This window comes from Thamnophis sirtalis, unplaced genomic scaffold (genome assembly GCF_051295495.1).
Source record: "Thamnophis sirtalis isolate CommonGarterSnake01/CBP01778 unplaced genomic scaffold, rThaSir2_p1.2 scaffold_9, whole genome shotgun sequence".
NCBI classification, from domain to species: domain Eukaryota; kingdom Metazoa; phylum Chordata; class Lepidosauria; order Squamata; family Natricidae; genus Thamnophis; species Thamnophis sirtalis.
The window spans coordinates 82,562,022-82,683,917 of record NW_028261389.1 but is presented as its reverse complement, the minus strand read 5'-3'; the positions used below and the strand labels follow the sequence as shown (position 1 = coordinate 82,683,917).

The 121,896-nt window shown below is 46.9% G+C and overlaps 1 protein-coding gene across 1 annotated transcript; it reads right to left on the bottom strand.

Moving 5' to 3' along the window:
- Window positions 1-789: 789 nt before the first annotated feature.
- On the bottom strand, window positions 790-93,879 carry SEMA3E (semaphorin 3E). Its single transcript, XM_087722429.1, has 17 exons — window positions 93,536-93,879; window positions 42,995-43,155; window positions 38,215-38,274; window positions 37,158-37,277; window positions 18,265-18,358; window positions 13,085-13,204; window positions 12,451-12,593; window positions 11,437-11,551; window positions 10,761-10,830; window positions 9,392-9,536; window positions 7,518-7,740; window positions 6,949-7,040; window positions 6,174-6,215; window positions 4,186-4,352; window positions 3,823-3,890; window positions 3,119-3,258; window positions 790-2,143 (listed from the first exon to the last, which is right to left on the bottom strand). Exons 1-17 carry the CDS (start codon window positions 93,747-93,749, stop codon window positions 1,688-1,690), a joined length of 2,430 nt encoding a protein of 809 aa, XP_087578555.1. The 5' UTR covers window positions 93,750-93,879; the 3' UTR covers window positions 790-1,687.
- Window positions 93,880-121,896: the final 28,017 nt, after the last annotated feature.

Below are 121,896 nucleotides of genomic sequence, written 5' to 3'. Positions count from 1 at the left end.
GCTGTAAGAAACGTCAGGATGGAGATGCTGAGAAATAATCCATGGGGCGGGAGTCCTTCTCACCCACAGGCGGAGCTTCGGAGAGCCCGACCGAGGGGTGCTCGTTTAATGGAGGTTTTTTCATATCATCCCTTAACATCATTAGTGCAGCCCTGCCTATTTTTAGCTTTTACGGATATTTAAAATGCATATTAGGAATATATTACTTCATTGAAACAGCCAGTTCAGTTTCAAATATGGACACCCCAATCCAACGATTGAAAGGAATGTGAGAAAAAAGTGTTTCTAAATCACCGAATCGGTTAGGAGACGGCTGTGGGAGCACCAGGTGTAATGGGACTCTCTCATGAAGTTTGGAAAGTCCACTCATTCCAATCTCCCGTTCAGAGGTTGGCGCCTGCAGAGAGGGCCTGGGGGGGGGGGGAGCCTTCTTGCTGCAAGGAGGGTGGGGGTTAACCGGGGGGTGGGTGGGGGGCTTCCTCCCAGTGCAGATGCGGATCTCAGCCTCTTAAAAGAAAGACACACCTTGGCTGTAGTTGAGAAGCAGGTGGAAATAATATCAAGCGTGGCAATGAATCACAGGCACTTGCTAACCTTTGACCAATATTAAGCATTCCAATAGGGCAGGGGTGTCCAGGCTGGCTGGGGAATTCTGGGAGTTGAAGTCCACAAATCTTAAAGTTCCCAAGTTTGGACACCCCTGCAATAGGGCGTTCTGCTTAGTACAAATTTTCTTAGGACTTTATGGTAAGAACAGGCCTAGAAGGGACAGAAGATAGAAGTGGTAGCTTCTGGCAAGATGTTCTCTTTAATATACCCATCATATTCACACACATGGCTGACTTTAAACCTTGTTTTGTCAGCCTGTATCCTGATCCTCTCGAGCTCTTAAATGGTCCCCACAGGGTGGACCTGGGATGGTCTGCTCCCCTTCTTGGCACAAGGCACCGGAAGCCATCAGTGGAATAGTTGGGCTCAGTTCAGGAAAGCTCGACAGCAATGCTTTCTTCGCGCCTGCTAATGTGTCCATGGCAAGGAAGACGCCTCCTCCTGGCTTCCGCAGATGTGCTCCGCTGCACTGCCCAGATAGTTTCGCTTTTCCTTTGTTTTTCCGCTTGTATTTATGATTACCTTCTTCCTGCTCTCCACTCCTCCCATGAACTCACATAGGCAAACCGAGCAAGAATTAGAAACATGCTTTTCGGAAGGTAAAACTGTAAAATTTCTAGAATTTAGAACGAGGCTTTAGGATCCGCCACATGGAAATCAATTATAGCTATGTTTTAAATAAAAAAAACCCAAACGATACAATTCCCTGTTGCGTTGCTTATCAAAGCATCAGCAATCTGAACTCACTTAAATACCCCGAAGTACACTAAAATATACAGTGCAAGCAAGTCCGTGATTAATTGGACTAAATGCTGAATATGAAGATTGTCAGATTGTCTTCCAATTGAAGCTTGATTCATAATGCTACAATTAAAATTCAACAATTAAGTAGGTTTTCTTTTTAAAAAATGCATCTAAATAGACATCAAGTATATAACTTACTAAAAGCACTTCAGCTCATTTCCAGTCTCAACATCCCCTCCCCCCCCACTGGGTCCAAACGCCACAAAGGTCTCCCGGATGGATTTGTTTTGGGGGGGGGGGGCTGAACGATATTACGGGATCTCCCCCCCCCCCATCAGGAGTCAGCCTGGGTGTGCCTGGGAACTCGGTAATGCTCCGATTTGACACGGGCCTTTTTCTCTGGGGGATTGGCATACTTCCACTTGGATGGAGTCATTTTCAGCTTTTTCCTCTTCTTGTCTGTGCACCAGACTTTTTCGCAATATTCCTCCACCCTCTGAAAATTGCTGTATCCTATGAGTTGCAGGAACTCCTTGTACCAGGGCTTCGATCCGTGGGAGATGCTGCTCTGGGCAGGGCAGGGCATCTTCTGAGCCAGCTCCTCTTCGTAGTCCTTGCTGAACATGTAATCTACACGCTCCTCTTCCACCACTTCCAGGGTGATTTTTCTCACCGTGTGAACAATGCTGTGCTCCACCGTCTGGCAAAAATACGTCCCAGCATCCATCCGGTGCAGTCTTAGAAACAAGAGCCCGATGTCCATTTTAAGGATCCTCTCATCAGCCTTCACCTGCGGGCGGGTCAAAGAGGAAACTGTTTCATCCATAAGAAGGTTAAAACAAAAATCAGACTCATGCAGAACTAAGATCGACTAGCAGTAAATGATTACATTTCCTGATATAATTGCAGACTTGTGTAACTGAATTGGGTTTAGAGGAGGAGTCTAATAAATGTATTAGTAAAATTTAGAAAATTTTGAATAAAATTCAGGGATGTTAAATTCAAATAACTTGAAGCACAATATACCCCAAAGTTAAGTTTTTGAAGGCATCGCTAGTTTTACTGATTTATTTGTATGTAGTTTTTTCCCCCCCGATTATCCTTTTGGTCTTGAGGTTGCCCTCAACATGGAAAAAACGGGGAGAATGTAACTTCCTTGTTTAAAGTAGATGCGATCACAGCGGATCTGGGAGTCCGCAGCAGCAGCACCCAATTCTCCAGAGAGGCTGAGGGACCTGGACGATCTTCGGCCCGTTCAGAAGGCTTCCTACTACACATGTTGCTCTTTAGGTTCAGTTAGCTACCTTGAATGATGCTAAACTATTTGGGGAGGAATATTAGTGGAAGCACGGAATCACCAACTCAGTGGGACTGATGGAAAGCATGCAATGCTTCTTTCGCTAACCATATTCCATGAAACAGAAGCAGGGCTTGGGGGTGTGTGTGTGCGTGCGTTGTGTTTGTGTGTGTGTCTTTGAACCTGAACAAACCGACAGAACACTGAACGTAGTGAGGGGGGGCATAGAAGGACTTAGGGGTGTGCAGGGATTCTGTTTCAAAGGGCAAAGTGGGGAGGGGGCTTTTGTGGGAGAGCAGAGGAGCTGTCGGGAACCCCTGGATCTCCCAGCAAAGTCCCTCAGGAAGATGCTTGCCGACAGGAACCCCCCTGCGCCTGGTACCCCTGTACCCCAAACCCCGCGCTGCCCTTGGACCCCAGGCGGTCTGCAGAGGGAGACCCCACGGAGGCCAGAGCAGGGCCAGTTACCTCTTCCTTCCGGGCTTCGTGCGCTCTCTGCACAAGCCACATCACCTTGGCCTGCAGGGTCCTGGGGACGCACTCCAGGAGGGTGCTGTTGTGCTCTATGCCGTACACCAGCCGCTCCTCTGCTTTGCCCGAGGCGTCTCCTGCGGACGGGAGGAGGAGGCACCCATCAGCACCCACCTCCAAAGGGGAACTTTGCTTTCAATACGCAAAGGAGAACAGCAACCCCCCACCCGCATTAGGCAGCCGCTAAGCATTCAAGCAGGAGGACCCATACAGATCCTTCTACACGTGGTGTTTTCTTTATGAACAGTGAGCCCCTTTGCACAACAGGCACTTCGACTAGACGCCTCTCTCTCCTAGCACAGAATTAACAGAAAATCCTATAGGCAGGCATTGCCCCGCCTCCCCCCCCCTCCGCACATAACCTCTGAGTTGGGGCAAGCCAGGTTACAATCTGCGCAGCTCCTCCTGTTAGCAACATTAGGACGAGACAACATTGGTTTTCCCTGCCTGAAACCGGGGCCCAAAGTAGGAAATATATGACTGCAGGTGCTTCTAAGGTCCCCCCGTTCCTCCACCCACCCGCAATGGACTCCCTCCCTCTGCTGATGCAACCCGGGGCTGCCCTCAGCCTCTTGCCAACTTCCACCCCCACCATCTTTCCCACGTTCCTCTTGGGCACAGAAGAGAAGAGAAGCAATTACCTAGCAACTGCTGGCCGAGGCACTGCTGAGCTGCGTTTCCGTGACGGATATCTTGTCTACGGAAGCGTCTGAGCAAAAGGAAAAACAATTTGCAATTTGCTTCCACGTGTTGTGAATTTGGAAAATGGGCTCCTTCAATTACCAGGGTACACCGGTTCCATGACCCCAGACTCTGGCCAGAAAGGGGGTCACTAGAGGATTATCTAGTTCACCTCCATCGGTCAATCCGGCCCCTAAGGGAGGACTCACAGTCATTGGATCGAGGCTGGCCGTCCTCAAAGAAAGCGGGCCAAGGGAGCCCCCTCCAATGAAGACTTCCTGCCAACCAGACGGGCCCTTTCACGGGCCGAGTAAGGTTCCTACCTTTTCGTCTGTGTCCCTGTGGGATAATATCTGGAACAGGAGATCCCATCCCAGGCACAGTAGGGATCTCTTGCCAGGCAGCAGTCGGCACAAGCTGACCCATACATGTCACACTGGTGGAACTTCACCTGTGCAACCGCAGACTCCGACCCAACGTAGATTTGTTGCTGCAAGGAAAGCACAGAATCTCCCGTGAAGGCCTCCTTTGGGCGGACGATCCGTGGCTTCCAAAGGGGGGGGGGCGGGAGAAGGTACACGACAAACATGCAGTGGAAAGAAAGGCCCACATTGTTGTGGCTGGAAGAACACGATCAAGCCTGGGTTGGGAGACGCATGGCCTCCCCTCAAGCCGCCACTCAGCATGGAAGTGAAGGAAGAGGGCGGCCGCTTCCGTCTCTGGCCTTTAGCCTTGCAACCCGACCTCTGAGGGGAACCGCCGGCTGGCTCCCTTCAGCCTCCCTCGTGCAGTGGAGGAGGACGGGAGGGAGCTTTCGGAAAAAAAGGGAGGCCTGAGACCTCTCGGCCTGCCTCTCTCTCTTCATCAAACTCCCTGCTTCTGCCATGAAGCTGCAACGTTGCAACAGGTTATAATGAATTTGAACCTCCTTTGTGGCCTGTGGTGGACGGTGGGCACTTGTTGATTTGACGTGACACGGCAAAAGATACATTATTGTAGAATCCTGGACAAAATTTGCTAAACAAGGCTGAGCTAGCGTTCTTTGCGAGGCAAGAGGGTGTGAAAGGGTTCACCCATCTCTTCACTGCTCAGAGAAATAAAAATCAGAGCATCAACTGAATTTGGTATTAAATCGCTTAAGATGCCTTCAAATATTCTGCTATTCTTAGCAGAACCAGGCTTTATTTATCAATAGCTGCGGCAAGATCTCATTTCACATTTTATGAATCAGGAAAAAGGGATCGGTTACGTAGCAGTTGAAGGAAATTCGACACAGCTTGTATCGAGCGGAATACACACAGTCACACATGCATCTACTGTATGTGTACGCACACACACACACACACACACAGGGAGAGAGGCAAGTATGTCTCTGAACGCTTCTCTGGAAAGTAGAGCACAGCTATACATTAATATTTAACATTCTCGACCACTCCCTGAAAATTCATTTTATATCGCATATTTTGTTGCACTGCAGTAGCAAAAGAGCTTTAAGGCCGCGGCTCTCTTGAAGGGGAAGGCGAGGAGGGGTAAGAAAGCAGGAAATCTGACCTTGCAGAGGGTAACGTAGAAGCAGCCCCCCCATTTCACATAAATGCACTGAATTGAATATTATTTCACTGAACTGAACTGATATATAAACCAGTTCTACCTAAAAACGCTACGAATAAAAGGTGGGTCTTTCTAAGCTTTTGGTGCCCCTGAGTTAGTCTTGACTCCTCGCAGCTGCCTGGAGAAGCTCCGACAGTTTTCTTGGCTGCAGATTTTTCCACAGGTGGCTGGCCCTTGCCCACTTTCTAGGGCTGAGGGAGAGTGACTGGCCCACGGTCACCCAGCTGGTTTGGCGCCTAAGGCGGGACTAGAACGGAGAGTCTTTGTGGGAAGATTATGGGCTGCTTCCTGTTGGATGAATCAAGATGTTTTAAGACATAGGATGCCCTGAAGAGACGCACCATGTATCCTTTGGGATACCTCTGCCTATACTGGGAATCTGCACCTGTGGAATGTCTGCCTGGCTGCTTCGGTTTTTTTTTTTTAAGCCAGGGGCTGACCTGAGAACCTAAATCCTGATAGGAGCCCCTTGGTTTGCAAAGCTCTCCCAGCAGAGGAGAACCTGGACATCTTGCCAGGAAAAGGATTTAGTTCCCTCTGTTTCTTGGGCCACGGATCCTGATGGGACCATTGGGGGGGGGGGGAGGGATAAGAGTTTAGAAGAACTACTTTATGATCTCTGAGTGTCCACATGTTCGATATATTCACAGGCAGCTAAGAAGAATGAAATAATTTTCTTTAAAAAAGGAATAACACTTACTCTTTTGGAAGAAATTTCCATAAAAATAATGGAAGCTGGCACCTGAAAGGGAAAACATTTTTCTTAATTAGGAAAGAGGCCATCCAGGCAGTTAAGATCGCAAGAATTGCACATTCTGTGCTAAGATCGCTTCGCAATCTCCTGCAAAGGTAGATTCCTTCTGCCTCTCGGCCTTCCTTCAGGCCCCCCCCAAAGCCTTCTGGGATGAGCAGGGAGCAGCTTTACCCCTGGCCAATGTGTTGCCCTGTGCCCCTCCCCTGCCACCCCGTCTCCTGCCAGCTTCTTGGCCCACCTTCCAATAACATGAATGAAAAGGCAGAGGAAAAACAGCAGCCAGGACCCAAAGAGCTTCGTAACTGCTGGAAATGGCCCTTTGCCTATGTCTGCCTCTTCCGGCCTCAAAGAAATGAGCCGTTTCGTCAAGGAATTAAGAGAGGCTGCACAGTTTGTACTGAGGATAAGATTTAAACAAGCCTTTCCTGCCTGCCATATTTCCCAAGGCATCCTGGGCATCATTGTAGGAAGCAAAATCCAACACACACACACACACACACACACACGCACGCACGCACACAGAGCCTGGATAGTCTTCAAGGGCAGCCCCATGTAGGGTTAATTAGGGGAGCCTAAATAAGTATGGACAACAAGCAGTCTACACAGGTAGGCCAGTGAGTGATGTGGCGGAGATGGTCCCACGTCAGGAAGAGCACGGGTGTGATGTGTGCCCTGTGTGGAAGCGTCGGTGTTAAAAGCCAGGGGTCGAAGGCTCACTTACTTTGAACACCTGCAGCTCCTCAAGAATCACCTCCTCCATAGATTCTGTCTCTTGGTTGTAAATGGTGATAACTTTCAAGACAATTCCAGTATCTGTGGGTGAACATGACAAGGCGTCTATCAGATAATTAGGAATTGGTAAAAAACAACAACAACCATGTCAATCATTTAAGAGAAAAATGTTTGAAACTAACATGCCAACATTTAAATGTGCAAGTCATTCAAAAATAAGTGTATATAAATTCAAATCATCAGAAACAGGAACCACATCTAGATAATTTCAAATGTTCGAAGTTTAACAGCCACAGAAGGGAACGGAACGGAATAGTATATTCCTCCCTGCTCGCCATATGCATCGAGTCAAGATTCTCTCCTCTTACCAGGCACAGCGCTTGGGAAGGAGGAAAGCAGGAAGAAGAATTCCCTGGCTAGAAATAGCAAGCAAGGAGTCGGACGGGGCCCGAAACAGCACGGATGGGTTGGAGGGCAGGCAGGGGGCGAATGGAGCCAGCCCGGCACCCCCTGACAGAGAGAGAGAGAGAGGCCTAAATCTCCCGCTTCCCCTCTTACCTGTCCCGATAAACAAGACGTCGTACTGGCCGTCTTCTGCTTCCACCCTGTCCACTGCTATCTGCTTGAGTCCGTACTTCCCATTTGTCTTCACAAGGATTGGCCTCTTGTGCACCGGCCGGACCGTCTGATACATCAGCGGGTGGGTTCGAGCGAAGCGGATGGCCTCGTCCGGATAGTCTTTGGTGCTCCCGTGCAGACCCCCGTTCACTTTGCTGGCACACTGCCAAACAAAAAGGAGGGGAGGTGAGTGCCCCGAGGGCTCTCTCTGCCAGGTGTGCACTGCACCTGCCTTTTTTTTTTAAGGCATGAATAGCCTTGGGGGGCTTGCAGAGTGCTCCTGGGGGAGGGCAGAAATGGCCCATTTTTCACGAAAACGGGCCTGTTTTTTGTCAAAAAAAATGCATGCATAGCCTTAGGAGGCTTATAGTGTGCTGCTGGGGGCTGGGGGTGGGGTGGGGGGAAGAAATGGCCTATTTTTTTGCTCATTTCTGCCCTCCCCAGCCCCCAGGAGCTCTCTGAAAGTCTCCATAAGGGTATGCATGGCCATTTTGGTGAAGCGGAGGTGCTTCGGGAGGCAAAAAATGCTGTGTTCAATGTAAAAGACGCACCCAGATTTTCAGCCTCTTTTTTGAGGAAAAAAGATGCATCTTATATTCTGAAAAATACAATATTTTTCTTTTCTTGGGACTTGGCTCTTCTGAACTATTTGCTCCATGATGCTTTGGAAATTCATTTTCTCATCAGACAGCAGCAGAATTTTCATCAGCTGCTTGTCACAAAAGGCAGAAGTTGTGGCTCTCAGCGGATGTTCAAAGGCCTGGTTTTCTGCAGATCGACTCAGTCAGTGACAGTTGAAGGCCAAATCCTGCTGGAAAAGTCTGTCTCCAGCAAGATTGGAGCATGTAGCACTGAGCTGGGGATGCGTGTATATGTGTGTGTGGAGAGGATGAGAGATGATAGATATAAAGATATGATAGATAGATAGATAGATAGATAGATAGATAGATAGATAGATAGATAGATAGAAACATAGCCTATATTTTATAAAATATAACTAGGTCATCATATGCCACATAGGTAGTGCTCTCACATTATTCATTAAGGCAATTTCAAAAGCTCCACTCTGGGCTTCAAATGATTATGCTGATGGGTTTGAGTGATTTCAACAACTGCTCTGGTGAGGATTCTATTCCATAAGGGATCAATGCTTAGAATCAGTTGCAGGACTGCCAATGTTTCTGCTCACTTACGCACCTCGGCCCAACATTGTTCAACTTCACTGGGCCGAGGCCCGCGTCTCACGTGAATGTCTGGGTGTGATTGAAATTCTTAACTAAGAACGGGATATTTAGATAGAAGATTTAGAAAGAAGATTTGTGGAACCTACAATGACAGGGCAAACAGGTCCTTCTTTCCTTCAGTGCAACATTTCTCTGTATTTCTGCAAGGGTGCGATTAAAAAGTAGGAAAAATAATGGTCCTTAATTCAAAGATGATGATGAAAATGCATCCCATTGCTTTCTTGTACGTAAACTAGGAAAATGAGGAGATAAATAAATCTTCCAATTTCATTTAAAATGGTGCTTTGTTGAATAAAATATAATGTAATTTTACACATCTTTTAAAATAAAAAAAATTAACCAAACCTACGATTGTACAACCGGCCACTGTGGCTTCTTTCTCCTGTAATAAACCTTGGTCTGCAAGGTCAGCAAAGGCTGCGCTGATTAGGGCCGCCTTGTTCAAAAGCACCGTGACAATCTCAGCGCAGTCAGCGAAGCACGGAAGAGACACAGAAATGCCACGTGACGCGCTTCCCTCCCTGCCATTTAAAGCAGGACCGAATGCCTGACCCCGAGGGGAAAGCTCACCGATCCAGGCCTCGGGTAGGGCACTTTGCCTTCATACACAGACCAGTGGTATTCGGGCCCTTCCTTGTGAGCGTACGGCCCGTTGAAAGCCGCCCGAATGCTGGCCATATGATAGACACAGACGGCGTACCCGTGGAATATGTTGCTGCAAGAGAAAAAGGGTAGAGGGAGTCCGTGAAAGTTCTTCTTCGTGGAAAGCTTGTCATTACGAAACCCCTTTGTAGATCGGAGGCTTCAGCCCTTGCTCTCCCCCCCCACCCTCCCTCTCTCTCCTTCACCATTCTGGAGTCTCCTTGTGCCCCTGTCATTTCAGGAGCTGCTGCTCCTGTCATACTTGAGCAGAACAGTTGGTGTTACAACAGGGTCACTCTTGTTTTCACCTCCCCACCCACCCCCCCGGGGACCCCTTGCTCAGGACTCAGGGCTCAGGCCTTCTCGGAAGCGAAGGCTGCTGGATGCCCTTCCCTTCCGCAGTGCCCAGGGCTGCTTCTTGCACGCAGCCTCCATTCCTGGAAGAGAGGGAGGCCAGAAGCGGCGACCAAGGACAACAGTGTCCCTAGTCCCAGGATTCCCCTCTCGGTGAGTGGGGCAGCCCCGAGGGCTTCCTCAGGCGGTCGGCAGTTAATTCTCAGGCAACAATGTTGGGTTGTGATGAAAATTGTTTAGGGTCTCAAAGGGACGAGTTCTTGCCTCTTGGTCTTATTCTTGAGAAGAAGGAAGGGAGAGAAGAGAAGCAGGGACAAATCGGCAGATTGCTTTGCAGTGCATCCCATCCAGGGGTGGGATCCTACTGGTTTAACAACCGGTTCGCTGAGCGTGTGTGTGTTTGTGTGTGTGTGTGTGTGTGTGTGTGCGCCTGACATGCGTGTGCGCAGTTCACAGGGAAACAGCTGAGGCCCGGCTGAGGCGCCTATCAGCTGGGCTAAAACACAAATCTTTGGCCCTACCAGTTCGGCCAAACTTCCCCCAGGGCCGGTAGAATCCCAGCCCTGATCCTATCCAATGTAGTCACCTAAATCCAGTGGTCTGCTCCCTTCTTTTGATGTGAAAGGTAAGCACCAGAGCGGGGCTGGCTGATCCGTAGGGACCCGTGATCGCCTACATAGAGAATCCAATCTGGACCTCCCGGAGCCCCTTCAGGGGGGAGATGGGAGTCAGCCTACGGACTAGAAGCAGTTAACGCAACGTCTACCATTTTATCCTCTAGGAATAAAAGCTGGTTTATTATATCAGCTCATTCTTGCATCATGATCACCCAAGTGTCCCGGGGGTTTGCTCACAGGGCGTGCGGGGTGGGGGTGGGGGACGGGGAGGACTTGTGGCCTGTACATCAGGGTCTCCATGACCTTCCCACATCGTATCTGCCTACCTGGTGGTGTTGAAGAGTCCAAATATCACCGGGTTTTTGTTATCCCGAGTCTGGAGCAAAAATATGTCCTCTGAAAAAATGGAAACATGAGGCAGTTTAACTTGCACTACAATTAGATATTTTAACACTATCCAACATAAATAGATAAATAGGCTTGTTTATACCACCCAGCCAAGAAATATAATTTCGCATGCTTAATTCTGTGGAGTTCTTCCTGACCCAAAGGGCCAGTTTGGGCCTCATGCTGTATCGGACTCCTGTTCTGTTGGAACTGCAAGGAGAACGGATTTATTATTGCTGTGGCTAATTAAAAACAGAAGTGAGAGTTTCCTGAATCTTCTGTGATACTGAACTGGAAGAAGAAATGAAAAGAAAATGTGCAAATTGAAACGGGTTTGCACATTATTCTAAACTGGGATTTATTTCAACAAATATTTGTTGAACAAGCCACACTGGCCCCATTCACACAGAACGCCAAGACAAAACCAAGCAGGTGACATTCTCGCCCAACGTGTGAAACGTGCCTCTGTGGCGGCTGCATGGAATCATGGTTTATGGTTTATTGTTAACAGGACCTTCCTGCTATGGAAGATTTAAATGCAGCTATGCAACTATTTCCCCCTCTGAGCCCTTCTGAGGGCTCTGCCTCCAAACTCTTTGCAGCCACGTAACTCACCCAACTCGTCAAAATGCGTGTCGATGCCATTCACCCCGGGTACAGAACACGCCAGTCTGGCTTTGAGGAACGTGGTCCACTTATTCACCAGCATCCTTTGTCCTCCCATGTCGTTCTGAGGAGAAGGGGCAAGAAGGTCCTCTCTCAGAGCCAGGGGGGCTAGACTCTGCTAAGCTCTGCATTCACACAACATGGACTCCCTCCACCCGCCTTCCGGCTCAGCGCAAAGCACCTGACCGCACACTAACCCAAGCTGCACACGTGTAGGAAGGTTGGAAACCAGCCCTGTATGAAAGGAGAGGTCAGGCCCCCCCCCGGACGACCTCTCACCTGATCACAGCCGAGCGGAGGCCCTGCAGGCAAAGGATTTTGACTGACCCGCGGCAGGATTCCAGGTCAAGGCGAAGGAGTTCCCTGCTTGTGCTGCTCTAGAACCTTGAAAGCTAAAGGGGGAGCCTCTAATCTCTCGCGGGACTAAGGGGACGCTGGAGGGGCCCCGTGTGGTGGGACCATCGCAATACAAAATGGAGCTTTGGAATTAAAATAAGGAGCAGCCCCGAACTTTGCATTCAGATCTACCCACAAGGGGGGGGTGGCTTTTTCTTTCCACTCTCTTTCCCTGGGCTCCCTTTTAGGCTGCCCTCTGTGTCTTCTTCGGGGCCTCTCTCTGCCCCTCCGAGCCTAAGTGGGGCAGAGTCACACTGAGGTGGGCGGCCGTAGGGGCGGCTGGGGATCCAGAGACGGGGGCTGGACTCCCAGTTCAAGCTTGGCTTGTGAGAGAGAGAGAGAGTGTGTTTTATTTTATTTTATTCCAGCTCTCCTAAAACTGCCTCCTGCAGGCTCACGCCCATAAACCTTCTGGGATGGAGGCTCATCAGTTCTAGAACTAAGATGCCCAACACATCCGATGGGAGTCCAGTTGGCAAAAGCTGAATTAAATGCACAGAAGAAAAAGGAAGAAAGGGAGAAAAAAGCAGTCAATCCCCAGAAGACGGTAATAAAAGTGTTTCTTACCGCACAGACCCGGCCCACCCTGGCGTAGAGCGCATGGGCCCCTGCTTCTGCCTCCAAGGCTTTCTCGGTGAAGAAGAAATACACCTTGTTATCTTCCCGGTCTTCGTTGTCAGGAATCACGTGGGAACTAACAAATTTGGGTTCTTAAAGAGACAGTGAGATACGGCATTGATAAAACTGACATTAATTCCAATGTCAGCAAAATTGCATTCAAGACATACAACAAGGTCTGAAGAAGATCAGAAGAGCTCGTTTTGGATACGGAACAATAATTCCGGATTCTAAGGCAACGTTTCCAGTCCAAAGCTCTTCTGCTCTTCTGTCTTCTTCTGTTGCAGAACTAGCTAGCATGGCAGGAAAGGATCTTTGGCTAGGTGGACTATGGCAGGGCATAACTTCTCGCCTAACCAAAACTTTGCAAATCGTAACTTTTATTTGCATTGTCACATAGGAGATGATGGACCTCTCTAAAACAACTTGCACCATGGGCCACTTCCATGGCGATGCTTTGTGGGGGAAGGCCTACGGCGGAGGCTAGCCAAGGGCCCTGAAATGGTCTTTCTGATGCTTCATGCTGGCAATTGCCACTGTGGTTCTCCTCAGTGTTGACATTATTACTTAGAGCCATTTGTACCTTTCAGCAGCCGTTCATCGTCAGGCTCGGTCCGGATGTGAGCCAGGCGGCCCATCAGGCGGAAGATGGCAGCGTCTCTCCCCCAGTAATCACTGTACAGCCCAGTGAACAGTTCGCTTCCTGAAGGCCAAAGGGACAAAGGGACGGTGAGTTAAGGAAAGCCTCCAGCAAGGCCAACTCAATTCCTAATTCGCAATTTAATGGGTTTATATGCCGCCCAATCCCAAGGGACTCCGGGCGGCTTACAAATACGAAATGAAATAAAATACACACAGGGGGAGAATACAAACAATACGAACAATTTAAAAAAAGCACAACATACATTTGGTTTAACTGGGGGTTGAACCTGATTTGAAAATCAGCAACCCCAAGCCTGTCGGAACAGCCAGGTTTTGGTGGCTTTTTGGAAGGCCACGAGGGTGGGAAGGGTCCGGATCTCTGCTGGTAGCTCGTTCCACAGAGCCGGAGAAGCTACAGAGAAGGCTCTCCCCCGAGTGGTCGCCAGTCGGCATTGTCCGGTCGACGGCACCCGGAGGAAGCCTAGCCTGTGGGTTCGCATGACCCCAGCTATGCCGCATGACTACAGCTATGCCGTTTTCCTTGACCACAGCGTGGAAGTGACGTCCTCAGAGGAAGTTGGCCACTGACGGTGTGCACTTCTGTGGCTTGCAGGGTACACTCACGTTTAGGAATCCTGTATCACAGACACTCCCCCCCCTCCCTCCCTCCCTCCCTCCCTCTCTGCTACTCTACTTCTATGTTTTCAGGTTCTCTTAACAGAGAACAGGAGTCAAGCCCATCTTGTAATTCTAAACTTTACAGATGTGGAAAAGCCTGTTTGATTTTGATATAAATACTGTATGTATGAGCTTCAAACAAATACATAATATAATATATAATAGTGGGATATTATACAAGTGAGTATTCTATCTCTTCTACAAAAGATAAGGCAGAGATTCAGTAACCTAATATTTAGACTCTATATTTTCCCTTACAGAAGTTAGGGCAATTAGGATCATATATCACTAATTCATTTCTTAAAATATAGATATCAGTGGAATCAAAACAACTTGCATATATTCACCACGAGATGGCAGCCAAGCCACAAAATAGTGGAAAGAACATATTATGGTCTTCTCTCATAATAATATATTTATTTTCTTCCTTTTTTAAACTTGAAAGAAAACAAACATGTTTTCTAATTTATATTTCACCATTAACAGGAGTAATACTATTATTTTGATTACTAGTATATTTTCTCAAGGATTTACAATTTTTACTTGCCAAGAAGGATGGATTTAATTTTGGTTCATATCCATTTGAAAACAATTATGCTATGATTTTAAATACTGACTTGAATAATGTACACTCTCTTCTAGGTAAACTCTGAAATCTGTTTCCAACAAGAGAAGTGTTATTATTTCTTAGATTTTGCTTAATACTGAATAAATATTGATTTCAAACTCATGATGTCCTGAAGCTAAGTAAAATATTAGCATATAAAATCAATTTTAGCAGCTCATACAGATGTGGTACTTTATGCCAGAATCTACAAAATAATTACGTCATCACATTCTCTAATTCTCAGCTTTAGAAGATACAACCTTGACATCTACAGAAATACAGAAGTCGTGTGTGTGTGTGTGTGTGTGTGTGTGTGTGTGTGTGTGTGTGTTTAGCCTTATGACCCAGATTGTTTAGCCAGCAGGACTCCAATCATTGGACTCGCCCAGACTCAGCTTTTCATGGCATTTGAAAACAGGCCCAAGTAAGAGAAAAACCTTGGTTTCCATAGGAGCCGGGAACTTCTCTCTATGACTCATGAAAGCAGCCGCGTCTTTCCGAGGCCTCCACAGATTCAGAAAGTGCTTGTCATTATTTCAGTCTCTGGATTTTATCTCTGTTCTAGATTCTTACCTTCTTACAGTATTGCTGCCCAGACTTGTCTTTGTGGTTGTGTGGGTGTGTATTTGTAAAATAAAAATTTCTGGATATCTATATTATCTACCCTGTGGCATAGCTGTGATTTTCCTCTTCCATAGTTTGGGGCTTCTTGAGTCTGATCTGAGGTTCCTGGCCTTCCCTGGGGGTGGGAGCTCTCCGTGCCCCCCCCCCCGGCCCCTTTCAGGAGCTTCAGCCGCCGTGTCTTCAAAGGGCCTCAAGGCCTTTGTGGTTGACAAGCGGCCACCTTTATTCTGAGTTTTCTGGAGGAATCTGCCTTTTCTTTCTGGGATGGGAAACCAGAAGACAACAAACCAAACATCTCTGGAAACCTTTCAGTAACTGCATCCATTTCCACAAATAGCTGGCTAATAAAAATATAACTAATTTCAAGCGTGGAATTAACTTGGCAAATGTGCTGGAGAATTTGTATAACTGTACACCTATGGTGTTAAATGATCGATTGGGAAATTTAACTGCAGATCAGCCCTTTAGAGAAGATGCAACTGTATTCCAAACTCATTTTTACTGACAATTTCCTTCTTGCAAGGCAGTCTCGGCTTTTTTTCAGTAGTAGGATTTTTAGAGGTCTATCATTAATAATGTTGGATTTACTTGGCTGTAAATCTACTTTCAGTGAGAATGTTTGTGCTCAGCTAGAATGGTCTGATCCAGCATTTTCTAGAAATACCAATCCTCGTACAGGACTAGATCTCCCTTCAACGATGACATCTTGATGTAGCGATCACAGCCTCTGATTCATTCAGCAACGTTTGCCAAAAAGAGATGATCTCTTCTCAAAGTCCGTAGGTCTTTGCTACACCTTCCCAGCCTTTCAACAGGAGGAGGACCCGGATGACTTGAAGACTTGAATGTAGCTGCATCCCAGTCCCCTCAGGGCCCTGGGAGATCCTTGGTTCTTTCTCGGTCGCTGATTGAGCGACATCTGACTGATGGGCGACACCGCCTGGCACTAGACTGACTGTCAATTTATACAGCCTCCCCCCCTGGGAAAATACAGAAGTGCCTCCTCCCTCCCAGCATGAAATGGGCCCTTTGACGTTGTTGCTAGAGTGACATTCCCCCTCCAGCATCTTCCCGCATGGGGGGGTGCTTCCTCTGGGTGCCTGGTTGGTTTAGCTGGGCATTGGGGTTCAAGCCTTCAGCGACCCCCTAGGAATGTATGCTCCCAACCTCTTTGCTCCTCCCTCCCCAGAACATCCCCCACCCCATCAACACCCACCCACCCACCCACCCAGAGTAACTGGGAATAATGGGAGTCAACCGAGAAAAGGAAGGGTCCGGAGGATCCCTCTCACTCCCCAGGCACAGCGGCTGAAGCGTTCTGGAGCAGAAAGGAGGCAGCTGAGAGGCCCAGCATTTGTCAAAAGCCACACGCCTAAAGAAAACAGGCTTCCTTTCAAGGATCTGTGTGGTCTTTGTTACCTCGCCAGTCAGCTCCATTACAAAGTAACGTTAACTTCCAAAATGAGGGAAGTTGTTTTATTGAAAGCATGCGGGAGAATTCATTTATTTTAGACATTTGACTCATAAAATTATTTATGGAATATGCCCAACCATTTAACATTTTTATATAGCATTAGCCATGGTTGAAAGCTTATTCTGTTTTCTGATTGTCATTCGGAATTTATTCATTCAAAAGCAGAGTTGTTCCTTACTGTTTTTCTTTAGTATCAAATAATCTCTCCCAAAACTGAAGCTGATTCACAAGAAAATGTTTAAAGGAGCAACCAAACAAAGTAAAAAGTGGCAGGGAAGGAGCACAATTTAAGTCTTCTCTGCTAATGAGGAAAATTTGTGCTTAAATTCCATCCATTAAAATAATTTCATTTTAGAAAAACTTAAGTTTGATTGGAGTTTGCCCAATATTTTAATTTAATGCACACAAAACCACAAAAGATTATACTGCATTTTTCCTGCTGCAATGCAGACATTTCAGTAAAAGTTACTCTGAATCATGAGGGTTCTGAAAAAATGATAAATACATGCAATGTACTTTAAATTGCCAAAGTGTGCCACGAGGCTTTGGATGGTCATGCTGTTGAGTACTTTGAACTCAATTCCAAAATGATATCTTGGGACACACGGACCTGTCTGGAGCTCTTTGAAACAACTACGATTTGGAAAACATTGTGAAAACCCAGGAAAAGCTTGAAGGAGCTTCACAGAGGCTCCGCATTCAGCTTCTGTGTGCTCCGAGGGTCTGAAATGAATCCAGATGTGTGGATGGATGGCTTGAATGGACAAAATCTGATAGGTGAGATTAAACAAAACTGTTCCCTCTTCTGTGAGTTGACTTTCTGTGCTAAACTAGGATGAAAAAAGAGAAGCCATTTCTAGGAGCATCCGTGAAGACACATTTTCCTCCCTGTTCTTCTCTGTGAGAAAACAACATGATAAGCTCTAAATTGTTTGTTCTGGAATTAGACTAGCACTAAAAGAACAGCCATTTTGAACTTGGTATCACAAAGCCTGTGCACGTCTAGCTCAAGCCCGCTCTCCTGTCTCCTGCAGTTGGGGGTCTCCCCTGGAGATGGGGATTCCATGATGGCTGAAGGCCACCCGGCCCCAACCATGGCTACATCCCGCTTTCACTGGGCCATGTTTTTTCTGAGCTTGGTTTAGATTCTAGCACATGGGCCATCAGTGGAGGCCTGTTCACTGCCCTGCCTGTTCTGATAGCATGGGACAAATCCTATCTTAGCTAACAAGGTTCCAAAGATGGCTTAACAATATTAATACAGTATAATATAGGATGGAGATCATATCAACATTTCCAAGCTACAGTTTGTGTCTGCTGAATGGATCTGTGAATGAGTTCTGCATGAGCTCTCATAAAATGCAGGAATGGAGAAGCATCTTTAGCTCTGTAGCCTCCCTTTCTGTAGGCTTTGGACTGAATTTCCAGAAGAGAATAACTCTTGAAACTGGGGCAGGAGGAGCTGGCACAACTGGGATTTCTCCCACATTCAGAACAGATTACATGCCAGATAACAATAATGGATGGCAAAAACACAGTCAGTGAGGATAACAATGCCTGAAGAGCCCCTGACGTTTCTCCAGTGTGAGGTAACAGGCAAAACGGATGGCAGACCAACCCTGAGACTCTAGGAGTCAATCCGACAGAACCCGACATAAGTAAACAGGAAGAAAACTGATGCAGATGTAGATGGAATAGATAGTTGGCGCGAACTGGGAAGGAGTTCTTAGGATATTACCATATAAAGTGGACATGAAGGAAGAACTTGGCGCGTATGGACATCTGCCCCTTCCTTTCTCTAATCGGTGAGCTTCTAGGTGAAAGAGGTGACCCTTTAAAAAAAGTAGAGACATCATTAGAAGAGATAAAGGCAGATTAAAAAAAACCATCACAGGTAATAGATGTGTCAGTGGTTTCTATTCAGAACAATATAATCAAGCATCTACACCCCCTCCATTGCGTATATTCTGAAATGTGTCATCCAGATATTTTAAGTAGAGAATTAAATCTCTTGCCTTAATTTCCACCTGTGCAGAAAAAGAAAATCAGAAAGCCCAGTTTATTAAGTAATAATTTTATAAAAATTACCACCACTTTTTTTTTAAAAAAAAAAGTCTTTGTTAAGGGAAATCATTTAGTAGTTAAACACATAATGTTAAGTCCACCTTTGCTCATTTCCTATGAAAAGGAACAGGGGAAAAAAGGGAGAAAGAAAAAAGGAAAAGAAAGAAATGTAAAAAGTCTCAATCTTAAAATACAGTATTAAAGTTTGACTTCACAGAATAAGATTGCTCAGGTTTTTCTTCCCTAAAGGGGAAATGAAGACACACCATTAATCTAAGATGGTAAATCTGGGATGGAGTGGAATTTCTCTTGTAATCCATGATTTATCGCAAACGATAGATTTAGTGACTATTAGACATTCCTTTGCAAGTGATCGATAAATCCACTTCCTGTTATGATAATTTCCAAAGTTTGAGTATATAATTCATATATAATAATATTTATATTATATTCTTGTAAATATGAAACTGAACTATCTGCAAACTGCACAGGCTACAACCAAGGATTATGTCCCCAAGAAACGCCTAAACTATCTCATCAGCATCCTTTCATCAGCAAAAGTTAATCACTGATGTTATCTCTGCAATTGCAACTGCACAGCCCAGCTTGGCTAAAAGAAGCAACAGACTTGCCCTGCAGTACAAAATCCATCTCCTTGGGAAAGGAAACGAACTGCCTGAGCCTCTGGAAGCCTCCCCTCATCATAAGGGGAGGCTGTCTCGGGCGGGGAACCCACAACCAGCCAAACTAAAGGGCCCGTTCTAAGTGGGGCCTATTATCATTTCGCCCCACTAAAGAGACATAAAATATTAAACTTTCTAGTAACTTTGAAACATTTTTATCCCTTGAGAATGCAGGAAAACTTTCAAGGAAAGGAGTAAGGCAGAAAGAGGCAGCCATGGGTCAACCTGATATATAAGAAGGACACACGGTGGGACACGTGGAGGGCTTTGGGGGCTCAGCGGATGGAGGCCCAGAGAGACCACGTTTCCACTGATGGGGGAATCAGCTACTCAGAAGGGCTGCAGATTCAACCATTCAAAGGGGAAGGGGAATTTTTTTTGCAATTTCCAAATCCGGAGAAAACAGAAGACAGTCAGGAGCCTCCCTAAACAGCCCACGCTGTGACATCACACAAATTTGGAAACAACAACCCAAGTGGCACAAAGCCATAGTGTATAACAATGCCTTGTTGCATTGCTCTTTGTTTCCAGCCGTATCACTGTTTGCAATGACCCAGTTTATATAAATCGGGATCAAAGTTGGATGAATTTGCTTTGATCTCTCTAATGAATGAAGCCGTGTCTATCTCAAAGGGAATGAAAGGGAGGCCAATTTTTAATAGGTGCCCTTCACTTCTCCATCTCCAGGAAGGAAGCTATCGCAGATTCCCATCTTTAATTTTGAAATATCACTAGCTGAGCTGTAAAGCACAAAGCGCACTCACTCCCTGTGTCAGAAAATAGCATTACTTTTAAAAAACAAAGCAAACCTATAAATCAAGTCAAGGTAATGACAGACAAGTTGTCTGGAGATGTAAAATCCTTGTTTATTTTTAAGCTTGTGCTTAAGAATCTGCTTGGTTATTTTGTTTTGGTACAAAGTGATTATTGCCTGTTAGAAACACTTGGGATTTAGAAACACTCTTCCGGGGAGTGGCCTGTCGCCGGTCGGCAGCTTAACAGAGCTGCCCCCAGAATTCAGGATCGTTATCTACTCAATATCAAGAAGATAACTCTTTTTTCAGACAAGAAAAAAGCAGTGAGGAATCTCAGCTGGTAAGAATCTTCTTTGAAGTTCACAGTTTGTTTCTTTGTGAGCTGTGGACGGAGGGGGAGAATCAACCCAAAGCTGAGTCATTCAACTCCGACCTGAACTTCGCAGCTGTTATTCACAGCACGAGACAGGATCCCCTCCCCCTCAGGACAATCTTTAGAAAAGAGACTATTAAAAGTCAATACGAGCAAAGACCAACTTGTGAACTTTAAAACCTTTTCTCTATCTGAAATACCAGCTTCAATGTTATAAAAACCTCTTTTGCTTAATTGTCTTCAAAATGGCGTTTACAGCTTCTGCATCTGTTATCTCCAGCTTCCTGCTACAGAAGTAAAGAAATAATCTCTTATAATTTAATTAGAGCTACTCCCTTAAAGCTTTCAAGACTCTTTGTTGATTCAGACACATTCCAAACATTCTAAACGGACTTTCTCTTTTGAAATCCTCCGTAAAACCCCTTGGAAGAAAAAAAAAAAAAGAAGGGAAAAAAGGGGGGGGAGGAATTTCTTTTTCTCCACATAGCACAGTGGATTAGTAATTTAGAACAAATAATTAAAACCAAAATATAATGGCATCCAAATCAACCTCTGTCAAATTACCTCCGAAAACGTCTCCCATACCTGGCATAAAGTTGCAGCCCCCACCATCTATGCCCCCTAGTGGAGATGTACTAACAAAAGAATTTTTTCTGGAAATGTTCAAAGAATCCAGAAAACAGAACTTAGAAATGTTTAAAGAATTCAGAGAACAGAATCTAGAAATGATTAAAGATTTCAAAGATGAAATAAGGAATGAGATGGAAGTTCTATATGACAAATTCGATACCAGGGTCACTAAAATGAATGATAATATGATGGGAATTGTAAATGTGATAACAGAATATATTTCTGGAATGGAAGATAATTTAGAAACTCTCAATGAAGCTAAAACTAACCTGATATCCAAAACTGAAGTGGTGGAACAAAAAATTGATAATGCTGAAAAACAAATTATTATGATACAGTATAAGCAGATGGAGCTTGCATTAAGAGTGAGGGGGCTGCGTGAAGAAAAGCAGGAGAACTTAAAGCAAATGTTTTCTGAAGCTTTTGACCGTCTGGTGGGAAAACCGGGATCCAATTTTGATTGGCAGATTGACAGGATTTTTCGTGTTAACTCATGGGCGGCAAAACAAAGGCAACTTCCCCGAGACGTGGTAATATACTTTGTTACAAGAGAATCTAGAAATATGATACTACAAGAGTCCTACAATACTAAGCTTCAAATTGGTGGACAGGACCTGATTGTTCTGAAAGAAATACCGCCTCAGATGCTAAGAGCCAGAAGAGATTATGCTTTTCTGGTGGAAGAGCTCAGAAGGCGCCAGATACAGTACAGATGGGATGCCCCATTTGGTATTATAGTTACAATGGACAAACAAAGATATCGTCTCAGCTCTGTATGGAAAGCTCGTGATTTCTATCATAAGATTCTGAAGATGGGATATCCTGAACCTTCGGGATATGGTGAAAAACCACGAGACGAACAAGATAAACAGCAAACCACACAACCATCAGATAAAATGTATCATCTCCCTCTTCCGGAAGGGCAAGGAGTCAAGGAAAAAAGATCCAACCGCAAGACCACCAGACAAACGGATAAACAAGCTACTATGCAACAATTTCAACAATCATTGGCCACTGACCAAGGAGCTACTGCAACAAGCTCAGAAGCTGTGGGAGGAGCCAAACCAAAGGTGAGACAGGCCTTGCGGGAGGCTCTAAAAAAGCTTCAGGCAACCAAAAATGACAACTAAGATTTTGACATGGAATGTTAACGGATTGAACTCTCCACAGAAAAGAAAGAAAATATTTCATTATCTTAAACAGTTTAAGAATGACATAATTTGCTTGCAAGAAACTCATATCAAATCAACCGATCAAAAATATTTGTTTAACCCCAAACTGGGCCAACATTTTGTGACCTCAGCCATGGAAAAGAAAAATGGCATAGTAGTATATTTAAGAAAAGACATTAAAGCTGAGCTAATTGAAGCAGATCCCTTTGGAAGATATATTGCATTAGATTTAATCTTAGAAGGGAAAAAGACGTTACTTTTGGGAATTTATGCTCCTAATCAACAACAAGATGGATTTTATAGAAATCTCCATGCTAAATTAGTACAGTGGGATTTTGAGTCTTGTATATTAATGGGTGACTGGAATGGCGTGATCGACACCAAAAGAGATAAGAAGACAGCTCGCCCGAACACCAAATTTCGAGCTAAGTTACCCAAACCCTTTTTTGACATGCTGGACGACTTTGAATTGCGAGACGCTTGGCGCGAGAGGCACGCAGAAGAATATGACTTTACCTTTTTTTCCAATAGACATCAATCTCTTTCAAGGATTGATTTTATACTAATTACAAATGATTTACTTTGTAGGGTGAAGAAGACAAAGATTATGGCGAGAGTTCTTTCAGACCATAATCCAGTCTGGATGGAATTGGGAAGGGTAGCCCAGGCAAGAAGGTCCTGGAGGTTGAATGAAAACTTATTTAGATATGAAAAGTATGTTAATGATTGTAAAAAATTGCTATCGGAATATTTTGTCTTCAATATGAACAAGGGTACATCTTTGGAATATGTATGGGATGCAAGCAAAGCGTATATGAGAGGAGTATTAATGAATATAAATAAAATACATAGATACAAACAAGGGCAAAAACGAAAAGAATTGGAAGAGGAAATTAAAGGGAAAGAGTCAGAATTAACATTGAATCCAGGAGATACAAAGATTAGGGAAACAATTGCTATATTAAAATCTCAGTTTGATATGCTGATCTCTGACCAGGTAGCTACTAGTTTATTATATGCTAAACATAATACTTTCTGCAATGCAAATAAACCCGGTAGGTGGTTGGCTTATCAGATTAGAAAAAAAAGGAAAGCTCGAAATGTAACCAAATTGTGTCACAGAGGGAAGGAAGTGTTTCAACAGGAAGAGATTCAAAAGGTATTTCGGGAATTTTTTACAGAGTTGTATAAAGGGGATAAAATTAAGGACGGAGATATAGACAAATACCTAGATAAAGAGAAAATCCCCCTAGTCAGAGAAGAACATAGGCATAAGCTGAACCAACCTATAACCTCTGGGGAAATTTTGCAGGCAATTAAACAATTAAAGTTAGGGAAAGCACCAGGCACAGATGGTTTAACAGCTGTTTATTATAAATATCTACAGTTAGAAATGGTAGAACCCCTCAGAGAACTATTCAATAAAATTCAATCGGGAGGGAAAGTGCCTCCCTCGTGGAAGACTGCGTTCATATCGTTGATACCCAAAGAAGATCAAGACCTCACCCAACCAAAAAATTACAGACCTATTTCATTACTTAATGTAGATTATAAAATTTTTACTAAAATATTAGCAAATAGGCTAATGGGGGTAACTCAGCAACTGATACATACCGATCAAACTGGTTTTATACAGGGCAGACAGATGAAGGATAACGTTAGATTAATTATCAACGCTTTAGAATACCTGGGAAAGAACAATCAAATCCCGGCCGCATTCATATTTTTGGATGCGGAGAAAGCCTTTGATCGAGTTAATTGGCAATTCCTGCTGAAGACATTGCAAAAAATGCAGATAGGAGATGGCTTTTTACGGTCAATTGGTGCAATATATCAGCAGCAAACAGCCCAGATCATTGTCAATGGAAGTCTGACAGACTCCTTTCAAATTGAAAAAGGTACAAGACAGGGCTGTCCTCTGTCCCCATTATTGTTTATTATAACTTTGGAAATACTGTTGAATAAGATACGGGGCCTGGGCGGTCTAAAAGGGATCAAAATTAGACAGCAAGAATATAAAATTCGTGCATTTGCGGATGATCTGGTTATAATATTGGAACAACCGCAGGAATCTAGTAGGGTATTATTGAATACAATCAATCAATATGGTCAAGTCTCGGGATTTAAAATAAATCTAGGAAAAACCAAAATAATAGCTATAAATATGACTATCAAACAGAAGGAAGAACTGGGGGCGACGCTAAGATGTGAGGTAGTTAAAAAAGTTAAATATCTTGGAGTTAATATCTCAATCTCAAATGGGAAATTATACAAGTATAATTATGAATCACTTTGGCATAGTACACAGTTGGAGTTGAAAAGGTGGGAAAAACTGCATTTGTCCTTGCTGGGTAGAATAGCGGCAGTAAAAATGAACATTTTACCAAAATTTTTATTTCTTTTTCAAATGTTACCAATACTTAAAAGAGATGCGAATCTTTTAGAATGGCAGAAGGGTATCAACAAATTTGTATGGGCAGGAAAGAAGCCGAGGGTAAAGATGAAAATAATGCAAGATGCACGTGAAAGAGGAGGATTGAAATTACCTAACTTAAAATTATACTATGATGCAGTGGCATTATCTGCAATTAGTGATTGGATTCATCTAACTAATGACAGAATTTTGAATATCGAGGGATATGATTTGTTATATGGTTGGCATGCTTACCTGTTATTTAACAAAAAAACGGATAAGAAATTTAAAAATCACATCTTAAGAAATGCTTTATTGCGGGTTTGGAAAAAATATCAACATAAACTAAATGATAAAGTGCCCATGTGGGCAATTCCTAGACATGCAATTGAAAATATGAATGTAGAACAAAAACACGATAGAACCACCTATAGACAACTTCTTATCTCAGAAAGAGGGGTGATGGAACTAAAATCTTTAGAGGTACTTAAAGAAGAGAAGGTAGTTCAAACGTGGTTTCAGTATGGTCAACTACAAGCTAGGTGGAAAACAGATCAAAAAACTGGCTTTGTAAAAGTTGAGGATAATTTGTTTAAACAAATAAGAGATCAAAGCTCAATGCATATAAAGAGGATATATAATGTATTAGTACAGATGGATTCTGAAACGGAACTGATTAAGGATTGTATGATAAAATGGGCTCAGAATGTCGAGGAACCAATAATGCTTGAAACATGGGAAAGAATCTGGGTAAGGAATGTGAAATTTACACAAGCACAAAACTTGAGAGAAAATTTTTATAAGATGTTTTATAGATGGCACCTAGATCCTAAAAAGCTTGCCTCTATGTATCCAAATGTTCAACCTAAATGTTGGAGATGTGGTTCTTGTGATGCTACATATTTTCATATATGGTGGACATGTCGTAATGTTAAGGCATTTTGGATAAAAATATGGTGGATCCTGCAAAACATCTTTAAAAGAAGGATAAAATTTACCCCCCAGCTGTTTTTACTGGGTATATGCATTGATTTTACAGTAGCAGAGACTAATTTGATCCTGTATTTAATAACGGCAGCAAGACTCTTGGTGGCGCAGTATTGGAAGAAGAAAGATTTACCCACAATTCAAGAATGGACTTTGAAAGTTATGAACTTAGCCGAAATGGCCAAAATCTCAGCATATCTCAAAGAACATTCAAACGAGAGATACAAAAGAGACTGGAAAAAGTGGATTGATTACATAAAAAGTAAATATGGGACTAAAAAACTCCAGATAGCTTATGCTTAGTATCAGTAATAACTTAAATTGTTTAAAATTTGGGTAACAGTAAGAAGCTGAGTTCAATGTAGAGATATTTCAGACTGTGATTGTTCAAAAATTATACCATGTATGGTCTTTGGGAAGTCGGGGGGAGGGAAGGGAGGTGGGGATTCAGGGGGAGGGGGGAGGGGGGAAATACAATATGTGTTAAATTCCATGATTGTATTTGTATACTGTGGCTTTTCAATGTTAGTGCGAAAATAGTACAAACCGAATATACTGGAAGGTAATAGATACCGAAGGAAAGAGTCGAGTGAAAGAAGAAGGAGGGTGGAGAGGGTGAGAGAGAGGAGGAGGAGAAGGGAGGGAGGGAATGGAGAGGGAGTGATAGGGTTAGAAAGAAGGGGAGGGGAAGTAGGCGTAGAGGGGTGTGTGAGAAGGAAGAATGAAAGTTGGAGGGGGTTGAAAGAGGGTGTATGGCAGGCCAAGGTGGTATACTGGGTTTGTATTGTAGAGGGCATTTTCTATATAAATGAGGGCCGTGTTTATTATTCAATGTTATATGCCCTGATCAAGCACAGTGAATATGTGATTGTATAGAATGAAAACATAATAAAATATACATTAAAAAAAAAAAAAAAAGAAACACTTGGGATTTTTAATTATAACTATAATTGGATAGTTTCTTTTCCTTGTCACAAAGAACAAAGACCAGGAGAGGAATGCATTCTCTTTCTGACTTAGATCTTATTGTTAATAAATAGTTGTAAAGTCAATAGGAAAGGAGAAAGACCGAGGCTGTGTCAAGGGGAGCGTGTGTCTTACCCCAGCTTGTAAGGAAGCCAGAGTTCCCATGTCTGCTGTTGTCATTTTCCAGTGTCTTGGTGTGTTAAATGTTAAAGGATGCAGAGGCCACACAAAGAGGATGGGATGGAAATAAAGAATGGTGGTGTAATAGATCAAAGCAGATTTGCTCAAATGAAGCACCCCTGAGAAATGTTTGACTTAAATATGTTTGATAGCCCTTTTCACAGAGAAGAGGGGGGGGGTCAACCTGTTCTCCAAAGCACCTGAAGGCAGGACTGGAAGTAACAGGTGGAGGCTCCGCACCAAGGAGAGCAGCAACCTAGAACTAAGGAGAAATTCCTTGACCGTGAGTTGACCCGTAGAAGGGCTTCCCTCCAGGGGTTGTGGAGGCTTTTAAGAAGAGACTGGACAGCCAGAATGGTTCAGGGTCTTCTGCTTGGGCGGGGTTTGAACTAGAAGACCTTCAAGGTCCCTTCGAACTCTCTTATTCTACGTTCTACTGTAGTATCCGTCTCCCAGTTAGCATATGGAAGGGTGAACTATGTGGTTATGCCAAAGATTGGATTTTAGAAAAACAATTTGAGGAGAAGACAGATATTCTGGAGCAGAGATTTTATTTTCCCCAAAATATAGTGATATTTTCACTTAATAAAGCCCAAAGCCTGTACTGATTCAGTGATTTTCCTATAGAGAAGAGTTTTCTTTATGTTTCACTCCTATTCAATAAAACTCTCACCCTTTGTCCAATTTAAGCCTGCTGTATGCAAAATACCTGTTGCGTTTGGCTCAGACCTAAAAGACAAGCCAGCAGCAGTTTTGCCATCTTTTGTTATCTACAGGGTGTTTGCACAGCTGCAATTACTAATTGAATAACACGGCTTACGTTTTCAAGGAACCCTTCGAAGTTAAGGTGGACCACAAATTTACATTTCTCTAAAATTGTGAGGTGTTTCTTTGGCAGAATTTTTCCCCAATTGGACAAGAGAGCAAAGCATCTACTTCATAACCATTTGCAGATGTAGACATTCATCAGGGAAGCCGTCTGCAAAATTTCAACAGTTTTTCCTCTTTTTAGAGATTTTCCATACTGGCCTTCCAGAACAGGGTGAGAAACAGCATTGGATGGCTGTGATACAATCCACAGTGGGGTTGCTGTTCTCCACCCCCCACCCCCCCACTGTACGGATGATTCATCTGTGTTGATGTCAATAGAATAGAAAACTGTTATCTCAATATCAGGGATATCAGATCTGAACTGCAAAACGCTGGGTGACTACTGTAAAATGACTACAAGGGGACAGCAAAATGTTGAAAGTTTGTGGAGTTTCTTCGCCATCTCCTGCCCGGCTGAATTTTTGCAGTCCAGATCTGCTTCATGCTGTGTTTTAGCCCTTCTTGGCCATTTAGAAGGAAACGTGGAAGGAAAATTGACCCATTCCTAGCGCCATTAGTCATGTTGAGTCCCCCCCCCAATCTCCCTCCCTCTCCCTCCGTCTTCCCTAGAGAGGCAGAGACAGAGATAGAGATTTATGGTACCTCTAAATTAAGAGGAATAAGTTGTGTATGGAAACTGCCAGGTCCTTCATGGTTTTTAAAGTTATGCTTGTTTCTTTTGTTACTTAGCAACTGAGCAGGCCCCAAAAATGATCAGAACACAATACTAGAAGAATTAGTGCAAATTTAGGCCAATTACAGTAGCAGTTCCGGATCAAGTCATTTGCATAGTCAAGAAATCATAAAAAAAATATTTAAAGTGACAAATCTTCTCAGATGGTTCACTTAATTGAAGCTTTACTCTAACTGGGACTATTTTACTAAGTTTTAGCATCCAAATATTTCCATTGTCTTATGCAGAGAAGTACCGACATAGACTGCCAACACTTATTTTTAAAAAACACCCCTCATTATCACAAATATCATGGAAGTGTAAAATATTCCATTCAGCTACAGATATTTTGGGTTTCATCCTGCAGATCTTCCTTGTTGACCTCAAAGCCCCCTGGACCACATTCCTGCTAGCCTGTTTTACATCTGCAGAGATTCTCCCAAGTCAATTCTCTCCTGAAGGACTTTCCCCCCTATTGGATGACTTTTGAGTTTTCTTTCATTGGAAAGATTCATCCTGGATCAACAGGAGCCCTCCGTTGGTTTCACCTGAAAGGGCTAGAATATTCCGCTTCCCAGGGTCCTTCAGTAGGAGAGCCAGAGTGGGCATTAAAAGCCAACCCTGAAAGGGTGACTTATGGACAGGACAGGGGGTGTGGGGGTGTGTGGTGGTGTTTCAGGCTCATAAACGTCAAGTCAAAGTCCAAGGGATGAGCCCTTGTGCAGTAAAGCTTCCACCAAGCCTATTGAAGATGGTCCCTGGAGATAAGGGGAATGGGGCTAACTGTCCTGCAGCATGAGATACAATATATTTGCAACTGAGCCCAAGGAGGCGTTGGCTGTAATCCTCTGTTTAATACCATGAAGCTTTTAAAGCAACAGGGTTTCATAAACACGTCACCACCTTAACTCGGTTGTATTTCTCAATTACATTTTTTAAAGAGGAGATCTGGATTATCATCATTATACCCCAAACACACAGAGCTTCTAATGAAACATTTCACAATTGTTGAATGAAATTATAATCATGTTAATGGCAACATTGTGCTCTGAAGTAATTGAGGGTATCCCCTCGAGACCACCCAATAATGGAAGTGCCCATATCACACACACCCCCAAGGATGCCAGAGGGCCAGGGAGAAAAGGAAGCATCAGGGAGGCGGCCTGGGGCATCACATCCATTGTAAGCCGCCCGGAGTCCTTCGGGATTGGGCAGCCTATAAATTTAATAAATCCAAATCCAAATCCAAATCCATTTGGATACCCTCAGGATGGCGAGGGACGCCGCTGCCTCTCTTCCCAGCCAGAGAGAGGGTCAGCCCTCTCCCAGGGCTTCTCGCTGTGGGAAAAGTGGGATCCTCCTGCTTTGTGTCTGAGTGGGGATGATGGGGAATAGGATTTCCTCCGGGCCCATAACAACTGCCCACAGGGAGGGATTTGGAAGGAACAGATATATAAATATCTGTATCTATATCTGTATAAATATCCGTAGTATTTATACAGATCTGTATAAGGAAGCATTGGATTCTGAGGCGGCAGAGAAGAGGCCCAGACAGCTGAGGTAAATGCAGAATGGAGTTATTAACCTTAGCAAGGCAAACGGCAACTAGGAATCGTGGAATCGACCCCTTGGCCCTGCCGGACAGCTATTTATATTGAGGAGCCATCAAGCAGGGCGGCCAGTAGGAACAGTAGAGCAGCCCGCGCTCAGCCAGCCGCGCCTTAGCCAATCAGGCGCGGCTTGGCAGTAGCCGGCTGTCAGTCGTGAGTCGAGGACCTGTGGCCGGTCGCAGGTCGAGGACTTAACAGAAAGTTGTTTAAGGATTTAAAAAAAAACTGTAAAGATTTGTATGGATGAAATCACTGTAAGAAAACAACCTTTCAGCTATTTGGGATCAGCCTATTATGGAGCTGATGAACAACCAGCAGGGGATTCGGTGCGGACCTTTTAGAGCATTTTTGTTTTGCCAACCAGAGCCCTCTGGGCCGCCAGTCAGAAGGTCTTGGAACGAACCGTCCGGTTGCAATTCCAGTGAGCAAACTTACTCAGAGAAGCCCTGCAAAGCCCCCCCTGAGATGCCTGGGGGGGGGGCGCAGTCGCCTACGGAGGGGGCCTTCGTGTTTAGATGCTGCCGTCTGGATAAGATGGAGAGTTAGTGGTGGTGTTTTCCCCCCTTCTTTCTCAACGGGCTCTGCCTGCTTTCCTAGTGGCTTCTCAGCAACGTGACCCACCCAGACCACGATCCAACTGAAAGCAAGGATTGTACAAATGTTTATTTTTGCTATTTGAAACTATCTTTTTGGAGGTATCGTCTTGCAGCCCAAACAAACGCAGCCCTGTGCAATTATTTCTCCTGGATCCGTTTCCCAGTGACCTCATCCCTGCAGCAGTCCAAGGGAAGGGAGGGAACATCTGGTTTTGCTGATCAAACGGGAGTCGGCCCTCCCTCCCTCCCTCCCTCTCCCTCGTCATAAAGTGTGACCGATTTGTTCCCTGGAAACATTTGCCCAAAGTCAGGGGGTATTCATGCTTAAGTATGTCGTGTCTGGTCAAGAAGCCAACCAACCAGAAAACTACCAATTAAGACTTTCTGAGCTATTTTGATGCACAATTCCAGTTTCATAATCAAATATGCACGGCTAGTTTCTATTTTAATTGTTTACTTGCTAGAGAATTCATCTCAGTTTAGAATTCATGCACATAATTTATAAATTGATAAATTATTGTCTCAATTTACAGGACAACAGATTTCAAACATTCAATCATCATTAATATGACATCAGTGGCTCCCTTAGACCGTCCCAAAGTATTTTTATAACACCCTTCCTGCTCCCCCAAGAAGGACGTTCTGGGATGCCCTTCTCTGCCGAGGTCTTGGAGGGGAAATCAAATAACGTCTCTCATAAGTGACAGCTGTCTGTTTGAGCACCTAGACAAGCGCAAAGGGCTGTCCTTTATCTAGCAGAGTGCATTCGTTTTTCCCAATATTAGCAATTGTGGGAATCGACTCCACTCATGGATTTTAAGATTTTTAATTAAAGGGTTGGTATATCAGAATCTCTGGAAAAATTTGCAACATTTCCTGCTACGAAAAGATTCTCTGTATGATTGTTAATAGGTTTGGATAAAAGATGCTGGATGATAAGCATGTTGCTCCATTTTTAATGATATTTCCACCTATTAATTTGCCTTGAAGCATCTTGTTCTGATTTTTATCTTAATTTCTAATCTATGACTGTAGAGACATTAATAGCAGCGAAGAAAAAGTCCCATTTCTGTCAAATTTTGGCATTATCTAAGTATTTATAATGATGTTTGGAGCAAAGGAGCGATAACTCCCGGCCTTCTCTAGTTTGCTGCCAGGGAATGAGTGGTGTGCAAATGGAAAAGAAATAAAAGAAGAAAATAGGAAGTAAATAAACTAGTAAGTAAACCAAAATCCTTAAAAGCCAAAACTGCCTCTTGTTGATTCATTGCTTTAGCCTGACTCATTTTCAATGAAAATAGTAGAAGCATAAAGTTGGAAAGGGACACTCAGACGATTAATCCAACCTGCATCTACAACCTTCCTAAATCTTTGGCTCCGCTCTTCAGGTCTCCTTTCTGTTGGGAAATACTTCTACCATTCAACTGCAGTTGGCCTCCCTATAACTCCAGGCCTTGTTCCATATCCTGCACCCTGGGACCAGAGGGAATTAGGTCTCTCTTTTCTCCTGCCTGGCTTCTCATCAGGTAACCGAAGAACGCTATCGTATATTCTCTTTGCCATTTCTCTTTCCAAACTAAACATCTCTCTGTCCTCACCTTCTCCTTGTAGTGCTCAATTTCCAGTCTCACTGCCCTTCTCTGCATCTGTTCTGACTTCTTTTAAAAGCCGGGAGCCGGGAAAACATTTGAGGCCTGTCCTTGGAATTTAGGAGTTACCTGCATTTATTTTCTAGTTGGTTCCATTCAATTTCCTCTCTCAAAATCATTTCAAATTTCATTGCTGCTTCTAACATTAGCTATTTGTATGACAACATGATTTGCGTCATTTGCCAATTGGACCTATTATTTTTCCATTGAGTTGATGAAAAGTTGCAAAAAAAGGAGAAAAAGCACAAAGTCGGAGGTGGCGTCAAAGGCAGTGGGGAGGGGGGGGGGCAGGAGGCCAAGACAGGCAAAAGAGGGGAGGACGGGAGGGAGGGGAGGGAGGGAAACAAAGGGACCGCCTGTCGAACCATCTCCAGACCATGATTGTCCAGCATTTGAGTCTGCAGCCATCAGTATCTGGTGCTCATTCTTATCTGCAGATGTAATTTGACTGGAAAAGGAAATCTTTTTTTTTTACACCAAATTAATTTCTCAGCCCCAAGGGGTCGGCCTCTCCCGCCCATTCTGGCAGAGGGGGCTTGCTGTGGGCCCCGTCAGTCAGGGGATTTGGGCTGGTGGGTTCCAGGAGGGGGAGGGGGAGGGGGAGGCCTTGGCTCCCACCCGAGGTGAGATGAGCTCCCACCCTCCTGCCCTGGCTCTGCCCCATGGCCTGGGGGCCCAGTGGGGGAGCTTCGCCCTGGAGGTGGCTGGTTGATTAAGACGAATTTGATCCCTCCGTTTAACTGATATGGACTCAGATAGACCCTGTATCAGATAAATGGCTTTTCACAAACGCTTTTGTTTATAAATTTTGGAAAGAAGGTAAATAATTTTAAATGTAATACTTTAAATAAAGCCAGAAACTGAGTAAAAATGAACAAGGGTCTAATCAGAAAACTACCTTATATTAAATTTTAATCAAATAACCTTTATTAAATAAAAATGAATATCAGCAAATGAAAGCCCACTGTGTTTACCTTTTGACTTACAACACCCTCCACCTCCGTATTATAAAACGTGTGGCGTTTGTGGGAGCTTCTCTGGAGAGAAAAGAGGGGTCGGAGCCTACAGAGGAAGCCATTCCACCCTCCCTCAGGTCAATCCCAGCAGCCGGAGGGCCGCACGGAGAGCCTCCGTTTCTCCAAGCGCTCGGAAGCATCTCTTGGAAGGGGGGGTGGGGGTGGGGGGTGGAGGACCCACCCAGGTGCATCCAGAGCTGGGATTCCTTAGAAATGAAACACTGCAGATTTGGCACTGATGAAATTAAAACAGGAGACGTTTTGTAAACAGGGAAAGAAAAAGCAAAGCGTTGAGAGAGGGTTACGGTCCCTGTTTAGGAGCGTCCTCTGAATGGGACGACGCCTGGGAGTCTTGCCTTGCGCTTTCTCCTCCGGTAGCTTTTTCCTCCTAGCAGGGAAGAGGCAACGATCCCAATCTGACGCTCATTTACCTGGAGGCCGTTTTCTGGGCCCCTTTTGCTCCCTTTCGTGAAAAGGGAGCAAGCCAAGTATTTCTCCTCTGCTCCTCCTCCTCCTCCTCCTTCAGGAAACTCTCCTCAGGCGGCAGGTGCCCCTGGCTGGCTCCACCCTTCGTTCCCATGCTCAGCTGATGGATCTGTGCCATCGCTTTGCACCCTTCTAGGAGGGAAACCCCATTTCTCAATTCCTACAGCTGACGACTCACCCAACAGGTGACAGATGTCTTATTAATACGGCCATGTTCATCTATCTGCGTCTCCTTTCTTCGTCAGATGGAACGAGTGAGGAACAACACGGCTTAGGGGGACAATTAATATGGAGCTTTCCACCTTGTCAGTTTTATTTCCCTTTCTATATACACACATATGCACATGTGGCGCTGACATCCCATAGTACACAGATGGGTCCTCCAACAGCTGTTATCAGTTGACTGCACGGTTCCCCTGAGGAAGCCGGGGAAATCTGCCATCATCCTGTGGAAAGGACTGAGAAGATGCCCGGTGTCTAAAGGCCCCTCGGCCGAAGGACTAGGGTGGCCTTTAACCACACCGTCCCCACCCAGAAACTGTCCGCTCTGCTCCTGGCCTGGGGAAGATTCTGGCCCTCACCGGCCCTGCTTCTTCCTTAGCTGGAGCGTTAAGGCAGGCGAGGAGCAGCAACCCCCACACACACAGACGGTCCCTGAAGGTGTTTGGTCAGAAGGTCATCTGGCTCTCTCTCCAGCCCATCATCCCCTACGAGAGTCTCAGGCAGCCCCTCGGGATACCAGGGAGGAAGAGGACTTGCAGGTTAGTCCCTTTCATGGAGGGGGTCTCCGGGTCCCCCCCCCACCCCCAAATGACCTGACTGGCTTTGGGCCTGGCCTTGACTGAGCACAGGGGCAAGAGAGCACTGCAGGAAACGGCCGCCAGAGGGGAAGCCCTGCCCGCTTTCGCCCTGAAGGCCAAGGCCCTCCGGCTGGGCAAAGCGAGCAGAGTCCCTGGATCAGCCGAAGGATAGCAGGGCAAGACGCCAGCCTCTTCTCTACCCGTCTCCTCCTAAGGAGCCTCACCTGAGGCCAAAGCCCAAGCACAACAAGAAGGGAAGAGCTGAAGAAATACGGTACGTCCAGGCACAGTGGAGACATCTGGCGCTCCCAGTGTATCAGCTCACACAGACAGGCAGGAAGGCAGGAAGGCGGGACCAATGCTGGACCTCCAACCTTCGTCCCACCGTCAGCCCATCCTTCTGTTCGGCTGGGATCAGCCACCGCCTCAGTTCTTCCCACTCAAATTTGTTCTCACACGCTCATTAATTTGATTATATAGCCAGGGTTATTATCTGGGTGTCTTCATGTTTTTCTTCCCTACAAAATAAGGATCCTGGACAGCTTCACCCCTGCTCCCCACGGTTCCCAGCTGCTCCCCACGGTTCCCAGTCCAGGATTCCTTCGAATTAGGAGCCACCGCACTGCTGGGCCACAATGTCTGAGGTGCGGCATGGTGTGACGTTACAAAGAGTGTGGGTGACATCGAGCGCCATTAAGCAGGCGTGTCTCGTTACCAGGGAGTTTTACTCGGAGAATAACTGCGCCGAATACACCTGGAAGTTCCAGTTGGCAAACCAGGAATTTTATAGAAGCAAAACGTATTCCGAAGAATAGCAAAATGTATCTGGACATGAGATAATTGCACTATACTTCTCTGTGTGTTGACTTATTCATCTGATCTGAGAAGCAGAGGGCAGCACCTGGCAGGCCTTCCGGGGCCTTTGAAATGGCGAAGGTCAGGCCTGGTCAAAGCTTCAGTGGCATCTCAAGGAAAGAGACGAGATGGAAAGTGGAAGAATCACGGGGGACAATTTCTGCATCACTGTTCTAAGAAAACTGCCCAGCTGCCCACAGGGGTTGAGTCGAAGACGGCTTTCTCTTAGCTTTTAATACCCAGACACGCACGTTTGACCCCCCCCCAAGGATTTGGACCTGTAACGTTTATCTTGGATTGCCTGAGGGATTAGTCCCGTAATGCTAACCCATGGAACCGTTTCTTTAATTTTGCCCCGCACGAGCGAGTGCAGGGTTTTACCTACACAAGCCTTTATCACTGCTGACCACCTACAACTAGGAGCCAAGGGCAGCCTTAGAGTGGCAAGGCATTCTCACAGTTTACTTAAGAGTAAGCATGCGTCCATAACCTGGGAATAAGATGTATTCAGATTAAGGGTGCAGGCATAAACATAAATGGCATTTTTACAATTATGTCTCCAATTCAGACCGGGCTTTCAAACCACGGAATAACTGCTGACAAAAATACATGATCCACACGAAGCATTTCTACATTAATTTAAATATCACCCCTGGATTGCGCTCCAAGCAACTAGGAGTTTTTCCAAAACCTTAAGAAATAAAAGATCCTTTTCAAAATATTTCACAGAGACATTATTCATGAATTAGGCTCTTTTTTGCATTGGCAGTTGTGGCTAAGGAAAATTAGTTGCGGGTTAATCCTAGTCTCTCGCGCGCAATTTAACATGGATGCCAACTAATTCTGGTTATGCTTTCCCCAAATCTGTTTCTTCTAGCTTATTATCAGGAAAAGTGTGATAACACAATCAAATCATGTAGAATTCACTGTGGTTGGTAACTAAGGAATCCCTGGTTAGAAGGGCAGTTTGGAAAGCAGGGGAGGGACAGTCCTCACACGGGATAAATGTTAGGGATTTAGCAAGCATTTTAACTCAGCTAGCTTCGAGGCATCATAAATAGCTTTTGTAGAAGACACACCTAAAGAAAAATGTGGAAACTGAAGGGGAATCGCAGTCCAATCCATGTATTACTTTGTAGATATGAGTTAGAGAAGGCTACATTAAAATGAGAACCATATCAGTCTCGCTCTGAGCCATACGCCATATGTGATCTCGTAATAAATAGAGACCTATACAATTATTGCACAGGTTATTTTTGTAAGCAGTAATAATGATCAGATGACTGTCGAGACCTACAGTAAGTCAAACGGCGTTCACATTTTTGTTTTTTCTTAATTAAGCACCAGGACACTCTTGAATGATGCATCTGGCTGGTTCCATTTCCCCCTCGCAAGGAAAAAAAAATGCAACCATAAATAAAATTTTCTTCCGTTGGATGGCAAAACAGGAGGCACCACAGTGAAAACTGGCTCAGAATAGAAACCATTCAGCAATACGGCAGTGGCAGGAAACGGCCTTTCCAAACGTAAAGGACGCCAAGACAAATCTAATATCCTCCGACTGAAGCAGAGCAGGGGTCTCCATCGGTTTTCTTCAACTTTTCTGACATTTCAGGCCCCACCCCACCTCTCCCCACCCAAACCTTTCCCTGTGGGGCTTTCTTCCCAGACATAAACACCCAGCCTGCAGGAATCGGTCTGTCTTTCTGAGACACTTGGCTGAGTGGGGATCCCTTCCACGTTTTCCATCCCGCAGGGAAACAGATCCCCCACACACGGTCCCACGGTGTCTGTGTGTGTGTGTGTGAGAGAGAGAGAGACAGACAGACCTGTTTCCCGGGGGCATCCCTTACCTCCGACTGATGGCCGGCTCTGACGAAGGCGCAGACGGGGTCGAAGGCTCCCGTTCCACAGGCCAGCAGGTGTGTTCGGTTGTATCGGTGTAAAGCACAGATGTGATTTGCACATTCCTCCTACAGAGGGAAGTAAAGACACCCAGGTAAAACGGGTGTATTTTAAAGCAATTCTATTCCAGTGATACCGTGAAGTTTTCAGTTTGGGCCAAGCTTATAGAAAGGCACGATGCCAGTCGGAGTCAAAACCTGCGTTAAAAGCCCTCGGGGGCAAACAGCAGAACTGCAGGAGTCAGTGCCAACACTGCTCCACTGCCGGGACAATATTGGCCTGGTTTGAGGGTCTTCAAGACCCCTTTGCAACTCTCCCAAGACAGGCGGAGGGCAGCTGCTGTCCCTCAGTTGGCTGGCTGAGGGACGCGATTCATGGATCTGGTCTGGGGCTTCCGGAGTAATCTGGAGCTGGCTAGTCAAGAAGAGGAACCGATTCCAGGCTGTTCTGCCTGTTTTTAATCCCTCTGCTGTCAATCCGGCTTCTCTCTTCTTCAGGAGATTACAAGGGGGGGAGAGAAGGGATACAAAGCAATGTGTTGCTGTAGCAATCCAGGTGCTGAAGGGGAATCCCTGACGGAAATCCACCCTCAGCCGTGGGAGGTCATTGTCTGTTCGTGACCCCTCAGCCAATGGAGAAAGGGGAGCTGGATCCCTTCCCTGAGTCTCACGGGGGGTGGGTGGGTGGAGTAGGGAATAGGTACCAAAGGAAGGAGAGCCAGCATCTCTATCGGACGCTTGGTGCAAGATCACCGATGCAGAGATGGGAGCAAAGGACCCAAATGGACATTCACAATTACCCCATTTGTTAAGTTTTCTAGGGACGAATCTCTGCCGTTTCCCTATGTTGTTTTTAGCAGTTAAATAACCCAAACCTTCAGCTGAAAGGAGATCTGGCTCTTCCGCCCCACCTCGGACAGAAGCTCTTTCCCAGCCTCAGAGGCTGGGCAGGTGGCTGAAAGGTTGGACTCTAATTAGCAGGCAAAAATCCAAAGAGAACACAAACCGTAGATCTCCCTTTGATGGTGCATTCTTCCACCTGCTGGGAGCTGCTGGGCCAGTGAATCTGCAAGAAAACGGGGCTCCGTTTAGAAGCTGGTTTCTCATCAAATGCAGCTTATGCAATGCTTGCTTTTCAGAAGGCTTCTCCTACTTCGAAGGGTTGTTATTGCTATTGGCGTTACTGGCAAGGGCTGGAGTTGAAGTCTGCAGATCTTAAACTCGCTAAGGTTAAAAATAAGCACCCTGCTCTAGACAACTGCAGTGGAATGTTGGACGGATTAATAAGGCAAAATTATGCACCAAACCATCCTTCTTCCCTGCATGGAGCACTTTGCGTCATGAAGGAGCAAACCTCTCTTCTTTGTTATAAATGCCGCTAAACGTAAATCCATTCATAATACCCACCGGAATGCTTGATTATGCTGCCCTGGGAAGAACAGGAGTCCCTCCTCCCTTTCATTTCATCATTCAAGATGCCCCCTTGCCCAGTGGCAGAGTTCGGCCTTCGGTTTCTGCACCATCTCCACGTTGCCACAACTAAGCAGCAAAATTCTGCTTTGTTACATGAGCCCAGTTGGTGGGTTTCTTTTGATGATCAAGAACTAACATTGGAAACTAGCATTTGACTCAAGTATGGGATGACAAAAATATCTATGTAGTAGAAGCAATATTTAATCACTCCTATTATCCATCCATCCAATCTAGTCTCTCTCCCATTCTCCCCCCCCCCCCGCTCCCATCTACGCAATTTATATGGTCTCCCAGCTCACTCATGGTTTGGCTTAGAGGAATAAATATTACATGGATGTATGTTCTTTAGGTGGATGGCTGAGAGGAATAAGTATTATTAATGTACATTTGGGCATTTATCTAATTCTGCACCTGGATACTCAACCAATGAGCATACAGCAAGCAGGGGAGGGAATACGGCAGCTTCCCCTTCATACAGTGAAGTGCACTCTAAGTGCAACGGGAGCCAATGAACTCTTGTAGGATCTGCTAATAAACTGAGCAAAGAAGAATCTGAACGAACAGACAAAAAATAAATACAAAATATTAACAGAGGAAAAATAGTGCCAAATTATATGTCCCATCAGAGTGTTCTAAAAATCTGAAAATCTTAATCCAGGTTCACAGGGCTAAATTAATCAGTTTCAGTTGTGACAAAATCAGTTTTCTCAGCTCTTCTTGGAAATGTGTGTGTGTGTGTGTGTGTTGATTTTATGGAGAACATCTGGAAGTATCTTCTCCAGATTCCCGCCTCCAGAGGTTTGGCATGGGATGGGCAAAAAATATCATTTTGTATTGTTATGGTAGGCATCTGATGTAAATGTATTTGGATGTGTATTGCTTTCGTGATATGCAAACGTTTTGAAAAATATATATATAGATATAAATAACCCTATCTACGTGCATGATTTTATTTTACTGATGGGAATCAGACCAATCTATTCATAGTCCTGCCTGACACATATTCTAGATTCACCAATCTTCACTTTCTCTTTGCCAAAGAGTATGGAGTTAAATATCTTGCAAACTCACCAGCAAAATATTGAGCCAACAAATGTATTTTATCGAGGATAAATTCATCTTCTACTTGAAGAAAGTTACTTGGCTAACTTTCTTTTGCACAAATATACAGACGGCCCAAAAATAAATTTACAGTTCTCCCATAAAGCAGTGCTTTTTCTTGATTGCTGGTGCTTAATTGCTAAATATTTTCCACATAGAGAATGCAAGATGAGTTCGTACTACATATAAAGCCAGAAACTAATTGATTATAAATGTCCCCCCCCCCCAATGATTTCCCCTGCAAGACATACTAACTCTTGAAAATGACTCAGAATGACTACATCCATGCCTTGGTATTGAGTACTTGCCAGGATAGAAACCTTTTGGCTAGCTGTCAATCATAACAGTTTACAGAATCAGTCTGAAGTACTTTCTAAATTTCATGAGTAATTGTGTGGCATCCACCATAGTTTATATTTTGAAGTGAACAAAGGAAGATAAATAATGTATGATTTGATATACGTATGTTGAAACAAGGGGAGCTGGCTGGTCTGCTGGCTGGGCCAGAGGTGGAAGGGGACGGAGCGAGTTTCCTTTCAGGCCACAACCTGAACCTCATGCAACAGAAGGTCAAGCAAACCCCCCCCCCCCCCCCCGGGGACAGTCCTGGGCTTGAGATCGAGAGAGCTGGGCTGTCAGAATCAAGACAAGGCATCATCCCTGCCTAGTCTTCTTTTGATCGGAATAGAATATGGTCTCTGATTCCGAGGGCTGCGTTAGAACAAGGATATTAGGAAACGGGGCTGGTCCAGGGAGAGGAACTGGGGTGATAATGAAGGCAAAATACGTGAGGGCATCTTTCTTGGTACACTTAGCTGGAGGTTGTGGTTGTCAGGAGTCACACCACAGGACGGGGGGCGGGGGGGGGGGTTGTGTCCTGAGGATCCAAGGGGCTCTCAGATACTGGCAAGGGGAGGTCAGAGGGCTTCCTGGAGGATGAAAAGTCCCCCCTTGCAGAAGACGATGCAGAGCCCGAGGAGAAAATCCCACCGCAGCCTCTGCATGAAGAGAAATGTATGAGCAAGGAGGCTCCTCCGTGGGAACCGGCATGCTGGAGTCAGGGTTACAAACCAAGGGCTTGGGAGGCAACCTCGGGTGGGCAACCCACTCTCCACCCTTGGGCCCGCCTTCCTCCTTATCCTCTGGCAGACTGTTGGCCTGGTGTGAGTCTCCGCTCTGATTCCCGGATCTTGGATTTGTCTGCATGGAACCTCGGACAGTTTGTTTTTCCTGGACTCCCAACACTCCTGCTGGGCGACCCTGAGATTAAGGCCGGTGGTGAAGACTTCAGAAGGGAACTTTTAATTCTTGGCCCAGGAAGACAGAGGTCTCTTTAGCTAACGGAAGGAAAGACTGCGTGGACACAGGGTAGCGGTCAGGTAGATGATGGGACAGAACTGAATTGCTCCATTGCTCCAAGGAGAAGGATCAGGAACGCTGGCCTAGTGGTTAAAGCTGTTCAGCAGCGGAACCGGGGACCTTGGGGGGGGAGGCAGGTTCTCTACCGGAGAGGCTGCGGATTTTGTGCCAAATGATGTCCAACTCCTTTCCAACTCTCCCATCTTATGAGGACAGCCAGTTTGGTCTAGTGGTGAAGGCTACAAAGTGGGAGATGGTGAGTTCAAATCCCACTTTAGGAATGAAAAAAACAGCTGGGGACTTTGGGCCAACCACTAGGAGCTGGTGAGTTCTAGTCCCGCCTTCACCGTGAAAGCCAGCTGGGCCACTTTGGGCCAGTCACTCTCTCTCAGCCCAGCCCACCTCACAGAGCTGTCGTTGTGTGGAAAATAGGAGGAAGATGTGTTGGATATGTTCACTGTCCTGAATATTATTTATTACTTATAAAATAATAAAGGTGGGATACAAATAACTAAAAATGATCCAGTAGGGAAATCTGAGGCCACATAGAACAGAGCTGGGTGATAGTGAAGCAGGCAATTCACAAGCGGTGTTTGTGTGGATTCCCAAGCCGCACAAAAGAGGCAGGATTGGAGCAGAAAAGGGGGAAAGGCCTGCAGGTTCTAAAGAAAACACATTGAACAAACAAATTGAACCTTATCAGGACCCATTAATGAGGCAAGTTCTCGTGCGCCCGTTTCCCCTCTGTGCTTCCTCCCTCCCTCCCTTCCTCCTGCTCTCATTCCATTAATGAAATAGGTTTGGTATGATTATTTCTGATGCATTTAATTCCCCCTCCGTCTGCTCTGTCCCATCCCATTCCCATCAGTTAACCGTTATTAATTCAATTAACTAGACTAAGCATGATTAATCCCACAATATTTAATGCATCCCCTGCTTATTTAGTTCACTCCAATTCCACTCGGTGGAAACCGCTTGCAACGGCTGCTGTCCTCGGGCTCTCTCTCTTCGGGGCTGCAACGGAGATCAAAGGGGTCGGCGGCAGTTTGGGAAGCCCGGTGACCTTCCCTGTTTCCAGGTGCCACTGAGTGGCTGAGCCCCTCGGGCCAGGTGGGATTTCGGAGGATTTTGTACTATTCCCCATTTCTTCAATATTACACTGAGGTCCTGCTGAGTGGCACCACCAAAGTGAACTCCGTGTGCAAATTGATTTTGTATCTCATTTATTTATTCGAGTGTTTACAGCTGCAGCTGCCCATTGATCTCGAAGCCACGTCTCCTGCAAACCTGTTAAAGATCTTTCTTTAAAGCCTTTCATACTTTTTAATAGGAAATGGAAAAAACTGGGAATTTTAAACAATTCACAATGCAAATTAGTAAACTAGCTTCAGTTTAGTAATAATTAGTTGGCTAATCCATGGGGTAAAGCGCTGCCTCCGAAGCAGCTGAACTTAGGCCACCTCTGCCCCCTATCTGTACCTGGTTTGGGGCAGAAGGGCCTTTGACTCTTGGCACGTGGGGATCCGCTCTGCAGAAGGGAGTGGCCCTCTTGTCTCTCACAACAATGGGCCCATGGAGGAGGCCAAGCAAGATGATGCCAAAGACAAAAGATAAAACAGCCACCCCTCTTTCAACTACAGTGGAATTCAGGGGAAAAGCTACCTGCCAGGGGGTAAGGGGCCTCCATGAAATGAGTATTTTGGAATGGCCCCACTCAGCCAACGCTCTCGAGGGCGTGGCTCCTTACAGGCCGCCTCTGAGCACTCGGAAACCCACCCCCTCCCCCCCTTTCCTCCCGCTTCAAAGCCTCCTCCGGTCCTCGGTTTGCGTAGGATAGGTAAATTGTACTGTACCTCTCTGTAATTTTCACTGACTCGGTCTAAGCTGAGGGAATAGATCAGGTTTTTTCCTCCAATAAAGAGCCGATCTTGATACTCGTCCACTAGCATCACATGAAGGCCAAGCGATCCAGACGGACTATGAAAGACCGACGTCCGGTTCATATCCCACAGCTCTGAAACAGAACCAGACGGGGCGTTACGAACACTGGGGGGGCTCTTGGAAGGCTCTGCAGCCCCCTGCAACCTCAGACACCCCAAGAGCCATTTGGACCCATTTCCCACGGAAAAGAACACAGGGGGGGGGCCACAAAACCCGAGTGGGCGTGGCCAACTCGACACCACTCACTCCCACCCAGTCACATGACACTCTAGCCACGCCTACCCGGCTGGTCATTAAGGCAGAGAACCGTTGTTAAAAAACACCCAGAACCACAAAACCCTTTTGACATCTCTCTCTCTTTTCCCCTCTCCCCCCTCTGTCTGTCTCTTTCTCCCCCCTCTCTCTCTGTATCTCTCTGTGTATTTCTCTTCCCCCTCTGTATCTGTCTCTCCCCCTCTCCCCCTCTCTGTATCTCTTTGTGTCCATGTCTCTCTCTCCCCCTCTCCCTCTGTGTGTGTGTGTCTCTCTCTCCCCCCCCTTCTATCTCCCCCCCTCTCTGTATCTCTCTGTCTTCCTCTGTCTCTCTCTGGCCAGCTGTGGTTGCAAGAGGAGGAGGAGGAGGAGGATGGTCACCCAAAGGCTCCCACTCCTTCCTTAGCCAGCCTGGATTTCCAAAAAGTTGCCAAGAAAGAAAGAAAAGGAGTCGTGAGGAGCCCCAAGGAGAGCTTGCTGGGTTGGTCCAGCCTCGGCTTTCCAAGAGAGAGAGAGAGAAGAGAAAGAGGGAGAGAGGGGGGGGGAGGGAGGGAGAGAGAGAGAGAGAGGGAGGGAGGGAGATACAGAGATTCACACAAAGAGATAGAGATACAGAGGGGGGGGAGACTAGCTGATGGGTGAGCGTCATTGGGGAGGGCGTTCCGGCTTTCTCAGACCCTGACTCCCGGGGGATGGAGGGCGAGGTTTGGCAGGGCCAGCCCCCTTTCCCCATTGCCCTGAGCTTCTTTACTCCTCTAGCGGAGCAGTGCCGCCACCGGCTTCCATTGAAAAGGGTTCTCCAAGCGGCGCAAGTCCCCCGTGCAAGTTTTAAAGCTGCGGCTGGGCGCTGCGGGCCCCTCCCCCTCTCACACTGCCAAGGAATATAATTTATTAGGATTTTTAAAATGCCTAATGGAGGAGTGAACAAAAAAAAGGAATTAACAATCTTTTAAAAATGAATATTATTACCAAAGAAATAAACAGGTAGAAAAAGGAGGGGGGGGGCAAGGAAACAAGATTTGGGAAATACTCTAATCTCTAAAGCGTCATTGCAACGAAATCTCATTTTATCCATGTCAATAAAACAATTACTTACAACTGATTTAACATTCGCCAGATTGTCCTGGCTCTGCCATGATCAATTACAACCTTTTGATTTTAAAACTACCATTGAAAGCCTCTTGATTTTAAAACCAGAATTGTACTTAGTTTGGGGTACCTCAACGTATGAACCTGGCATCATCCTGTGCCACCTTCTTCTTGTATCACTGCTTCCCTCTTATAACACCAGGGAAGAAATCAGGGGGTCAAGAAGTAGAAGTCCCAGGAGGGAACAAGGTGGATGGAATTGGTCATCTCCGAGTTCGGGGACACAGAAACCCTCTTCTCTCTTATTCCAGAGCAAGGGGGGGGGGGAATAATGGATGTAGTTGGGAAGGGAATTTCTGGTTAAATGTCAGAACATTTTGGCAAGGGGACTAATTGCCCAGGAAACTGCTGGGCTGGATGGCATCAGGCAGAGACAGAGGAGGCTTTCATAGCTATTCCGGCAAGGAGGAACAGTTTAGAGTTGACGCTCAAATTGGTTTCACGATTCCAGGAATCTCTGCATTGCAAAACATTCGGCATTTTCTGCATCACTAGATCCAGAAAACCTACTCCTGATAAGAAGATACGTCTGAAATACTTTTTGGATCCTGAAGGGCATTTCCGCCTTCTGGAATATTGGCACCTGGAGCGTACAGGCATTTTTTAACGGAATACCAACTTTGCCATCCCCAGTTTTTACTCGGCATACAACATACTATACGCGTTCATTGTGTATCTAATTTATGTGCAGAAAAAGTCTTTTATTTCAGAACCATTAATCTTTTGTCGCTCTGTTTCATGACTGCACAACGCGCCCCTAACCCTCTGAAAATAGCCGAGAGCTCACTGACACCTCCACATCCATCCATCGTCAAATCTATTTCGTCTGGACATTTAGCTGTATGAAATAAATATCGACATGTGGGGAAAAGGAAACCTGGTACTGTAATATTATTTTTTTCTTCTTCTGCTTCCATTTAGCCATGTGAAATCCTCAGAGCCTGCCTGGACAAAGTCCCTGAGTTTTCTTGGCAAGATTTTGTCACTGCCTCTTCTTCCTTGGGGTTGAGCGAAACAAGTGACCGGCCCAAGGTGACCCAGCTGATTTCACCCCTAAAGCAGGACTAGAATTCAACGCCTCTTGGTTTCTAACCTGATGCCTTAACCAGACTGGCTTTCTGTAATATATACATAAAAGGACAACATTCCCACTATTTGCCAATAATATAATGAACATATAATGAACATCAAATACAATTGTAGTAAAAGCTCACATTATGCATTTTACTAAATTTTAGGAAAAACGTGGTTCATAAAATGCAGTTCAGTCTTATGCAGGCAGACAAATCCTTGGGGAAAACGATTTATTCAGTCAGGATTTAGTCAGAAAATGCTTATTGCTAGCTGAGACCGAGGGGCGTCCTTTCCACAGCATTTTGACAAGCAAGCAAAGCTCCTCCTTCTTCTTTCAGAAGGGAGGTTCTGGGTGGGACTGAGGGAGCCCAAAGGATACACTCTGCAGGGAGCCCAAGACGTGGGAGGGCGAATGCAGAGCAACTTTGAAAAACTGAATCCAGAGTGGATAAAAAAGAAACAACACATAAATCAGGAGTGAAAATGTCATTTCTTTGCAAGCATCTGACTTTGTCTGGACTGGCAAGCCAAGCAGGTGTGGGCTTGGTTATTATTTGGACTGGGGAGTGTCTCCGTGTGTGTGTGTGCGTGTGTGTGTGTGCGTGTGTACCAGAAATCAAGCCTGACTCAAGGGCATCTTTATCTTTTTACCTTGTCAAACCAAGGTCAGCCTTTCGTGCAGAAAAAATAATTTTTGACTTATGTAATCTGTAGAAAAAAACCAGACACGGACTGAGATTTCAATTGATGTAACCACCACAAAAATATCACTTATTCCAAAATACAGGAATGTATTGACTTGTGATAGATAAGGTCATGTTTCTTATCTCAAACAGCCAACAAAAATTTAACAGTTGGCATAAATTACAGTTTCTTTCTTTCTTTTGGATATGCAAACATTCTGCAGATTATTAGCAGGAATTGTAGTTGCATCCAAAGAATAATCTCCTGTTGCCAAAGTCCATTAAAATTTAATTGTCATTTTCCCCAGGGTGCATAAAGGAGCTGCACATCGTAGGACCCATTTGTTCTTTGTACATTGTTTTTGCAATCTTTCTTTAATTGTCAATTGTCATATTTTCCCAGGATTTCATTGCAGCTGCACATTCCTGGGAAAAATTGCAGCTGCTTTACAGAGATGTAGATCATCCTTGTTAAACGAGTACCCAGTTTTACCCAGAAACACATTTGCCACTTTAAATCCGATGCATGGCACAATCCTGGTAACTATAAGCAGAGATGTGAGAATGAGTGCTACCACCACGAGATTAAGCTAAGCAAAGATTGCATTTTTTAAAGGAAGAAAAACAGTTGCCCTTTTGACTGCCCGATGCTCAAAATGCTTTGAATAATCCAGCTGCTAGATGGTAACTATCTTTTCCTTATGAAAAAGGACTTAAGCTGCTATCGTGGGTAGCACCCTGGTGCAGAAATAACAGGGGACCAATATGACTTACAGAGAGACCTTCACAGGTGGCCTATGGCATATTCTGAAAACATCCCTTACCGAGAATCTTTTGAAAAGACGTTCTTGTTTTTAAAGGCCGATGCCCCACTGGGGCTGGTAGGAATAATGGCCATGAGACCAATGTCTCTATTGCTCCATTTTAAGAATGAGAAGCCCATTATTAAAAGGGTTAGACGGGTCTATTTTCCGCCTGCCTTTTTATAAAGAAGAGCAGGATGAAGGTGATGTGACTGGGTCAAAATTCCCAAGTCATGGCCAGGTAGAGACACGTATTTGTAGAGAATCACGCAGTGCCAGGTATCTTAACAGATGCCAAGGAAACCTCAGATTTAGCCTCCTTCTCTTAACCACGAGGAATCTGAGATTTGTACCCCTTATTTTAATCCCTTAAAATGCGACTCCTACAATCTTGAGTATCCTGGTTGGTATTAAGAACGAACATCTGCCCTGATGTGGGCGAAGGGCCATCAGAGTTTACCCGTCTGTTACAGGACAGTACCAGGTCCACAGCCCCCTCCCCCCCTCCCCCAATTTTTTCTTTAATGCTCTACTGTGCCTTAAAATGAAAGAGTTTGTGGCTTTATTGTCTGATTTAAGACATGCTCTCATGCGGTTTGCATCTTCTCAGGAGTGCTAATGAAATCAGAATGTGTCTTATTGAGAACTGAGATATTTATTCATTGAAATGGTTCGGAGCAAGTGCCTAAACTTAATGGACGGGTTAGGCATGTCTGGGAGGCTTGGAGAACGGCTGCTGGAATCTCAGGCACCAAAGGAGCAACCAAATGCCACTTAAAGCTGGCTAGACTGGCATCCTTGCCTCTCTGCCCCGTGTGGCCAAAAGCATGTGAAACACAGAAGACAACGCCACTGGTCTGGATGCAGACTTTGATCACTTGCTGGAAATTATTGTTTCCTTAAGGTAAGTTGGTTCAATTTCATAGAGGTTCAAAGGAGGGTCTGTATTCTATAGGCAGCAAGATTACCCCACACGGCAGATACGGAAAGGAAGCGACTTGTTCTTATTTAATAACAGATCAGAAGCAAGAGAGACATGGGAGGCAGCCTCCTCCACTGACCAAACATACGAAATATGTAACCACTTAGTATTTAACTGTAACGACTTTTAGTGGCTTTATTCCTGCAACATTTGAGGCCTGCCAGGAAGGAGAGAGATCCGAGACTTCGATTGCTGCCATTTTCCCTTCCTCTGAAAGCTTCTGTTTACTTGCAGGCAGGCAGGCAGGCAGGAGGAAGAGGAGGATGGAGGAGAGCAGTTTCCCTGTGGAGCCAACTTCACGAGGAAGGGAAGCTTCCGTTCCAGGCTCCCTTTATTGAAACGTTTGCTTCGCCCCTGTTGGGAAGTAAAAGAAAGAGAGCTGCATTTGGGGCTTTCCCAAAAACCACCAGGTTGGGCTTCCTGGGTGTCAGCGGCCTTTGCGGAGATGGAGATGTCTTCGGTCTCAACTCTAATAATAGAATCGCTAAGGATGACTCAGTTGTGGAACCACCTAAACGTTCTCAAAATATAAGATCACCTTGTAATTTAACTTAAGTAAGGATTGCTGGAAAAAGGCATGAAAATTACAACTCTGAAGAATGTCTCCAACGGTGAGGTTATCTGACTACAGCTATATACGGTTATGTCCTCTTGCAGCTAGGAAAGTGGAATCTAAGGATATATCTGCAGTGAGACTGCAGAACAACCATCTAAGCAAGGAGAATAGTCTCTCTCTCCAGCTGTGGTCCTGGTGACCATCGTTTATGAAGTTTTCTGGGCAACCGTACAGATGTGCCTGGCTATTTCCCCCCTTTCTTGTGTTTGGCTTGTAGGTTTAGCCAATTGGGCAATTCCGCAGTTGCTTCCCACCTAACTACTGACAAGGTTGGAGCCTGTTTATTACTTTTTCAGAGGTCAACCAAGGTGAGGCATGTTCTGTCACTTTCCAAAGCTGAAATTAAACCAGAAGCTGGAAATTCTGCTTTGCCGCTCTGTGCTCTGTATATGACTTTCCAGGTCAGTGCACCGATGCGTTCTGTGTGTCTTCTTCATTTTTGATACAACTAGCATCTTCCGCAGATTGTGGCTTTGTAAAATGCTGCACTCCATATTGGGCAGCTAAACACGTGGAATTTTAAGATCCTCTTCGAGGGAATCTCATAGAAAAGCTGTTGAAATAGAGACGAGGGATCCCCCAAAAAACCTTTTTACCAGACAAAACTGGTAAGGTTGGTTTCCTCTGCCCTCTTCAGCTTTGCACGGCGTTGTCTGTCACCTGAACCTGCCTTTCAACCAAAATACGAGGCTGTAATGCCCAGCCCACAGGCACCACCTGGGGGCCCCAGACGTCGGCCAGTTCTGGTTTAGCTGAGCGCATCCACCAACACCAACAGGATGTCCAAAGGCACCATGGAAACCTCTTCGTCCCAGAATACATGGACAGGCACAACTATAGTTTCAGCTGTGAAACAATGAGCATCCCACACTAAGCTAGATCTAAAAACACCAGGTAATCCTGGAAGCCGGGCATTCAGGTAAATCAGCCCCTCAAGAGAGATGGAGATACTTACTTTTTTATCCTTTCGCTTTTACTTTTAACAATCTCGGCCTTTAGTCCCTTCAAATAAGGTCCAAACGTTGATTTCATTTTTTTCTTTGTGCTTTCTCACAAAATTCTTCAAATGGTTAACAAGTCTCTTATGTAAATCCAATAGAGGAAAATTATTCAAGTCACTCTCTTGGTCTATTATTTGTAAATTCCTTTTAATTATTGACACATCATTTTGCATTTACTGGGTAACAATATTTGCACGTCATTCTCCTAGCTTGTCATTCTTAAATCCACTTTCAAAATATTCTCTCTCACATCAGGCAATGCTTGTTGCTTTTCCATCATCTTTTAAACAAGGTCTATCTGCATAGACAAACACTCTTAAATTAACCTCTGGGCCCAGTGCTCAAAAATATCCATCAATATGTCTAAAATGCTTTGCTTCCTTCTGTATTAGTAAATAGAATTTGACTATTTTTCTCCTTTCATTGTAAAGTTCCCCTACTATCCGATTACTAAAGCCTTTTTTTAAACAAATTCAAAGCAAATGCAGTTTCCCACAAGAAAAATGAGAGAAAATACTTTTCTTTATGTCAAATACATACATACATACATACATACATACATACATACATACATACATACATACATACATACATATAATATCTTGCTACTCTGAAATACCCAGAATGGATGCCTTTGGATTTGTCTCCATCAATTCTAGCAGGCAAAGCAATCGGGTGATAGATTTGAAGTTGCAGTAACTACCAAGTATGTTTTGTGTAGTTTTGTGTACAGCATTGGTTTTTATGCCGTGGTTGAAACTATTAAATATACAGAAACTGGTAACACTCCAATTTATGGAAAATTCAAAGATTACTTTCAAAACAGAAATTCTTGAGCAGAGGATTGGACTACAAGTCTCCAAGATCCCTTCCAACTCTGTTATTCTGATATATATTTTTGGGGAAAAAAACATTTTAAACCTTTCTCCTTAGTCCAAATTCTTTATCATATTCTGACTCTATGTCAGATGTTTCATTGCATATATTCACATTCTCTACTATAAGCAGAAACCATATTGTTTATGTTTCTTGAAATACCAGATTTAGAGGTAAATTTCAGTTAAGCCCTGCAGCTTAGTGACAAGTAACTTCTATTAAATATTTACTTTATTTGCTGGGGTGAATTTAAATGAATTAATTTATGGTTTTACAAAGCACTTTGTATGTGTGGAGGCTACAGAGGCTACTTCTTGGGAATGTTCTGTGGATGTACAAAATGTAAAAATTATCTATCAATCATATATGCAATAAATAATCCGGGAGACCAAAACAACTATAAGATCAAAGTAGATGATTTGAAGTATTACGATTTTAAGTAATTTTATGGTGATGACAATGTGCCATCAAAATCATTTTCAACTCTTAGCAACCACATAAATAGTTTTCCTCCAAGACCGCCTTACATTAGTCTGATGAATTGTTAAGCAATGCTTAGTGTTAGGAAACGTCCAATTCCAATGTTCTTCATTGTGATTTTAAGTTTCTTCTCTGAAAAAAATATGCCTTTCCTTCTACATCACAGCCTTTCAAATATTGTATCTGCCCACAGCCCTCCCCTCTCCAGGCTAAGCGCACGCAGGGCCTCTGCCCCCCCCTCTGGGAAGAAGTTGAGCTCTTCTCTTCTGAGCACTGCAGGGCAGAGAAGAAGAAAAATGGCTTCTTCTGATCTGGACCCTTCCACGGAGGCAGGTAGGACCCCATTGCTCTAGTCTAGTGCATTGCCCGGTTGCCTCTTGGTCAGCTTGCGATAGGTCAAGACACCGGGATTGTTGTGGCTGTTGTGTGTCCTGTTGCTCTGTAAGATTTTCCCTGTTCCATATTAATGCCCTTGATTTTTTTTTTAAACCAAAATTCACATGTTCACAATGAAATTTGACTTCTGCCCATTGTTCAGCCTGTCGACCTATGTCTGTATCTTGGTGGTGGCCTCCGTCTCCACATCTTTGCGCCTTCCATCAGTTCTCCTCCATCAGTTTCAAAAATCCCAGGCAAGGCAGAGAGAGATTCATCTGGTGTTGGATGTGTTCATGATGACAAAATACTCCTTAACAATCTCTCACACCCCGGGATCTCAGCCACCTTCACCCTCAGAACCAGGACTTCATTCGGACTCTGTTGTACTGATTTATCATCAAAGACCAAGAAGAAAAGAAATAATACTACAATATAAGAAAGAATCCAATGGAAGCAACCCTGAAGAAAATGATCTAGTTGAAACTATCCATATGGCCCCAACTCCTCTAATGCCAGGAGTAACTGAGCAGAACTTGGCAATGGGCCTGAACATCTTCAGTGAAAAGTTTAAAAGTAGAAAATTAGCTAATTCAGTTTCTGGCCCATCAGCACAATTGGTAAACAGAGGATATCCAACTTTACGCACCAATTATCATAAGGGGGAAGAGGAATCTTTAAATACTTCCTTCCTTCCTTCCTTCCTTCCTTCCTTCCTTCCTTCCTTCCTTCCTTCCTTCCTTCCTTCCTCTCTCTTTGTGTTTTGCTGTCCTTCACTTTTTAATTTTTTATACTTTTTATTTCTTCTATTTTTCTGTTAAGTGTCTGCAATTATTTCAATCTTGTGTAATATTCTTCTTCAGTAAATTATATAGTTAAATAAAGATAATGCAGAGGTTAATAAATTTGGACTCTCCCATTATTCTTCCATAGCTCGCTGTGAAGTGATATCCCAAATTAATTTTCATTTGTAGCCAAAGTGGTAGAGTTGTATAAATCAGCTCTCCCTGCTCACAAAGTTCAAATGATGTTCATTCTATACAACATTGACCAATCTAGGAAATTCATGTAAGCTAAATTGGGTAAATTTAGTTTGGGAGGGAAGGAGGAAGAGGGTGGAGGGAGGTAACGGTTGAGGTTGCACTAAGGAGTGATTGGCCAGCAAGGGAGTGCCACTCACAAGGTCAGATATTTCTCCGTCAACAACAAGCTGAGAGTGCGAAACACACAAGGAGAACTTGAAATCTCAGCAGTGGAATTTGGCGGCAGCACAGACGGTTGGGCCTTGGATTGGAAAGAGCCATGGCAGAAAGGCAAGAGATGACGGCTACGTAAATACAGAAAAGACACAGCATGTCTCATTGCTGCAGGGGAACCCTGTTGAGAGCCCTTGGATAAGAGTAAAAACCAAAGCAGCCCTGATGGCAGATTATTTGGGAGGGCAAAAGTGATGGACCAGGATCTTTGAATTGATGCTGAGCACAGGAAGTTGTAAAAACTCACAGACTAACAAAAGGTAGCTCTTCACAAACCAACTAAAGAAGAAATAAAAGGAGCGATAACAAAAATTGCAATTGAGCAACTATCCTGGACACATCGGACACACAAACTGACCTTCCAGGAAACTGTTTAACTCATTAACTCAAATAATGAATGAGATTCAACAACATCCGGTAATTCCTTCTTCCTAGAAGGAAGCCTTAATTTCTTTGATTTATAAAAAGACAAATGACTTGGCTTGTCTAGAGCCAAATAGACCTATTATGTTACTTAATATAAATTATGATGTCTGCATGGCGATATTGGAAAAAAAAGGACTAAATGACCTTCTAACTGAATTGGCCTAATCAAAATGGATTTTAGATATTGGAACTTCTTTCCCCTTTTATACCAGAGATAATCAAAGAAAGGGGTCATATATATATATATGACCCCTTTCTTTGATTATCTCTGGTATAAAAGGGGATATATATGGTATCTCCCCCCCCTGCAATAGGGAGAAATTAAGAATAAGACAGAGGATTCACATAACGTGAACTGACCTCAGAGTAAGAATGTTGTTTATCTCCATGTTTATACCTACCATTCAAAGGAGACAATCCAAACTCTGAAAAGGAAACAAAAAGACCAAAAAACCTCCTCTCCAGCAATCAACACCCAGATAAGCAAAGATTAAACCAAGATTAACACTAGACCAATAATCAAGAAGCAAACAATACTCCAATCAAGGAACTACCAATTCAGATCAACAAGCTCACAGCAGCCCAATCAAGGAACCACCAAGAACGCTTCCACCGACACCGATGGGGAAAGCCACTGGTAGGCAGAAAGCAAACCCCACTCCCTACCAGCATGGATGATGTTGCCTAGTTGGGTAATGAAACGTCTGCAACAAAACCACCAAGGTCAGCAAAGACCAAGGACCTCATAGTTTAACTTTGAGCTGCAAATATTCTCTTCTACCCACGTGTTTACTTACGTTGCTTATTAAGACTTTTTATATTTGATGTAAGGAGATCACTAAACTATCTCAAGACATCAAGTGCATCAAGGACAGCAGAAATCCTATAAACAGGTTTTTTAAAATAAACGTATGAAGTTCAGAATCTTTCATGAAAATATCCCTAAGGCTGGAACTGAAGAAGTATATTATTACCTTGCCTGTTGCGTTCTATACAGAGGGGACCAAATCTCATTGGAGATGGAGACTAGGAATATCAGGATGGAGAGAGAGAGAGGGAGGGAGGGAGGGAGGGAGGGAGGGAGGGAGGGAAAGGAGGAGGAATGGGATGGAGCAAAGGAAAGAGAAGTGTTTTATATAGTTTGGCTCTTCTTGAAAGAGCCATTTTGTTATGAGCAAAAAGACATAGGCAACTCCTATAAACTACCATTACAGGCAACTACTGCCCAGTTTCAAATACTCAGATAAATGCTACAATCTCTGAATTTTGGCCCATAATCAATATGAGTAATGCTGATTAGGCACCTAATTAAATATTCATATGCATTGAAAAATAATCCCTTTTTTCAAAGACCTGATGGTGGAATCCTGTATTTGGTTGGCTTAAAAGAAAATAATAGGTTAGAAATTAAGCACGGGGTAAACTTTCCTCTACTTTTCTTTCACGTTGCCACATTTAAAACGTCTTGGGTATATTTTTGTTTGCATGACTGCTAATAATTATCCCCCCCACCCCCGCTGTCTGCTTCAGGCTTTGGTTTCCATTACAGGCCCTGCGTCTTCCACAGTGTTCGTGCTTCAACTCGGAGTAGGAAAAGCCTCCCTTGCAGCCCTGGGAGGAGGATCCTCGCTCCAGCACGAGGAGGAGGATCATCGCGGCCCTCGGGAGGAGACGTAAACACCAGCCGCTCCCTGCCTCGAGTGGGAAAAATGCAGGCACCGTTCAATCCCCTGGCTCAAAACAGCCGGGAACTAAGAAAACATTTGTCAGCGTTAACTGGACGGGATAGGAAGATAGGAAGAAAAACAAACGGGGCAGCCCAACGCTCCTTTTGGCGGCCTTCATGAGGCTCCCCTCCTGGCCTGAGTAAACACCTGGACATGATCCTCCCTGCTGTCCAGGACTATCCCTCCTTTGCACTAAAACACGATTTATCAGGAGGAGGCCGACTGTTCCTCGCCGTGGCTGTCCTCAAAAGGGCAGCGTCCCTCAGCTCAGATTTAAAGATCTGTCTGTCTGTCTGCCTGCCTGTCTGCCTGCCTACCCACCTACCTACCTACCGGATTGCACGCATTGGGACCCTGGCATCCACACTGCTCATAAAACTCTTTTCCAGCACCAGAGAAAAGACCCAGAGTCTCTTTCGTTCAAAGAGTTTCCACAATGAAGCGACCTTATTCAGGAGCTGCCCCCTGCTTCTGCTGGGATCCGCTGTCTGGGTCACAGCCACCCTGAAGCCCTCGGGGATCTTCCGGCTGCTGCGCTCTGCTCCCACCTCCCAGCCACCCAAAACACAAACGCGCTTTGCTCTCCCGTCCCCCAGGAGCACAAAAGGGCCCACTGGACTTTGGAAAACTTCACCGATGTGGTGAAGGAGATGCGGCTGGGACTCAGGGAAATGAAGGGATTGTAAGCAGGGCTCCCTTTCTCAGCCGAACCCCCCCACCCCCATCCCCTGCCTCCGTCCAGCCGCTGCTGCCTGCTTCCCCCAGCCTTCCTCGGTGTGAGACTGGGACGGGGCGGAAGAGCTCAGCCTAAACTTTGCAGTCCTTGCTCCGAGTCTGGCCATTGAAACTGCCTTGAGCAACAACGTACAAGAGAGGACACATTTTACGGTTATTTAAAAAGAAGATTTTTCTGGCTGTCCAATTTGCAAGAGTGATTCTGGTCGACTTGCAATTCAAAATCAACAATTAAAGTTACAGTACAGTACAATAATCTATGGTTCTGGATGATAAAATGCAGTGGTTCCTGTTTCTTGCATAAATATTGCCCTGCTGCTGCTGCTGCTACTACGTTTCACCCTTCCCATTTTGTATTAAAATCGGGGATATGTTGCCCGGGAATTCTTTTGGGGATAACCTTCTCCCAGGTAGCTTTGACCGCTTCTTCTGCCCTTTCGCTCGTCCGTCTCCTCCAGTGTCAAGGGGCTAAAAAGATGCAGCTCTGAGCATCACGTTTTGAAATCCCTTCTTCAAGAAAACCTTAATTACATCCTTCTGTTCAGGGGTGTCTCTTATGTCTGTGTTTCCTTGGATGTCAAACTGTACTTAAAAATAATAAAGCCTGGATAATATGAATTGAAATGAATCCCAGATGGCTTCCTGCAAGTAGTTATTTTAAAGGCCGCAAACACTTCATTTAACACTCTCCGAAATAGGGATTCCACCGGCCCGGCTCAAACTCCCCAATAGCCACAAAGGAAAATTAACAACAGCCTCACAACTGCAGAGGTTTTCAACACCCATCAGATTCAGTGATTTGCAGCCAGAAGCATCGGGGTCTTTTTTTCTTCTTCCAAGGGTAGCTGGCCTTCCAGAAGTGGCCCCAGGCCTGCATCGAATTATGGAAGCCGCTAAGCGAAGAGAAAAGCAGCGTGTAAGTGGATAAAGAGCACAAGGAAGAGGCGGCTGCTTAGGCCAAAGCCCCCCCCCCCGCTCCCCAATCTTGTGGGGAAGAGGCGGGGGAGGGGCTGAAGCCCAGTGCGGTGGATCTGCAGAAGCTCTTTAAAGTCCCTTCACTGCAGTGGGGGGCCAGGAGGGCAGGTGCCTGGCCAGCCCAAGTCCAAGCAGCAGCCCCAGCCCAGCTGCCTTGTTTTGGAAGGAGCACCTTGGATGGAGAAGGTGCATGGAGACGTTCAGCAGCCCAAATGCAGAGCCTCCTCTTGCCCTGGTGGACGGCCGAAGGAAGTCAAAGCACCCAGATGGTGACCCAACCAGAGCTGCAAGCACAGAAGCACCCGGGTGGGTGGGCGGAGCCTCCCGAGGCCACCACTACGGCCGATGCGGGAGCAACCCACCTCTGGACCCCACTGAGATTTTGCCTCTTTCAGACAAGAAGTTTTAGTTCCCCTGAACATTTCAGTCGACGCAGAGAACGTTAAATGCATTTCCTCTTTAGAAACTGTCTCACTACTCTTGGAGTTTTAAGAATCTTTTTACCATTTATTTCATGCATTTAAATTATAATGTACCTATGTGTGTGTATTAGAATGGATGGCTAAGGATGACTTTCTGGCCAGGTCTGCTTCCTGCAATAAAGATCTGAGCTCATCAGTCCCTTTGCTCTTTCGAGTGTTATCATCCCAAAGAAATGGCAGGCCTTCGTTTCACCCAGCAGCCCCTGGGCCTCCTTGGTCCCAGGTAAATATATGGTGCTTTCCATGGTGTTAAGAGAAGGCTCTCGCATTGTATGGGAAACAAGAGGGGGAAAGCCAATATGGTTGATTAAAGGATTTTAAATAAACAAAAGTTAATTTGAAAGGAAACAGAATCCGGCCAGAGGACATGCATAAAGTATCTCTCTGATTGTCTGACCTGAAAGGCATCCTAAGAAGAAAGAAGACATTTCTTTGAGAATTATTCCTGACCTTGTGCTTCGGTTATTTGCAATCTGGCATTTGCCCAGAGCATCCTTACCTACCCTGAAGGAGATTAAATCCCAGGCTGGGGATTTAGGACCCAACTGGGGAAAGGCATAAATAAACTTTGCTTGTACATTTTGGGGTGCAGGGGCCGATGTCTGTGATCAATAGTTTCAGCAGAGCACCAGCACCCCTGAATTCCACCTCAGCACCTCAAATCGCTCCCCCGGGATCCCCCATCACAGCCACCCAACCCAGCAAGGAGAGAGTCCCTGCCGACTCCTCTCCTGCTCTCACTTTCCTTCCCAAAGCTGACAGCAACGGAAAGGCAAGTAGAGGAGGAGGAAAACCCATTTTCTATCAGTTCAGGTTCTAGGTTAGGCCTGAAGTAGCTTTTTATTCTCTGAAATTTGTCGGTTTTCATTATTTTACCAAGATCCAGAGAGGGTGGAGTGGGGGGGGGGGGATGGGAAGGCTTTTGATCCTGGGAGCTGCAGGCAGCAACAGGAAAAGAGCAAATTAGCCGTGCGACTTAGAAGGGCATTTCACCGCCTTCCATTAGTCCTGATCTGAAGCGTCAGTCCCAGACTTTCCTCAAGTGGGCTTCAGGCCTGAGGGCAGCGAGAGACCCCGGGAGCCAGGCTCAGGGGCTCAGCCGTCTCTTTTCAGAAGGGCAACGTTTAAGCAAAGGACCCCCCACCCCAACAATCCTCTTTGCAATAAAGCAGGCAGATTTTCCACCCTAATCATGCAGACAGATCGATTCAGTTTTTGCAGAAGAATCACGCCGGTTAGCAATATATATCTTTTTTGCTGACTTTGAAAGCAGACAAAGGCAAAATACTTTTAAAGCTGCATCAGGGCAACTGGGGATGCAATATTACTGCCGTATTCAGATTGCCATTATCTGCAATCAGAGTTGGGCAAAAGACTTGACACTCAAACCACCTGAAAACCAGGCTCACCTAGAGGGTGAAATGGGTGGTTTGGGGTTGGAAATTGATTGACAGCTCAACACATCTCACTCTCTCCTCCCATGTTAAAATGGTCCTTGGGTAACTTGTGCTTGAATGTTTCTGTTCATTCCTGCCTCTCTGGGGAATATTTCACTGAGAAGATTTTCTGTTACCTCCAGGAACTTCCCAGATTCATATTTCCACTGTTTCTCATGGAAATATAACAACTAATTTAACAACTAAAGAGCTCCTGGAAAACCTTTATGGGGTTCAGATGTTAGCAGCCCAGGGAGATCACGTCTAAAAGTTTAACGTCAACCCTTCTTAGCTACAAACAGCTCTCTAGAAATGGGGGCTGATCTCTTTTCCACCACCTACTAAATTGATCCCTAAAGTTCAAGACACCACGTTTCATTGCAAAGGAAAATACAGACTATGTTCCAGACAGCTACCCGTTTTGTAAATTGAATGACTATTCTTTTAACGTTCTGATTTATATAAAGCCAGTTAACAATTGAAAAAGAATACAAAGAACAGTATTAATTTTAGCAAGAAGAGGAAGATGGGTGAAAGGGATAGTTAAAAGAGCTCTGAAAAATTATGTTGTGTGTAGATTCTAGAACTGAAAACAAAAGGAGAGAAACAAACCCTGCCTGACTATATTGCTTGCAATCTTTTTCCTTTCCCTTTCACTGATAACAAAACCACCAATGGCCAAACATCAACCACCTGGGCCACCGATGCTGATGGAGCCGACAGATTGCCGGTGGCTTGTGCCGATGACCCCCTGGCCCTTCTGACTGGGCCGATCCTTTCTCTTCTCAAACCTTCTCACAACTGACAATTGCAGGATCCCGAATGAAGGTGGGAGATAATTTAATCTGACCCCCGCGCCCAGCTTGTGGCGCCCGTCAGTGGCTCTGGGAGGCAAGGGGGAGAGCAGGGCAGCCCCGGAGGGGCCCTGGGGGTCCAGGCGAGAGAGCTGCCCCAAGGAGACCCACCCGGAAGCAGGGCACTTGAACCCTGAGCAAGCGTGCTCTGCCCCTGCAGTGAGAGGAGGAGCAGGGACACTTTGCAGACCACCCAAAGAAACGAGGCATCCTTTCACGTCTCAAGTCTGATGGAATAAGACTATAAATAATTGCAGTCCCATCCACACCGTCCCAGAGAGGAAACTGTAAAAGAATGATTTGTAAACATTTAAACAAAACGAGAAAGCTATCAAACACCTCCTGATGCAGATTGGAGACAGTTAACTCAGGACCGAGACTCCCAGTTCGTACTGCTGGCCAGTAAGGAGGAGGAGAAGGTTGCAGTGCAAAGTCTTCCAAGGAGGCCGGCGAAATTCTAGCCCCCTTTCCCCCCCCACACACTTCTTTTGAGGGGTAGCCTGTTATCTTTTCACTGTTTTGATAACCACGATTTGATCATAGCCACAATTGCAGAGCTCGGTTGTGGTCATAACACGAGGACCACCAGCACGTGCCTATTCTTGTTTACACGGAGTATGACCAGAGAGAGAGACAGATGGAGGGGTGGGAAACGTTTTGCAGCATGAGGACGACTTGCATTGGGGAAGCCTCTTTCCCCACCAAGAGGGCCCAAGGCCGACCCCTCTTAGGGGTAGCAGAAGCAGAATAAGCCATGCAGGACAAAACAGGAACCCAAAATAAATCCACCATGGATTTCAGTGGAAGGGACACAATGGGATCTGTCAAAACAGATCCCATCACCGTACGAGCAGGCAACAATAAGCAGAGCTCAGTGGGGCTCAGCATTCTCCAAACCCCAAAACAAGCCCATAGGTATGACAGGAAGTTTAGTTCAAAGAATATCATGTCTGTCTATTCAAGATATTTTGACCCCAAGCGACATTATTCCAGCTGTTGCCTTTGCAAACAGCCACATTCCTCCAAGCAGCTCACCACACCATGCAACCTCTTAAAGGTCCTTTTCCTTTGTGACAGTTTTTCACAACTCTCTGTAAGGCTAAATAGACCTAAAGAAATACGTGGGATTTCCAAAAACATCAAATTCAGCCACTTTTCTCCATTTTGCTTACCGGATAAGCTGCAGCACATTATCATTAGCTTGTTTTCCATTAGCAAGATCTTTTGCCTGAGGGCATGTTAAAATTCTTGCTGACAGGTTCTGAAATAATGCTTCTAAGCCGAAGCTTTTAATGCTATTGCTTCCCCAAAAGCCCTGTCAGAAAGATGACCTACGCACTTAAAGGGTTGGACAGAGTTCCATCTTTCCCCAAAGTTTCACTTTTTACAATGTGAGCAGGAGAAAATATTCCTAATTTTAAAGCAGTTTGGAAACAGCAGCGGATTCTATGGGTTTTAATACCCTTCCCATAAGATTTAGGATTGTGACACGGCCCATAAATTTGACTGGTTTTCAACCGAGTTGGCATCAATACATCAAACAGCCAGGCTGTTTTTCAACAAATTGGTCATTTGTTGCCGTTAAACGTCAGCCTCAAATACAGGCTTTTCCTCTTTGCTGCAAAAGATATCTAGCGAAACAATCTAAAATACTTGCAATTCACGGACTGCGGTTCACAAGTTGGGTCTGTGCTCCAATCTCATTTTTAACAACCGGAGAACTTTTTGACCCGCCCCCCCCCCTAAAAATGAGAAATTATCTTGATATTTTCACAAGAGGAAAATAATTGACTTACTGGCAGAATCTTAAGACTATCCCTTTCCAAGGGGTATACTTTTGAGAAGTGCCAAGGTGGTTAGGAGGGCATCAGTCTGGGGCCACGAAAGCAGGCTCATCCCAGAGCAGAACCCAGCTCCCCAGCCCCAAAAGAGGCCCACGCCAAAGGCCTTGACTGGTGGAGAAAGCAGAGATCATCCAGTGCCAGAAAGAGCAACTTTCCCACTGACTTTGGGAGATCAATTCATGTCGGGAAGAGAAGCCCCCCCCCTCCAACTGGGAGACCAGTACGTGGCAGGGAGGAATCATTGGGGGCATCCAGTGGTGAGTCCAAAATGCCTGCATGGCTCTCGGCTCTTCTTTCTCCCTTTGACGGAGCTGATTTTGTTCTCTCTGAAAAGGGGGAGTTTTCCTGAGGCTCATGTCCACCTCCTGCCTTTCACGACAGTTGTGAAATGGGTGATTATGGGGAGCTTAATTAGCAAGGGTTAAGCAAGGGAAGGAGTGAAAGAAAGACAGAATTCCTCGCTCTCTCCCTATGCATGAGCTGCTTTTCAGAGCTGGGATATTAATCTAGTGCCAACATTAAAACGGTGGGAATTATCTGGAAAGGACAGCCGAGAAAGAGGTCATGACTGATTGCACTGATGGGACAAGGGCAATTAAGAAAAGATGTTCTTAATAGGGAAGGATTTAACTGCGCCATAAATTCTTGGGAATCACTCAGAGATTGTCAGCGCCTTCTGTCACCTCCAGGAGACAAAGTAAGCCCGAAGGAAACGCAACCTGGCCCCCTGGGGATGAACCAGAGGAAGAGGAAAAAGGAAGGCCTGGAGAACTGGAGGAGGAATCTTGGCACAGGGTCAGGAATATCTAAGGAATGACACACTGAACGCTTCCTCGGCTGGTGTTCACATCTGGCCAACCTCTTATTAGTCGTGTGTGATGGGATGATGGTGATGGTGATCCCAGCCTTTGGGGGGGGGGGAACAGGAGGGTATTTTGTGAAAGCAAGGAGGAAAGATAAGAGAGGTTGCAAAACACACTCAACTCCTGGTGACTAGATGGATGTGTCCATGTAGCTTTCCTGACAACATCATGGAAGCGACTAGCTAATGTCTTATTCTGAACGTTTTTGGTGGTTTGCAGGTCGTCTCCCAGGTGAGTCCCGCGTCGCTCTCTCCCAAATGATTCCGCCAACGCAAACCTTTCTATTGGCGGAAGGAAGGAAGCCCCATCAGCCGGCGTGGCTGGGGGCCCCCATACGCCCTTCAGCCTGGGCATGAAAGGGCCAACAGCTCGGCTGCTTTGGGGAACAGGTGAATTTATAGACCTGCTGCAGCCTCTCTTCGGATCCCAAGACAATCAAAATGCCCTAGACTGACTTAACTTCCCAAATGTCAAGTTTGGCTTTTGGCTGCTACTTGCAACACCCCCGAGGACCGAGGACCTGACGGGGGAATTTTATATTTTACTTCTTTGAATAACTGCCCACATTTCCTTCTTATAAACTGTAGCAGAATAAAGAGACTAGTGAATAGAGATGAAAATAAACACACGCTTTTTCCAATGTTCTAGAAAAGATAAATGCTATAATTACAAAGAAAATGCGGTCTGCTTTGTTCATTTTATTCAGGGGCATTAATGAGCTGGAAAAGGGGCATTTAGAGAGACAATTTGCTCCATGGGTGGGAAGCTCGTAGGATCCAGTAACAAAGTCAAATGTATTAACAGCACACAACTCCTTGGTATCCATTTTTGACCAAATCAAATAGTAGTACAGCTTTAGGTCAAATTTCGGCGTTTGACTCGAACTGCACCTGCTGTATCTTTTCAACTTGATGGTCTCTGCCGCCATTTGGCTCTCTCGCATCCCCTATTCTCCAATCAAGGGCTGAATAATCTCGATAAAGCCATTTGGCATCAGGAAATGAAACTGTTTCATATATCTACTTGCACATTCAGAAGCAAGAGAGAGACCCACGGGGGTGCAGAGGCAGCAACCCCCCCCCACCTCCTTCAAGGAGCTGCCTCTTTTTCTGGAAGCGAGCAGCTGCTCTTCCCAGCCGATCCTGGCAAAAGACGATGCAGGTTGTTGAAGGAACTAAGCCGGGTGCGATGTGTCCACTTCCACTTCAGAGCATCCCCCGCCTGCTCTCAAGTGCCGACTTATCGGATGCTGGGTTGCACAATCTACTAACAGCAACGCATCCATTGCCGATTGAGAGGAGCATTCAAAGATTTAAAGGCTCACGAAAGTTGCTTGTCTTGGCCACGTCACGTGGGGAAATTCCCCGGAGAAAGTGCTTCATTGGGAAGAGCTAGCAGTAAAAGGAAACCAAAGGAATCAATGGGAGGACACCACCACAGCTGATGGCACAGAAAAACTCCAACAAGCAGGGTCAGATTGGAAGAGGTGGAGAGGCCCAAAGAATCACCAGAGAATGGACATCCTCCTCCTCCTCCTCCTCCTCCTCATCATCATCCTCATCCTCATTACTCAAAGAGACTGGACTTTTTTGCTTGTTGTACCTACTTCTGAGACCGGCGTTTTAAATTCCCCCCAGCAGGAGGGACAAACTTTGGAAAAATTCTAGTAAATTACTGAGGTCTCAGTGGAATCGTTAACTTCTGTTCACCCCCGTCTGGTGAGAAGATTTGCTTAAGCGACAATCATTTATTTTACTTTTTATGAAATCTTGAACACCTTCCATTTTTCAAAAAAACTGAGTCTGTGTTCCAGTCTGCCTTTTATTAGGGTTTGCAGTTCATTCTGTGGGAAATAATCTTATAACGCAAGGACCAAAATGTTTTGCTTTAATTATAAGCAGACGTTCTGAGCTCAGCTGGAGACAAAGCAACTCCTTAGTTCGTAAGAAGAACAAGAGAATTTAGTAACAGGAACACAACAGTTTGGGGACAATTAGCGGTTAGAGAGTCAATAGAGGGAGCTGAGGCGGAAGAAACACAGCTGACTTTCTTCTTCTGTATGTTGGGCTGCCCAGATCAGAGCCACGGCTGAGCCGCCAGCGTTGTGAGTCCATGAAGCCCTTTCTTTGCCCAGCTGGGCTGCCTGCCTCGCAGTGACACGGATCAACGTCCGAGGGCAGCACCGGCCTCTTGGAGGCCCTCCTTCAAGAGCCAGAGACTCGGCTAATTGGGGCCCTGAAGGCCATGAAGCCAGGCGACACAGAGCAGGGAATGGCCTGACCCGGCACTCAGCACCGGCTTCTCTGTCACAGTTGTTGGTGTGCTGTGCCCTCCCCCCCAAAAAAAATAGCAAGCTTGCTCTGAATTACAGTAATGATCCACTGCAAAGACTGATTGGAGGTTTCGTTTCTTTGTTGTTGCAATAATGTGTTGTAAACCACCAAGCCACTGATGAAACCGTTTAGCGGGCAGATGTGAAACTTTGTGTTCTTATAAATGGAAGACAGAGACAGTTCCTTGAAAACAGACACGCTGGATTTGTCTGGTGTCGTTTGATCCGTCTGTTTTCAAGGAAGGTTCATTCTGTCTCCCTCCCCATCTGCTCCTTTGCATTCAGCTGGCCTCCAACCAGCCCCACAACCGCTCCGCCTTCCACCCGTCGTGTCAGCATTGCCCCCAAGAACCTGCCTAAGCCGACCGCGTGAGTGAACTCCGGACCTGGGGAAGGTATTTGGATGGCTGCTCTTTTCTTCCCCTCAGCCCCACATGACGAACAACCGGAAAGTCAGAGCCAGGCGTCCCTGTGCACATCGAATGGAGGGCTGAACAGCCTCGTAGGAGGAAGAGGTCTTTCCCCACAATACACGGTCGACACGGCTGCCGAGACGGAAGGTGAGAGAGGCTGAGTTAACGTAGGAGCAACCTGCCTGCGGTGATTCTGCCCTTCTGCTTAGCAATAGCAATAGCAGATTTTTATATACCGCTTCATAGGGCTTTCAGCCCTCTCTAAGCGGTTTACAGAGTCAGCATATTGCCCCAACAATCCGGGTCCTCATTTTACCCACCTCGGAAGGATGGAAGGCTGAGTCAACCTTGAGCCGGTGAGATTTGAACCGCTGAACTGCTGATCTAGCAGTCAGCTGAAGTGGCCTGCAGTACTGCACTCTACCCACTGCGCCACCACGGCTCTTAGAGAAGGAAGCGTCTCTGCAAGGAGGACCCAAGGGGGCCAGGGGTTCTCCTGCAGGGACCAGGCCCCGTGGGGTTCGCCTTCCAGCTCCCCTCCCTCTGGCTCTTCCATGAAAGGGGCCCCACTCTATGCCAAGCCTGTCCTGGCTACGGCTGCAGTGGGACGATGGCTCCTAGGGATTTTGAGGCCTTAGCCCCTTTAGCAACCATGTCACCCTGTTGTTGGTGGCTCATCTGGATAAACATTAGGTGGTTTACTTCAGTCCCCGGTTCAAGCCACTCCGGGTCCCTTCCTCTTCTTTTTCTAAAGCATTATCCTCTCCTCCTGATTCTGTGCCATCTGCAGATTTCCTGCCCCTCAAGCCCTCAAGCCCTCGTCCTGGTGGTAGGCAAAAGATGCCCAGCTTCTCCTCATGGGAAAGGCCGCCTTGGGTGACCTTCCTAGGCTGCGTCTCTCTTCCCCAAGTTGTGCCCAGTGACAACACTGGGTGTTAGTCTAACACACACGAGGGAGGCACTTAGGGAAGATGGGTCCAGACGCAAAAACATCTCCCTACTCAGAACGGATCAGCCGGCCCCGGAGTCCATCCGTGTGGAAAGTAGCAGCTTTCCCCAGAAAAAACCCCTAAACCCCAAGGGGAGGCAGCGCTCGGATAAATCGGGCTGAGAGTGCGAAAGAAAGCAATTAAAGGGGCTGCATTTCCCCCCCCTCGAATGTCAGATTAAGCTGCCACGTATTTTAAAGTGTAGTGTACAAGTTACAATGTAATTCGGGTTGATTTTTAAACTTGCGGTTTTAATCCCTTCTTTTGCAAAATATGGGAAAGAAGATTTAGGACAGGAATGAACTGACATGCAAAAATATTAAGATGATTACAAAATTAAAATAGGTCCTGACATTCATCTGTATCTGTTTGGAGGTTCAAACGCAGCTTGTGATGCAATTATGATAGCTCAGGCCTACGGATCCTCATTTTTAAAAAACCATCTTCTCAGCAGTTATAAACGGCTTTCATAAGGCATATGTGCTATTTATAACTTTGGCCCTGTTTCTTTTGCAGAATATAATCTATAGAAAGGGTCCCCTGGGTGAGAAAATGGAACTACATCTTAATTCAGCTCCGGGGATCAGTTGGGAAACTTTGAGACCCCTTCAAACATTCCTTCTGCCTTGGAGTTCTCTGCTTTTCCAGACCTTCAGCCAGGCACAGACCAGAGGCAGAACTAACATTGGAGGGATGAAACAGGAAAGACGGATAATAGTATTAATTAACAACAACAACAACAATAATAATGGCAGATTTTAAGATGGGAACTATCAAAAAAGAAACGGAAGGTTTAATACTGGCTGCTCAAGAACAAGCACTGCAGACTAAGGCCATGAAAGCGAAGATACAAAAATCCACTGATAACCCAAACTGACGACTTTGCAATAACAGAGTCGAAACTGTTTCACATTTAATATGTGAATGCAGCAAAATCGCACAAACTGATTACAAAGCTAGACATGACCGAGTTGCTAAATTAATCCACTGGTCATTATGTAAAAAATATGATTTACCCGTATCCAGAAGGTCATGGGAACATAAAGTGGAAAAAGTTATTGAAAATGAGAAGGTGAAGATCTTGTGGGACCTTCGAATATAAACGGATCGTCATTTGGAGCAGAACACACCAGATATCAGGGTTGTAGGGGGCCGAAGTGTACAGTTTATTGATATCGCTGTTCCTGGAGATGCCAGAGTCGAAAAAAAGAACTAGAAAGAATAATGAAATATGGCGACCTGGCCATCGAAACTACACGGCTATGGATGAAGCATGTAAGAGTAACACCCATTGTCATCGGGGCACTTGGCACCATATCCAAGAATTTTACAAGATACATCCACAAATGGCAGCTTCCTGCAATAACACCAGTGGAACTGCAAAAAATGGCGCTACTTGGAACACCTTATATTTGAAGAAGGTTCTTGGTTGATATCTAGGATGCTGGCAGCAAACCATATCAACCATTAGCACCAGTCCCTGGTATTTGAAGTGCATTTTTGAATGTTCAGTTGGCTGAGTTTCATGTTTAATGAATAAAGTATAAAATAATAATTGGGGCAGGTTTTCTTCACCACCAACCAGACAGGACACAGGCTCTGCTCTTTACTGTTTCTCTCATTATTCTGGCATTGTCCAAGGGCCACTTCAGACAAGATTGCAAAATATGGCTCTGCCAGCAATGCTGCCAATCAAGAGATTGGCAAACACTTGTTATCCGGTGAAGAAGCTGAAAACTCAAAAACCAGGAAAGGAATTATTCCGTGGGATTCACTGTTTCCATGGCTTTTCACCACGTCACTCATATCCTTCACTCATATCCTGAATACAATAAAACTTGGATATGGACTGTCAAAACAGTGAAAAATTATAGTAAAATATGCGCAGCTTGAATTTGGAAATTTATAGCAAGAACACTTAGACTTATATTCTGCTTTATAGTGCTTTACAGCCTCTCTAAGAGGTTTACAGAGGGAGCAGTCAGCAGAAACAGCCTGCAGTGCTGCACTCTAACCACTGCGCCACTGATTGTAATGTATTATGCTTTCCACCTGTGAAGTTTAGTTTAGTTTATTAAACTTGTATGCCGCCCTATTCCCAGAGGGACTCAGGGCGGCTAACAAACCAATAGGGAAGGGGGGCAATACAAAAAAAAATGCTTATCCTTAGTACAAAACGTTGGAAATTCAAGAAAAATGTGGAAGGAAAGACAAAACGCTTGTCACAGCTTGTATAGAAAGCATCCTAAAAAATGACTACAAAATTGAGTTATTGCACAATAACATTTAGAAACGTCTCATTCTCATCTTCAGTTCATTAGTATAAGATTAACTGTGCATACTATAAGCTGAAAATAAAGTGGACAATACCAAGAATTGGCCATTGTTACAAGTTGGCACCATTAAGAAGGAAACAGAAGGATTTTTGTCTCTCCCCCCCCTCCCAAATGTAGTGAAATAGAGGATTCAAGATGTTTCAAACAGCAGCAAATGCAGATTTAGCAAAGAAACAGAAGAAACTTCTGTATAAATTCAACTGTCACGATTGCAATAAAATTTCTCAGGCTGAATAAACAACGTCACGAGAGAGGAGCCACTACAAACTATGATATCATTGCTATTCTTTATGCACATTATCTTACGCTGATGCTGCGCATGTCACTATCTTAGAGCATAAGAACTCAATACATAATGTTACTTATAATCCATGTATAGATAGTGTACCAAACAATCAGGTCCAATAGGCGAATTGCAAGATGTTTTTATGCACTACTAGTTAATTAAGAGAGTTGCCAATTCTTTTGCCATAGCTACGGCATGCAGACGCTGGGTGGCATCCATGTCTTTTTATTAATTGTTCCAGAACGTTTTGTTTTGATCTCTTGTTCTGCATTTAAAATTTAAATTATTAAGATGGAAGTTACAATTTCTGGAGAGAGCAAAGGTTTCAAAATGCGAACCTGAGATTGGGAAGGAGCCTCGCTGAGTTGGAGGCAACTAGGTTAGTAGAGGATTCTAAGCCAAGAGGTTGAGGAAAATGTTCCGCACTGCACATTTCTGCTGAAATAGCCACAAAGCTTTCCCCACCGCGAGAAACCGAAGCTAAGTTGGAGAGCTGAAACGGGAATCATCCCAACTTACTTAAGTGAAGTTATGCTAATGATATAAACTAAAGAAGAAGAGTGTTTGGGCTAAAAAGTCCCTAACATCTCCATCAGACCAGTCTCTCTCTCTCTCCCTCCCTCTCCCTCCCTCCCTCCCCCCATCTATCATCTATCTATCTATCTATCATCTATCTATCTATAATAATTGAGCACATCTGGGCAAAATAAATTGTGTATGTTCTTCAGTATATCTATATAGATCTCAAATGAAAGGGCAGCTCCAACTAGTCAAAGGCCCCCTTTAAACCCTTTCCCTGGCCTTTATTCCGTTCTTCTCCCCGTGTGAGAGCGTGCAGCCCTTCCGCAGCTGAGGGCGAGGTGTAGCAAAGGTGGCTTGCTCAAAGGAAACTCACCAGCCGCTCCTGCTTTGCCCTGTAAGTACCAGACTGACCCGCTTCCTCAGGGACCATCTAACCCTGATTGACCCTCCCCGTATGAAGCCCTCCCATGGTTAGCTTCAGCAACACCTGGAAAGATGCCTCAAGATCAAAGTGAGGTCCCGATGTTTACACAAACACATCTGTATTTGGGCCCCAACCCGGAAGCAGCCCCTGGTTGCCTTTTGGTGGGGTGTTTCCTGATGAGTCCTGGAGGCTTTGGGGGCATCTGGCCCAGAACTAGCTGAGCCTGATTCTGCCTAGCTCTCTTGAGGCCAGACAAGCCAGCTTAAGGCCTCTGGAAGAAACGGCTAGAAATCCTCCCTTTCGGACAAGGCTTTGAGAGAGGCGGGTGGGGGGGGGAGGCAGGGGGAACAGAGACCCCCTTGGAGCTCCAGGGCTCTCGGAGGATTCCGAATCCCATGGGGAGCATCGACCGATGGCCCTTCCGGACTTGGTTTAACTCAGTCAGTGGAGGCTCAGAGAATTTTCCCCACTGATGTACACAGGCAGGCCTCCAATTATGACCACATATAATTCTGGGACCAGAATGTTCATTGCTAAGCAAGGTGGTTTTCCAAGTGAGTCATGCCTGATTTTATGACCTTTTTTGCCATTGGTCATTAAGTGAATCACACACTGCTGTGAAGTGGATCCTTGTGTGATCCATGGAAATGGCAACTCTACGATCCCAGGACATGGCAGCCAAGGCCAATGCACTCCAGTTGCCAACGTCCATGGGGAGAGAAGGCCCAGGAGGAGCCTCCTCACCGGAGGCCTCAGGCTGAAGCCAGGCCCTCTTTTTATGGGAATCCGAAAAGCAGCATCCTCCGCCCCCCCCCCTCACTCACGTTCAGCTCCCCAATCCCAGCCCAGCCCAAGTCTCAGGCACGATGGCAGCCAAATCCAAGCGCTGGATGGCTCCGACTTGCCAGCAGTAAACCAGCCTGTTCAGGCGGATGGAATGATTTGGGCCATGAAGGAGCTGCTCTGCACTAAAAATAGGTGGAATTCTTTTCATGGGTGTAAAAGTTTGTTTTTGCAGACCAGAAGCTGCTAAATGACAGAAATATTTTAATGATTCATTTGGAGATGCAGTTTCCTTCTCTGTTTTGCAATGCAGCAGGTGAAGAGCATTGTGAAAGGGACTTTAACACACCAGAGTTGCCACCCTTTGTGATTGCTCAACAAGGCCCTTTCCAAACCGCAGCACAGGTTTCCCCACAGCCCTGCACTAGAGGAAAAACCATCCTCTCGCTCGGTGCATTGCAGGAAGCCCAAATCAGGCGCTGATGGGGGAGCAACAAGCACACAGCCCGGAGCTGGTTGAAGGCCCTGCTGGCCAACCTCATCCAGAGAGCTTCACGGCGGAAGAGGAATGTGAAGATGGGCGCCTTTCTTGGACCTCCTCAGGCGGACCACGAGGATCCCCCGCTGGGTTTGCACAGCACAGAGGAGACATGGATTCAGAGCATAGTTTGCTGCCACTGATTATTTTTTTGGTGGGGGGGGGCAAGATGGGAGAGAGAAAGCTGCACGGAATTGCTTAAATATTTCTATAAGATAAGAAGACACTTTAGAGAGAAGAGGGGGAAAGTTATTTTAAGTGGAGGTGCTCAATTGTTCGAATGAAGCCCCAGCTGTCAACTATGCATTCTTTTAGATGGGAAGCGATTCTCCAGAGCCGGAAAGTGCTGAGGAGCAAACAGGCTCAATGCTTCTAACAGACCAAGAACCTCCCCAAAACCAAAGGAACAAAAGCAACCCCCCCCCCACAATCCAACTGGCACCTGTGTCCCTCCGTGTCCCTCAAACGCCCCACATGATGCAGTGGCTGGGTGCAAAAGCCCCAAATATTGGCCTCCCACCCACTGAGGCTCTCGTGGTTCTAAGCCACCAATCCAGCTTGTAGATTTCTGCCCCGATTGCCGTGAATTTTAACGGAGACAAGAGGGACCTGAAGCAAACTCCGGATAGCCTGAAAGGTCCCATCCACTGATTTAATTAGGCATTTGGACCACATCAGAACCATCCCATTTCGGGTCCATTGACACTGCAGTTCCCCATGGAGCACCTTCCGCCCATTGACCTCATTGGGAGGGTGCTTCTGTACCTTCTGCATCACCAGAGATAGCTACAGCCCTCAGACTCGTATCCCGCTTCACGGTGCTTTGCAGCCCTCTCTAAGCAGTTTACAGGATCAGCCTCCTGCCCCCACCAACAATCCGAGTCCTCATTTTGCTGACCTCAGGAGGGCAGAAGGCGGAGTCATCCTTGAGCCACTTAGGATCGAACTGCTGGCAGTGAGCAGAGTCAGCGCGCAGTGCTGCATTCCAACCCTTGGCCACCAGGGCTCTTATCATGCTTTCAAGGTTCCTCATTTTGTTTGTGATGATCTCTGGAGACCTTTTAAACTGGGCAGAATTTGATGAATGAGAGATTATTTGTTTTTCCACCAGAAACATTTCATCCTGTTTATATAGAGGATGTAAGACTCTATATTTTTATCACACATACCATTACCTAGAGAATCCAATAAAGGATCACGGCATAGTTCAACATATTGTACATACGTTACAAGCAGATTGTTATCACGGATGCTTCATTTGGGAATTATGGGTCATAAAAAGACAGAGGCCTCTTAATAAATTCTTGTCTTAGTCTATCAAGTCAATCATTTTTTCTATTTTTATTACTGCTACACATATCTGATCTAAGAACACAATATATTATATTCCACAATAGCTGCTATACATCAACATCGGTCACTGGGATAGTACACTGGTGTAGTAGAGGTGCCTTTCCATCCACATTACAAGATGTTGAGAAGGATTTTAACCTCCCTAATTTTAACTTAATTTCTTCATAGCTTTATTATTCCACATTGTTGGTGTCACTTTTGTTAAGCACCAATCTTTCAAAAAGAGAGATGAGCCTCAAACCCCGCTATTTTTAGCTTTGGAATAAAATGTTGGTAATATCAACATTATCATGGTTTCAACATAATACTGATATTACATAGGCAATCTATGAAGTATAGCAACAAATGTATTTTTAAATTTTGCCTTCACACTGTCTTACTTGCATTATTAGTCCAAATACATTCATTTCATTCCATTTATTGGGTGTGTATGCTGCCCACTCTCGAGAGACTCAGGGCGGCTTACAGATAAAAAGGGATACAAAAATTAAAGACCACATTAAAATGCCACAACATTCCTATAGCTCAGGATGGGGCTGGATACTAATCAACAGCCCCAGGCCTGCTGGAACAGCCAGGTCTTGGTCACTTTGCGGAAGGCCGGAAGGGTGGTGAGGGTCCGGATCTCCACGGGGAGATCGTTCCATAATTTAATTCCGACTGCAATGTGATTACATGCTCTTTATTTATTAAATTAGATCTGGAAAACCAGTTTTTTTTTTATACCTGCAAAAGTAACTTTGGTTCAGTTTAGAGTAGATACGGACATAGGTATATCAAGTACTTCGAAACTGGGACTCCTTAATGCTTATTTTACACAGTCCTTAAGGATTTGCTGAGCATCAGATTTTTAGAATTAGTATTTCCATATACTTGGTTAGGAAAAGCATCCTAATTTTCTCCTTTGGAATGCAGTGAATGTAGGCAAATAAAAGGAGCAGGATGGAATGAGGAGACCGAGCTGTCGCCTTCCATGCTTCATTGCCCTGCATGTGCTAAACTCTCAGGGTGATTCTTATGGTCAGCCATGCTCGGATTCTAAGCAGGAGTTGTAGCACATGATGAAACCCCAACAGCAGAGGGTTTATTCCACCTCCCCCCGTGGGTTCAGGGCAAACGAGAGCCTCTCATGAATCCTCAGAGAAATGGGAAAGATGGGGCTCGGCTGAAGGGCCAGGAGGCTGCCCTCGGCTCTCCTTCTGCAGCTGCCAGAGGTTGGAAGCCTCTGTGGTTGCTCACTGCAGAGCCTGGATGAGGAAAGGGGAAGCCGGGGAAGCTGAGCGCAGGCCCACTCCTGCCGTTAAGCCCAATGGCAGAGGAGGGAAAGGGGGCAGGGAAGGCCTTTCCCGGTTGTGATGGAAGCTGCGGAGTCCGTTCAGCCAGATACTTCACGGCAAGAGGGCCACTCATCCGTACGGTGGGGCTTCCCCACAGGAGACACTTCCAAGCTCAGTTTTCATTTAGAAGCGAAACGGGGCCCTTGAAACCCATCGAGGGGGAGGAGAAGCCACCTGCTCTGAAGCTCTCTCGCAATTTGCTTCCCAGACTCTCAGCCTTTCCAGACTCCCAGCCATTTGGATTCCAATATAAAGTGACTCTGAAGCTGATCCAGGTGGCTGCGACCACATCTGGAGTCTCTCTTCCCTCCTTGGCAGCCCAAAGGGAGCAGGGACGGAGCTGTCCAGCTGGGGCCGTGTGCCCTCTGCTCAGGAGGAGGAGGAAAGGGAGAAAGCCGAGGCCATGAAATGCTATAAAGGAACGCGCACACAGAGCGCGTTGGATTCCCTCCAGTCCTTTTGCCGGAGACAGAAGAAAACCTGCACGGAGGACGTGGCTAAGGAAAGCCTCCTCCCCGCAAAGGAGCAGCCTTCTGAAAAGGACCCAGTAGCTCAGCCTCTGCCCAGAGAGACAATCCTCAGGGTGGACGACTGGTGCTCTGGTGCTCAGCAACTCCCACTGGAAGGAGGTTCTGCTTCGCAGACAAAACCTTTTGGCACAAGCAGGTGTGCAAGCGAGAAGGAATGGATTCTGCTCGTTTGGCAATGAGGATTTTTGCGAAAGGCTCCTAAATCCTCCCTGAGCAGCATTTATGGAGCAGAGAACGTGGGAGCCGGTTCAGGTGGTGGGGAGGGATGATTATGGCCAGTTCGGCTGAAGGCTTCGGGTCAGGTCCCAGCATGAATGTCCCTGCTGCGTCGGCTGGGGAGCATCTTCTCAGAAATGGAGGCCCCTGGAAGCCCCTCTTCGTAAGGATCACCGCACGTGCCTATATCAAGAAACAGCTTCCTTTTTACCCACGTACTTATATATGGATGCCTATCATTGAAAATAAAACAAGTTTAGCTTCATATTTGCGTTTTTCTTATCTTGTCATCCAATCATCCCAAGTCTTGGCCAAATCTGGTCTGAGCCCCCTTCCAAGTGGCAACTGTTGGGGCACCACGAAACTCTCAGATCGGATCCTACATTTGACAGAAATCACCAGGAATTTGGGAGACGCCTTAAAATCCTGCATCTCGGGGGGATTCTTTTTTTGTTTTCAAGTATACACAAATTTATTGGATGTGAGAGTAGAAGTACTCAAACGGTGTGGGATCAGTCGCCATGGAAACTCTTTTGTGAAGGGCTTAGGCTCTAAGCCTCGTTTAAGGAAAGGAAACAAGTACAGTCATATGGGGTGGGGGTGGGGGGGTGGGGCACATAATAAATATACCGAGGTGTGATTCACAATGACGTTTCCCCCTGTCACCCCTTTCGCTTCTCCTCCTCGCATGAGTCACATAAAAGCACATTCTCAGGAATTCAAAACAGCCAAACTGCCTTTGGGAGGCTGAACGTTTGTCCGAGTGAAACCTGGCCTTCTGGGTCATTACACCCCCACTTTACGCAGGGGCTCCGGAGGCGTCACTTGCCACAGGCCCTGTCGTACGTACCCCAAAGGAGTTGGGCCCCAAAATGCAATTCTTAAGAAATAAAAAGGAGGAGAGGCAAATAGAGCAGCAGGATGGAGCCTCCCTCCACACCTGGGTCCCCAGGAAACCTTCCCAGCAAACCTGCTTATTCCCCCCCCCCCGCCCCGCCAGGGGCACCGGCTTCCCAGCTGAGACTGAGGCCTGTGACCATGTCAGCCGGGCAATCACCACCAGACAAGACGTGGCAAACAGGGAGGGGACCCCCTCAAACTCAAGCGCCCCCCCTTCTCCCTCTGCCCGCTGGTTGTGGGTGCTGAAGCCCTCAACATGGCCACAGACGGGGAGCCCCCCCCGTCTTACACCCTCTTCCTTTAATAAGCAGTTGGCTCTTATGGCCGCCTTGGGGAAGGTGACTTGTGACCTGTCCTTGAAGTGATGGCCATCACACACACACACACACACACACACACGCACACTCATGGGATCACATCTGGATGCATAGCAACTGATTCTCATCTGTGACAACGGCTGCATCTTGCAGTGATGTGACTATGATTGCAACCTTTCCAATAAGTCAATTCATTCAATGACTGTGATTCACTTAATCACATGATTTACTTAACGACAGCCATAAAAATGGTCATCAAATTGGGTTCGCTCACATGGTGGCTCTCTTTATGGCCGCGCCAACTCAATGATGGAAATTCTGGTGCCAGTTGTGGCTTTAAACGGAGGGCTGCCTAGGGCCTCTTCCGTGTGCTTTGGACTAAACCGCCTGGCTTCCGGTCTGGCTTGGGTGCCTAAGAGAGCCCAATTTCTCTCGAGTACAGAAAATTATTCTCAATATTTAATACGACGTATTATTTGTTTTTAATTCATTGTATCCCACTTTGGCATTGCTTTCAATGACGAACTTGCACAATGTTTTGATAAATAAACGAAATGAACAAACTGTGGCTTAAATAAACTGCACGAACCATAATTAAATAAACTGTGGCTCTGCAGAGCAGCTTTTTGGCCACTCCAGAGGCCTCGAGGAATAAAGAAGGTCTCAACTGATTTTTTTTTTTAAACTCCCTAGACCGGTTAAAGCCCTGGACTAAGAGAGAGGGGTGGGCTCTCATCCCCTCCCTCGGTCACGAAGCGCCATCCAGTGATTCTGGTCCAGGCCTTTTCTCTCAGCCCAACCTGATGTGGAGGTTGCTTTCGTGGGGAGAATAAGAGAGGACCAAGTACTCCATACCTCCCCTCCCCCACAAGCTGCTCTGCAAATGGGGGATATGATAGATAGATAGATGGATGGATGGATGGATGGATGGATGGATGGATGGATGGATGGATAGACAGACAGACAGACAGACAGACAGACAGACGATAGATAGAATAATATTTTCCTTCACACCAAACCAATAGCCCTTGGCAAAGCATCAAGGAAACGCTGCCCTCTGCCAGTGAGGATGAGGGGGGAAAACCCCCAACCCTTTCTTGTGACGGTGAGAGCAGTCAGGCCTCCTCTGGGCTGCTCCAAGAATTCATCACCAGGTGAAGAAGCCTCTTGGTCAGACAAACTCCACAAGACAAGCGCAACACCCAATCCTGCAGCCTACTCAATGTGTCTCAAGATCCTGAAGTCCAAAGAATTGGTGAGTTTTGGCTGGGCTTTACTGCTTCCATTCAAATATAATGGATCTCTAAGCGGTTCATAGAGTCAGCCTCTCGCCCCCAACCACCTGGGTCCTCATTTTACCCATCTCGAAAGGATGGAAGGCTGTGAGTCAACCTTGAGCCTGGTGAGATTCGATCTGCCGAACTGCTGGCAGCCGGTGGACAGCCGTAGCCGCCTGCAGTACTGCACTCTTTAACCACTGCGCCACCGCGGCTCACAATGCCATTAAAATAAAGTCTGCCATGCAAGAATAACTGAGGAAGCAATGAATCCTCCCCCGAGAATTACTGTTACTGGAAACCCAAGTAAGACCCCCCCAGAAGAAATGACAGAAATAGGTGGGCCAGAGAGAGCTGGGATCCCTCGGAGCGCCTGATGGGCCTCCAGCTACCGAGTGACGCATTTCTCTCTGCTTTCCTTGGGAGCCTCCAGCAATATTTAGTCTGGCCTGGTGGACATCATGAATGGAGCCCTTTGAGGCAGGAAGACGAAGGGGGGGGGAAATCTCGGAATATAAATTCCAAGGTAGAGAATAACAGGAGGCTTCTGGCAGGACAGTTACAGGAGTGAAAAATGATACTGGAGAGAAAAGGGGGGGATCAAAAGGGGAACAGAAGCTAATAAAAGCAGAATGCGGGGGGGGGGGAGGCTCACTTGCTGAATCTATGTCATCTATACCATGTACTGTAGGGTGGATTTGAGAAATCAGATCCCTACCTCTGTGAATCCACTGCCTTCCCAACAGAGACCAGAGGAGAGGGAATCCTAGTTATTAGCAGAGAGACGGATTCAGAAATCGGGACCTGCCTCACATTTTGTTCCATGTGCTGCACATGAGATCCATTTCTGAAGGCCTGACATTGACGGAGGAAAATCAGGGTCCAATCTGGGAAGAGCCCTGCTTTGCCTTCGGTTCAGGCCCACCCCAGGACAGAGAGGTCAATCGGAAGAAGCCGGGTGCGAGCGAGAGCACCTCAGTGCCAAGTCACCCGTAAAGCCTCATCCTGCCAGCCCCCCCTCCCCCCCCCGGGCAGCATCACTTTACTGAGCTCCCTTTACTTTTTATCCCTTTGGGATGAAGGGATAAGCAGACATTCTACACGGAAAGCAAATACTCCGGGGCCCTTTGTCCTGCCTGAAACTGACGGATGACGGTGAGAGGCAATGCGAGAGACTCCTGGGCCTGGCTGAATTTGGGGGATGAGTCCTGGGTGCTCTGCGCATGGTGGCCACCAAGGGACGCGTCTTCCAAATGGTCCCAGGACAGGAATAGCTAAGCAACGATGGGAAGGTCTCCCCCAGGACCACCCCTCCCCTTTCTTCCCAGAGAGGAGGCGCATTTTCAAACCGAAAGAAATCATACAATCAGCAACCACTTTCTAGCGACTTGAATGGACCGTCAGTCTAACCCAGAACTTCTCAACCTTGGGAACTTTAAAATGTGTGGACTTCAAGTCCCAGAATTCCCAGCCAGGGAGTTGGCATGCTTAGATAGATGGTGGGAAAGTGACCCCGTCCAATCGAATCCTATGAGCAGATGGGAGCAGGAGAAGAGCATCCTGTGGAAGCCACTCATATCTAACCCGATTTGCAGTTTCAACCCTTTGGCTACCTAAGGAAATGCAGGCAATTTATTCATAAGCACCATTAAATATCGTTATATCAGTATTTTGAAAGTTTCAATGTTTTATGAATGAAAAGTAATATAGCGTGTTAAACCCACACACGGGAGCGAAAGTCTCAGGAATCACGATTGACACTAAGCATCCACGCACAATCTGGAGAGAGAGAGAGAGAGAGAGAGGCAGCCGGAACGTCTAACAGGAACTAAACTGGATTCCTAAACTGGCAGCGTCAATATGGGTCTCATTTGTTTTGTTCCGTCCTAAGCTCCCCGTCCCTCCGTTCAGCACCCTGACATCCTCTGCCAGCTGCGCTGAGTCATGAGAAATAAACATACGCCTTTTTACACACTCTCTTAGCCTGGCTTAATCTCCCCACCCACATTGAAACAACCAGCTTAATTCTAAATGACAGCTGCACGTCAAATCAACAGCAGTTCAAACAACTGCAAGCGTGAACATTTTTTGCACTCAAGAGATCTCGTTTTCAGAGTAACAACTTATTCAAAATGCGTAAATTTCACTATTTGCTGTATCATTTGTCTTTGAAACTAACCTCACAGCTGCTTGGGAAACACACAAACAGTCACAGCAACCTGCTAGCAAGACAGTAGAACCAGCCACAGCGGAAGGTTTGATGCAATAATGACCTGCCCTTCTCTAGAAGTAGCTACTCTCCTCCATTTCTCCTCTCTTAACAGCCCTCCGGCCGCCTTCGTCACCCGGCTCTCGTGTGCTGGGGACAGCAAAAGCCTTTCCGGTGGCCCGCGGGGAACCGGTGTGGCAGCTGCACTGGTACCCAGGGCTGGGAGGGAGGCTGCCCCGAGTACGGCGGGGCTACCGAGGCACAAGACCAAATGGACGCGTGGAGGCCCAAGGAAGCCAGCTTGATTCGCCGGTCCCAGGTGGTGCGTGGGGAGTGGGTGGGTGGACCGCCAGAATGGGCCAAGCTAGCCCTCCCCTCCCCCCACCCACAGGTATTTGGGATGAAGATGTTTTCCCTTCTTCAAGACCTAGCGAGCCGTCCTTTGGTTTTGCTGAAAAATGGGGCTAGGTGGAAATGCAAGAGGGTTTCTGAGGAAAAGAGACAGAATTCTAATCCACGGGCAGCAGCAGCCAGGGAATCTGCAGGGAAGGTCACTACACAAGGAAAGGAGGACAGGAAGTCAGCCGTGCCAGCGTAAGGGAAGGGACGGACAGGAAGTTCTCCCCGGCCGAAACAAAGCCCCCCCCCCGGGGGGTGTACCTGGGTCACCTGGTTTGCTTGGGACTCCTGGCCCTTTTTGATGCTCCTCCTGGAACCAATTAACAGCACCTAACGAGGTAACACTCTAATCCCTCTTGGAAATTGCTTGTTAACTACCTCTAAGCTACTACAGACGAGCCGTGGTGGTGCAGTGGTTAGAATGCAGTGGCGCAGGCTCCTTCTGCTGACCTGCCGGCTGCCAGAAGGTTGGCAGTTCAAATCTCACCAGGCTCAAGGTTGACTCAGCCTCCCGAGGTCAGTAAAATGAGGACCCAGATTTTTGGGGACAACAGGCCGACTCTGTAAAAGACTTAGAGAGGGCTGAAAAGAACTGTGAAGTGGTATATATAAGTCTAATGGCTATTGCTATAGACCTGAAATATTTCTTCTTTTCCCCCCTTTTCCTTGCATTTTTACTCCTTTCTATTTTATTTCTTTAACTTTAATTCCTATTAGGCGTTGGTTCTTACCTGATACACCCCTTCTCTGGGCAGGTGGAGACAGCGGTCATGCATGGGTTAACTCAGCCAGTAACCAATAGAACTGAGTCTACCAAAGTGATGTCATCGCCTCTGAGCAGGGTCCCCCCGCTTTTCTTGGCGAAGGAGGTAAGTAGACTGCTCTGCGCTATTCGGTTGCTCTCGATCCCTTGATGATCCAATATTCCTCCCAGAACGCCTTCTGCGAACTAGGCCAGGACCGGAAAGGGTGGGGATGACCGCTGTCTCCGCCTGCCCAGAGAAGGGGCGTATCAAGTAAGAACCAAGGCCCCATTCTCCAAAGGCCCCGGAAGGTTGGTGGTCCTGAGGAGAGGCTGCGGAAGTGAATGCCAGCCGCGGCAGACAAACGACGGCGGGAGTGCTAAATAGCGGTGGCGGCAGCATTTAGCGGTGTTAGGGAGCGCTAAGCGGAGCCTCCAACCGCTAGTGCTGGGCAGCGCTGCATCCGGGACGGCACTATAAGCTGACAACAAGGTTGAAGCCTCGAAGAAACCCTGCCAGTCCCTCTCAAGAAGCCCTGGGGCCAGGAGGGAGCCCTGGCTCCAAGGGGAGCCATCTGTCTTCCTCCAGTAATTCAGAAGTTCAAATTTTAGAGAAAAGTCCGATTAAAGCCAATTAGAGTAGCCAATTAGTATTTTTAAGTAAATAAGTTGAGGAAAGAGCAATTATCAGAGTCTAAAAAAGCGGGGGGACCCTCCTCAGAGGCGATGACATCACTTTGGTAGACTCAGTTCTATGGGTTACTGGCTGAGTTAACCCACGCATGACCGCTGTCTCCACCAACTTTGGAGAATTTACTAGTATAATCAACAATCCTAACAAAAATGATGGGTGGATGGCAGATGGAGACGTAAATATATGAAAATTCAACATGAAAGTTGCTCACACGGATACACGGAGGGGAGTGGTGGAGGAGGAAGGCTGGCAGTTGCCTTTCACTGCCTCCTCCTCCTCCTCCTCCTCAGTAGATGTTTTCCTGAGCCAGGGAACTCCAAGGAAAAAGAAGACCTTCTGCCCACTTCGGATTCCAAACTCCACACCTTTAAAAAGCGGCTGTGCTTCCCTCAAGCTCTAAAACATTCCTGTTGCTTCTAAGCTTGCCCAGCCCTGGTGCTTATGAGAGCCACCTTCTATTCTGAGACTTCCTGGTGCCCAGAGCTCAACGGGCAGCCCTTTCTCTTCCAACCCACCAATTGGAGAATGAGATGAATAGATTCCCTCCCGTCATCCTCTAGTGGATCTTTGACCTCCAAGGCCCCTGAATGGGCAGAAATGGTCTCTCCCTGTGTGGTCTCACCTGAAGGAGAGGAATGCGCAGCCCGGCTTCCTTCTCTCTCTCTCTCAAAACAAAAACCAGGGGCAAACCACATCATGGCTGCCTTGAAATGAGGAGGAAAGGGGGAGAAAATGCAGGCCTTTAGCTTTTATTCATTTCTTCTTCCACTCCCACTTCCAATTAAATGGCGGCCAAACCCAGCACTCCCTCAAACCCAAAGATCTGCTCAAGTAAAATGGCTCCGAGGCCTCTGAAGTAGCAGAAAGAGGCAGGGAAACCAACCGCTCTACTTTACAGGGCCTGGAACAGGGGGAAAAGGCTTCCAGTCTATTCCCCATTCAGCCCCCAGTTGTCCAGGCAGGAGAAAAAGAATCCCATGTCACCATCCATCTTCAAAGGTGACGGATGGTGGCCCTGTATCTGTCACTAGGAAGAGCAGATCAGGAGCCAAGGGGGTTCAAGTGGCCCCAGCTTTATTGCTTGCTCACAGTCTCTACAAGAATCTGAACCTTTAACGGTCAAGAGATAAGGGTCAACGGAATTCAAGGTGGGCTGGAGTGAGATTCTCGTGGCTAAATATGCTAAATATGAGGCAGCCCTCTCTACGAAAAAGTTAAATACAATTTCAGGTCACATCAATACGAATATAATTTCTCATTCATGGGAAGTAAATAATTCTGCCATTTATAAATAGGTTTCAAACAAGAGGAGACCAGCAGATGTCAGCAGAGGATTCTGCGTTGCTTTGCTGCCATCTATTGGCCAACGGGAATGTTGTTCCCACTTCAAGGACTATGTCCAAATTAGGTACCACGTTTTTTAAAAAAACTTTGAAGATGCTGGAAATAAGTTCAAAACATGAGGATTATCGGGGCCTAGAAACAAGGTTGAAGAAATCGAAGGAATCGGGAATAATTAACCTTAAGAACAGGAGACTGAGGTAGATTAACTGCTTCTCAAGCCTAATCCACACCATATAAAGAGTCCTGATAGCTGAAGTAGCAAACGTATTCACTTTCTGAGAAATTTGGAAAAGAGGTAAATAAAAAAAAGTTCAAATGCTAAATACTTTCAGGATATTTGAAATGCCTGCACATTTTGCTGTTCCTGCCTTAATCATCCCCACGCCCTCCTTAAAAGAAAAAAGAGCAACCCAATTGTAAGTTTTACGTATTCACTGTGAAATTTCTTTTCCCCAACAGCTGCCCATTTACTGGAGCCCAAGAATTCAAGCCAGGGCTGCACGCCCCCCCCCTCCCTCCCCCCCTGCTCGGATATTGGCCAGCCTCCAGCATCACATACTCCGACCTACGAGGGGGGGAGGGAGGGGAGGGGAGGGGAGGGGGCTCTCCAAACTTATCGGCTAAGGATATACGCCAATATATTACGTAGTGAATGATCCTTGTTTCCTGACACAAACTGCAATTTCCACCTATCTCATGTTTCCGGCTGCTCACGGCTTTTAGGGCGAATAATTCACACTGTGTTCCATTTGGGAAGCTGCCGGCATCCGCAGGCGTCTCGGTCGGAAATAAGTGAGAATTGCAAGATGGACTTAACTGAGAAAGACTCGCGAGGAGAATAAATTAAGGGACAAGGGTGGACTACAAAGCAGGTAGGGCACACCGGAGCCACCCGGAGGCATGCGGGCTCATCTCCCCCCCCCCTCCGCCATGAAAGCCGATCAGAGGAAGGGAAAAGGCTCTGAGACAGGGCATACAATTTGGGTCAGTTTAGTAATCCTGTATCACGTCATTTATTAAATTGATACGCTACCCAACTCCCAGCAACCCTGGCAATTGACCCTGGTTAAAAACATGTGTGAATAGAGAACAGCTTAAAAACCACAAAGAGCAAGACAAGACAGAACAACAACCATGGCAAAGAAAGCGAACCTGGATGGGAGCGAGAGAGAAGATGGGAGCACCAGTTCTGTCCTAAGGTGCATCGTCTCGGTCACACACACAGAGAGGTATTAGACTAGTATAATGCGCATGTATATTTGTGTTGGGTGTGCGGGGTTTTTGCAAAGGGCTTCCTTTGTAACAAGGAGCATCTCTGTCCTCTGGGGCTACGATTTGTATTATGTAGTTATTTGTATTTGTCCCTTGCACTTTTCAACCTGACTTATGTACAATATATAAATTGCTCACAGCCCCTTTCAATTGATGTGGCATATAAACTCAGTAACCAAACAGATGAATCTTTATTTTAAATCTACCAGCATCTGGAGGAAGCGCCTATAATTCTTTAGCTACCATTCTCCCAGGGGTTTTTTTCTGTCCTCTAACTGGATAACTCTCTGCTTGTCTCATCTGCCTTTCATGCACATCTGTCAGACTTATTGATATTGACAAATACGCGACTTAGGGAAGCTTCTTCCCGTGAGCCTCTCCGTAAAAGGCCCACGGAGGACGCAGAGATTCCAGGGAAGCCTCTGAGCCACAGGTGAGCGAAGGTGCAGGAAGGGAAACTCTGCAGAGGCCCCTTGGAGACTGGCCGCCCTCCGGGGGGGCTTCAGGCACCATCTGCGGAAGAGAAGCCCCCCCAGGCGCCCAGCAGACCCCTCCTCTGCAAAGGCTGCTCCGGCCACACAAGTCACCAGAGAAGGAGGAGTAGATTTCTCCCCGTTCTACCAGTGGTGGGTTCTTAGCGGTTTGGACCGGTTTGGCTGAAGTGATGGTGGTTTGGCGGCCTGGGTCGCTGGAACCGGCAGTGATCCGGGCCTGCCACGCCCCGAACCGGTTCTCTGGTCGGCACCATTGGCGTCACCGTCTTGTTTTTCCGTTCTGCCCATGTGCAGAACAATTTTAATTGCACGGTGCATGTGCGCACAGTGCACATCAAGCCCGTGTATGCAGGCAAAGTGAACCGGCAGTAGTGCCTCTCGGAATCCACCCCCGAGTTCCACCACAAGGCAATTTGGAACATTAGATAATTAGAGTCTGCCTTTATTTCTGTAAAGGAGGAACGATGGCCCTGGACTCGTCAAGAGCTCTCAGAGGGCAGATTGAACAGCCCTACAAGCCGTATTAGACCGGAAATCTGTATCCACGTTTGATATTCCAGCTATTATCAACGATGAGCAAAACCAGTCAGGAGTATTTAGGCAGAACCCTACAAAGAGACAAGCATTCAGGAAAGTGTATCTAGACAATCCACCCGCACACTTTACAAGTATGTGTGCAAACCACTCAAGAGGCAGTTTGAAGTTGTGATTTCATGAGTTTGATCAGTCTGTGTGTGTAATGAGAGCCAGTGTGTTGGTGATTAAGATGAGGGTCGGGAGAACCCTAGAAGTTCTAGTCCTTCCTTAGGCATCAAAGCCAGTTGGGGGCCTCCATCTCTCCTTCCTCCTTTCAGCCCTACGCTGTGAAGTAACAACTAATCCATCCCTCCACCAACCCGCAATGGACCTGTGGCCGCTTAGGACCCATAACCTCCAATAAAGAGGCCTCATCCTGCAGACACATCCATTTGGGCTGATAACATAATATGCGTGCACATCGTCTGCTTCTCCCGATACGGTTCAAAGTATCTATTTCAACCTTAATCTGAGATGATCTTCTGTTTCAACTACCACTGGTTCCTTGGCATCGGTGCAAAGCTTCAACATTTCATCCCGATATTTAAATAATATTTGAAAGATTTAATTAGCAGCTGCGGGGACCGTCCAACGCAACCCGTTCTCCATAGCTGCTCTCGGCCAGATGCGCCGACTCTCCCCACTGAACCGGTACAAGCAGAATAAATACATCAGGAGCTGCACAGCAGCTGCGCAATAAGTCACAACTGTCACGCAGGGAGCTGCTCCGTGGCCTCTTTGTCTTCCGTGTTGTTTCTGCAGCCCAAAGGTCTGACTCCTGGGGTTTGCAGAAAACCGGCCATGTGGCCAAGGAATATTTTTCCTCCCTGAAAGGAAAAGAGCCCCTAATAAGGGAGCAAATGCTTCAAGGGAGCCAAAGTGGTTTTCCATCCTTTCCTTCTCCCGGGGAAACCCATTTCTTAAAAAAACCAGCATGCCTTAATGGCTGCAAAGTGCTGCCCGGCCTCCTTTGCCTGCAGAATGAGGAGAAGCAGGAGCCCAGATTCAATCAGGCCTCACAGCAGCCCCCGGGGGAGCTCTCTGCGATGGCCCTGCCCAGCTCAGGCTCATGGGAAGGGAGGGAGCCGACGGAGGCCGAGGAGGAGCTCATTGTCACTCGGGCTGAGAGTATCAAGCCTTCGTTAAGTAGGAGTTCTTTCTAGTAAAGGCCAAGTAAAAGTTTCCACCAGGTGGTTTCACCTGCGAGAAAGGAAAATGGGAAAAAGATTCAGGGTTCAGGCGTAATGCTCACTTCTTCTAAAACCATCATCATGGTCATTGTCACCATCATCATCGTCACCATCATCAGACCCTGATGCCCTGTTCCGTAAGTCAAACACCTTCAACCCATTTCGAGTCCTGTTTGCAAAAAGGAGGGAGGAATCTTCTGAAGAGATGAACTGGAGAAAGGCGCTAAAGAAGATTTTTGTCCAAAATGACCACATAGTCCCAATATCCCTCATCAGCAGGAAAAATAACATTCCCAAACTTGGAAGCATCAGCTGGAAGTCCATGTCACAAACTTACAAGCCAGTGGCTGTTTTAATTATTTGTGACCAAGTCTTCAAGTCAAAAGATAACCTATTTATTTCTCTTTTGGCCTCGAAGTTGCAGCACAAAACGTCCCATCCTGATGGCTGATGGGTCCTGGCTACTTTTCCACTTCTCCTACTTTAAGGATGTGGACAGGCCACCCGGAGCCCTAGTGTGGCTCAGTGGTGAGAGGGCAGCATTGCAGGCTGACTCTGCCCCCTGCCAGCAGTTGGATCCTGACCGGCTCAAGGTTGACTCAGCCTTCCGCCCTTCCAAGGTGGGTTAAATGAGGGTCCAGATTGTTTGAGGGGGGGGATATGCTCTGTAAACCACTTAGAGAGGGCTGTAAAAGCACTATGGGGCAATATATATGGCCAAGTGAAATTGCAATTGATGTTTGGCCCTTCTTCCTCTTCACTACCAGGGAAAACTGGGCTAAGGACATAAACAGGGCTGTGAGGGAGGTGTAATATTCTCCACTCACATTCCCCCCCCCCAAAAAAAGATAATAGAAGAAATGCAGGAGTTCTGAAAATCCAGTGAAAAGACGATCCTAACTGCAGGAGCTACCAGATTTCAGTGGGGATGCAAAACTCCCATAGGCTTCAACTGGTTTGGACTGGGACTGTGAGCCAGAGAAGATCTCCACCGTTTCCAGAGGAGCTTCCCTCGTTAAAACCAGTAGATGCCACAGGGTGCAGGAAAAGCACATGGGGACGCACACACACACCGCACCCTCTGGGGCTGCGTCGTCCTCTAGGACAAAGGGACAGATGGGCTGCAGGAAGACCGTGGGTGGATGTTTTAGCAGTTGGAAGGAACTGGCACAGAACTTCTTCTTCTCCTCCTCTCGAGAGCTTGGGAGGCTCTTATGAATATCACGAAAGTCGTTTCCATTACAGAGGAAAAACCATTGGACTGAGATTCATGCGGAAGGGACCGTCTTTCCTTCACCCACCTCTCCTTCCCACTCAAAACGGCCTGTGGGTTTATGGTCTGAAAAGCAGGACTCTGTAGGAGCTGGGCTGGTTTTCAGATCCATAAAACCAAGGACCGTTTCAGTGTCATCTCTGTCATTAGAACAAAAGAAACGGTAGATAAAATAAGATGATAACTTATTAACAATTGTTATGACCAAATTCCATATGGGCGTCTCTTCTGGAATTCCCTGGAGAAAAACTCCCCTGTATTTCCCTACATAGTCAAAGGAACAGATTATAACCAGAAAATCATAGAACGTTTTGTAAGTTCAATGAACTGTGGCAAACACTCCCTGCAACTTTTGAAAATCCCATCGTAAGCCAGGTTAAGAACACAGTTTGTCTTCTCAGTTGGTTTTTTTAAAATGTTAGAAAGAAAAATTGTTTGGATCCTTCTCAAGATTCTAAATGTCTTTCTTGTTTGCATGCAGATTGTCATAAAACGTCCCATTCTCAAACACCTCTGTGTCTCTGTGTCTGTGTCTGTGTGTGTATGTAGCATGCATGCGAGTGTGAGTGCATGTGTGTGTGTGTGTGTGCAGACGAAGTCTACATCTGCAGGCAAACAAAACACATGTGAACCACCAACTCAGTGTAAATTAGGATACTGTAAATAAATGTGCAATTGTCTGCATAAGCCGTGTGAATAATTATAATGTGTAGAAGCCATCAGTAAATTGACTGAACTGCCAAAGCAGAATTAGAATTTGTCACAGCAGGTTCCTCGAACATAATACCCAGCATTTTGTGCCACTTCCAGGCTCTTATAAAGGCCTGAGAATCCCAGGGTTTTCTCTCTCGGGAAACCAGGAAACAATGGCCCGGAGACCCCAAAGGACGGGGCTGGGAGGTGCCTGCCACGGGTCTCCCTTCCAACACAGCGTCAGAGACGCCCTCCGGTCGGGCTCCGTTCCTGGGTTCCGGCATCCGTGCACTTTTGTGAGCAGCGTTGGTGACTTTGTTTATTGCTGCTTTCTTGCTTTCTGGTATTTTTCTTTCCAACTTCTCTGTTTAGCCACCAACAGCCCAATTCCCAGGCAATCCCCGTTTGAGGTTTAATCAGGGGCGACCTGCTTAGTGTCCGAGATTAACCACTGTGTGGGAAGTGCAGCCCCTTTTGCCCTACCTGCCTTTTGTCCCACGTTGTCAAGGCGACTCCCCCAATGTCCGCAGGGAGCGCAGGGGTCTGCCAGGACTGTGGTCCCAGAGCTTTAGCTTCTCGGTGGTCTCACGAGTCAAACGTGCCCTGCAGTCAGGGAAGAAGGACCCCCGGCCAAAGCCTGGCACAAGCAGAGAGAGTCCCTCCATCCGCGAGTCCCTGAGTCCTTGGCCCGGCGCTTCTGGGCCTCTTCCACCGATTAGACGCAACGGAGCTGCTCCCACGGAGCTTCTGATGTGTTAAATGCACAGGGAGCTGCCAAGGCCCCACACAAGGAGCTGATTCAGAAGTTGGCCCATTCGGCAGTGGGAAAAAGAGCCCCGGCTCTTCAGCTGCTGGAAATATACAATCCGGGAAACTCCTTTTAGGCACGGCTGAACCTCACACACCAACCAGGCCCTTTTTTTCTCTTTTAAACCCTCCTCCGTTTCGTTCCTTAAGAGTTAAGGGTTTTGGCCACGTGGTTCTGGCCACCATCTTGACTTTTTTCACACAGGCTCCACACACACACACACTCACTCACTCAAATGCAGAAAGAGTTTCAAAACCCCTAAGGGCAGTGCAGCATTTGTTTTACGGCTTTCCTGTCGTAAGTCCTTTCCTGAGTGATTTGGTTCACAGTGTCCCAGGATTCAGAGCTGCCTCTGTAGCCGGAGCCCCTTTTCTGACCCTCTGGAGGGTCTTCATCTTGCTCTTCCAGGGCCACCACTGGCTGCTTTGGCTCTGGATTCCTTCTTGCGCGTAGACCCTACTCAGTTCCCCCCCAAAAACTGGGTTGTGTATATGCGCACACACACACACACACACACACACACTTTAGCCTCAGGCTTCGTCTTTACTGAGCCCCATATATGACCCATTAAGTTTCGAAGTCAAGGCCATACATCAGTTTCACCAAACTGCCTCGCCCCTGCGGCTACCCCCATCCCCCCCGCCATGGGTCAGAGTGGCCTCTGGTTTGCTGCCAACCAACCATGCGGTTGCCACGTCTCCTTCTCTTCACAAAGTGCCCACAGGGCCTCACCTGAAGATGCCGTTGTTTGACGGGGCGGCAAGAGTAAGGAGGCCTGGGGGCAAGTGACAGGGCACCTCCGCTAACAACGTCCTCCTGAGCCTTACATCAGTGTAAACACCGCTTACTACCACGGCCTCAGCAGAGCTCAAAACAAGCACACTGCATCCCTCCACGCATACATGTGACGGCCAAAGAATGTTAGGATGAGCGGAGTTGTGCGTAAAAGACGAGAGCCTCACTGCAGACCCATTACGGGAGCTGAGCCTTCAGGCCAGAGGCCTCGCATGCCGTCTTTCCAAAAAGGGGATCGGATGAAGGCAGATCAGCCCCCCCGAGGTTCCTGCTACACCGAGATCAGTTTGCATGGGTTATGCTGCCATTGACACGTCCGGGCGTGTAAATTCAACACCGTCCATTAATCCTAGATAATCGCCCAAGGCAACGGTTAGGGAAAGAGTCGCGACAAGAAGGAACTTAAAGTTATTTCCAAAAACGTCTAATATTTACAAATTCATTGCCAAGAGCTCTCAAGGAAACTGAGAAAGAATAGCTGGACAGCTAATGGGCCTTTTCCCATCTCACAGTTAACACTCTACAGTCCTTATATCTACATAAAACAAATTTAAAACAATAGTTAAAAAAATTACATGTGACAAAAGTACTTTAGTTCGGAATGAGAATCTCACATTTCACAATTCATTGTCAACGAAGCAAGTTCCAGTAATAGGTGACTGGACATCAACTATTACGTTAAAAAGTCAAAGCAAAAGAACCATTTTATCATCAAGTAGAAGACTTTGTTTTACATTCCTTGCCCTGTTTTTGAAAACACACGGACTGAAGTATTCAGCCACCATATCGGAGGCTCCCTGTGTTAAACGGGTGCCAGATTGCCAGATTCCTTGTTGCTTTGGTGACAACAGCACAACCCACTTCCTGCAAGCCTGCTTCCCCCAAGATGTTTGTTTGTTAAAAAAAAAAACAACACCGCCAATCCGATCAGCAACCTTGTGATTGCCGAGTGGTCTCCCATTCAAACTCTAGTCGGCGCCTTGTTAGATCAGCCGGATGCATAGCTGAAATCATCTGGAGCTGAACGCCCATTCAAGAACCTTTGGGAGAAATGAAGTGTACCACGGACGCTTCGTCTGAATGCTGCGTCCAAAAGATAAGTCAACATGCGCCTTTATTCTATCCTCCTGGAAAGACGGAGCAGATGTGCAGTTCCAATCAAGCAGATTTACGGAAGCCTCTTAGGACAACCCAGTTCACGCAGTGGGAATCCCTTGGAGGAAACTGAGAATTTTCCTGGGCAAGAGAAGCTTCCCACAAGGCTTAAGGGTGGGCCGGAGGGATATTTCCACACAGCCCAATAAGCAAAGCCAGCCTCCAGGCATTGCCTCCCTCCTCCTGCACTGGGAGGGTCCCTCAGTCGATGCTGGGGGCTTCCTGTGACTCCTCCAGCCCTCCCCACCACGGCCTTAATGGGAGGTTCAGACTCTCCATTTCCCCAGGGCTTCTCCATCCCCTCCCCCGGCTGCTATGAACCCCTCCACCCCTTTTTTTGCAGTGAGGAAGAAAATCCCACTCACTTTCATTAAAAAAGAAGGTGGAATCCTGATTCTCCACAGCCCTCGACAACAGGGAGCTTGGGCAGCCCTGAGAAGCAGGACGAGCCCCCTGAGCCAACCCTCCCTGGGGCCGGGCAGGAGCCTGGCCAGGTGCAGCAGCTCAGCCACCGCACAGAAATGCACGCGACCAGGGCCCAATCCCTCACCACCGCAAGGGCCCTAAACCCCCCACCCTCCGTCTTCACAGCAGCCGGACAAGGAGGGCAGCTTCCGGGGTGGCCTGGCCTCCGTTGTCAGGTAGCCACCGGGTGAATAACCAGCAGGGGTTATCCTGAAGGAGATGCCGAGCCTCTTCGAGGTGGCGCAGTGGTTAGAGTGCAGTACTTCAGCTGACTGCTATCTGCAGTTCAGCGGTTCAAATCTCACCGGCTCAGGGTTGACTCAGTCTTCCATCCTTCCGAGGTGGGTAAAATGAGGACCCGGATTGTTGTTGGGGGCGATATGCTGACTCTGTAAACCGCTTAGAGAGGCCTGAAAGCCCTATGAAGCGGTATATAAGTCTAACTGCTATTGCTATTCTTCTGCCTCCCTCTCTGGGACCACTGCCTCCCTGATGCAGAACAAAGGAACAACCAACTTGGGAATGGGTCAACTTCCCTTTCCTTTGGTTAATGACTGTTAATCTACAAGCTTTTATTAATGTTAGGCACGAAGACATGCGCAGAACTCTAATGAGAGCCACTGCTAGAGTGGTTAAGACATCATCGGGCTATGAACTGGGAGAGTGGGAGTTCTAGCCCCCTCTTAGCCATGAAAGCCATCTGGGTAACTTTCTCGCCCCGACTCATCTCACACAGAACGGTTGTATAACCGTTCAGCTAGTCAAGGGTGCATCACAGGGAGCCAGACAGGCCTGGCAGACAACCCGGCAGAATGCAAAAACGCTAAGAGAGATTTTATTCCGTGGCGTTCCCATTTGCAGCCCAAGGAGAAAAGAGCGAAAAGAGAGTCCGTTCAGCTCTCTAATTGGAACTGATTGTTGAACATCACGACGGCACCGGAGTCGAAATCAATCGTTTTTGTGAATCATCTGATTGCAGCTATTATTCCCAGCAAGGGTGGGAAGCTCTGAATGGCTGCTGGGGTATTTTGGAGCCCCTGCGAATGTAGAGATCAGGAGTTATGGAGGTGAAGAGAGGCAGGGAGGGGGGGGGTCAATCTGACCGCCTTCTTCTTCCCAGGGACAAACTCTGCCACGGTCCCGTATCCTCGGGCAGAATCAGCCCCAAAGAAACGCTGCTCCGGCCGCCCCAGGCTCCCCTCTGATCTGGAGGAGTCAGGCTGCCTACCAGGGTACAAGGGGGCTCACCAAGGCTTTGCCAGTCACAGCCAGTCTACACTGGTGCAGACAGCACTTCCAACAAAACCACGGCACAGCCTAGTTACTAAGTGAAGTTTTTTTAATTTCTTAGTGGAGAAGCGAAAGTAGATAGCAATTACTCTACATTTGTATGGGGAACGCTTAGCAGTTTCTACAGTCTTCAGATGACTCTCTTATTGTAAAGGCTGCAATATAAAGCGAAGAATACTTTTTATCTCTTTATAAAAGAATATATTATTCCTCTTTGGTAACATCCGTAATAGAAGGGGCTGGGCATAGTTGTTAAGGCATCAGGTTAGAAAGTGGGAGACCATGAGCTCAATTTTAGGGGCAGAAGGTCAGCCGGGTGCCCTGGGCCAGCCGTTCTCTCTCAGCCCCAGGAAAACGGCAAGGGCAAACCACTCCCAAAAGTGCAGGGAGTTGCCCAGGCAGGTGCCAAGGGCCAAAAGACCCTCCGGAAGGGGCAAAAGAAGCCGGACGTATTGTGAACGCAGCCGCCCCCCTCCCAGTTGCTGACAAACTCTGAAAAACAAGCCAAGATCACGTTGCCATCATCAACCGAGTACCGTCCAGCGACCGCACTGGGGCAGCCCTTCCTAGAATGCATCCCACACCATTTTATACTCAGATGGAAGCCCCCAGCTCTCCCCCCCCCCCCGCTTCATGCGCAAAGAACTGCAGCCAGAACAGCCGAAACTCTTCTGGATGCAAAGCCAACAACCAGGCCCACAAATAAATATACCCAGCACTGCCGTTGAAGAGGCTCCGGCTCTGCCTTCTCCCTTTGGGACTCTGAAGTCAGTGGACGCCCCTCCTGACCCCTCCGGCAGCCAACTCCCCTCCCTGGTCTGCATCTTCCCAGGACAATATTCATGGGGATGGGGGGGGTTTCCCAATGAAGCTCTGCTCTTTGGACCTTTGAGTCCCACCTGTTGTCCTCACGGACTGAACCAACATCCATGCAATTCCCCCCTCCCCAGAACACCAGGGGGTGGGGGGCTTCAATGGGACTCCAAGGAATGAAAAATGTAAACCTAAAACAGGTGAAGCGTCGCAAGGGGCAAGGGGGGCACGGAGCAGTTACCTTCCAGGTTAGAAGCCAAGATGACTAAATAAGCAAAGGGGGGGGGCGTCAGAGAAGCCTCTTGTCAAATGACGTCAAATCCTTGGCATGAAATCGAGGTTGGGCACCGGGAGATTTCGAAGCCCCGGACTCAGCAAGAAGGGGGAGAAGAGCAGGGCGAATCCCCCAGCCCCAAGAAGGGGAAAAGGAGAAAACCGCCAGCTCCGTAGAGGCAGAGAGGTCCGTTCGTTCCCCCCGCCCCCCTCCGTCCCCAGTTTCCCCTCTGGCAGCTTCTTCATCCCCGGAGCCCCCCGCTCCTCCGCTCCAAGGGTCCCGGCCCCCTCCCCGCACCTGCTCCTTCGGCCCAAGCGGCGCCCCTCCGGCACAGCAGCCGAAGTTGGCGGGCGGTGGAAAGAGCCCCGCTAAGCGGGGAAGAAGCGCCGCGCTTCCCCCTCGGCGTCTCGGTGCGCAACCTGCAGAGAGGCGCCTTCGCCCTCGGGCGGGACGGAGCCTGGAGAAACAGCTCCGCCGAGCGCCCAGCGCCACTCGCCCCCCTCGGGAAGCGCCGCGCCGCCTTACCTCTGTGCGCCAGGCGCAAGCGGGGCTGCCTGGTGCCCGCCGCGTGGCCTCCACTCCAGGCCTCCAGCAGCAGCCCGGCCAAGGTCAGCAGGAGGAAGTCTCGGCGGGCCATGCCGACCCCGCAGCAGCCCGGCCGCCCGGCCGCCCAAGGGGGCTCTCCGGCCGGCGGAGGGAGGGGAAGGTCCCGCTGGCGGTGGCCCGGACTCCTACGCATGGCGCGGGCGAGGCCGGCGGAGGACGTCGGGGGGACGCCGCGCAGCCAGCATCCCTGCCGGCTCCTCTGGCCGCCTCCTGCAGAGGGGAAGGAGGGCGGGCGCGGGGCGTCTCGCGTACGAGCCCCGTCTGGAGAGACAAAGCCCGGCGTCTCTGGCGCTGCTTATTCCCCGGCTCGCTCCGGCAGCTCCTCCGCCGCACAGCCGAGCCCGCGGGAGGAGGAGAGAAGACGCGGGCGCTCGCCGGGACCTGCCGGGGGCTGCGCGCCGCTCTCCCCGCCCCCCGCGCCGTCCTCCCCGCCGAAGTTGGCCCGGGCGGCCGCCCTCCCAGCCACGTGCCGAGACGCCCGCCCGAGGGCCGGCCCGGGAGCCTCCCTGCCCGGCTCTCCCCCGGGGACGGCGCCGCAGGCGGAGGGGAAGGAGGAGGAGGACCGGCGCCTCCGACCCGCCGACCTTCCCCCGCCTCTGCGCGGCCGCAGCAGAAAGGCTGGCGGGACGGGACGGAGCCCAGCGAAGGGAGCCTCCCCGGGGTGGCGAGGAGGGCTTGGCTGGGGGAAAGGCTGGCGGAGAGGCAGGTCCGGGTGGCGCGCGATGGAGAGGCGCCCGTCCTTTCCCCTGCCCTGCGCCCCTCCGCTTTGGTCTTCCCAATGACACCCAACCGAGCCTCATCCGAATGTCAGGAGAGCGAAGGGGGCGATGACGGGGGCGCCCACCGGTCCAGGAGGGACCTTCAGGGGGAGGGCAGAGAGGACGCTTCGAGGGCCCTTCGTCTAATCGATCCGCTTGGAGATCCCAGGAGGGTAGATTCGAGGCCGAAGTGGCAGTGAAAACGGACCCTGGTTGGCCTGCAGCTGAAGGGCTCCGGCCCTGGACGAGGCCGCTTCGGCCATTTCTTAGGCTTTTACCGGGCCTCTATTTGTGCGTAACTCCAGACGGCGCCCACAACGTCCATCCCAGCCAGGTGGGTTGGGCGGAACCCCCCCCCCCCACAAAAACCCTCCAGAAGCAGCTGCCATTAAAATTATTTCCTCAGGCCTAGATAGATAAATAGTTAGAGAATAATCTTTTTAATTGGTCAAATGATAATATTTTATTTCTAAGTTGTGATGCTATTTCCTCACCATGTCAGTTTAGATGATATCCATTTTTCATTTTAGTTTTTATACACTCTAAGGCCTTAAAAACACCCATTAAAATGCCTTATTTTTAAAATTAAACTGGAGAAGAGAAATGTAATAACCCAACAGCTGAGCCTCTTTTGATTTTGAAGAGATGGACTTACGGGGACATTTGTGTTTTACATTTTCAGAACAACTAGCTTGAAACATTATTTAGCCCAAGCAACAGAAGTTAGCCTCGGTTTAATTTAACCCAGCAATGGTTGCCAGAGTTCACCTCTACCTCAAGCAATATTGGAAGTTTTTTGAGAGTTTTCTCCACCCAGGTGTTCAACCTGTTCTAAGATTTTAGTTATGCCCCCCTAGATGTAGTAGGCAGGGAATTATAAGAATAACAGCTGAACCATCTAACTAGCTGCTAGACACTGACACATGCATGGGAATCATTTTAAATCATTTTTCACCGTTCTTGCTTTTTCCGATTCCGTCCCTCGGTCCCAAGCTAAATTCCGGGGAGAATTGGAAGAAGCCTTGATTGACAGATGCTTCATTTATTGCTTTAAGTGATAGAAATGTAATCATTACATGAAGTTGGGAACTCAATGGGAGTGAGAGCTAAAACTCTTAACTTCAGCTACTACTTGTAACTACTAAGTGGTTACAATCCACTTAGAAGTTTCAGTGTCTGCTTTATTTGCCCTTTGGGTTTCAAACAGCAGTGACCGACTTTTCAACCTGCGTGTCCCATCTCTTGGTTTAGTTTCTCCATACGAAATGAAACTGGAGGGGGAATATGAGAAAGGAGGGGGGACTCTGAGGAGGGACTGAGTGGAGGCCTCTCCCGCTGATTAGTTTCTTCCTTTAAAAAGTGATAATAATTAATAATGAGTAGGGCTTTCCCAGCTGAAATGCGAGCATGCTCCGGGGGTCAGACTTCCTTGGGGCTGGGAGGAAGGGCCCAGAGGAAGTTGGGGGGGGGGGACTGGCCAGCCTTCCATTAGCCTTAAGGAGGGAAAATCTGAATCCCGCTTTCCTAGGCTCTCATCAGATTTGCCTCGGATCCCTTCAAGAAGCAGCTGTTCAGATTGACCGTCTTCTAATTGCCCCTTTCCTTGCTGTCCGCTTCTCAGGAGACGGTGAATTCAGGATCTCCCCATGAAGCATCACGCTTGCCGCAACAGTCACCTGTTTTCCACAGAGCCAAAGCCATCAGCAGTGGGATTGGCCACCGGTTCTCTGCCCTAATGATTTCTTCCAACTACCAGTTCACCAGACAGCTCAGAAAGTTAACAGCCGGGTCTCCCGAAGTGGTGCGAACTGGCTGAATCCCACCACTGAAGACAATGTGACCTCGGTTACTGTCGTTCCAGGGCTGTTGGAATTCTGTTGACTCATTTTCGCTCATAGGCTGATTTATAGTTTGCAACTCACCACTTGAAGAGTTAGATCAGTTCTTTCCAAAAAATCCTGCAAGGAATCTTGGCAGAAGTGGGCTGGCTGGATGGAAGGAAGGAAGCAAGGGTGTCTTCGGCATTCCTCTCCTACTTAGTCATGGTGCTTCCTGGGTGTTTTCCTGAGCTGATGCTTAAGCAGACATGAGACCAGTCGTAGGCGCTGGGAGAGACAAAGTGCCCACATAAGTGACCCGTGCTTCGTATGCGTAGGTCTCATCCTCTGTTGTTGTTTTTTTTTTTAAAAGGCTGGCGTTATATTCATGTTAATTCCCAGGTTAATTGTCTGGTGCCCCTTGGCCTGAGCAGTTTATGCAACTGGATAGCAGGAAGCCTCTGGAATGGACGGATGAGCCTGGCCCAGGTGAACCAGCCAGGTGAAATTGCACAGTCGGATGAGGGGATCTAATAGGGCTAATGGGATCAGGGAATTGTGATCCCCGGGGAGCTAAGACGGGCCAGTGCTAGTTAGCATTTGGGTGGGATTTCTCCATGGACAGCCACAGCTGCACCAGGCTCCGGAGTTTGAAGAAAAAGTTCCCAAAGTAAACTCTGAGGAGCAGCACCAGGAATTGTCCCCCCCCCCCCCGAGCCATGACGCCTGCCTCCATCTGCACCTCTGTGGATTGGGATGGGCCTGTTGAATTCAGCCTTGGCACTGATGGTGGATGAAAGATGTGTGATGATGTCTCCCTCCGCCTTCATTCATTCCTCCGCCCCAAATTAAAAACAACAACAAACTGCTCTCTAGCTGAGAATCGCCACAAATTCCTTTGGCGCCCAAAGGGGCTGCTCTCCAGATATTCTGCTAACCCCCACATGCTGCATGGAGGGGGGGGGAGGGATGGGCTGGCCCCAGACCCGGGTTCCAATCTTGCTCCACTGCGTGAACATGGGTGAAACACGGGTACACGGGTGATCTCCGGAGGGGCGGCTTCAGCCCAAGACAAAGAAGGCAACTTTCCGTGACAGTAAAACGTTTTAAGTCTTCCTGCATCTCTATTAAATTTTAATTGGCCCATAAATGCAAACTGACTCACAAGGGAGGGGAAAGAAAACGTACTGATCTCATAGTAGCAGAAGCCACTTGGAAAATCATCCCCAGTTCTGGTCCTGTCGTTAGGAAATTCCATCTTCTCCTGTAGGAGACTTCCAAAACATGAAGAGGTTTGAATGAAAACAACACTTTCCTCGCCTTGCTGTCAATGTGAATCGGAAGCGTCGCTCCTAAACCGATGGTTTGTTTTGTTTTATGGCTCTGGAAAGCTGCTTTGCTCTGGCAATCGCCGTCATTAGCTGCTCCCTCCCTTTGATTCTCATCCTGAATCCAAACGGCCTAAGTACAGTTTGCTCTCCAGGTGAATTTAAGAGGCCCAAGAACTCTAAACGCAACAGCAGGATATAAGACAAGCTGTAGGGAGTCCTCGGCCTCCAATGAAGCAAAGCAGTGACAGCCAAAGAATGGAGATCGGAGGGATTGGCCACCGTGGAATCGTGAAGCCACCAAGGATTTGCCTGTCGGAGCTTCTCAATCTTAGCAGCCTTCAGGCAGGCAGACCTCCTGCTCCTCCGGAGTTGCTACCGTGGAGGAAACCGGCCATAGAAGTTGGTAATCCTGTGGCCGGATCCATTTTGCGACGGTGGGAGTGAGTCCCCTTCTGCTCTCGTAAACGGAAGAGCCCTGTGAGAAGGACAACATAGTCTTCCTCACTTGCTACTCAAAGCTACCTCAGCACACACACACACAAGAAAAACAGCCTTGGAGACTCGCATTTATGATCATCGCGGCATCCTGTGGTCGCCATTCACAGCACTCCTGGCAAGAGATACGACTGAGTCGCAGCAGAGTTAACGGAGAACAATAAAGTAAAATCATGGTCATGGTTATGTGATTTTTCGCTTAGCGACCTTGGCTTTGCTTAATGAACCAAAGGGAAGGAAGGCTGTGTGGTGGCCCTGTGTGTTTTGATCAGCCGTGCTGCCAGTCCCCCTTGGGGTGCTGGAGGGAGACCCACCTGCAGAAAAACTTTTCTTCTCCCCTTGGGTTTAAGCGCCAGGAAGAGGGATGAGGCCTGTTTCGGAAAGAGATTCTGAGAAGCGGTGATGATCTCGGGCAATGACCCCCCCCTCCCTCCCTCCCTCCTCTCTGCCCTTTAAAAGACTCACGGAGCAGATTGGCTGGCTTGAAAAAGTGGCTTTTCAGGGGCCGCCATTACAATTTTACAGTCTCTCTCTCTGGGGAAGAATTTGTCCCTGCAGCATTAATTATTTTTTAATTTAATGTTCCTTGAAACTGTTATAATTGGTTTGTTTTATTGCTTTGTTGCTTTGAGGCAGATTGTGAATAACTTACATTATTGGATATTAAATTATTTTTTTATAAGCACTTCTAATTGCTGGAGCAAAAGAATGCTGAGGAATTTGAACGTAACAGAAGCAATGCAAACCAGTCGGTTAAAGCAGTAAACAGGAGATTTAAAAGTTCCCAGCTTTAGAGGAGCCTCCGCCACTAAGTGCCCTTGATGGGGAAGGGTCCCTTGGGGCATCTCAGTGTCATCGGCAGGCCAGCCCGGTTCCAACTCAGGCCACTTTGAGACCCTCCCCCACCCCTCCTGGTCAAAGAGCATCGGAAGGTGCCTAATAATCTCAGTGGCTGAATTCTTATCCTCCCCCCAATGCTCTCTGGCCTACGATTGTCCGTGCCATGCAAAAATACTTTCATGAGTTTGGGGGCAGAATTGTGATTTTTTTTCTCCACTTCCAACTCCAGGCAGCATTAGAGCTGCAGTTTCCATTTTGTGCCTCTTTTTGAAAGGGGGGAAAAATCGTAATCCATCATCTTATTTTACCCATAAAACTACACTGGCTGTTACCAGCTGTCCTGGAATGTTATCCCTGAGATCTTAACCGATTCTCTCTCCTGGTGGAGAAACTGCAGGAACTCCCGAAGGAAGGAAGGGAAGGCCAGGCGGAAGGAGAGCATCGCCAGGAGGCCTGAAGGGAGCCTGGAGCACAGGGCCAGGCTCCGAGAGGAGGGAGGGTTGGCTGCTGCTTCGTGACGTGGCATGTTGCCCCCCCCCCCAGAAGGTCTTCAGGCTGAGGCTTCCACCTCTTCGAAAGGCTTTGGCAGAGCCTGCACCCGGTCAGGCCAGGGGGGGGGGGGAGGAAGGGGTGTCTGTCCTTTCCTGGCAATTCTGAGATGGGTGGACTTCAATTCCCAGGATTCCCCAGCCATCCAGGGCTGAGGCCCTCCCAGAGGGGCTGAGGCTGGGACCCACTGCTCTAGATGAGCCCCACTCTGTGATCCTATGAGAACCCATACGGTTTGTGCTCAGAGGAAGAATCAGGTGGGAGCCCTGCTTTCCCTTCAGGGAAGATGTCCGCTGGCTGGGGGGTTCTGGGATTCCCACGTATCTTGCCAAAGTTGAGGAGGACCGATTGCCCCGGGCGCAAGCTTTCTCTTCCAAAGGAAGGAAAGTAAGGGTGGTGCTCCTCCTCGCTTTCCCACGTGGCCTTTGCCACTGGAGCTGCCTCTCTGGATCCCTCTGGCTGCATCCGGTCCTCCTCAGTCCAGCTGGAAGCCCTGGGATTTCCTCCTCATGCTCAGTCGAAGTATAAAGTTGACGAGTGCCAAGTTTCCAAGTGGCACAGGCGTGCTTAAGTACACACTGGAAACCCTTGATTTATGTGGGCTGATGGGAGGAAGCAGAATATCTGCAAATCCAAATGGCACTTTTACACATGCCTGAAATGGCAAGTGGGATTTCACGCACGCACATCTTAGCCATTTCAAACACATGCGATTGTACTCAGTGTACGCATTCCGCCTTTTATAGGAAAACTTCGCTAAAACACGGTCCATTACACCCAGGGCTTCCTGCTCATCCCTCTCTATGACTAATTCAATAAGCTACCCGGCTTATGATGTCTCCCCTGCTGCAATATGCACAGGGTTGCAGAAACAGTTCCCCCTCCAAGGAGGACGGAGGCTCCATTTCCCTCGCTGGAAACAGAAGCAACCGTAGACAGAGCAACGGGCAGGAGGGGCGCGTTAGAATTTCCACCGGGCCCTTTTTAGACAGACAAAAGCATGGAGAGAAATGGGCAGAATGTCCTACCCTGCAGGGAGCTCCTTCATGCTGGACTCAGCTCTCGGTGACTTCTTCACATTCACGATGTTTTCTCGGCTGTAATAAGGAAGAGCGTAAAAGGCGAGCCCAGCCTTGTTCCCTGGGGATTCCTGGTGGTTTCCTATCCAAGGAGCCTATTCATTTCACAGGATTAAAAGATGGCCTACTGTTAACTATAATGTTACATAGGATTTGACTTCCTTTATGCTTTCTTGGATTAAATCCCTTAAAGGAAGGTTTATGTTCCAGTGAAGTTGTTGGCAATTGTGCTACTGATCCTACTGCCGATAATACATCCGTTCTGCCCTTTTCGTTTATCTATTTTATCTTCCAGTGGCTTCAGACGGGAAAATAGTCTCCTTTTGGGCAACTAAAAATGTATTTGATTGGCTCGATTAACTCTTCGTTACACAAGCTATCATTTCTGATCCTTATCCTGAGCTTAATTTAGCTTGATTAATCTGTTAAAGAGGAACTGGAAAAAAGGAGATCCGTAATGAACTGTTTCAATGGCAAACTGGCTAGAGGCTTGGGAATATCATCTCATGTTTCGTTTTAGCTGTCTGAAAATTAGGGTATTTTTTGACAGTTTAATGTCGAATTCACGCACCAGCATAGAGACAAGATGATAATCCGAGGGCTCAACTCATTTCTCGCCCTGCCCCTTGTGCTTTGCAATATGAGTGATGCTATTTAGAGGTGCTCCAGAAATGCCACCTGCCCTCAACCGGGCAGCCAGAAGAAATGCCAGATAAGAGCTGTGGTGCCCCATTCATTTGGGAAAAGGCCCCGTAGAAGTGGCAGGAATGGAGGCCTGAGGAAGCAGCTCAGCTCTAAATCTTCCGTCTGAGAACGCACATTGATTGTTGGCCCAAATCAGCTGCTGGAGGACGAAGATGGGTCAAGAGCAGAGGGTCCTCTGCCTCCCCTCACAGAGGATCCATGGATTTTCTCATCCTTGGACACTCGGATGCCTTGGCTGCCTCGCAGCAAACTAAATAAAGGATGCAAATGTATTGAGGGTTGAGTGACTGTGAGAAAGGAAGCTTTCTGATCGCACACCGGAGTCATTTCCTATGAAATCTAATTAAAGGCATCTCTACGAGCCACAGAGCATTCACATTACACACTCGCAGCCACTTGCGTTACCCCAGGCAGTGAGAATAACGGCCCAGATACTCCAAGGAGCACCCAGCCTTCCCCCTGGCCTCCTCACAGTCTTCTCTCCCTGGCCAGGGGATCATTCCTGGCCTCCGTTCGTGGTCACCGGCGCTCTTGACTTTCTGCCTGGCAGGCAAAGGAAGGGTTTTCCTTTGACTAGAGGAATATATTCCACCGGTACTCCTGATAAATGCACAGAAGATGATCTGTTTGTGGATGGGTCAATAAATGTTTTTGGAAGAACTTTTAAACACGAGTCACTTGCTCATCCAGGCAGAAGGCGGAACAGGGCAATTCTGAACTCTTCCCGCAGTTGCATTTTACGAAAAAATGAATTGAAATCCCAAACCATTAAGAGGAAGTAGAAGCTCTTCTCTGTCTCCAAGCAATGTCATCTGACTGGTCAATCAATGGTCTGCCACTCCCTCCTTTGGAAATGCGTGGCAGGGGACGGGTACTGCAAAATCCCCATTCCCTCCCCATTCCTGGGGCCAGGCGGAGGCGGCGTTTGCTGGTTCTCCAAGCTACTCAAAATTTCCGCTACTGGTTCTCCAGAACCTGTCAGAACCTGCTGGGTTTCACCCCTGCTTTGCAGTGTTGCACAACAGGTGGGAGTTTTCAGCCCAGCTGCTCACCTGGGGCTCCTCCTGCCCCGTGGAGTTGAGGCAAGGAAGCTGAGCACAGAATGGCCGTTGAACGTTATTGTGCTAAAAAAGAGCCCAGTAGCTGTAAGAAGAGATTGCAGTTGGGGTCTCTCCAGTTTACAGCCAGTGAAGATCGGAAAGACCCTCGGTTGAATCCCTGATGTCAGCAGCCAATGAGTCCGCATTTCTCAAGGCTCTCTTTGAGCAACTCGCTTCTCCAGCTGCATTGGGCCTACAGCACATTTAGCCAAAGCTGACTAGAAATTCTGCCGGCTTTGCTCCAAAAATCTCTGAAATGCACCACGTTGAGGAAGGCTGTTTACTCCCCCACCCCTTCTGGCTTGATTAAGGCACCCCTGCCTGCACCAATCTTCACCGTAAGCTTAATGTTCTTCCAGGAAAGAGCATCTCGTTGGGGTTTGACAAGCTGATGTGTGTGTGTGTGTGTGTGTGTGTGTGTGTGTGTGTGTGTGTGTGTTTCCCCCCTGCATTGTTTAAAAGCAAGAGCCTCTCTTTGGTGTCCAGGCTGCCAGAAATGTTTTTCCTGATCCCTTTTCTTCCTGTTGCATTTTGCCCTTGGCATCAGCTGCGTTGGCTGCTTTCCTGGGCAGACTCTGAACTACTGCTTTAAAAAAAGGCCTCCTCCAGTGGTTGGAGTAGCTGTTCTTTAGCAGTGAGCCTGCTCACAGGGGGATACAAGGCAAACGGCGTCTGGGAAATCCTCTAAATGAAGCCCCTGTGCTTCAGCCGCCAGGCGTCTGAGCATTCCCACCTTGAGGGATGGGAGGGCCCCCTGTGGAGAAAACTCACATCATTAGCAGGAATAGATGACTGCGGCCCCACTCTCTGCCTCCAAGATACTTACCTCACACCCATCACTGCACAGAGGCCTTCCTAAGCGGCTGCCGCTTCAGAGAGGGAGCTAATCAGGCGGTGAAATTACTGCCAAAGTGCTCTAACACTGGAGGTTCAAAGGAAAAGAGATCAAATGTTGTTTGATGGGCAGCAAAGAAACCAGGAATCAAAAACCTGTAAAAATTTACACATCTCGCACTTGCACAACTGGTGTGTAAATAAGCTGAAATCAGTGACTAGTTGCCTCGGTGCTCCCCAGTTTTTTCTTATTTAGATGGCAAATCCAGGGACTGAAGAACTGGAGAGACAGGAAAGTTCTCGTGTCTCCTTAGCTCTTCTACATAAGGAAGGGACACCCATCTTCCGAATCTGCACCGATGGTTCTTTGCCGGTGAAGAGATGGTTCATTGCAGTGTTGCGAGTGAACATCACTATAATTTAGATCACAACCTGTAACACAATCTTTCTTTATGGTGGGAGCTCAGCTGGGTAGACTCAGGCATCAGGAGGCCAAGATAAGGACGGGCTGGGTTGGTGCCTGGCCTAGTTTGATTGCACTGAACCCAGATGTTCTTGCTCCGGGTCCAACAACATCTGGGCCTTTCTAATGCCTGGCCATGAGGCTCATTAGATGCCCGTAAACCACCCGTGGTTCAGACTGGCAATGTTTGTCTGTGGGTAGCTCCCTTTGGCACTCCTGGCTTAGACCAGGAGGAGGCTGGGTGGCCGATTGCTCCATTGTGGTGGAACCTCCATGATCTGAAGACTTGTTCTTGACTGTGGTGGGATGTATAAATAACACAAATAAACACCACCGGTGGAGATTTATGGCTGGACAAAGCAGCAATTTAGCAACTCTTATTCAATGCCCTGGGATTCAATGGTAGTCAGTCAGTCTCTCCCTCCCTCCCTCCCTCCCTCTCTCTCAGCTAAAAGATCCTGCTATCCCAACTGAAGGGGGAGGGCAGGAGCACGTGGCTCGGAAAGTTTGCTCCTCTCCCTTCTTGCCTGCAGATGTTTGAGGGAAAAGAGATGCAGGAGGCAGAGTTCCAGGGTCCCTGGGTGGACAACGTGCCCAGACGTGGCTTGGAGAAAAGACGGTAGCTGGGGATGTTCAGCAAATGCCCTTTTAGCTGTCTGACAACATTTATCACCCTGGACGTTTGAGAATTCTCCTCTTCGTTCAGGGCTCGGATGCCAACGTTTCTCTCTCTGCCAATTCTCCCTTTCTCCCTGAGTGAAATCTTTTCATGTGGTACATGGAGTCGCTCAAGGCACCTTCCCCTGCAGCCATCGTTTCCTTAGAAAAGTCCGACCCCACTCAAAGCAATTAAGACACACATGCGCTCACACACAATCCTCTCCTTTTTAGCATCCCATTAATAACAAGATAATGAGAGCTGCAGGGTATAAAACCTCTCACGGAGGAGCCCCAGAAGGAGAGGATCTTAACTTTCCACCCTTCACAATTGGAGCGTAATTCATTTTCCACGGTTCATCCAGGCTGTGACTTTTCTGGCAAGGTTTCAAGTAGATCTCAATTGTGTGTTTCTTTCATACAATTATTCAAGCAGTACCGAAGCTTCTTTCAGGCACAGAATTGAAGTAATCAGATAGTGATAGCAGAGGTTGCTGGGATCAATTTAATTCATCCCTTGTGCTCACAATACACAAATGCAACCCACAGGGATCGCTAAGCCAAGGTGGTGTTTGACCATGGCTTATGGCATAAACCACAGGGGGGCTGTATTTGACGTATTTGATCGTGGCTTACTGAATAAAGCATATGTTATAAACACTGATTCTTGGGATTCACACAATGTTAAAGGACTGAAGAAGTCACACTAGGACGGCAGGAATCCAGACACATCAACCCTCTTACATACCTGGATGATGTTTCTGTCTTCAGACTGACGTATGAAACCTCTCCCAGATGGTTAGTTGGGTGCTTAAACCTTGATAGGCGCTCATTGCTCGGAAAGGCCGCCTTCACAACTCAGCTCAGAAGGAATGTGAGCATTTGCAAGGGAAGCATCTCCTTCTTAGCACTTTCGTTTCCCCGTTGGCTCCCCAGGCTGCCTCCTAGGGAGATGTGGGGGTGCCGGCCAAGGCTTTCCAGCTGCTGCCCTCCTTCCTTTCCTTAATGCGAGGAAGCCAGCTGGAGCATTAAGCCTGCAAAGGCATCTCTTGCCAATCTTGTCACGGCCAGGGCTGATTGACTGACAGAGGAACATTAAGCACCTCAGTAGCCAAGGCCAGGGTTGATTTCCAGGAGGAGGAGCAGGAGGGGGGCCTGCCTGTTCCTGGGGCAAGGAAAGGCAGAGGAAGATGGGATTTACTTTGCTTACAGGGTATTCAACTGTCATCAGATTGTTTTATGAAGATTTATGAATCTCTTGCAAGGTTTTCCCCCAATGGCTACTGTGAAGATGCCAATTATTTTACAGTTCAGGAACAATTCCATAAGGGTTCCTGCCCTACCTGCAGCCGTAAGGTAAAGGTAGAGGTTCCCCCGCACCTGCGTGCTAGTCGTTCCCAACTCTAGGGGGCGGTGCTCATCTCCGTTTCTAAGCTGAAGAGCCAGTGCTGTCCAGAGACGTCTCCGTGGTCATGTGGACGGCATAACTCAATGCCAAAGATGCACAGAACGCTGTTCCCTTCCCACCAAAGGTGGTCCCTATTTTTCTACTTGCATTTTTTACGTGCTTTCGAACTGCTAGGTTGGCAGAAGCTGGGACAAGGAACGGGAGCTCACTCCATTACGCGGCGCTGGGGATTCCAACCGCTGAGCTGCCAACCTTTCTGATCGACAAGCTCAGCGTCTTAGCCACTGAGCCACCGCATCCCTTTTTACCTGCCTCCGCAGCCCACCCCAGAGGGAGAAGCGGAGGGGTGGGGGTGGGGGTGGGGAGCTGCCTGAGAAGCAAAGGCAGCAGAGCCTCCGTTGCCCTTCCAGGGTTTGTTCCCTCTCTCCCTCCATTCTCCTTCGGCTTCAATGCTGCAGGTAAAGCAGAGAAATGCACCTGTTCTGCACTGGAGCCCCCACAAGTCCCAGCTGAGCAGAGCCGGTCTGGGGGGGGAGCTATGAGGGAGCACCGAATCACCTTATCCCAGGAGAACTGGTGGTCTAAGCTGGTGTGAAGGAGAAAGGCAGAGAGACCTACCGTGTTACTTAGAATTAAAAGACAGCTTTCTTTAGAGGGTCTTTAGGGTTCCCCCCAATTGAAAGTAGCTCCGTCTCTGGAGACAGAGATTGGCCTCCATGGGTGGAGAATGGGAAGTCAGAGAAGGCCCTTCTGTGCATGTGGGGGAAACGTGGAAAGTAGCTAACCCAGGGTCAGAGGAAGCCCAGCTAGGAGGAGAGGCTGTCTTAGAAACCTGCTCAACAGACAAGCACTAATTGTGGGGCTAAATCCCAGGGGACTCCCAGGGATGCCGAGTGAGAAATCACCCCCCCCCCACTCGAGCAATCAGTAAATTTCCACCTGACCCAATAAGTTCTGTAATTCTTTCCCATGGCTGATGGCCTTGTAACTATTGATTTTGATATGTTGCTGGCGAAGAATTTCAGGTGATTATGTGGCTATGAAATAGTTCACACACGTATACTGAATGTTTCCCTCTTCCTCCCTGGGCACAAAGGCAGGTGTATATGAAAGCCAGTGGGATGCAATTAAGTTGCCAGGCTTCTCCCCCAGGGCAGATTGGGGTGAGGGTGCTGGGCTCCCCCTCATTTGATCTGGGTTGAGGGAGCCCTTCCATCTTGAGGGCCCTCCGAGGTTCTCCCGTGCAGGCCAGAGAGCGACTCCTTCCTTACGGCCGGCTGGGTCCCCTCCGGCCTCTCCGGAAGGGAAGGCTCAGGGAGGCCTTGCGGTTCCCCAGTTGTGCCCACTGGCCCCGACTGTGGCTTCCTAGTGGGCAGGAGATGCTGACTTAATGGACCCCATGGAAGGGAGGTCCTGCGCGTTGTCGCCTTGGATTTCCCTTCCCTCCTCCGCTCCTGCCCACTTCCCCTGCCCTCCTGCCTGCCCTCCTGCCTGCCCTCCTGCCTGCCCACTTCCCCTGCCCTCCTGCCTGCACAGGCTGAGGCAGCGGGAGGATACGGGGTTTCAGTTTTCAGTGCCTGAAGTTCTAATGCCTTTTCAAAAGGGAGATTTGCTGAGGCACAAACGTCTCTTTAAAAACGCCTCTTAATGGAGGTCAGCCAATTCACCCAAAGAGGCGGCTTTCAGGGTAAGGAAACAAGCAAATCAGTTTTAGAACAGTTTGATCTAAGGCTTCAAAAAGAGCTGAAAATGAGGCTGGGGGGGGGGATCTACCACAAAGGAGGTGTGATGCCACCAATTAAGCTCACATCCCTCAACCAGAAGGTGTTAACGTTCTCCATTTTCCTTTTTTGCATTTTAATTCATGCAAATTCAATTTGGACTGACCGTCATGTGGCTGCTTTACCAGGCATGATGCCAGCCTCCCTCCTTAGGGCAGAAGGGGAAAACCGTCTACCGCCTATTCAGCCCTGGGTGTCAGGATGGGGGGCTGCAGCCAGAAGGCCTCCTCGATCTCTGAGGGCTCAACTGTGTCGTTCTGCCCCCTCCCCCCACAGCACAAAGTTCGGTTCCCACATTTCCCTCTTCCTGCTTTGGGGTCCTTCGCTGGCTGGCCAGGCAGCCTTTCTCACCCTTAGCTAGGATGCTGATCCCTCTTAAAACTTCTTTATTCCTTTGAGTTTAAACCAATGGTCACGGCATTGGAAAAAGGAAAAATTTCTAGAACATGTGTAAAAATGGTGGGAAGTGCAGCTGTTTCCTCGCAAAGAAAGGCTGCAGCAACGGCGATGGAAGCTGATGTGGAGGTAGGTGGAATCACGCAGGGCCAGCGGTGGCTTTGTCCAAGCCATTTTCAGTTGACTGTGGTGGTCAGCTGGGTTCAAGCCCAACCGTGGACTGAGCTGTTGTGGCCAAGGTCACATCAGATGGAGCTGAAGTTAAGTTGTCATTCTGAACATGGAAATCTTTGCATTAATGGGAGTCAGACTCCATCAATTTATGTTGCCTAGGGGAGCCCTGGACCCCCAAGTCAGCACCTGGTGTGGCCCAGGCGCTTTCTCTCTCTCCCTCTCCCTCCCTCTCTCTTTCTCTCATTCATCCACTGAAGGAGACGCAGAAGTGAGAGAAGATAACATTGTCATGTAGCATATTCACTGCTTTTTCACTGCTTTTCCTGTTGCTGTTGTTCTTTTAGCCATCCTGACTGACCACAGTGGTCAGTCGGGATGGTTAAAAGAACAACAGCAACAGGAGAGATTCATGGACAATTAGACCATCCGTGGCTATTATTATGGATGGTGGTGATGACACTTTTTGAATCCTAGATAACAGGCTTTCAATCTTGGTTTATGGGAAGTCCCATTGGAAGTTGGGTCTGCCATTGGAAGTGCAGTCCAGAGCTTGGTGCCCAACCCTCTTCACTGAAGGTTACAGGTTCTGATCCAACATGCTGGTCCAGGGTGGGTCAGTAGATGTTTTTCAACTTCTCCCCTTTCTCTCTCTGCACACGCACACGGAGGGGGGAGAGAAAAGGAGGGAGGGAGGAATGCTTCCTTGCAGCTTTCTTAATTTCCTTCAGTTGCAAAGACGTTTTTCTTGTAATGTTATATCCATAAAAGGACCGAGGCATGTCTGTTCAGTGTCTATATTAGATTAAACTAGATATGGACAAGGTGCAATATTTTTGAAAAACATCAGAAAAAGCCGGTTTTATTAAATTGTAAATGCTTTTTTTAGGGGGGGGGGGCTTGGAAAAGTATGCTTTTATTATTTCTTCTTCTTAGACTTTAAACATTAATTTGACTCCCTGGGAGAATCTCGCAGTTTGTACAATTCAAATGAATTTAATGGGAAAAGGTTTGGGATTTCCTTTTGAAGAAAGTCAGTCCACAGTACCCATGGACTAATGCAATAATATTATAATAAAATAATAGCTGGATACTTTATCTAGCTTTTATGTTCAATTATTATTTTATTATTAAAAATATTATTTTAGGCCACCCTACATTCCATTGTGACCCAGGCCTTTCTTGTGTGCTACAATTTCTTGGGCATTATTTGTTGGTTTGATAATCTCAGGATGTGAGTCCAACAATCAAAGCTGGACCCTCCTTTGACACCAAGCCAAACCAAGGCAGGGTCTATGGAGTTTCTTCTGCGGCCCCCTCTTCCTCCCCAACCCCTTAGCAGCCCACTGCTTTCTTCCCCCCCCCCATAGCCCAGCCTTACAGTTTCCCGTAGGGCTGTCCTCTTCTCCCACCAATTGGAACATTTCAGCCAAATAAATAAATAAAAATTTAAAAAACCTATCCAATTCAATTTGGACATCAGAACAGACTTACACCCGGCTTCCCAAATAGAATTGATTTGGTAAATATCAACCAATAAAAAGTCACAAACAGAAAATTTCTGAATTGTTCAAAACAATTTAGGTGTGTTTGATCTCCCGCTTGATTTTTAGGACTGGCCGTCATAAGGTCCACGGTGGATGGCTCCCATGACAGCAGGGGCCCAGCAGTGGAAATAATGCCATAATGCCTTATGTGAAGTCACGTGACCTGAACCTCCAGATGTGGTATCTACAGAAGCCAAAAATCCTGAATTTCCTTCTTTCTCTCTATTTTTTTTATCAGGGTTTCATTGCTTCCTACAATACATTGATTTATGGTCGAGGACAAAGATCTTTAATGATGACTGTAAATGTGGATGAAATTAAAAGAAAACTAGATGGAAATAGGAAAGAAATAGATAGGCAAATAGACAGAAATCTAGTTATAATGCTTTATTGTCCTACATCTATGGAAAATTTTCCATCGCCATCCTATGTTGACATAGTCTATTCAAGGGATCGAGAGAAAAGTATTGTAAAATGAAAGGAAGCTAAACTAGGAATATAGAGCTAGAACATAAAATATCGAATATAAAGAGTCTATTCATTTAATGCTCTTACAAAACTATTTTTCTTAAAGGAAGCCTACAGTCAGTAGAATGACTCTTTTATTAGAGAGGCAAAAAGTGTCTTGTTTCTTTATAATCTTGGCTCCCTATTTTTAGCAATTGATTCCTGCTTCTTAGGATTCCCTGATTTTCCTACCTTAAAACCATTTAATATTTTTTTGTGTGATGTGATGTATTCATGAAAGGGGATTTTAAAAGGCAAAGCAGCAGAAGTTTGTTTTACTTAAAATACAGCTGGCAATTTCAGAGGTGAATTCTGAGAGTGAGCTCCCTTTCTAGCTGGGCAAAGAAAACCTAATTTAAATAAGAGTATGTGAATTGAAAATTAAATGAAAAGGTGTGGGTTGCGTTGAGGTTCTCTGTAATGAGTTCCACGTTTTACCTTCAGGATATTTGGGAGCCAGGATTCTTCAGGGTTTCTATCTGCAAGCTTTGGGTTAAAATAATAATCCTCCGAGTTAGTCACCTATCACCTTACACTGATCTTACACCACTGTTTCAAGCAGGAACACTTTCAGCCGTGCCTGTAAGGGATTAAAGCTTCTGTGTAGCTGGAATGAAGACAGACAAGTCGCTTTTCAGTTCACGTTTCACGCTAGCAGCCCGTGGCCTGTGGCCTCCAGGCTGATTTCTTTTCTTCTACCTTTGTCTCCATCAAAAGCAAAACCTGTTTGCCAGATCTGGCAGTCGGATCAGGAGGCAGAACCGCAGGCAACGAAGCCATTTGCAGGACCCCCCCCCCCAACTCTCTGAGAAGAAGCCCCCCCCCCCTCTGGTTCCGGCTATCTAGGCTACCAAGATGACAGGAAGTGATTTTAATGGCACCCTTTCCGGGCTGGCCCAGCCCCTGAGGCTACGACCATGGAAGGGCTTCTTCTGATCCTTCCGTGTGGCACTCCCACTTTCTCCGCCTGGGGCCTCCAAACTGCAGTTCCCATAATTCCCAGCCATGGTGAAGAAATAGCTGAAGCAGCCTTGGATCCTGCAAGCAATCCCTCTCTCCTGGCACACAGTGTGCTGTAGGGAGGGTGGAGACCAGAGCTTAGTTGGGGGGGGGAGGGGAGTCCAAATCACGACCCCCTGAAAGGCGACTCCACCAGTTGGTAGCGAAACCTCTTGAGATGATCAGCAATGGCTCTCAGGTGCGTCTTTTCTTTAATTCCCAGTCTAGCAATAGCAATTAGACGTATATATCGTTTCACAGGGCTTTTACAGCCCTCTCGGAGTGGGGGTGTACAGAGTCAGCCTCTTGCCCCCAACAAACTGGGTCCTCATTTTATCGACCTCGGAAGGACGGAAGGCTGAATCGACCTTGAGCTGGTCGGGATCGAATGCCTGACTGCGGGCAGAGTCAGCCTGCAATGCTGCATTCTGACCAATGCTGGGATTCTTCCATCCGTGTAGAGGGTGTGCCATGTCTGATCCCGGAGACCTTCTGCCACCCCCGAGTCCCCACACGGGGGTCCCTCGGTTGACTGGGTGCTGGAGTTCGGCTCCTTTGAGTTCATGGCTTCTTTAGGCAGGTCTAGGAAACACAGAAGAAGAGCCCCTGCGACTCCCAGGTTTCCTTTCGGATCGTTGCACTAATAATATTGGAAACTGCTCTCAAGCAAAGCAGCCCTTGGACCTTTCCCAGGGCAGTCTCCAAGGGCTGGCTATAAAATAGTCAAGGTGAGGCCGAAGCCCCTTTTCTTACCTGCGCACTTGTCTCCAGGAGGCAGGCCTTCAGTCCCATCCTTCTATCCACCAGGTGGACTTTTAGACTCCCTTCCCGACCAGTGGGCACCTCTGAGGGATGGCTTCCCAAGTCAATAAATTAATACCAGGGGACATAAAGAACAGACTTTTAAGCTTTATGGCAAGGGTGAGGGGTTCACAGCTCAACCAGGGCTTCGTAAGGATGCTCCCTCCCTCCCTCCCTCCCCCTCACATACACACCATTAAACCTGTGGCAAACACAGCACGAGTGAGGGGTAGATTGCAGAGATTCACAAGTTTCAGGGCAGATGAATAAGAATCCTGCCTGTAGGTGGGTGTGCTTAAAGATTGCTTTCATGAAGAGTTTATAAACCAGGATTTTATCAATAAGCCTCCTTTGGCAAACTGGGCCAATCAATCTGTAGGAAAGAGAAGATTTGGCAGGCTTTGGGTATGAAAAAATACATTAAGCATAACCTGAAGGGGAAGAATGAATGCAGTTTAATTAACCCAATCGCATACTGTTGCATTCTGCTAACTGCATTAGACCCATCAGTCTGCTTCAATTTTCCCCTCTAGTTTTCAGCATTATGAAAACAGGAGGAGCCGCATTTCTACAGAATCACCACGAGTTAAACTGTTTCCTAGGCTTCTTGGCCTGGGAAGATCAAGTGATTTTCTGTAATAATTGTTCCAGTAAAACTATGCCATGCAAAATGAAATCAGCAGTGCATGACAGCAACAGTGAAGGTTCTTGGGAGTAACATCTTCTTCACATGATTTGGATTAATCTGGACTTTAATCTTTACCCTGTTGGAAAATCTCGAGAAACATGCCACATGCTTCAGTCATAGCGTGATAATATAACTAAAATGCAGTTTGAAGCCAGAGTGAAAAGTGCAGACGCTAAATATGAAAAACTGAACTGTGTCCCGACTTTCGTTCTTCATCTTCAAAGGATTTATGTATCAAAAGGACGTTATCTCACTTTCATTTTTTAGGTAGGTGATACAAAAACCGAATGCTCTGACTTTAACACACACACACACACAAACACCCTTCATTTTCTTACAGGAGCCTAAGGTGGAATTCATTGCCTTCCCTTCCCAATTTAATTTTATGGCCATAGAAAGTTCAGCCAAAGGACAAGGACTAATGAGAATTGTTAACCACTCTGACAGCCACATATTAATCACCCCTCTCTGTAGGGTTCTTCCTGCCAGGGTCCCCCAAAGAAATGAGCCCGAGGGACCACCTTATTAAATGCCTGCCCCCCCCCATCTCCAGGGCTCCCCTCCACCTGTCTATTAGCCTTCAAGGCAACCTTCCTCCCCTTGAAGGGCCCTTTCCCTCTCTCTTCTCCTTCTCTGCCACAAGGGCCCTGGGCCTGGGCTCCCAGCTGAACTTCAAAGAGAAACCTCTCGCCATACATCCATACCAAGCCCCTCTGTAGGCATCGAGGTGGGGGCGGGGGGGACGACGACACACCAGTTCAGGAGCTGCTATTTCCCCAGCTTAATTTCACCAATGAAAGAGGAAAAGAAGGAGAAAATAGGAGCTTTCAGTGAGTCCTGAAGAAAGCAACATGGTGCTTTGCAGATGGCCTAAACATTTGAACCTGGTTTCAGTAGAAAGTTTATCTTTCTCAAGTCCTTTGAAAGAAAAAAAGGTGTTGCTTTTTAAGGAAAAGTGCCAGTACAGCCCCTTTCAATAGGGACGATTTATGTGAGTTGTGGAAAACACAAGTGCTGCCTCTAGGGCACAGAAAGAAGAAAATGCCAGGCAATTCACCAGGCCCAATTAAAGGGCCCGGGTGTTCTTTGCCAGGCACCCATTTCCTTCTCTGGTTCACAATTGGGCACTCTTGTTGGCCCCTTGAGCAAGACATTAGGCAGCGTGGCCTATTGATCATTTTCTTTCTGTTTCCGTTTCTTTCCACATATTTCTTTCTATCTCTGTTGCTTCCTATTGATTATTTTCTCCAAAGAATTCAAGAGTACACACACACGCACACACACACACACACACTCATGCAGCTAAGCCCTCCTACGGTAGATCAGACTAGTTATTGACATGGTAGATTCCAACAGTGCGATCCAATGCTGTACGGAAGCCGTGGGGGTGGGGGGTGGGGGTGGAGTAGGGTGCTGAGGGAAGGGGTCCCAGGGTTGGAAAACTAAACAATGACGCCCTCCTGCTTCTGAGCAAGTGTGCTGAGAACAATCTGTGCATCAATAATAGGAGCTTCAGGTTTGCAAAGAAGTAGAAAGCAAACTGGATGCATCCCAGGTGCAAATACAGGCGCCTCCTGTCAGAGTGACCTTAAAGAGGCCGTCATCAGCCAGGCTACGGGAGGTGCTAAGTGTTGACCAGATCCCAGGCTCTTCTGGTTAATCCTCAACCTGCACGTGACACCCAACCAATGTCTTAACATCATTCGACATTGGCAAAGTGCAGGACAAGCCAAGTTCAACTTTTTCAAGGAATGCTTAACGGAGAATTCTCTGCCCATCTACCACTTGTAGGAACCTACGCTGAGAAGTGGATGCAGTCTGGAGATGTCATCACACAGACCGCAACGGCTATATTTCGACCCAAGGCTGGTCTGATGAAAAGGCCATCAAAGAGACCATTTCAACGGGCCAAGAACAAGGCTGAGGATGACAGGCAGGGCGACCCATCACCTGTCTCAAAGAAAGGCGAGGTTAAATCCAACGTACAGGCAGAACCATGAGAAATGCAGGACGAGCGTTGGCAGAGAAGAGCTGAGAAGGTGGAGCTCTATTCAGACAAGCAAAGAGTCATCAGAGACTTAAAGGCAGCTTACGGCCCTTCTAAATCAGGTTGCTCCCCCTTGTTGTCATCTGATGAGCTGAGCCTGATCAAAGACCGGGAAGGACTGGGGGGGGGGGGAACCCACCACCTGAACATTTCTCCAACCTGCTCATTGGGGCATCCACAGTTGAACCTGAGGTTTTACTGCAGATTCCTCGGCTACCAGTTTTTGATGCCCTCAACCTGCCTCCCTCTGCTGATGAGATGAAGAAAGGGATCTAGCAGGTGAACTCAAGTAAAGGAACAGGGTGGGAGGGCATCCCTGCTGAGATCCACCAGGCCCAAGTACATCACGTGTTCATGGCTCACAGAGGAGATGCAGGGCAAGTGTAGAGAGAGACACACAAGGCCCCCATCCTGGATCTCTATAAAAATAAAGGGAACAAATCATGTTGCAGACAGTATAGGGGTGTTATTTATTAAATTTATGTGCGGCCTATCTGACAATCACATAACTTTGAACAGCTTACAGCATGATGAAAGCATTGATGCAAAGATCACAGCAGTAAAACAGTAAATGTTAAATGAAGAATTCGCCAAGATGGTGACTGCGTGCAATGGGGGTCAGGTGGAATCTTCCATGTATTAACAGCTCCAGAATGGTATAGCCCCATCCAAGCCTCAGGCTAACTGGCGGAGCCAGGATTTAAGGCCCTTTCAGAAGACTCAGAGGGTGGGGCTGATCTCACCTCAAGGGATAGGACACCTTTGGGGAGAGGGAAGCACGGCAGAAAAGGCTCTTTGCCTGAACTCCCCTGGCCAAAGTCCCTTGGCCTCTTCTGCCTCTGACGGTTCTTCACCGCTGTCCATCGCAGGCACCATCACTGCTGCCTTTTTCTGAATAGACTCCTTCTCATTGTAAGACCCCCAATGGAGGAGAACAACAACAACCCCGAGGCTTGGGTTTCCTCAAAGTTCCATTTTATTAGAGATGTCATGTTGGCACATCTGGGAAAACCCAAATCTGAAAGCTTCCAGGTTTCCCCCACCCAAGTGAAAGTTCAAGATCTTGCCCCCACACCCACAAGTCTGTTACATGGCCCAATCCTTCATTGCCACAAAGAAAGATTCCTCCCATCCACACCCATCCAGGTGCAGGGATAAGGCGGCCTTGATTTTCTGAGAAGGAAGGTTATTATGGCTACATATCACCCATAATCCCCCCTCCGATTTCCCCACAGTAGAAAGCGTGGCAGCCCTGAAATCCAAAAGTAAAAGATGGCTTCCTTGTTTGGCCAAGGCATTTGACACTGTAAACACAGAGACTCTCTGGGTCACCCTGACGCCTCATGGAACCCGAGGACATTTGTGATGTTGATCTAACTGTTGCACGATGGAATAACAGGGCAGGCTCTTTATGACAGAGATTCATCAGATGCCGTTGGCCATTCCCAAGGGGACACGACAGGCTCCCGTGCTGGCTCTGCTCCTAGTCACGCTGTTCTCCCCTTGCACGTTGTCAGGTGCTGTCCAGGGTCCTGAAGGAGGGGAGCGGACCTCAGGTACTAACTAACTGAATGGCTGTCACTTTGACCTTCACTGCTTGAATCCATGGAGAAAGAGCCTCCATCACACAGTCCTTCAAAAAACCCTCTTTGCAGGTGACTTTAAAAAAAACCAACCCACTACATGTGTTAGATCAATCCTGGAAACTCCAACATCTTTTAAGCTCTTTAATTTCCTTCTGGAACCAAAAAATGAAGAATGTTTCCTAGTTATGATAAAGTCAGTTATTGCTTCTGAAATGCATGAATATATTTTAGTGGCTTCATCTGTTTTGTTTTGTTAACTTGGATTGTCTCTCACCCCCCCCCCCCCCCGCAGAGTTCTACTCTTAAAATAAAAGTAAAAACTTATTTTTTGCAAGATTTTGCATTTTAAGGCAACTCTGTCAGCAGAAAGAAATCCATCCGGTTCTGAACTCATTACCGCAACTATGCTGCCACCTTCTTGGAATTGCTTAAACACCCCTCCCCCCTCTGTAATAAATCATAATATTTACATACCAGGAAGAACAGAATCATCTTATTTAAACTCCCATTGCAGCAATAATTGTTATAAATAATCACTGCTCTTCCTGCAGCTTATCCCGATTCTCCTTTTCTGTACATAATTGGCTGTGATCTCCAACATCTTAGTAACAACCAAGTGGTTAACTCTGCAGCATAATGCAGGCGTCAGTGCTTTCTTTTGCATCCTATGCCAAGTTTCTGGATTTAATGGCGTAGTTGCTTAAATTTAAACCTTGCAATCCAGGGCTCTCTGAAATGACCACCCAACCCCTGGTACAAGCCATGTTGACATGGATTGGGGGGGGGGGCATTTTTCTACATTCTTATTTTATACCTCTGTATATTAATGCTTTGCCTGGGTGGCAGATGCTTGTTACCTTGTCTATGTCAAAAATATCAATCGATCTTAGATTACTGCTTATTCGACAAGCATTAATATTATTGCAATACTTTTTAAAATACTTAACATGACGTTATGTACTGTATATTAATTTTAGCCAGGGTTTAATATTTTGCACATCCATATTCTTTTAAACACTATGCCTATTATATGGAAATTAATGATAAAAGAATGAAAATGGATCACCTATGGCCTTCCTATAGCTAAGGAATGTGTGTGAATGTATGGCTCTGTTAGTCAGGGGATTGAAGATCTTACAGTCTTTGTTACCCATGATTGAATTACCCTCATATAACTAGGTTTCTCCCCCCCCCACCTTGTTTCGTTTTATTTCCCCATGTTTTCTTTTTGTAATCTATTTAATTAAATAAGTAAATGGCTTTGTAAGAAAATCTCTAGGGCCGAAAATGACCCAACTGCACCATCCTTGGGTAATGAATGAAAATACAGGGGGGTGGGTGGGTGGGAGAGGGGGGGGCAGTGTGTGAAAAGCCCCCCAGAATCTTAGTCCCTGGCGATGGTCTCCCACCTGGTGGCCACTTAATGCCCTTGATGTCCTCCTTTGTCAGGGAAAGGAGCCTGACGGCCACCGTCTGAAGGAAATCATCTTACAGCAGAATTGGGACTCATCCAGTTCAGCAGAAGAGAAAGTCGTGGCCTCTACCTGCTTCTCCATAGAACTGTAGAAATATGTCAAACCCAGGAAGATAATAAAACCTAGAGGTCATTTTGTGAAGAGTAATTACACAGCGGCGACTCAAATGAGTCCCAGGTGAAGTAAGATTTATGCTGGCTTACCTGGTTCTAGCAAAGCAAAACCAGTAGAATATATGATGGGGCTGCTGTACCTTTGTCTCAAGGGGAAAATGGGAACAGAGTAAAACAGTCATTTGACTATTATTCAGCGCTGCAACATTGGAGAAGCCAAACCAGAGGGACCCATGAGTGGGGGGGGGGTCTGCGGTTTCCTTCTTATATCCAATTTACGCAAATTTCTCCGCAGTGACCATGGCTTGGAGACTGTTTCCTGAACACATAAAACATCTGCAACTTCTACTTAAGTGCTTACCTGCAAAGTGGAGGCACCAAGTAGAATTTTGTTGGTAGCAGCTGTGTGGGTAAACTTTCTCCAGCACCGCCAATTTAAAACGACTTAAAAGAAAGCTAAAATGAAATCACTTGTTCCCAAGAGCATTACAACAAATTGAATAATTGAAAAAAAAGGTGTTTCCCTAAAACACATCCTGGAATTGAAGAACAGAATGGCCCCATGAACTTTTTCTCTTAGAATTCCCCCCCCTAATTTCACTCACTTTGCAAAGCCAGCATGTGGTTGTTTTCTACTGTATTCTCTCTTTAAAGGCTGGCCTTTCCTCTGAAACAATGTTATAAGCCATCTTTCTTCAAAAACGTCTACGAGAGAATCACCGAGCTCAGAGAGCACGAAGGACTCCATATTCATTCATGTTGTTTTCATAACTTGGTTTCTTTGGCTATACAAGTCAGCTAACATTTATTGCTACTCCAACTGCCCATCTGCAAAGAACGAGTGGCAAATGCAGGCCGACTTTTGATAACAATCGATGAAGTACATCAATGTGTCGTCGTCCCCCTTGCCGGACAGGCGCTAAGGCTTCAGATTCCATGCAGCTTCATGGGGCTAATGTGTCCCAGGAGGTTTCAGCTGAAAGAGCGAATGGCTGGTTTTCACTGACCACAACAGCAAAGGCCACGGACTCTCCGGACCTTCAGGGTATCATTTTCCGGCTGAGTCTGAGGCCAGAGCGACGTCCTCAGCAGTTCTGCTCCCACAGCAGAGAAGCCGCTCTTGAGCTCAAGCACCCAAGGAATCACCGCCCCCAAGTTCCTCTGCTCCCCTGGAGGCTTCGGAATGAGAGAATCATCGACACCACACGGAAGCCACACACAGAGCCATGTTTCTGCCATAAAAAGGGGATGGGAAGAAAACGCATGTAAAACAACGACGTGCTAATGAGAGTGATATGCAAATGGAGTAATTACGCTTTAAATTGGAGCAATTTTTCATTTGGAAATTCTACCTAAGGAAAGAATGGATTCAATAAATGGAAGTACAGTACGTGGCTTTGCATTCAAAAGAAATCCTTTGGTTTGTTTATGTAAGCAGTTGCGTTACAAGATATTGAAAACAGAAACATTAGATATTTTTTTTTAAAAAAAGTAATAAACATTTATGGACTGGAATATTGCTGCACCGATATAGGCTGTGAAATTGGTAGGAGTTCTAGAAATCTCCTAAATTAAAAAAAAACACTTTTGACTTGGTTCTTTGTTTATATGCTTCTTTTTTCTCTTTACTTCAAATATTAGCTTCTCTGAGTTCTTTTCTTTCTTGTTCAAAATCTAATAAAACATTACAGAAAGAGGGAGGGAGAGAAAGAGAGAGGGGGGGGCTCATGGTTATTTTATTTTTGAGCAGAACTTTGTTTCAGTAAGGTAATAATTGAGGTATCTGTTTTGATATAGACTTACACTGAAAAAGAATCTTGGATCTAGAAAACAGGATTAACAGGGGCAAAAGGCTGAGCTATAAACATCCTTAATTCTTTATAAAACAAAACTCTTTTTGGTAAAAACCCTCCTATTGATTTCTAAGATATTGATGACCAATCACCCTCAAACAGTTAGGCTGGTTTAGTCGAACCCTCCCATCTCTCCTTGCAGTTCTTCTTGCCTTCACAGCTGTGATCCAAGTGTTGAAGACCAGTGGGGGGAGGAGGAGGAGGAGGAGGAGGAGGAGGAGGAGGAGGAGGAGGAGGAGGAGGAGGAGGAGGAGGAGGAGGAGGAGGGAGATTTACAATAGCCACGCTTGACTTTAACCCAAGAGGTGAGAGTGGGCAGGTTAAGGTGACCTTGGTTCTCCTATCGGTGCATCTTTATCATTTATGCAAGTAAGAAATAAGAACATTTAATTCCATCCTAGACTGAGAACTGATCTGAAGAAAACTGCCCCTTTCCAGCTTTTCATCTTTCTTAACATCCAGCGTTTCATTCCCCCTTCAGAAAACATTTTAGTTCTCTGAGTTCCTCAGACTGTTCAGTTCAAATACATACAGATCCGCATATAAAGAAAAATAGCGATGGGTAATAAAGACCACATTTGATTTCAGAAAGTTGCCCAAATGAAACGTTTTTCTTGGCCTGAAATCAGAACCCATCAAAGGTCACAAGAAGCAACATCTAATTTATGTTCTTCTGACATCAGAGATGACGTCTCCCTCCCAGACGCACATGAAATGCAGGTAGGATTTTAGCCAGGGTTTGGATAGAAACCTCCTCCTAACGAAGGGTGAAGCGGTTGGTCCATGAATGAGCACAGCTCCCAATGTCTACCTACTGGCCTAGGAGTAGAGCAGCAGCCTTTGATTGACATATTCTGGAAAAAGGAATCGTGTCTTTTTCTTTCAGTCGGAGACATAGGGACACTTCCCCACGACTTAAACATAAGCACAATGGGAGCACAGCTCTGGCTGACTCATTCCTCCCAGGACCTCCCTTGTCTCCTTTCCAAGAAGGCCAAGCCCTGGGGGAAGGCAGGAAACCTGTCCCATCCCTGCTTTTAATCTTCCTTCAGAAAAGTACGCGTTTCATTTTCTCCTGAAGTGCGCCAGCATTGGCGTCTGTCCACACGGGTGTCTGTACCAAGACATCTGTCTGGCTTTCTTAGGACTGTGCCAACATCACCACACCGGCTTTTGAGGAGCATCTTTCCCTCCCAAAGTCAACAGGAGCCATCTTCCATCAACCCAGCAAATGGCCCCTCCCCCAATGCCTGAGCCCCCTTCTCCTAATATCGTGCATGGCAGGAGCAGAAAAGCCCAATTCAGTCTTTTTCAAAGTTGGCAACTTTAAGCCTGCTGGGTGAGGAATTCGGGGAACTGACATCCACCCATCTTGAAGTTGCCAAGTTTGAAAAAAAAATGATGGCTTCCCTGCATCTATATCCTGTCTGGGTTTTTTTAAAAAAAAAAATCAAAATGACATGAAATGTGGAAGCAAGTTTGTATTGTTTTGAGCAGGTAGCAGGGTCTTTAAGTCCCCCAGTCTTTGGACTGCATAGAGACAGAGAGAGATATTCCACCCAGAGGTTCATTGTACACATTGTAATAGGTGACATATGTTTCCCCCCCCCAAATGCATACAAGGCATCACATACCAGCTGATCCACACAACTCTGTCGCTTAATTCTTCTTCCCAATTCAAGAGGGTGGAGATGCCCAATTTAGAACCTGCAATAGTTTCACATTTTCAGCATATTTTCTTTCCCAAATTATCTTCTCGTGCGTGAAGCTCACAGAGGGAGTTTGTTGGCTCACGAGGACAATTAGCTGGTTTATGACTGAATACATTTATGAAGGTTCCCCATCACCTCCTGGAGAAAACTGAGATCCAGTCAAGGGGGATTTGAGAGGCGCCCACAGCTGCCGTTGCTAACTTTGTGTGGATGTGTGTAGAGTATGAATGTTGCTGTCTTGCAAGAGGTTTCTTGTGCCACGCATAGTGTGCAATTATTCCTTGAGCTACATCCCCATACCCAAGAGATGGGACAGATAAATATTATTATTAAATACACGCCTATCTGAACATTATTAAAACTGGGACCCAGACAGGGATTAAAAGGGGGTTTGAGTTCTGAAAAGAAGAAAAAATGATTGCTAGGCAGTTCTTGAACTTTCAGTGGTCCACAGCAGGTTGCAAATTGCAGGCCCAGAGAATCTCGGGAGGCCCTTGAACTGATTCCAAGTAATTAATTCAGATTTCTCGCAACAGCCACCCTTGGAGTCCAGGCATCTGCTCTTAAT

What these genes read in the sequence shown, in the direction of transcription:
- SEMA3E (XM_087722429.1), bottom strand. Translation starts at nt 93,749, where the DNA reads ATGCGTAGGAGTCCGGGCCACCGCCAGCGGGACCTTCCCCTCCCTCCG. An exon ending in CCTACCCGAGGCCTGGATCG is followed by an intron (nt 7,741 to 9,391) that starts GTGAGCTTTCCC and finishes TTTGTTTGGCAG; the next exon opens with TGTGCCAGCAAAGTGAACGG. An exon ending in CGTCTTGTTTATCGGGACAG is followed by an intron (nt 7,041 to 7,517) that starts GTAAGAGGGGAA and finishes GTTCACCCACAG; the next exon opens with ATACTGGAATTGTCTTGAAA.